Here is a 123,910-nt window from a genome sequence, read left to right as displayed (position 1 = left end):
TAACGCATGGACGCATGATTTATCTACTTTACGCATGTTTGCCAAGTACCTTTATCCACTCCAGCATACTAGCGCGTTAAATACTATGCACCCTGGCTGCTGGGGTACTATTTAGACTTACTTTTAGTACGGTAGGACTTATTTCTAAGAGTCCCTCCCCTTCCAGTGCAAAGTGCTCCACTTTTTAGTAAGGTGCAGGGACCCAGTTTGTAACTTCCCACGCGTTTTAACAGGGGTGAAAAGCAACCTGGTGATTTTGGCTACAGTTACCAAAGTCAGTGTGGGTGTAAATACCTTTACCTATAGCTTAATTTGTAAGTGCATACCAAGATGAAATAGAATTACATTGTTACTAATTACATTGTTAAAGCTTCGGTATACAATATTTGGGGATTTGGAGCTCTCTCTGGTAAAGATATATTATTGCATGTAAGGGAAATAGAAAACTATCATAACTTTTAGTTATAAGTACTTTTCCTTTAGGCAGATTGATCTAAGAATGCTACTATTTTGTCTGACATATCAGTCTGCAGCTTTAAAGAAAATCATTTTCTTAAAAGCTGCAGCATGTTACTATATGGCATTTAGTAATTTGGAGATTTCCTGGGTAGAAATATGGTCTAACAAGCCATCCGCACAGGAAGATTGTGTAGTATTGAGCAGCAAGTCAATACACATTAATGCAACAGTCAAATAATACCTATGTCTCAGATACTAATAAGGTAGTATGCACTTGAAGTTCTGGACTACAATTTCACCATAGCAGATCATGCCTGATTTGGCAAAATTCAACTTCTGATGCAACCCTCCTTATTTTTATCTGAGCTTGGGACAGTTACAGAGAGCACACTGACAAGTGTACCTCCAAATGGCTGGTCCGTTCATCCATCCCTTACCCTCCGGACATAATCAGTCATCTGCGTAGACACACAAATGGCTGATAGAACTGCAGAGATTCAAACCACAGATCTCAATAGTAGTGGGCTAACATTTAATTAAGTGCCTGAACTCTGATTTAATATATTTAGGCTTAATTTATGTTTAAACAAAATGTTTATATTAAGTGTGCACAACTAACTGACCTCGGTTTGATCCTCACTTCCAGTCCATGTCTCTGTCTATGTGGGATCATCTCCAGTTTCCTCCCACTTCCCAAAACAACATACAGAAGGTTGATTGGCCTCTTTAATCTGCCCCTAGCAGTGAGTGGGTAAATATGTGAGAGTTAATCGCCCCAGAGTAGATTAGTAGCATGTCCAGCATGTATCTTTGCCTTCCTAGTGTTTTATGGTGCCGCTGACCCTACTGTGACCCTAACCAGGATGGCAAAAGTTAGAGGATGTGACCTTTTCAGATCTTCAAGGCTCAGTGGCATTTTCCTAACAAGCATGATACTTGTAAGACTGCAGCCAGTATTTGATGCATTTTTTTTTCTTTGTAAACAATCCTTAAGGGATTAGGTGCCACACAGCATTTTGAGTTCTGGGGACCTAGGTTAGAGCCTAGCTTCCAGACACTGTAAGGAATGGTGCATGTTCTTAACATTTCCTCACAGGTTCTGTGTTTCCTCCAGGACATCTGTTTTGCTCCCACTTTATAAAAAACATGCAGCAGGTGGACTGGCTGATTTAAACTGTTCTTTAAAGATTGAATAAATTGGGCTCTGTGTGTCCAGGATGAATCGGTGGAAATAAATAAATGCATAAATAATAATAATGAAAAGAAAAAATGATCATTGAGATTGATCTTATATCATTGCCTCTTCACATTAACATAAAGAATGATTGAGTAAGGTGTATTTTTTCCAGAATGCATTCTAAATGTATTCTGAATACGCTGTTTATTTAGTATGTAATTCTAAATACGTTTTTATTTATTTATTTATTTTATTTATTAGAATTTTAAAGTCATGTTTTACACACTTTGGTTACATTCATGACAGAAACGGTAGTTACTCCTTACACAAGATTTATCAGTTCACAAGTTTAATGTCAAACACAGTCATGGGCAATTTTGTATCTCCAATTCACCTCACTTGCATGTCTTTGGACTGTGTGAGGATACCGGAGCTCCCGGAGGAAACCCACGCAGACACGGGGAGAACTTGCAAACTCCACACAGAAAGGACCCGGACCGCCCCACCTGGGAATCGAACCCAGGACCTTCTTGCTTTGAGGCGACAGTGCTACCTAAATACGTTTTTAAATTTTTTTGCTCAATCCTTACACACTTTGAATAGTGTAGCTTATTAAAAAAAACTTCCATTTTACGTGTTTAATGCTAAAGTCGTTGTAAAACAGAAATCCCAAAAGTCCGTCCACGCATAATTTAAGGAAAAGCGTCACGTCCTGCGCTGATTAGAATAAGTTATTGCACCGGGTTACTGTCCAATTCTATTTGACGAGGATGAATAATAAAACGCGATCCTTTCTCCTAAAAGCCTTCCCATTTTTTTCAGGAGGAGGAAGAAACAGAGAGGGGGGAAAAACAGAGCAATTAAAAAGATTGACAGCTAGGATTTCACTGTCAGAGTGACGCTCCTGGAGGGGTGGAGTGTAGAGGAGCAGGAAAGGCAACTCGATGCGTCTGTCTATCAGTGTAGACTGGCTGAAACAACGCTCTCTCCTCTCCAACACAACATTCAGCAGCTTTACTCCAGTTTAACCCGCGTTTCACTCGCTCGTCCTAGTTTCTCGCAGTACTCGAGAACGAATCGGAGAGGTTTTGATCTTGTTTCGCTCCGATCTTGTCCACATGTGGGCCGACATGGACGGAGCGCGTGTTTGCTGAACACCGGAGGAAGCCGAAGCGCTCAGTGCGTTATTCCTTCTGACTGAACCGCTTTATGTCTTCCTTTTCTCCTCACCTAGGAACCCGAAGCTGGGAGGAATAGCCTGCTTTCGGACTGGAGCTTTTCTCTCGAGGTTGTGGAAGTTTCCTGACGTTTCTTCATCGCGATCGTGTTTCCGCGATCCACGATGGACGCACGGGCGCTTCACCAATGATCAAGATCCGCGCCGTTACACCGGACCCGAACGGAACGGACTCAGCTGTCTGAACTTGATCGCTTGTTTTGCTTCAGAAAACAATCCGATCTAATAAGAAATATAATATAAACACAAATCTGTTCACCCTGCGCACTGCGATCTGGACTTTAATCAAAAGTCGACTGACTTTTGAAGAAAGAAGACACTGATCGAAAAGAAAGGGGTTTGTTTTAACTACAAAAAAGGACCGATTACAACATTTTCGCGTTGTTGTTTTTCTATTCTGTATGAAAAGTCAAGTGAAAGGAGTTGGACAAGAGCATGCCGCGGAGAAAGCAGCAAGCACCCAGGCGATCTTCAGGTAAGTCTGTTTATCATTCATACACACACACACACACACACTCACACACACACACACACGTACGCTTTTGTTTTAGCTAGTCGAAAGTCTAGTTAATCACCCAGTAATAATAATAATAATAATAATAATAATAATACTAATGATAAATAACAATAATTGTTGCTTTAAATAAATAATGCCCTCCTACCCCTCCCACCCACTTCACTACCATTGTAAACTGAAGTGCAATAACATAACTTGTGCAATAATACTGTTGTTTAAACATGTGCAATACTGCTACAATTCTTCATATACTTTTATATATCTTTTGTTTTTTTTAACGTTTTTAGACCTTAGTATTTAAGGACTTAATTTTCGCCGTTTTAGTGTGTGTGTATGTGACAGTGTAGGTTTCTTGTTTCTTGGAGTTGCACAGAAAATGTAGTTGCATTTTTAAAAACAATGTTAATAAAGGCATTCATTCATTTATTCATTCAATACCTGACACGCACAACCCTAAGGGCGACTCACATTAATCTAATATAGGACTAATCATCACACTTAATGGAAGACCTGAACATACTGTGTACACATTTCTAGATAAACAAAATACAACCTCAGTTTTATAGGTAAAAAAAAATGTGTTAATTATTGATCTAAAATGAGGCTTAACCTGCTCGTGTTTACATTCAGAACCCCCTAATGCAAAGTCAACATTCTTCTAGTATTAAAAGTTTTGGAAGTGTTGAAAAAGACCAGGCCCCGATCCGCAGGAGTTTTTCTGCTCTCCTGTGTGTTAGAAGCGGATTGCCATCCTGGATTTGATGCTTGATTGATCGCCTGTCACGTGGCCGCCTTTGATCTATTCATTCCCGATAACCATCAGTGAATCATTCACCATGGCAACGCGCATGCGCTCCGCTAGTTTTGGACACCCAGGACAACTTTTGGCCCTGCTGAGGGGGAGAAAAGGAGAAAAAAGGAGCAAGGGAGGGGTAGGCATTCTTGCACTTTGTTGGACTATCTCAGAGAGGCTAAGAAGAGGTAGATGGGGTGTGCTGAGATTACAGGCACTCCAGAACATCTCTGATTAGATCTTATTTTAGAAGATACAATTTATACAATCACATGACATTGTTTTTATTTTTTCTCTAAATGTAGGGACGTGTCAGATTGGTATGTGTGGTACGTGCAAAATACCAGTATGTTTTGCTTAAATTTTTTTTAGTTCTAGGGGATATACTGATATTGAGATACATATTTTTTACGTCTTGCTGATCTTCTAAGGGAGTATAGTCTGTCTCTGGATCATTTGGAGGTTAGCGGTTCTTAAATCGCAGCCGAACTCTGAAAAATTGTCCCAGACATTATTAGGAATGCAAGCGCCACAACTGTCTACAAACATATTTTTAGTAATTATTATATATTTTTAATTAAGTAATTAATTAAGTAACCCTCCTTAGTTAAAACTAATAGTAATAATACATTTAGAATAGGGCTGCATTTAAAAAAAATAAAGTGTATAATAATAAAATATTATAACATATTATTCTATAAAAGTACAGCACTACAGCTTTTTCAACTTCATACAGCTCTCCTGATAAAGCTGTTGCCACTATATTTGATTAAAGAAGGGTATTTGTTGGTGTAAATTAATTTATCATAGTGCCAACAAAAACATCATAAATGACTGTTAAATTAAGGAAACAGAATTTTTTTTTTTAAATTTCCATAAAGAATCCTTTTGGCACTGTTAGTGTTTAGACATATATTCTGTACTACACTGTTTTATGGCATAATAGTGGACTGGTGTTGATTTGGCTCTACTGTTTATATGGTTTTTATTGCTGTGCTGTAAACTGTCACTTAACAGTGCTGCTTATCTCAAATCAACTGAGCAGAACTGCTTTACACCGATTTCATGTGAGAAAAACGACGTAGCATGACACAGGATGGCGATTTCATATAGAGACTGAACAGTCTTAAGTTTGTAATTATAAACACAGTGTGAGCTGAAAAATAACCTAAAAGTAACCGTTTGTAGCACCTATAAATACAGCAGTGGTGGATACACAGTGACTTGTCATTAGATGTTTATACTGTGTCATAAATTATGCATCGTAGAACGTTTAAACAGTATTTTATTCTTTGAATTTTAAATATTGAATACATGTACAGTTTGCATAGGAATTATGTGTATTTAGCTTTGCTATTTTTTACACAATTAAAGCACATTAAAGTACTTACATTCAATCACAACATATAAAATAATTTAACAAAATAGATAAAATGCACATAGAAGATCCATACAAAGTGTACACGATTGTGCTTATATATATATAGGCTTTGACAACAGTTCTAAACATTGTGTGCTCTTTAGAAAGCCGAATCAACGACTAGGAAAAATGTTGACTAGTCTATCTTGGTAATTTATGGTTACACGTAATATGCACCTTGCCAATGTCAAGTATTGTTTTGTGATTCCATAGTGCGTATTCTTACTCGGCGAAAGTCAGATTCTTAAATAAACATCCACACAGAACCAGTTCTTACAGTGTTCAGTTGTTCTGTGCTGGTCTTATATAGACACTATGTTAAATTCAAGAATTGTCAGATGTCGCTGTAACCAAACTAGTTAGTTTTTGGGTACTGAAGCCTCTTCCATTTAGTCTTATGTTCTTTATTATGAAGTATAAAAATCTGAATGTGTAGGGTTTTTTAGACTATGGCTTCGCTATGTTGCTGGCACTTGTTAGCACCACCTCAGGAATTAGGACTAGACACTGTAATGCATATCCTGAACACTTACAGAAATGGAAGTACTCATGCTGAAGTAGCACCCTATGTTTTTACATAGGAAAGTGCACGTTAGGCTTATATCAGGCATAAAGGAGCGTTATATGTACATTGAATGAACTTTCCTTACGTCAAATGTATAAGAAAGGGTGTATTTTAGTGCTTTTGTTTTTGTACTGTGATAATATATTCAAGTTTGTGATCAGATTTTTGCCATATTGTCCAAATCACACATCAGAAGTCGTAGTGTTTACTGGTGCCTCAAGGGGAAACATGTTAAATCCAGCAATCAGTTCAAGACTAGGGATTTACCTGTGCTTGGATTAATTTTTTCTAAATTTAAACTGATTTTAATTGTTTGTTTGTTTGCTCTTCTCCCTCCCAATGAAAGTTAAATGCACAGCATTTGATTTAAAGCAACAACCATGTTCCTTTCTCTCTTAAGAGAGCTTCCTTTGACACGAAGCCTTGTTAAGCATGGAACGAGTGCTTGTCCTAGTCATCTGAATTTCAGTATTAAAATTGGATTAAATGTGCTCTGAATTAAACCTGGGCGTTGACATTTGGGCAGATGCCTCTTCTTAATTTCATACCTAGACTTGCGGCACGTGAGCGAAATGTAAACCGGTAGGGAGGTTTTGCTTATTTCCTGAACTTTGTCGGCTGCGCAGATACGTTTGCGGAGACTGTCACCGGGAGTTAAAAGACTCTCCAAGGTGAGATGGCAGCTGGTAATGTGACCTGGCAGATCGTACCTAAAAACAAGCCATCAAATCCCCCCTGTCTGCAGTGAATATCGATTTAATTGTCTTGTCTTTTGACAGGCGTATACATCATCGGCTGTTATGGTCAATCAGAATTTGGCAAGCTCGGTTTTCCATCATTCGAGTCAGTCTGACGCGTACGATCGGAACAAAAACAAGCAAGGGACGTTTGAAATGTCTGGTTTAACCTTGAGGTGAGAAATCGAGTAAAGTTGAGTCTCGGAAAACGACTCGCGACTGCATTATTAAAGCGTACATGAATACGCTAATGTTTTCACACCTCTGTTTTTTTGCTAAGTTTTATTCACTCGTGCAGTTTTGTGTAGTTATTCCCTTTCGGCTTGTTGCTCGGGTCGTGTTGGTGCAGTGGGACCCGAGTGTGTCGGCCTGCTGCAGCCATTTGTTTCGATTTGCTGCCTTTCCTCTGAAGCGTGTGCAGGCCTCCCATATCGAGCGCAGCCTGTGTGTCAGCCAGCAGCAGCTCAGAGGAGAGAAACTGCTCACCGATGAAGTCTGTATTTACATTTGCAACCTTTTTAAGCTTCCTGTGTGGTAGACTGATTTAAAAATTGTATTGACTGTAATATATTTACCAAAGTCTGTTGATGAGCTGTTACATGGACAATCACACGGCTGTTTATGGTATTCAGATGAATCCTACACTTGCCTGAGATGGGAAGGATGTAAATACTTTGTTATCGTACTGTTTTTACAGTGTTATACCACTGCTTTATTCTGGTCAGGGTCACGGTGTGTCTGATTCATTGGGCAAAAGGCGAAAAACATCCCAGTCAGGTCACCAGTCCATCACAGGGCAGACACACCTTTATGTAGTAGCTCAATTAGTCTTAGGACTTAGGCATGTCTTAGGCATGTCTTAGGACTTGTGTGAGGAAACCAAAGGACCTGGAATACAGGGAGAACATGCAAACCCCACACAGAAAGGACTCTGGCCACCCGTCCATGGAAAATAAAGCAATGAGGTGACAGCGCTACCCACTGTGCCACCCTGCATGGCCTACATGAACACACAACACATTTACATGTCTTGACCTTTAACAGGCCAAATTAGCTTTTTAAATGTCTAAATAGAAAACATCACCCACATATTTCAAATACAGTTGGTACAATGGGTGTCGCACAGCAGCATGGGTTCTGAGGACTTGGGTTTGATCCTTGCATCCGCTCACTGTCTGTGTGGTTTTTCCCTTGGTACTTTAGTTCACTCTTACCTACTGAAAATATGCAGGTACAGGAGTTACTACTTGAAGTCAGTGCCTTGCACCCAGTGTTTAAGTGGCATAGGACCCAGCATGTCCCTGAAAAGTGATTAGTAAAAGAAAGCATGAATGAAGGGAAATTGTTCATGTGACGCATTCACCATAAAATTCCAGTTCAGATCAGCTGACTTTAAAAATAAATTAGGTTGAATGTTGTGCCTCTAGCATATAATTAATATAGATTTATTACTTCAAAATGTATCCATATTCCTTTTTTAGAATCAGAAAGCTTCTATTTAGTGGTTTTATGAGCATGAGTTTGATTCAGTAAGTAACAGGCCAGGGAATCGACTCTTTGAGAAATGAGTCTATCTTTGAAGCTTTGGAGTTGATTTCACATACCATAATCGATTTAGCTCTAGTTTGTGTGTAGTTGATTAAGCTCAAATTTAATATCACAGCTAGCAAAACCAAAATACCTTTGAAAAATAAGGAATAATTAAATAATAATCTTACAGTAAGGGCAAGGAATCGACTCTTTGAGAAATTAATCGTTGAAGCTTTGGACCTGATTTCACATACCATAATAGATTTGTTTCTACTTTGTGTGTAGTTGATTAAGCTCAAAACAGTTAAACCAAAATACCTCAGAAAAAATAGAGAAAAAAAAAGAAAGAGTTGACTTACAGAATCATTATAATCTTTGACTTATATTATAATAATTATTATTATATAATCATGTGGTCATGTGTCTGGAGAATGTGGACTTTTTTTAGAATCAGAAAGCTTGTGTTTGATTCAGTGAGTAAAATGGCAGGGAGTTGACTCTTTGAGAAATGAATCTATCTACGAAGATTTGGAGTTAATTTCACATACCATTTATTTTAGCTCTAGTTTGTGTGTAGTTGATTAAGATCTTAAGAACTTTAATATCACAGCTAGCAAAATAGTTAAACCAAAATACCTCAGAAAAATAATAATAATAAAGAGTCATCTTACAGAATCTTCATATGTTGACTTATATTGAAACATATTGATGCTATTCTAAATCGGATGTGATTTAAATATCACAAAATCATGTGATTGTATTTTTGTATTTATGCAATTAGTGTTAAACATACTAAAATGAACAGGAATCCATGTCTTCACTTGTATATAAGTATTTTTGGAAGGAAATTTGTACTAACCTGAGCAAAAAATTAATACACTTTTGCCACCTCTAACGATCGGTCATGTTTGGAGAATGTGTACTTATTTTTAGAATCAGAAAGCTTGAGATTGATTCAGTGAGTATTACGGCAGGGAATCGACTCTTTGTGAAATGAATCTATCTTTGAAGCTTTGGAGTTGATTTCACATACCATAATAGATTTAGCTCTAGTTTGTGTGCAGTTGATTAAGCTTAACTGTAATATTACAGCTAGCAGAACAGTTAAACTGAAATACCTCTGGAAAATAAAGAGAAATAAAAGAAAGAGTCATCTTACAAAATCTTCATAAGTTGACTTATATTGAAACATATTGCTGCTATTCTAAATCTGATGTGATTTAAATATCACAAAATCATATGATTGTGTTTTTGTATTTATTGAATTATTGTTAAGAACAGGGATTTGTGAGCATCCACGTATACACTTGTATAGAAGTATTTTTGGAAAGAAATTTATACTAACTGAGCAAAAAATTATTACACTTTTGCCACCTCTAACGATCAGCCATGTGCTTGGAGAATGTGGGCTTTTTTTAGAATCAGAAAGCTTGAGTTTGATTCAGTGAGTAATAGGGCAGGGAGTCGACTCTTTGAGAACTGAGTCTACTTTTAAAGATTTAGAGTTGATTAACATTGGTTTAGCTCTAGTTTGTGTGTAGTTGATTAAGCTTAACTTTAATATCACAGCCAGCAAAGCCATTAAACCAAAATGCCTCTAAAAATAAATTATAATTAAAAAAGGAGTCATCTTACTGAATCTTCATATGCTGACTTGTACTGAAACATCTTCATGCTATTGTAAATCAGGTCTGATTTAAATATGACAAGATTATGGGATTGTATTATTGAGCTAAAGAAATACTAAAAACACAAGAATTTGTGAGCATCCACATCTACACTTGTATATAAGTATTTTTGGAAGGGAATTCGTACTAACCTGAGCACAAAATGAATACACTTTCGCCACCTCTGACGATCGGTCATGTGCTTGGAGAACGTGGGCTTGTTTTTCCCGTGGTTAAAACACACACTTGAGAATAGATCCAGACAAATAAGCATTGTGCTCGTGGTTTGGAGCAAACAAGGAGCCACCGTGTGCTTCGTTACGAACCTGCACAGGGAGTCATTAAACTCGGCCCTTCGCAGAGGACGAAAGGCTTCTTAATTATCAGGGAGAGAAAAAAAAAGGAGTAACAGTTTGTCTGCTTTCGTTAGATAGGGGCCCTAATTATCTGAGCTTCTGATGGATTTGTGACAGCGCCTAACGATTAAAGCTGACAAATTCGGCTAGGTGTCAGCTCGGCAGCTGCCTTGATGTAATCAAGTTGATATTATACAGTTCCCATAGCCCGTAGTGCCGCATTAACTCAATTTTCTGGTGCAGGTGACAAATGGACTTTGGTACCTGACTAATCACGTCATGGCAGCGATGCTGCTTAATGACCTCGGTAATCCTGGCTCTTAACCGCACCGCTGGGCCCGCGCAGGCTCTTGGCCAATCAGACGCTTTGCTTAGTCAGACCACCGCACCATTATCTCTGGGTGTTAAATCACCACCGTTCTGTATGTTATTGAACGCGCCTCTGGTATTTTAAACGCTGAACACTCCATGCAAAAATGTGCGCGCTATGCAGCACGGTACTCTTTTATCATAAGGCCGTACACGTAGTTAGCCCACTCAGAAGAGAAATAAATCACTTCTTTATACAGTATGCTTCATGAGGTGTCTTTGAGTGTCGTTACCTTGTTATTACTAGCAAACTTTTCTATTTTCAGACTGAATTGGTGTTGTTGGGTTGCAGAACTATATACTGTAAATAGCAAAAACGTATGTGAACGCTCCATCCCAAAACCATGCACGTTAATATGGAGTTTCCCAGCCTTGCGGACACGTTTTTGGAGTGTACATGTAGCAATTTGTGCCCATTCAGTTAAAGTAACGTTTATGAATTTTGGTACTGATGTTGGACGAGATGGTCTGACACAATTGTCATTCCAGTTCAATCCATCAGAGAAGGGTTTAATAGACTTGAATTTATTTAACTTCTGTTAGTGTAACTGAAAGTAGTGCCCACATATTCTTTCTTTCTGCAGCCGGTTGAAAGATTGCATTGTGGGCGTGCAGCTTGAGCATACATGACTGATTGTGTTTACATAAACACCAATATTCAGGTCATAATCTGATTTCTTGCTGTCTTTTTCATTGTTTTGCGCGTGTAAACACGCCTGATGTGAGGTGTTTAGCTCCCTCCTGGTGTTGAGCTTGCGCGAGTGTCGTCGTTAATCAAACTCGCCGTCATTGACAGGTGACATTGACCTCCTTAGTCGATGTTCATGTGTAGGTCCAGGACTCTAAAGCAATACTTTCATTTGCATGGAGGATCAAAGCCTGCAGCGTATAGGAAATCAAAAGGTGCAGGTGTCGGAGCGGCGGTCCCCTCGTCTCCCAACACCAAGGTTGACTTGAGTAATGAAGATAGATGACAGGTTTTATAGGGAAAAGCATGGATCGAAATGAAAATATGTTTGAGCCTCCCATATGCCCGGGGTATGAGTGCGTGCAGTAATGCTTTCCCGCTGCCTAATGAGCTTTAGCACTATTGGGAGTTTTTAGCTTCCACAAGTTATGTCAACTCTACCATCAGCTTGGTCCCCCCAGAGATGTCATTCAGAAATAGAGGAAACTCTGTCAAGCCTATGGTAATGTTTGTATGAGGGCTTTGAGATTGTTTATTAGTTTATTTCTACACTTGCTTTCTGACTCTCTCATACCTATGGCCAATTTAGCATATCCAATTCCTTTACCACCATACTTTGTAGGGTAGAATGAAACCAGAATGGCAGGATGGACACCAATTGGGAAAATAAGCTGAACTTTTTAGGTAGTGACCGGAGGTGAGGTTTAAGCCCAGGTCCCTGTCACCTTGAAGCTTTGTGATGCACAAACTATTTGCTATGCTATAGTATGGTTTATATATAAGACAATAAAGTATATTTGCAGATCATTTGGGTGTGACGTATTTGAACCCAGCGTACCTAAATATTCAAATCTTTACACATATTGCACGAATGTACAACTTTGCTGCTGTGCTGCTTTGCCACTCTGTTTTTACCGCTTGCTGCCGAGCTCACTTTATTCACTCTGTTTGAACTTTGACCAAGTTTGCTGATCTTTTCAAATCACCACCAATAAACTAAATTGTTGTATGATGTAGTTGGACCCACTGCCCAGACAATGGAAGAGAAATCGATTCTCACAGTTTTACAAAATCCTAAGCTGTTTGTGTAATACTTAAAACAGAATCGCAATCCATGATATATCACATCAAACTTGTTTTGTTTTTTGCTTGGTCTTCATCTTGCATGCAAAACTGCATGCGAATAAACTGTCAGTTGTTTAAGCTCGCCACTTAGCGAGAGCATTCTGATGATGTAGAAGAGCTTAAGCGCAGCAGTAAGCGGTAATGTGAGCCCAGCCATGCGGTAAACGAAGCACAAAGCGCTTATCATATGAATGCAGTCAAAGCAAACTGCATCACTCTATGAGTTTCTGAGAGTGTCATGTTTATCATCTGGACTTTTATAACACTGACAGAGACTGGAATTTCTCACTGTAACAAGTATCTATACAACTTCTGCAATAGATGCACTGATCCAAAACTGAGTATTGAGCATTGGTATTGTGGCCGATACAGTTGAAAAGCGGTTGATTGTTATCTGTTCAGAATTGATGCTTCCAGTCGATCCAAATTTATGCTGTAAATACATGTGATGTTAATTGCAACACCACACGTCATGCACACAAACCCAACATAAACTGTCCAGTTGACTTTTGTGTTGATTGCAGAGTTAGATAGATTTCTGAGAAAATTCCACATCAATGTCAGTAATGAGTTGTGCCAATAGAATCTCCAATAGAAGTAAAATAGATAATAGAAGAATAGAAAGACAAATTTGAATGTTATCATTTTGTACCGATGTTTATCTTTTCTTTTATTCCTAGTAATGTATTTTTTGGTTGTCTCTAGGAGTTGCCAAGCGCCAAGACCAGATCAACCAATGCAGGGGTTTTCAAACTTTTTTAAGCGACCCACAAACAACGCATCAAAACAAAAAACAAAATATACTTAATTAGTAAAAACGGTGGCAATCTGGTCCCACTGTGGTTTACAAGACGTAACGTAAAGCCTCCACAAGGGGTGTTTGTGTACAGGTTTAATTTGTGTTTATGTGCCTATTATTTTTCTCTGCAACCCATTTTTTCTGGCTTGTGACCCAAACACTAATGCAGTGGCAAGGAGATGATTTGTCCCATCCAGTTTTTCATCCCCCAGACATTGTGAGGTGTGTCTGTTTATGGTCCAGCTAGGCATACAGGTATATGTACTTCCAACATTTGAAGTACCATTACATCATGATCATGATGACATTGGCCCTGGACAGACGGCAGTGTGTTACAGTGAAACACACACTCATCCATTTTCTCACTGACTCCAACCTGATGGGCAATTTGGTATACTAATTTGTGCTTTGCATTGTATATGTGCAAGCATGTCAACACTAGGGACAGTGGTAGCCAATAGGTAGAGCTTTGGGCTATCAGTTAAAAGGTTGAGAGTTTGAATCCTAGCCCTTGCACAGGGCCCTAAACTCTCACAATGGCTGACCCTGCGCTCTGACCCCAGCTTCCAAACAAGCTGGGATATGCGGAAAAAGGCATTTCGTTGTACTGTACACCTGTATTCTATTTAAAAAATTGTGCACGAGTATTTAAGAAACAGAAGCTTTTCCTAAAACAAGAGTTAATATAAATCAGCATTTTAATCTTCTGTCTAAACATCTTTAGGTGTTACATTTACATTATTCGGTTGTGGCAGATTTTACTCCTTATATACTTGTTTAATTGGTTAAAAATGGAAATTAAAAAATCTTTTGATGTCTTTGCACATTGGCTTACCTAACATTGGTACTACATTACCAATCTGTACTTGTTAAAGAGAGCAAACCTTCTAAATGATGGGATTGCTTTTTCTAAAAAAGATGCAAGTGATGCCGTATCCAGTATGTCAGAAGTAAGAAATTAGAAGACATCAGTCTTGTGCTGTCCACAGAACAGGACAGACTAGAGATCTGAACTGGAGATCACATGCTTTGGCCAAAAATGCAGTCTTTCTAGATCCTCTGGAATCTTTCTCTTAAATTATTACAATATAAAATGTCCACTACAAAAACAATGTAGGTTTTGTATGACATTAAATATTTTTATGATCAGTCAGTGTCTGTTCTGTGGTCAGAAATCTAGGAAATGATGAACCGCTATGGAAAAAAAAGCTTTACAGCAATGTAAGCTTAGTAGCACAGCATTTTGGGAACTTGAGCTATCAAAGCGACCAGCTGCATTTTATCTTTCCATCCATCCCTCCCTCCTTCTTTCTTAGCTTTCCATATCTCACTGTCTGGTTTGATCCTCTATGTTTCATTTCTCAGCTAATTTGGTCTGCAGTGACTCAGAGAGATGAGAGAAAAGGAGGGGATAAAAGACAAAAGAGAGAAAAGCTGAAGTCCTGACCCAGTAATGAGAGTTTTGGGAGCTGGGGGAGTGCGACGAGGTCAGTGCTTACCCACGGGAGTGGCGTCTCGCTCCTCTCCGGCCTCTACTGTTCTCATCTGTTGCGGATTTCTCTCCCTCTCCCTCCGGTCCTGGGGGGTTGTCTGATGTGGATAGATAGCAAAACATTAAGAAAAACACCAGACCGGGATGAGAAAAGTGGCTAGATCATCTCAGTATGCTGATTTCCTTGTGTATACATCCGCATCAGATAATACACACAAACTACAGCGCTATCTGATCCGCTCTGTCCTTTCAAACGTATCTGCAGGGGTCCGGCTTTGATCTGTGTGCTCGTGTGTATACGTGAGAGGGTACATCTATGTGAATGGTGTGGTTAGTGACCTGCGAAGGATGAAACTCGCATTCTTTGGTGACATGTGGTTCAGCAATTGCTCGCTTGTATATACAGAAGGGTGGAATTTGAAATTCCAAATAAATGGAGTTATTAAATGGAAATTGGCAAATAAAGTCACTTCCTTTTTGTACAGTCAGTACAGCTGGCCAGAGGTGTAGTGCTGTCTGAATAAGTGAGTATACCATGACTATCAATACTGTATATAATATGTAGATAGATAGATAGATAGATAGATAGATAGATAGATAGATAGATGGATAGATAGATAGATAGATAGATAGATAGATAGATAGATAGATAGATAGATAGATAGATAGATAGATAGATAGATAGATAGATAGATAGATAGATAGATAGACTTATTTTACTGGATATCCCAGCTATTTGAAAGCTGCAGTCAGACAGCAGGGTCAGTGATTGCACACCAACCATGAAGCCAAGGTAAGGGCCATGCTCCAGCGCCCCCAATAGTAACTGCTTATCAGTGCTAGGATTTAAACCCACAACCTTTTGATTTTTTGATTGATAGCCCAAAGCTGTACTCACTTAGCTATCACTGCCCCATGTGATGGGCAATAGTAGTTTAGTGATTAAGGGACTGAACTAGTAATCAGAAGGTTGACCGTTTTAGCCCTTGAGCAAGGCCCTAAACCCTCAATTGCTTGAACTGTTTTAGATCCCAATTGTAAGTCACTTTGGATAAAAGTGTCTGTTAAATGACATAAATACATACAGTAAAGAGCATAAATACATTACAATTCCAAACTCACCCCCTTTATCCCTTGATCAGGAATGTATATTTTTTATTGGGTATTAAAGTGACTTTTATGTGATCATTTCAGCTACGCCAATCTTCTAAGAAGACCTCTCACATAGAAGTACTCTATGTCTGTGGGAATTTGTGCTCATTCAGTCAAAAAAGCAATTGTGTGGCTGGGCACTGATGTTGGTCAAGAAAGCTTAATTGTTCTAGTTTATTCCAAAGCTGTGTAGTTGAGTTCTGTGCTGGACACTGAAGTTTTTTTGAACCAAGCTTTTCTTCATGTCTTGTATATGCACAAGGGAACAGTCATACTGGGACAGGAAAGGGCCTTCCCTAAACTGTTCCTTTGTATAACTTATTTATTACACTTGTAAGCAATCGCTGTGGCTGAAACACATGAATTCAAGAATTAGAAAGGGTGTCCCAATACTTTTGTCCATATGTGTAGCAGTTTTTTTTGGCACCGCTGCTTTGCAAAACCTTCTGTATTGTGTCTTCCACTATCATGATATGATTTTTAAGTGCAATATCAGCTTTGACAGATGAACATAAAACGAAAGGAAGCCTTTGATGATGTTCAGTAAACATGTGTAACGCCTCTTCAAACTCAAGGAAATGCCGTCCAGGGACTTTCTGTTCCTCACCCCCTCCTTCTTCCTATTCTAAATATCCTGCACCCCAAGCATGTACAAAGGCCAAGATAAAAGAGGGAGCGCGTACTTTGTTGTACCTTCTATCGTTAAACAAACGCTTTCAGCTAGTTTAGCTCGACGAGAGAAAAGAGCGAGAGACCTCGAGGTAGCAATATAAAGAAAGAGAGCGAGAACGGAGTGAATGGGCCCCAAAAGAAGAGCTGGAGAGCGAGCGGGAATAAGGGAGCGCCGTTCGGAAAGGTATTAGAGCTGACAGATGAACAGAAGTGGGGAGAAATTTTGCCGCAGCAGCTGGGCCTGCAGTCATTATCCTGACAGGTGTCAATTAAGAATTACTGCGCGCCCGAATCGTCCGCTCGGCCCAGCTGTCTCCGCGCCGCAGAAATAACACTTTACCCTTGTCACTGTGTTAGTTCTTCGCCCCGGCCTCGCAAAATGAGCCGCCCGGGCGCCAATCGATAACCAGTGTATTAGCAATTATTTTGCACATTGATTTACGAGGGCCAACGACTCCTACTGTGCTGTTATTAGCCCGTGATTAGATCTGCCCGAAAACACACACACACACACACACACATACACACAGTCTCTCTCTTTCTCGTAGCCCTGTTGCCAGGTGAATATATGTTTCCTCTGGGGCCCTGAGGTCTGAAACAATCTTAGTGCACAGTGTTAGCTGCCCTGTTGGACCCTCCATCACGAGTGGCCGTTGTACAGACAGGTCCCTCTGTAGAACCCTGCCAAACACACACACACCCTTCTGTGGGATCTTGAAATACAGTCCTATCTGAAGCAGTCGGCGAATGGATGCTGGTGGACGGAGGTGTGTTAGTGCAGCGCAATAGCATTTCTTAGATGAATGGACGGATGTGTGTGTGTGTGTGTTGAGCCCGGTTTATAACTTATAGCAGGATACATATTTAGAGGAGTTTCTTTAGTAATGGCAAATCTGTGCTTGATTAAAGCTGCGTTCACAGGCTTAGAGGTCTCTCTGGTGAAAATATGTTTTCAACCCAAGCAACTTAAGAAGATTTAGTCGTGATATCTACAAATCCCTTGTGCAGTTGAATGGAATTTATGTTTCAAATTGTTTATCCACTTCAAGTTTTATTTTCTCAACTGCATATTATTATACGCTCCTTTTCCATTGCACAGTACCTTACAGTACTATACGGTGCGCCTTTCCTAATGCGCTGTTGTCCATTTCTGATTGCGTAATCGCTGAAGGTGAGGTGGTGATGGTGATTCGCCACCAGATGTAACTGTGAACAATAGCAGTTGCAACAACTTGATGAATTTCAGTTTGCCCTAATGCTGTAGTTTTGCTATTTTCCCCATTTTTATAATATTTAAAGACACTGATGTATTAAAATCTACTGCAGATTGATTTTTAATATGCCGCTTGCCTTGTCTCAGTCCAAAGGCAATTATTTTGTTGATCAATCAATGGACTGCACTGTTTCTCACTTTAGTACACTTGGTCCCTGTTTCTTAATGTAAGCAAATTTAGCACAGGTGCTTAGGTACGTACTTAGGCATGTTTATCACTAAATGTGGCATCACGGATGTAAAAACATGCTGTACCATAGGGTAACATGCAGTGGAAAAAGGGGCACAAGTGATTCGTTGCTGATACTCATAATATGTATTTACATTACAGACCCATTACTGGGCTACCAATCACCCATTCATTTCTGAATTATTATTATTAATCTGTGTTGTTTAGGACTATTTTTTCATTAGAAGGTGGAGTAGTTAGAAATCACAAACCACTGTGGTTTGTAATCACATTTGATAACATTTTTAGGACCTGCACACTCTGTGTCTGGAAGGGTAACATCACTGACTTGTACCTATTATAAAACAAGCTGTAGAAATAACCCTAGGTAATAGATGTACAATATATATATTTTTTAACAGTAGCAGCTGGCTTTTGAATAAATTCTAAATTGTAATCGTTTTTAACACTATTTAGGGTTTTGTATCTATGCACAAATGCATATCTGCTTCTAAAACAAATACATATTTAAGCATATTGGATTTTTAAATGTAATGTTTAGTGTTAGACTGTAATGTTTGGCAGGTGGTGTAAATGCACCCACTGCACCCGCTTCAACCTGGCCTATCAACATGCATATGGGGTGCGTATTTCTGTTTGTGTGTTCTGTATTTTTTAACACTGGGTTATTTAGTCAGTTTACAGACTGCATCAGTGTGATACTGGCTGTTAGAAGACCATCTGTGTCTTCTGTGCAAAGAAACAGTTCATATTGTGTTTGGGGGAGAAGCGTATGATAAACTGCCACAGCAACCTGTTGAAACCCTATAAAGCCTGGTTTATGCTTCCTTCCAAACCGGCTTACAAAGCCGGGAAATGTGAGGAAATTTGTGTGTACTTACTGAAGAGCACGTCACATAAGTACCACACCGACACTACAGTTATTATATTGCCAGGCACCACTCACTCATTCACAATCCTTTCACAGGGTTTTAGGAGCAGTCAACTATGCTTAAAAGTAGACACTATGATTTCTGCTAGGTACTGTAAGCTGTTCTAAGAAGCCCCTTTCTAATTTTTGAATTCATGTGTTTCAGCCACAACAATCACAAACAGATGTAATAAATCAATTATATGAAGTAAATTATATGATTCTAACTTTTCAGCAACAGTTTAGGCAATGCCCTTTCTTGTACAAGCAGGACTGTGTCCCTATAAACAAAGCATGGTCCATAAGGGCATGAAGCTTGGTTTAAAGAATTTCTGGTGGCCTGCACAGAGCCGTGACCTCAGCCCCACTGAACAGCTTTGGAACGAACTGGAACATCAACTAATGCTTTCTTGCCCAACATCAGTGCCCAGCCATACAAATGCTTTTTTGACCGAATGGGCACAAATTCCCACAGACATATTTAGGTCTTGTGAGAAGTCTTCTCAGAAGAGTGGCTGTTATAGCTAAAAGATCATGCAGAGGTCACTCTATTTTAATACCATTTAATGTTGTTAAATGGAATGGTCAGGTGTCCAAATACTTTTGGCCATATAGCGTATTTTATTATGCCGTCTGTGCTGGCATTACTCAAATAAATACATCATATTTCTGAAATACACCAAGATGTTTTACAACAATAATAGATTTATATGGAAGACTGGTAGTTACTGATACACTGTTTGAAAGCCTATAATAATAATAATAATATGATGATGATGGTAAATTGAATTGATTCTGTTAATGAAGTCATTGATAATCTGATATTTACAGACACATGCAATTGTTAAAACGATGACACTATTATTATATTATTAAGTGCATCAAGTCAATTCAGACTCTTGTACTGTCCATTATATGTCCAACAAATGGGATGTTCAACAAGCTCATGGTCAGGTGATATTCAAGATATTTTACACCAGTAATAAATGTCCTATTTGGAAAGTAGTTACTGATACACTGATTTAAAGCCTTAAATTAACAATAATAATAATAATGTGATGGCACTTTGATTTAATTCTGTAAATAAAGTCATTGATAACAGACCCTAAAAGTTGTTAAAATATGAAATTATTATTATAATATTATTAGGTGCCATCAGGTCAGTTCAGACTCTTGGACTCTCTGGAACACACCGTCTTCTGTTTGGGATAAAATTATTACTGATAATTAATTGTAATAATGTTAAATCACAGCTACCTTAAATATATGAGTATTTATTACTGTAAGAATTGCAACAGACATGCTGAATTTTCTGTATCTGAATCAGCAAAAACGTTCACAGTTGGTAAACTCTTCAAACAATTTCCACTGGCTGTTTTGAGTTTGTAGTGGTCATTACTCGTGGGCCTTCATCCCGAGCCCTGTTGGTTATGGGCCATTAATGCCAAGCGTAATCATGAAAAACATGTCTTACTCTGTGTACTTTTGATCTGTTTCTGATCTGCACCCATGTTCTCCATTTCTCTGAACCACACCAGCATAAAACACAGGATTTGAGACAAGCTCCAATTAACAGCCTCTCTAACGCCCATAATGCATTGCTCTGACGCCGCCACATAAAGAGCGCTCTCGTCTTTTATGAGCCAGACTGAAACCCATCTTTAAAACGGTCGCACGAAAAAAAAAAAAAAAACCTCGACTTCCTGTGTTTCTGCAGTGACACTTTCATTGGCTGTTTTTCGTGGAGTGTTTAGGGTTGAATCTGCAGTCCATCACTCTTTAAGCTGCTGAAAGAGGACTCTGTCACCCCCGATCTTTTATTACCGCACCGATAAAGGCCGGCCTGCGCTGAGAAAGACAATAGCGTGCTAGCGCCAGAGTGGCTGTAATTTGCGGCCAGTGGGGAGACGTTGTGTGTAACTGATAGCAGGCTGAGAAGTAATGAATATCATTTTTTGGACACCAGTTTTATGGTGCTGATAAGGCAGTTGGGAATGGATACGGTAGAGGAGTGCCATTCGGCTTCGAGATGGACAACACACAGGTCATCAGCTTTTACGTTTATACTCTTTCACCCTCCCACAGTTTTCGCTTCTTTGCTTTTTTTTTTTTTTTTTTTTTGCTTTTTATTAATTGGTTTAAACTCTAGTAACTGCTAGCATACGTTAATAGGTGCCGATATTAAATTGAATAGGGTAAAATTATCCAGAACATCCTACACTCCTGCTAAACATGAGTGGCCACATGAATAAATGATTCAGTAAAGTACAGTCCAGGTCAAGGGGTTAGGGTTAAGGTTAGGGTTAGGGTTAGGGTACTTTCCATCTACTATAAAAAGCCATCTACTATAAAAAGCTATGCAGTGTGTCAGTTGGATTTTCTTTTTAGCATTCCATCTATCATCTTCCTTTTCCCCATCTACTAAAAACATGCAGGAGGTGGATTGAGGGCTCTTAATTGTCCCAGATATTTTCGAGATATTTTATGAATGTCTGAATGTGTAGTGAATTGAGAAGATTGATGCCCTATCCAGGGTGTGTTCCTGATTTGCATCCACTCTTCCTTTGTGGTACCTTACTCACTGTTACCCTGACCATTAACATCTAAATCCAGGTCTATTCGCGCCCATATGGAAAGTAGGATAAGTTTGTAGAAAGTAAGGCTGTGTCGCCATTCTCAACATGATGCTGAGAACAAATACACCATAGCATTGTTTCTCACCCCACCCACGCCTGGTCAAAAAGGGTAACCCAATTTAGCAGGGGTACTTAGGTACAGTACAGGTCACTTGGCAATGAAAACAACCACTAAATGTGGAATCACAGATTTAAAAATGTGTCATAGAGTCCCATGCAGTGGAAAATGGGCATAAATGCAACTAACAGTGACCCAAAAAACACGCCCCTAACAAGCCAGATAATGTATTACACTTTTATTACCATTATTACGGTTTCAGTTTGTGTGTCACATGATATGCATAACCAGTCATTCACAAGCAGTGCTGCTAACCTTTCACCAAAGTACTATTTGATCTTATTGGTCCCAAATATGGGAACGGGTTCCATCATTTGGCTCCAGACTGGGGAATGGTGGGTAAAGCAGATTTTCTATATATACATATACAGGTGTACAGTACAACAAAATTCTTTTTTCGCATATGTCCGCTTGTTTAAGGTCAGAGCGCAGGGTCAGTCATTGTACGGCACCCCTGGATCTGAGAGGTTTAAGGGCCTTACTCAAGGGCCCAACAGTGGCTAAATGGGATTCAAATGGGATTCAAACTCTCAAGCTTTCAATCGATAGCCCAAAGCTCTACTCACTAGGCTACCACTGTTCAGGGATGTCAATGATTAAACCAGTTAACCGATAACCGACAGTCATTGTTTGATTAATGCTGTCAGTTATAAACATCATTGAAACAGTTGATGCTTGATTTGAACCGATTGCTGAGGTACGGATCTCTACAGAGTGCTCTCTACAGAGAGCTCAGAGTACGCATGGAAGAGTTTCTTACAGAGAAAGAGCGCTGCTGTTCTAATCAGAGCAGAAAAAAAAAATCACTTAATTAAATCATGAATGACGGAACCATTATGCATTAAAATCACAAACGGAAGCTGTTTTGTGGTGGTACTTAGTCAGACTGCATGTGGATCTGTGTGTATTGTATTTCTGATTTTGTCAGGAAGAGCTTTAATATTCAGACTGCATCTTTATTCATTGTGATTAGCATGTTAAGTTAGCGCTTAGGCTACCATTTAAAATCTGCATGGTGTACATGGTAAAATTTACATGGTGTTTATGTTCATCTTACTGTTTTGCATTACTGCCACCTTGTCTATGTTATTTTCCTTTTATTTAATAAAGCAAATGGATTGGCGACCTGTCCAGGGTGTTTCCTACCTTTCGCCCAGTGAATTGGACCCACCGCGACCCTGAATAGGATAAAGCTGTGGTAAAACGGACAAGTACTTAATGAGTACTTGTTGATTTGAACTTGACATGCTGTGTCTGTTTTATATTTTAATAGGACAATATAAGCTTTCTGGCTATCTGTTAACTGTTGACAAATGGCGGTCGATTATAGGTCAAAAAATCTTGGCAATGGGCGTTCAAATGGTGCAGGGATAAAACATGCTAGCCCACCAGTCCTGAGATCTTAATCTTATGAGTTTTAATCCTAGCTCTGCTATCAACCAACTGGGTGACTACACACATATGTGATTGGCTAATGTCTGACGGAAACATGATTGGCTAACGTTTGCTGGGTGGGAGGTCCGGAGGGAGTCTTCAGCTTCGTATATGATACTGATCCCTGTGTGAACACACCTAGTACATGTGTCTAAGGGAGCGTGTGTTAGAAACAGCCCTCCTTGGCCAGGGTAGGGGTCTTCAGCAGTGGAGGAGAGATATAACCAGGGTAATTAGATATGACAAGATTGAGAGAAAAAGAAGAAAATGAAGATACATGCAACACAGACTAAGACGAGTCAGAAGGAATCGTTTTGCTATTTTATTATAAAAGAACCAACTCGCTTGTTGGGAGGAAGAAAAGGTACAGCAACTACAACACAGTCATGGTGAATAAACTGCATTATCAACAATTAGCTAGGGGCTAAGAGGTTTCTGCTCTGGACTACCAGTCAGACGTTTGTAAGTTTAAATCAAGTTTCAAACAAGCTTTTAACTCACAACAGATTAGCACACTTGTTAGCCAGCCAGATGCAGAAAAGTAAATATGCATACCGTAGCGCTGGTATCAACCTCATTATGAAATGTAAGCAAGCACTTGTTTTTTTTTAGCGAAATGTTATTCATCAATAAAGGTCAAAATCTTTTTGAAACTCATCAGAAAATTACCATGTGTGGCGGTATGCAGCTACTTATTGTTGTTAAATTGAATTGGTAGGTCTTGCTAACTCTTTCATGTGACGTGAAGCTGTCTCGAAACATCAATATATGACACTCTTGGCATCTCACCAACCTTAACTCAGACAGACGCTGATTATAACTATTTTATTAGTTAATCCATAATGTAGATTGTATATTTTTAATCTCACTGTCTGTTCTGAGCGACTTGCTCAGTACAATTAGCGTCAGCACGAGACATGATGGATAACTGTTTACCACTGTGTTTTGATGTAATCTGTTTATCATAAAAATGCACTGGTGAAGCAAATTTCCATCTTTGGTTCAAATGCAAGCACTCAGTTCTACAGAACATCTAGTGTGTGTGTGTGTGTGTGTGGAGCTTGTCTCGGACAGTGCATCATCTCCATGTTAAATTGGTTATGGCAGCGCAATCCAGCGCTACTTACGGGCGTCAGAGCAGCTCCCGTGTGTGACGAGTCTCAATGACGGCGGGTCGTAAATACCGGTGCTCTGTCGCTCTTCTGGAAGTGTGAGACCGTTTCAGCCATCACTCGTCAATATGTAGAGCACTGCACACTGCTAACTGCTTGGAATGGGGTGCGTGTCAGTTTGGGAAAACGTCAACACAACCATCACATAAGTGCAAGCAAATTTTACCTAAAAATTTTATTTTCGGGATTCCAGTTCGATCTGCTGGGGGAATTGCTATTTTTTGTTGGTGATTAGAAACACATTTGACTTTCAGTGACTAACTGCAGTATCTCTCAAGTTTCTTAACTGGTGCACCAAGGTCTCAGGTTTGATCAGAGGACGGAGATGACTGCTGCCTCCCACACTACATTACATACTACCTCACGATCTCTTAGTACCTCAGCTCACTGCATTTAGTGAAACTGCATTTACAACCACAAATATGAATTTCTTATAGCTGCACACCCCATATTAAAACCATTTATACTAGCATCTAGTGATGCCGAGTGAATTCATGTATGGCTGTGATTTACAACCGCATTACTGCAGTGACACTGACATGGTGGTGGTGTGTGTTAAGCTGTTATGCTGGTATGAGTGGATCAGACACAGCAGCGCTGATGGAGTTTTTAAACACCTCACTGTCACTGCTGGACTGAGAATAGTCCACCTACCAAATATATCCAGCCAACAGCGCCCCATAGGCAGCGCCTGTGACCACTGATAAAGGTCTACAAGGTGGACTAACTAGGTAGGAGTGTCTAATAGAGTGGACAGTGAGTGGACACGGTATTTAAAAACTCCATATCCAAAGCGACTTACAATACTGGAACAGTATACTGTCTAAGCAGTTGAGGGTTAAGGGCCTTGCTCAAGGCCCAACAGAGGCAACCTGGAAGTAGTGAGGCTTTAACCAGCAACCTTTCAATTACTAGTCCAGTAGCTTAAACGCTAGGCTTCAATTGCCCTTTTGTACCATACTGTTTAATAAAAATATTTTCTTATTTTAACATATTTATATGTGAAAAGCATTTTAAACTAACATTTTCATACAGCAGCTTTAAAAAATGCAGTACTGTGACAGGCTATTACATTTAGGACACAGTTTAAGGTGGACTTGTATGCTCAGGTGCAGTTTTGGGGCAACATGGTCATTTGTCACTGAGGGACAGTGGTAGCATAGTGGGTAGAGCTTTGGGCTATCAACTGAAAGGTCGAGAGTTCGAATCCCAGCTCTGCCATGCAGCCACTGTTGGGCCCTTGAGCAAGGCCCTTAACCCTCTCTGCTCCAAAGGCATGTACAGTTTGTATTGTGTTTAAATTTCTCTACTCAGATTATTTACTGATTTAATGCCAATTTTTGTTCACGAGTTATGCTTTTAGAGACACAGCCTAGTAATTATGTGTGGTCCATTTGCATTTTAAATGAAATGTCATCTATAGAAAACAAATAGCTTAATTTTTATGGAATTTGTGCATATTTGCACAACAAGACTTTTGTCTTCTATTTCTTTTGTAATTAAGTATTAGGACGACATGGTGGCTGGGGGTGGGTAGCACTGTCGCCTCACAGGAAGAAGGTCCTGGGTTTGATTCCCAGGTGGAGCGGTCTGGGCTCTTTCTGTGTGGAGTTTGCAGGTTCTCCCCGTGTCTGTGTGGGTTTTCTCCGGGAGCTCAGTAATTAGTAATTACCTGTTCTTTCCTGAATGTAACCAAAGTGTGCAAAACATGACGTTAAAATCCTGATAAATAAAACATAAAGTATTAAAGGACTGTTAGCTGTCATTCCACATTGGTACAAATTTATATCAAAATGTAGGAAAAACTGCAGATTATAATTGCTTTTTTTATATAAAGTAATAAGTTAGTTATTTGTAATTGGTTTTCTTTTTTTCTGAATAGCTTTGCGCAGATCTGATCAGAACTGATCAGGATACTACATTGAGATTTTCGGCATTTAGCAGACGCTTTTATCCACAGCGACTTACAGTAGTGTGACAGTCTGAGCAATTGAGGGTTAAGGACCTTGCTCAAGGGCCCAACAGCATCAACCTGGCAGTGATCAGGTTTGAACCACTGACCTTCTGATTACTAGTCCAGTACCTTAACCACTTGGCTACAACTGTCCCTTAATTACTAATTTAAAATCCAGGCGTCTTTATTGCGTCTTCATGTTTAAAGCGTATGCACATGACCAATCAGATGATGTGTAGCTTACCAGAACGGTGCCATCATAGTCTTTATTTAATGAATTTGTAAGTTGAGTTGAACAGTTGTTCTAAAGGGGCCGGTGTGTGTGAGAATGAGGGGAAGGAGAAAGGGGGAAGGGTGTCACTGCTGTCTGACGCTCATCACTCACTGGTTAATGATACTCTTCACTCATTTATTTTCCCGTTTTGGGCCTGTGCAGCTCAGAGCAGGGGTCACGCACAGTTCACGACCCCCAGGTGGTCACCGTGGTACCTCTGTGTCCTCTAGTGTGGGTGGGAATGAGTGGGGAAAGTGTGTGTGTGTGTGTGTGTGTGTGTGTGTGAGTGTTTGGGTTTTCCCCCTCTTACTGTTGACCAGCTTTCTTTTTTCTTTCACCTTACCAATGCTGGTGGTGCTCACTGCCCGTCTGTGTGTGTGTGTGTGTGTGTGTGTTGGGGGGGGGATGGCAGATTTATAGGCTCTATGCTGTTCTTGTGGTGTGAGTTAAATGAAGTCTTTCTGGTGCTGTCACTGAAATATTTTAGCCTGTGTGTGTGTGTGTTTCCTTGTTTTAAATTCCTGATTGATTGTAGCTGGACTTCGTATTCTGAACGTGTTTAGTACATGACTGTTTGAAGCCATTTTCTCAGCCGTGTGTTGTTTGATCGTTTATCGTCCCGTTTTGTTCCGTCCTGCGAGCCGTCAGCTATCAAAATGCCTAGCGAGGCATCAGTTCCTTGCCTCCGATTCTTTAATTTTTTTATTCCTTTTTCTTCTTTCAGTCTTAGCTCACTCTATATCTCACCTTCAAAATATCACCCTCCAAACCAAACCACAGCTGTAAAGGGATTTGTCTGCTAGGGATCATTGTTAGCGCTTGATCTGTGAATAATACGCACTATGTAAATCGGTCAATGATTCCTTTATTTTCACTTAGTGCGCTTTGCTAGTCAGGGTTGTGGTGGGTCCGGCACCACCTGGAAACATTCACTCACTCACTCACTCACTCACTCACTCACTCACTCACTCACACCTAAGAAGATTTAGAGCGGCCAACATCTGCATTATTTCAAAAGGCTTAAGAAAATTTAAGTAGGCATTGAGACCCTATACACACATAGAGAACATGTTAAACTTCAAATTGAAGCGATCTGAGGACTGAGGGCTTTGTGCCACCCCTTCTAATAGCTATGCAACTGTGCTGCCACAATAATAGTAATAATAATTTGTTATGTTTTAATTCGTTTATTCATTGTCTGTTTTACCATCGCTTTATCCTATTCAGGGTCACAGTGGGTACAATTTACTGGGCGAAAGGTAGGAATCACCCTGAACAGTGCAAACACACACACATTCACACACACATTCATACCTGGGGGGGATTTAGTGTGTCCAATTAACCTGACTGCATGTCTTTGGACTCTGAGAGGAAACACACAGACACGAGGAGAACATGCAACTCTACACAGTAAGGACTCCTTTCTCCGCTCCATCTGGGAATCGAACCCAGTATGTTCTCGCTGTAAGGCGACAGTGCAACCCACCGAGCCACTGTTGAATTATTATTTTTGTCACATACACTGATCTGATACAGACATTTCCATTTCATTTCACTTTTATCAACCGCTTTATCCTGATCAGGGTCACGGCAGGTCTAGTCCCACCTGGAAACACTGGACAGGGTGGCAATCCATTGCAGGGCTTCGGCCATTCTCCACCCGGATGTAGCCAGGCCGGAGATTCAATCCCGAATCTCAGAGGTGATGGGGTAGAGGTGACAGATGGCTGTGCCGACTTCCTTTTCGTGAGCAAGTCATGCAAAAGTGTGATGGTGCCATGGGCAAAGATTGTTTTTTCAGTCAAACTATAAGTTAGCCCAGTGGGTAGGGTTTTGTGCTGTCAATCAGAAGATTGTCGGTTCGAATCCCTGCATTTGAGCAAGGCTTTTAACTCTGTCTGCTCCAGGGGCGCTCTCACCCCAGCTTCCAAACATTTCATTCAATAGCAAATAAAACAAATAAATACATTTGAAGACGAACAATGCCAAGTCTAATTGGATACCGATCCAGTGTTTCAGACCAGTTTTAACCCTGATGTGCAGTTCTATCTCTATAAATCCCATTGAATAATCCTAGTAGTAGCTGTATTAAAATGTATTTGCATTTGACGTCGTTTTTATTATTTATTTATTAGGATTTAACGTCATGTTTTACACTTTGGTTACATTCATGACAGGACAGGTAGATTCATCATACACAAGATTCATCAGTTCAAGTATAATGTCAAACACAGTCATGGACAATTTAGCGTCTCCCATTCACCTCACTTGCATGTTTTTGGACTGTGTGAGGAAACCGGAGCTCCCGGAGGAAACCCACGCAGACATGGGGAGAACATGCAAACTCCACACAAAAAGTATCCACATTGCTCCACCTGGGAATCGAACCCAGGATCTTCTTGCTGTGAGACGACAGTGCTACCCACCGAGCCCAGATCTCTAAAACTAGTGTTTTGACCACAGCTAACACGGCTCACTGACCTGCATGCAGTGTTTACTGGCTACTCTAAATCATTCTTCATATACAAAGCCTCACAATGAGCGTTCCTCGTTAAAGCATTGAAGAAAAGCTATAGAAAAAAAGCAGCCGGAGTTACAGTTCTCCCCTTCGGCAGAGGAGGAAGGGAGGAGGCGAGGAGAGGAGGGAGGGGGATCTTATATAAAGGGCACGGTGTGCGTCCATGCCAGAAGACGGTGATTTCCTTTTGCAGAGGGGCCATACATCAGAGGGCCTCCCAGCTGCACTGTCCCAAACTGACAGAATGACATGTGTCATTTATCAAAGAGGCCTAGGCTTGGGAAAACTCATATGACAAAGCCTGGGAGAGTTCACTCCCCTGCCTGTGCTTACACACACACACACACACACACACACACACACACACACTTGCTTCATCTCCCTCGCGCTCTCATTCCAGCTCTGTACCCTCTATCTCTCTTTCTATAATCCACACACAGGGTCTCACTCTCTCTCTTTCTCTCTCTCTCTCTCTCTTACACACACACACACAGTCCCCTCCCACTTTCTCGCCTGTTGCCAAAAAACAGGCCTGCAATATTTCTGTCATCTCAACACCACTGCTCCCTCTTGTCCTCTCTCTCTCTCTCTCCCTCTCTCTCCGACTTTTCTCTTCCTCTGTACGTCTGTCTCGCCCCGCACACACAATTCACACAAAACCCGAAAACTTCTTCCTCCCTGCCAAACATATTTCACCCGCCCGTTTACCGGGAGTTGTTTACAGTTATTTATGTTTCGCCGTGTTTACCGATCGTGTCACAAGCGCTACCACCATTGTTTAATCAGATTTACATGCTAATGGGCCTGATTAAAGCTAATCAGCATGCTAATTATGAAATCCGCCATAGTCGCGGAGATGGAGCGCTCGGCGCCGCACGGAGCCGGAGAAGAGATACGGCAGGGAGAAACGGATCGCGAACGTGTCTGTCTGAGGCTCTTCGGTAGCCTGGGCTGGCGTGGGGGTGGAGGGGGTCACGTACAGTTCACGCTGCATTGCTTTGGTCTCTAGGGAAGAATCCGGCAAGACGAAAAAGGGGTGTTTTCACTCAAAGTCCTTGTATGAACATGATGATGGGTGTCAATCGATGGGTTCTGACCCCTGGATTACAGACCAGTTCCAGAAATCCAAATATAGAAGATTTTTAGAACACACAGACCTACACTTTAATTTAAATAATGGCTTTACCCCGATTAGACCCTTCACAGCCCACAACCTTCAATCATTTGTTTTCACTAACCGCTTCATTTGGTTGGGTGAAAGTCTCCTAATGAAAATAAGTGTAGTCAATCCATGTTTGTATGTTTTTAAGAGTTGGGACACAACTGGCATAAACTAGGGAAACCCAGGATAAGGGTAGGACATGTTAAACATATCCAGGACCCTGGGTCCAGTCAATCAGAAACGTTCTAGGTTACAGACCAGTCTGCAGCATTTACAGTACTCTACACAGTACATTAAAGAGACAGTCAGAATCAAGGTGGGCAAGGTGCATAGTATTTAAAATAGCTATAAGATTATTTGGTTCATTTTTCATGTAATTGTGATTGTGATTTGGGATACAGCCAGAGATGCTTATATTTTTTTTATTTTTTTATTTTTTTATATTTATGTATGTTATTTATAATAATAATAATAATAATAATTCAGCGCCGAGATTCTGAACTCCTCGAAACTCAGCGTTGCCACCGGTTGGCTGGGCGCCATCTAACGGGCATAATTGGCAGTGCCTTCAGCAGACACGTCTCTGCTAGTGTTGGATGACCGGACTATGTGGGTGGGGTCTTCAAACGCTGTGTAAGGACCCTGATATTCAGATAGAGAGGCGCCTGTGCAGAGTTCATAGGTAAAAAAGGATCCGCTAAGGGCTGCGCGCGGGTCGGAGGAGGCGTGAGCAGCAATACACCCACCTCGACTACAATCAGGGATCCCCCAGCAGCGGAAGACAAAATGACTATTCTAAATTGGGGAGAAAATGCATAAATAAAATAGAAAAAATAATAATAATGAATAAAAATAATAATTATTATTATTATACTTAAATATTGTAAATAACATTATTATTTATATTATTATTTGTTTTTTTTTTATTTTATTTTATCTTATCCAGTTAATCAGTCTTTTTTGACTGAAGCTCCTGCCATCCATGGACCAATAATGAACCCTCCTTGAAAGTCACTTTATCCAAAGTCTGTTTTACATTTTTATACATCACATACCATGGTGAAATGCCCAGTGTTTAACTGTATCATGCAGTATAGATACGTAAAAGCAACTGCACTTGTTACATCTTTCCACTTATTTACCTTATTTAGGTTTTTCTTGGTCGTTTGTAATGTATTCTTATATCGACTCGAGATTATTTACCAACTCAACAAGTGTGTAGGGATCCCTGAGAACCTGGGATTGGTCCTCACATTTGATTACAGGTCAATGAGGGGTTTTGCAGGTTCCCTTTGTGTCCACATAGATGTTCCTCTATGTTCTTCAGTTTTGTCCCAACTTCCTAAACATGCAGACAGTGGATTCACTATTATAAATTGACCCTAGGTGTAAGAATATGAATGTATGGAGCCTTGTAAAGAACTGACTTGCTGTCTGTTGTGTGTTTCCCGGTATTTTTAAGATAAATAAAGTTTAAAAATAAATGAAGACACCAGAAATTGAGGGTAAGGCAGGATGTAAGTAAAAACTTCAGGTGAGCTCAGGTAGAGTGAAAAATGTGTTATCGAACATCACAGGAAGAAAAATACATAAATAAATAAAATGCTGATTTTTTTTATTTATTTTTCCTTGGAACACTCACTCACCTCTTCCCACTAGGTCGCCTCTCATCTGTCCACCCTGCCCTTACCCTCCCTGTGTGTGTGTGTGTGTGTGATAGACGGGGCAGGGCTTTTCATTCATCTTCATAAGCTTAATTTATTTTTGCAGCTAGATGGGAGATGACAGGCATCAGTCAGCGAGGGGTCACTCCAGCGGGCACGTCTCTGCGTTTCAGCTGGTCCGACACAGGCGTTCCGCAAGACGGATGTGTGTTTAAGGGCCAGATTGATTGGGGATATCAGAGTTATGGTGTCATTTATCATGGTGAATATAATCCAGGTGCAGGAACAAAAAGAGGTAGGGGGATTGTTATGGGGGCAGGCTAAGGGCGGCAAAAGTTTAATTGTGGGTGTGTGTGTGTTTTTTTTTCTTTTTTTCTAAAAAGGGCTTTTAAATTTTTTATGCCCTTTCCTCTGCCCGGTTATATTATGGTTTGCTGAGAGATGGCCTTTTTTCATTTCAGCGTTTCAGTCTCACTCCATTGCAGATCATGTGCATGGGCACCCCCCCTTCCTTTCTCCACCCACACACACTCACACACACACACACTACTCCCGTCTGTTATCAAAGGTCTGGTCTCTCATTGTGAGAAATCTGCTTTCTCTTTTCCTCCATGTGCGTTATTGTGTGTTGATTATTGATCGTATGTGGCGTGGGCCTCCGTATGATTTAGCACTCGTCCCGGACTCTTCTCGCACCCTGCTCCGTCGGCCGCCCACCTTCCAGTTTCCTCCTCCACTCCTCTCAGCAGTTAGAAGTGTTTGACTGCTCATCCTTTCCTTGGGAATTCGACGTGTTGAGTCCACTTTGAGTCACCCGACATTTGGGGGGTGGATTTTTGACTGAGTCTTCAGAAATCATGCACTGTTGGAAGTATTTATGGATGTGAATCATAAGAGTCAGATGATAGAGTGCAGCCTCCCTGAAAGTATTCATTATTACTCTTCTGTAGAAGTGCATGGCATGGCCTAATTCATAGTTACCGATTATGATGGTGACTTCTCTGTGCTCATGTAAACAGGGCTAGTTTGATTACACCCATTAAAGGACAGTGATGTACTGTGCAGGGATGAAATTAATAGATGAGCAATTTCTCTCCAGGAGTTTTATTTTTAGTTGGATGATCTGGAGGCACGGTGGCTCAGTGGGTAGCACTGTCGCCTCACAGCAAGAAGGTCTTGGGTTTGATCCCCAGGTGAGGTGGTCTGGGTCCTTTCTGTGTGGAGTTTGCATGTTCTCCCCATGTCTGTGTGGGTTTCCTCCGGGTGCTCCGGTTACCTCCCACAGTCCAAAAAACATGCATGTAATATGAATTGAGATACAAAATTATGTATGACATTAAACATGTGAACTGATGAGTCTTGTGTAATGAGTAACTACCATTTCTGTCATGAATGTAAAAAACATGAATTAAATCCTAATAAATAAATAAATAAATAAATATGATAAGCGATTAAATGATTAAATGAGTGATTTGGCCGAAAGTCGAAAAATCTTTGCCAGTCTTAAAACCCAAATTGTCACCTTGTGCTTAAAGGAAATTTGACAAATGAAAAGCGGCCAAAATCTGGGTGACACTGTCCACAGCCAAGCAAGCTTTGTATATTTATGTGTTTAAAGGCTGGATTTTATCAAAAAAGCGCCTGCTGCTTCAGCAGTAAACTTCACTCAAGCTTCATGGCACTGGTGCTACATACTAGCAAATGTCATGTATTTTCAATATGTAGTTTGATTAAAAAATGTATTTTTGTCATCTTTCAGACTGAGCTAACAAAAAAAAACACTCACTCAGACTTTATCCTGTTCCACAACTGCTCCAGCTGTTGTGTTGAGTGGTTTACAACTAAGCCAGGCTTTTTTATTGGCAGCGATACATGGAAATGTTACTTGTGCGTATATATTATGTACGTTTTCTAAATGGTCCCAGAATCTTGTCCTGCTTTTGATCCGGGCTGGTTGGAGTTATTAATCTCCTGAGATGCTCTTCGGTGAGGAAACTGACACCAGCTAGTAACACTGTGAGCAGTTCAGGTTTAGGATGAGCTGACCTGCTGAGTCCTAAAACTCAGTGTTCTGGCTTGCACATTTACCGCACGGTCGAGACATAAACCTCTAGAGAAGGCGATTAGTGGAAGATGGGAACATCTATGCATGCATCTATGCATGCATGTACAGTGTATGTGTATAGGAAGACTTAATGGAATATGACATAGTTTAAGAGTGATTTATTAATAAGAGTAATAATAAAGAAAAAAGGACAGATATTGAGGTAGTTTACAGCACCGATGAGTGGCCCTAGATTTTCAAGCCGTGAGTACACTACCTGCTTATTCTATAAGTGTAAATGTGATTAGCTGTTCTATAAGTGACGATTTTGTCTTTAGGACAAATACATCTTTAGCATGCAGCCTATCCTGTCTGAATAAAGGTATACATATGTTGAGCAGAATTTTGCATATATACAAAAAGATTGTATTTATTTTATTAGGATTTATGACAGAACAGGTAGTTACCGGTTACACAAGATTCATCAGTTCAAGTTAAATGTCAAACAGTCATGGACAATATAGTCCAATTCACCTCACTTGCACATCTTAGGACTGTGGGAGAAAACCGGAGCTCCCAGAGAAAACCCACACAAACACAGGGAGAACATGCAAACTCGACACAGAAGGGACCCAGACCACTCCACCTGGGAATCGAACCCTGGACCTTCTTGTTGAGAGGCACCAGTGCCACCGTGCCGCCAAATTGCTTAAGATAAATAATAAAAATAAAAAAGGAAATTACAGAATAATATAGTATATGCAAAGTGCAGTGTGGCATGTTAACAGCTGGTCAGTTATAGTTATTAATGAGTTTAATGGCAATTGGGGGGGGGGGGTGTTTCTATGTCTATTGGATGTCTGTGTAGGGCTTTGTAGTACCTGTCAGAGGGTAGGAGGTTAAAAAGTTTGTATCCAGGGTATGTGTGTCTGGAATTATGTAATTAATTAATAATTATTAATTTCTTTTAATTTGACCACTTACTGCAACAAGAAATGCTATTGTAAGTCAACTTCTTTTTTTATTATTATTATTATTATTATTATTATAAATTTTTTTATTTTTTTTTATTTCAATGAACCCAAATCAGTTTTAGCATGTACCTCTTTACACACCTGATGCTAAATTGCATTTACAGTGTCCAGAAATTTACCATTAGATTTAATTCTACCACACACTGAACTGAAGGACGATAAACTGTTGTTACTTTTATTGTGTTTTTTTATATATGTGTTTATCTTATTCATTTTCTATTAACCTTTTAGGACCTTTTAGGATCTGATTTATAGAAATATTTTCTAGACTATTAAATAATAATTTGGGGTGAAATTGAATTGTGAGGGATAATAATTTTCCTCTGTGTGTGCGTGTGTGTGTGCATCGCTAAGTGGGTGGGTGTCACAAATGAATGGCTGCTGCCCATATTTGTCTCCAGCATGTGCAGGGTTTCCCGGTCAAACAAGGGTCAGGTTCTGGGAATGTGTGTGTAAGCGTGTGTGTGTGTGTGTGTGTGTGTGTGTGTGTTTGTCAGAAGGGAGGGATGACGGTACTGGGGGAGTTGATTGATGGGTTATTGTGCAACCAGACTCAGCTAGACTGAACCGGTGAGGTCGTGGCCAGAACACAAGCTTTTTTTTTCACTCTTCCTGCCCTCTCGTTTTCTCCCTCGCATTTTACTCTCCTCCATTCTCACCTCTCTCAGCTCTTTCACTCGCTCTCTTCATTTTTTTTGTGCTGACCATCCTCTTTCAGTCCTCTCCCTGGGTTTTGTTTTCTTTGTCTCCCTTGCCCGGATTCCTCCTGTACTTTTTAGGTGAATTATATTCCGCGGCTGCATGTTGATTGCCGCAATCCGTCAGGCGTGTCTTCTTTCGAGCGACTTCTCGACAAAGTGCTCTCATCGCAATCACTTTTGTTATGGTTTGGAACGTAATCTATGATCTGCTATCAAACCCTGTTTGTACTTTGCTGCAGCCCTTTTTTGTGCGGAGAGAGAAAGAGAGAGCAGCTCACTTTGAGAAATGGCTCGACAGGCACTGGATAAAGCTTTGCTACAGGTTACGTCTCATTTCTTACCTTTGCACTTCCTGCCTAGATTAAATAAAAATAAAACATGCTCTACACAGCGCATAGTTTTCAGGTTCCCAAAACCTTCCCATTGGGTTTTTTATGTAACTTGGTTTCCCACCCCAATCCGCCCATGTGAATGCCAATTGGTGCCAATCCAGGTCTGATTTGATGCTCTGCAGTTCATCCATGTATGTGTTTAATGTGGTGAAGGATTGGTGATGTTGATTTATCAGACACAGATCATGCCAGTATGCATTGTCATCTCAGTTAAAGCCATTGCAGACCAGTATTTATCACAGCTTTAATATGAGCTAGTGTGGCGTAATGGCAAGAGTTTCCAAGGTTTGAATCCCCAGCTGTGCTCACAAATACAGAAGGCACATGGCGTTACGTGAACCCAGCCATTAGGGGGACAAATCAATGCTGGTCCCAGGCCTGGATAAATAGAAGGGGGTTCGTCTGACGCTCTTATGGCCCCTAACAAGAGCAGCCGAATGGAATCATTTATCATATCTTCAATATCAGATTTGTCAGATTTGAGTTTGATTCAATACCTGACAGACAGGCCTGAAATAATAAATATAATAATTTAATTTATTATCAACATTATAGTAGAAAACAACAGTATCAGGACTTTTTTTTTTTTTACTATACACATAAAATGCTGTTTTAAAAATGATACAAATATCAAAGCTCGGAGTATCGACTGCTACCGCAGCTGGTCTGATATTGTAATCGAGTTACTCTCTGCAAGCTAAGCAAAATATGAGTGTGGTGATACTGGTGTGTTTTAAGATTTGTTTACATGGATAATGTGTCTCGTGTCATTTGATATTATGCACGTTTATTGATATGTAAATCTGTCAGATCATCTGAAACCTATCCAGCCTATTTAAGATCATACAAACATATGTACATCTGTCTACAGTATGTTGCTTGTGTTATATTTTATTTCCAAAATGTGTGACTTTTAGTGACCGGTTTTAGTTATTTCTGCAGATCCTTCAATCTGACATGCTTTCTTATCTTCCTCTCACACAAATAGTACTATTTTACATTATGTGGATATTTTGTATCATGCTTCAGTATGAAGGCAAAACTCTGCTTATCATCTTATAACAAGTACACTAATGTTGTCAGGAACAGCTTTAAGCATAATTCGAATTGCAGGGGGGCTCCTAATTAATACTTGGACCACCCCCCAACAGTTCGGGAGGGTCGTTAGTTGACTCCCCCCAACTGTCACTGTATAATTCACAGTTTGGCTTTAAGGGTGTAAAATCCACGTTCTGAATGCGGAGCTAGTTCTGTAACTGTGTTACACATCTGTAGTTTGTTTGCTCTGGTCCCAATCAGTTTGAGTTTGTTAATTCAATAATTTCACTCTGAATAAATAAACTATGTATTTATGTATGTATGTATGTATCTATCTACCTACCTACCTACCTATCTGTCTGTCTCTCTATCCATCCATCCATCCATCCATCCATCCATCCATCTATCTATCTATATGTTCCACTTGGTTTGTCCATGTGCACCAAAATGCACCACAACAAACCAGGTGAGAATGTTTACTTCCATTATTGGTCAGACATAGGCAGGGGCAAAGAGAGTAAATACAGAAATAAGGTCCTGTGTTTTGGACTAGTGTTATATATATATGCAGTTTTATATTTTGAACTGACGCCATATGCTTGTAGGCTAATATTTTCTGGCTAATGATGGTCAGTTACTGTAGAAACAACATTTGTTGCCAACTTCTTCAAATTTGTATTTATTTGTTTATTTATTTTATTCGCTTGCTTGATGCTATTCAGAAACCGAGCTGGAAATGTTAATGGAGAGCGGTCAGTGTACTGGACTATTAATCATAAGGTCTCTGATTCAAGCTTCACCACTGGCAGGTTGCCACTGTTAGGCATTGAGCAATCCCCTTAACCCTTAATTGCATAGAGTTTATTCATCTTAATTGCAAGTCGCTTCGAATAAAAATGTCTGAGTAGTGCTGTAAACGTAATAAATAATAACCAGATAAATAAAAGCCTGCATTTGACGTGCGATTCTTGTAGTTCAGTATTTGGCATAGTCAGCCTGTATGTCAGCACCCTGCATGTGTTTATCACCACATTCCCAGCAGTTTAAGCGCTGGCGGAGTGTTTTAAGCAGTAAAGCTGTACATCAAACCTTGTCAGGCGCTGAAATGGGTGGCAGGCCGTGTCCATGGGAAAAGCAGAATTAAAGCAGGCGATTGTGTTGGAGGAGAATGGAGCGGGGTTGGTGCCGGGTCATCAAGGTGTAGTGCAGCCGCTCTAATTGTTTTCCATCTCCACTCGGCTTCAGAACGGCCTGATTTATGGCAATTATCCATCTTTAGGATCATCTATCAACCTGGTAGTTGCTAGGCAATAAGAGCAGCTGCTAGGGTGTGCATGTGGGTGGGTGTGTGTGTGTGTCTTTAAAAAAAAAAAAAAAACTCAGCAGACCAAACACACACAGACACTCGGCACAGGTTATGGTCTGGTCGAGACACCATAATGGGAGATTTAAAGAAACAAAGAACATTTTCTACCCCACTGCTCTCTCTCTCTCACACACACACATTTCCTTCTCTCACGTCTTTCTTTTTCTCCACACGTGGCTTCCCTGTCTGGTCCCTAACAGTTCATGTCCACACTCAAACCCATGACGCAGGTGATTATCCCATGATATCTGGTGTGTTTACGCCGGAGCACTCGAACCAGGGTCGAACCAAAGGCTAGAGAATCAGCATGGCGAAACAGAGGGCGCTGTTTATTTTCAGAATGGAAGGATCTCCAAAAGCAGATGGGAGGAGGGACCGGGGTGCTTATGATCTAATGGCCATTGTCTCACAGCTGCATGGCTCCTCAGTGACAGCAGGGAAAGGTGATTTATATAGAGCACACAATGGCCCTCCACTCACTCTCACACAACACCCAGTGAGAGAGAGAGAGAGAAAGAGAAAGAAGAGAGCGTAAATGAGAACAAAATGAGAGAGAGAAAAAAGAATAGAGCACTGCAATGCAGAAGCACCTGGAGGCACAAAATGCCTCAATCCTTTCACGTGATGAAATATTATTTGAGACGGCAAAATAAAAGCTTTCAGAGTTACTTTCCTTACACGTAAATGGACTCAGTATAGTTTTAAAAATAAACACGGTTTGAGTTACTTTAGTCTCATGTAGCCTGTCGTCTTCCAAAAATAAATAAATAAATAAAGACATCCTGGAAGAGCTTGTGAGGAATTTTGGCTTAAAGGTCACTGATAATGGCGTCCTACTTCATAAGCTAATCTGTGCCTCGTTAAGGTGGAGCTCAAAGCAACACAAACAGTAAACAGTTGAAGTAGGCTGTGTCCCAAATCAGCCAAAATGTGTCTTCCAAATATATAAATAAATTTACATTTTCAGCATTTAGCAGACGCTGTTATCCAAAGCGACTTACAGTACTTTGATAGCATATTGTCTAAGCAATTGAGGGTTAAGGGCCTTGCTCAAGAGCCCAACAGTGGCAACCTGGCAGTGGTGGGGCTTGAACCAGCGACCTTTCGATTACTAGTCCAGTGCCTTAACCACTAGGCTACAACTGCCCTAATAAATAAATAAATAAATAAAGACATCTTGAAAGAGCTTGTGAGGAATTTTGGCTTAAAGGTCACTGATAATGAAGTCTTACTTTATAAGCTATTTGTGCCTCATAAAGGTGGAGCTCAAAGCAACAAAAACAGTAAACGGTTGAAGCAGTTGTCCCAAATCATATAAAAACCGTAATCCAAAAAGTAAATAAATAAAATAAAATAAATAAATAAATAAAGACATTGTGGAAGAGCTTGTGAGGAATTTTGGCTTAAAGATCACATATAATGAAGTCTTAATTTATAAGCTAATCTGTGCCTCATAAAGGTGGAGCTCAAAGTAAACGGTTGAAGCAGGCTGTGTCCTAACTCGTCCAAAATGTGTCTTCCGAAATAGATAAAAATGAATAAATAAATAAATAATCTTGGAAGAGCTTGTGAGGAATTTTGGCTTAAAGGTCACTGATAATGAAGCTAATCTGTGCCTCATAAACAGCAAACAGTTGAAGCAGGCTGTGTCTCAAATAGTCCAAAAATTGTCTTCCAAAAAAAAAAAAATAAACAAATAAATACACCTTGGAAAAGTTTGTGAGGAATTTTGGCTTAAAGGTCACTGAAAATGAAGTCTTATTTCATAAGCTATTTGTGCCTCATTAAGGTGGAGCTCAAAGCAACAAAAACAGTAAACGGTTGAAGTAGGCTGTGTCCCAAATCGTACAAAATACGTCTTCCAAAAAATAAATAAATAAAATAAATAAATAAAGACGTTGTGTAAGAGTCTGTGAGGAATTTTGGCTAAAGGTCACTGACAATGAAGTCTTACTCTACAAGCTAATCTGTGCTTCATAAACAGCAAACAGTTGAAGCAGGCTGTGTCCCAAATCGTCCAAAATTTGTCTTCCAAAAAATAAATAAATAAATAAAGACATGTTGGAGGAGCTTGTGAGGAATTTTGGTTTAAAGGTCACTGATAATGGAGTCTTACTCCACAAAACCTTATCCCCAGCAGGCTGTGTCCCAAATCGTCCAAAAAGCATCTTCCAAAATATATATATATATATTATAATAATAATAAATAAATCAATAAATAAATAAAGACATCTTGGAAAAGTTTGTGAGGAATTTTGGCTTAAAGGTCACTGACATTGAAATCTTACCTCACAAGCTAATCTGTGCCTCATAAGGGTGGAACTTAAAGCAACGAAAACGGTTGAAGTAAACGGTTGAAGCAGGCTGTGTCCAAAATCGCACACTACTATTCTAAAAAATGTAATTTCCACATGCAGAAGTGTGGATATTGTTCTTTAGGGGTTTTGTAGGGGTTCTAACAAGCCCCTGTGTAAGAAGAAGGAGCACTACTGCAGGTCCATTTACATTTTTGTTATTCAGCAGACGCCTTTATCCAAAGCGACTTACAGTACTGAAACAGTACACAGTCTAAGCAATTGCCGCAACCTGGCAGTGTGGTGGGGCTTGAACCAGTGACCTTCTGATTACTAGTCCAGCACCCTAACCACTAGGCTACAACGTGTATAGTCAGGATTACTGCTGATGATCTTCTGAGACATCTGTACCACTTAACGCTCACAATTGCATGAAACGCCTAATCAATTAATTTAATTAACTCGTTCAGCCTGGCATCAAATTAATTTCCAGCCATTAAGGAAAGCTTCCTCTGACTCCTGCTTTTAATTTCTAGCAATATGCTTGCTTTTTTTTTTTTGGTCCATAAACACTCTCTCAGCTAGACTGGTGCTAATGATTTGTGCAAGATATACAGGTGAAGGTGCCCTCAATTATTCAGCCATCATGAATTCAGGGGTTTAATTAGCCGAGCCGCGGCCGCTCTCGGGCTCTCGCTGTTTATGTCCCGCGCGGAGCGTTGGCGGTCCAACTGCGGAAAAGTTAAGCTGAGATATGAACGTTGTGGCCTCCCCTCTGTATAAATTGAGCTGCTGCTAGACAGGAGCTTCTCCCCAGAGGGCGTAAATGCGGTGTGTAATGGATTCGGTTCACCTCTTAAGCATGAGAGGAGTAGATTTGTAGTTTGATGTGTGTTTTTTGGACTGTAAGACATCTATCTGTTAGATCAGGCTCGCATTTACATGACTGCGGCATTATGCATTATCGAGCCTTGCGTGATTTGTAGCCACTCATTTTGCACTCTTATCTGTCATATTCTGGAGCGGCGGTCTTTTTCTCTGATTCATTTTCTGATACCAGGGAGGACTGGGTGTTAAAATTCTGTGAGTTTTTGCAAACATGAATCACTTGCTTCGTGCTCCTTGTTTAGTGGCTCAAAATTTGGATGAGATTGATTTAGGGTTGGGCGATCAGTTGGGTTTTAATCACAATCATGACTTTTATATCAAATGAAAATACACATTAATTATGGTAGCCCACTACCACTGGGATTCAGGGTTTTTATCCCCAGTGGTGCTATCTGTTAGGTGGGTGTCTACGTAAAGACATGATTGGCTGTGTGTTTGTCGGGGGTGGGGGGGAGGCCAAGGCCCTGTGATGGATTGTCATCCTGTGGTGTGTTAGTGCGTTATGTCATTCTGTTGACCAGGAGAGAGCACTGGTACAATATGAAAATGAATTGAAATAAAAACACACATAAGGTAAAAAAGACAATATTTTGGTCACATTGGTTATTTTCCTGACCTGTTGTAGGGTCACTGTGGGTTTGGAGTCTATCCTTAGAACAGTAGGTGTAAAGTGTAAACACACCCTGAACAGTATGCCAGGGCACCACACACTCGTTCACTTATTCGTAGTCACTTATTTATTTAATAATAATAATAATAATAATAACAACAACAACAACAACAACAACAACAACAACAACAACAAAACAACAATAATAATAATAACAATAATAGTAATAATAATAATAATAACAATAATAATAATAATAGTAATAACAATAATAATAATAATTAATAATAATAATAATAACAATAATAATAATATTAATAATAATAATAACAATAAAATAATAGTAACAACAATAATAATAATAATAATAATAATAGTAATAATAATAATAACAATAATAATAATTGTAATTATTATTAATAATAATAATAATAATAATAATAATAATAATATTAGGGATGGACAGATGGACAGTGGGTGGGTGGGTAGGCGGGTGGATGGATAAATGGATGGATGGATGGATGGACGGGCCACCACACATTGATGTAAATGACTGTTACTAATGTGTTAATTGACTTTCTTCATTATTCACAAGACGTCTGATATTAAGTTCAGCCGGCTCGTTGACGGGCGGGCTCCGCCATATCGAACACGGTAAAAGCCTTACCTCGTGTACATGTGGGTACACTAAAGCCGAACAGCCCTGTCCGCATCTTCCCCTTCACTCCTTCACCGCCTATTGTTTGAAGCTAATGCAAAACGCACCGTCTATATGACCCATTTTAGCGGCCCATTAGCATAATTTGGCTGTCGTGTGGCCACCGAGTTAATGTAGTCGCAGATGACAGGAAGAGTGTGTTATACGACCTTAGGGTTTTTAAAAATTAAACGACAAAGTAGGCCGCGCTTTGCATAAGTACGGGCTCGACATTCATGAGTGTGTGTGTGTGTGTGTGTGTGTGTGTAAAGTCTGCAAGGTGTGCAGTATATTGCATTCTGTAATATAGGTATTAAAAATATTTATGAATGGAAATGAATTTAAAAAGAAATAGACAAAATATTAAAGATATTTTTGAATAGAATAGAAGTGGCACATTTTGAAAACTTGTACACTGCTCTGTTGGTGCAGAGCTAAAACACGCTAACCCACCAGTGCTAACCTCTCAAGCTTGCTGGTTTGAATCTCAACTCTAGTAATGGTTGGTCAGTATAGTATAAAGTTTTTCTCAGTCGCCACTTTTACATTTGTGGTCTTTGTTCCAAAAAAATGACTCCTAGTGTCACTTTGCCCTTTTTAGGGTTCCTATGGCACCAAAACATGACCAACAGGATTTTCTGTTGTTTTTGACTATACAAGTCGCCCGGATTTTCTCTGGCCATGTCACTGAAAATAGCCATAACATTAAAACCACCTCCTTGTTTCTACACTCACTGTCCATTTTATCAGCTCCACTTACCATGTAGAAGCACTTTGTAGTTCTACAATTACTGACTGTAGTCCATCTGTTTCACTGCATGCTTTGTTAGCCCCCTTTCATGCTGTTCTTCAATGGTCAGGACTTTCCCAGGACCACTACAGAGTAGGTATTATTTGGGTGGTGGATCATTCTCAGCACTGCAGTGACACTGACATGGTGGTGGTGTGTTAGTGTGTGTTGTGCTGGTATGAGTGGATCAGACACAGCAGTGCTGCTGGAGTTTTTAAACACCTCACTGTCACTGCTGGACTGAGCATAGTCCATTAACCAAAAATATATCCAGCCAACAGTGTCCCGTGGGCAGCGTCCTGTGACCACTGATGAGGGTCTAGAAGGTGACCAACTCAAACATCAGCAATAGATGAGCGACCGTCTTTGACTTTACATCTACACGGTGAACCAACTAAGTAGGAGTGTCTTATAGAGTGGACAGTGAGTGGACACGGTATTTAAAAACTCCATCAGCGCTGCTGTGTCTGATCCACTCATACTAGCACAACACACACTAACACACCACCACCATGTCAGTGTCACTGCAGTGCTGAGAATCATCCACCACCCAAATAATACCTGCTCTGTAGTGGTCCTGTGGGGGTCCTGACCATTGAAGATGGTATTTGTAATTGTAGAACTACAAAGTGCTTCTATATACGCTCTAAGCGTCTTTGAGTATCTTGAAAAGCGCTATATAAATAAAATGTATTATTATTATTATTATTTTATGGTAAGTGGAGCTGATAAAAAGAGCAGTAAGTGTAGAAACAAGGAGGTGGTTTTAATGTTATGGCTGATTAGTGTATAATGACAGAGACAAAATATTTCTAGCAGGGTTTAAAATTAAAAAAGAAATGAAGCATGCAAGGCAACTCTGCCATGTCTGGTTTTGTCATGGCTTAAATCTGGCAACCCAGCTAAAAGTGTCTATAAGATGAGTGTTTGGTTAGATTTTTTTTGGTGCAGTGCTACTTTTTATTTCTGATTGTGCAGCGTAGAATTTTAGGAAGATGAAACTGTTAATGTTTTGGACTATTTGACACCAGTGTGAAAGAACTTTATTATTGTCAAATATAAAACTATTTGTTGATGGGCATTTATCTGACTATAACTGTGTTAAAGGAGCAATAATACACTTTAATCTTTAATCTATGGATAAGTAACAGTATAAAATTACTAAAAATAAAAATTTTGTCCCGTACATGCAGCACCGTTGTTGCTCTGTAGAAAGCCTAGAGCTCAATGTCGCACCAGTTGTGCCAGACCCTGGAGTAATCCTGCAATATGGCGTCCAGTTCCTCTCCGGCCGGCCTCTCAGGATCAGGCTCGCTTGTAGATGAGGTTCATGTAGAGACACCTCTCCAGCGTATCCACAGCAACCCAGATCAGTGCCGCTGGGTGATTCGAGGTGGGCCGGGTCGCTGTAAAACACACGTCTACACTTCAAAGCCTCCCTTTGTTTAGTCTGTAACAAAGTTAAATGTGGCTCGCGGTGAAAAGCGTCTGAAAAAAAAATAAAACCCGCAGACGCATGACAAAGACGCTTCTCAGAGCGAAGGGTTGAGTGCAAGAGGATGAAAGATGTAAAGGCTTTCTGCTGGCGAGGTTCAAGTCGGGCCAGGGGAATGGAGGAGGGGGGCGTGGGGGACGGAGATCCAAGCCCCCTGAAATCTGTCCATCCCAACGGCAGGCTTGTTAGTCTTCCGAACAGTTCATTCATCAGTGACGGCGCTCCGAATGGAGGCCGTAATCATTAATCAGCATTCACACGGTGCTATGAGCAAGCAGGGGGAAAAAGTGCTTACAAAGGGGAAAGTGTTTTAAGAGGGGTATGAAACTGACACAGGCTGCTGTCCTCCCACGCCAGGCCAGCATGGAGTCGGATGGATGGGTTATCGGACAGCTGAGCTGTATGTTTTTTGTCGAATTTTAGTTTTTTATATTGTAGTCAAAGTTTTAAATCATTGTATTGTAACGTTTACAATGTGTCTTGAGGCTATCCTTGGACGGGGGCCAACTTTTCCTGGACATCACACATTCATCCACTGACCAGTAAACAAATAAAGATTAAAAAAATCATCAATTATTTATTCCTTTATCTTCAGGGATGATTTTATATAGGCTTGTGTGTGTTGCCTAATCTGGAAACATCCAGGACAGAGCGTTAGCTTGTAGCAATGAATCCCACAATCACTCACTCACGCGTTTACATTTTTATTAATTGTGTTCAATGCAATCTGAGCAATTGAGGGTTAAGGGCCTTTCTCAAGGGCCCAACAGTGACATCTTGGCAGATGTGGGGCTTGAACCTGGGCCTTGCTCAATGGCCCAACAGTGGCAGCTTGGCAGATGTAGGGCTTGAACTAGGAACCTTCTGATTATTTGTCCAGCATTTTAACCACTGAGCTACCACTCACTAATAATTAGTTAATTATCAATTACTATCAACCACACAGACAGGGCCCGACAGTGGCAGCTTGGCAGTTGTGGGGCTTGAACTTGGGCCTTGCTTAAGGACCCAACAGTGTCAGATTGGCAGATTTGGGGCTTGAACTAGCAACCTTCTGATTACTAGTTCAGCATCTTAACCACTGAGCTAACACTGCCCACACTCACTCACTAATAATTAGTTAATTGGTTAATTATTAGTTACAACCAACCCCACAAACAGGGCCCAACAGTGGCGACTTGACAGATGTGGGGCTTGAACTATGAACTTTCTGATTGCTAGTTCAGCATCTTAACCACTGAACTACCACTGCCCACCCTCTTTCACTAATAATTAGTCAATTAGTTAATTATTAGTTACTATCAACCCCACAGACAGGGCCCAACAGATGTGGGGCTTGAACTAACAACCTTTTGATTACTAGTCCAGCATCTTAACCACGGAGCTACCACTGCCCACACTCACTCACTAATAACTAGTTAATTATCAATTACAATCAATCTCACAGACAGGGCCCAACGGTGGCGACTTGGCAAATGTGAGGCTTGAATTGTTAACCTTCTGATTACTAGTTCAGCATCTTAACCACTGAGCTACCACTGCCCACACTCACTCACTAATAACTAGTTAATTATCAATTACAATCAATCAATCAATCTCACAGACAGGGCCCAACGGTGGCGACTTGGCAAATGTGGGGCTTGAATTGTTAACCTTCTGATTACTAGTTCAGCATCTTAACCACTGAGCTACCACTGCCCACACTCACTCACTAATAACTAGTTAATTAGTTAATTATTAATTATATCACCCCAACAGACAGGGCCCAACAGTGGCAACTTGGCAAATGTGGGGCTTGAACCTGGACATTGCTCAAGGGCCCCAAAGTGGCAGCTTGATAGATGTGGGACTTGAAATGGCAACCTTCTGATTACTAGTTCAGCATCTTAACCACTGAGCTACTACTGCCCACACTCTTATATTCACTCGCTTTATTGGTTAAGGTACTGTCCGGTAATCAGAAGGTTGCCGGGTTTAAGCCCCACCACTGCCAGGTTGCCACTGTTGGGCCCTTGAGCAAGGCTCCTCACCCTCAATTGCTTGTATACTGTCACAACTGTAAGTGCTGAAAATGTAAATCAATGATTATTTATTACTAATTATCAATCCCTATCATCCGTATAACCGTTAAAGAATGGAACCCAGGTCCCCAGGACCCATGTCGCTGCACAACACCCACTACACTGTATGAGCATCAGCACCATTCAACCTCATTGACAAAGCAGATTGCTAAATCAACCATGTTAATTGATCACCTGTGTTAATTGTTGTTTCGATTAAATAACCCTTGTTTCAGTCACATCAAGAGCGTTCAGATTCCCAGATGTTGGATGTTGGAGTGTTTCTACAGCAGACCTAACAGATCACTGCAGGCCAGGAACAGACTGGATCAAACAGCATCTGTGCAAAAGAAAATGAATAACAACACTGAGAGAGAGAGAGACAGAAAGAGATTGCTGCATTTCCACTGACATGCTGAGCATTACCATAATTGGCTTTTCTACATGATAGGACAGAGGAAATAATAATGTCATTTTATTTACAGGCTTCAGTGTCCTGGCCTTCCGCCTTTCTCTTCCCCTCCTGCTCTCTCTCCCTCTCGTTCTCAATCTCTCTCGCTCCACCACTTCAGCGGGCCGCATAGGTCAAATGATGCGCTTTGATCAGGCCTGTCCAAAGGCATCAGAGCTGAGTGGCATGTAATGGAGACCCAGTGACAAACCACATCGGCCGGCCAAATAAGACTTGCCAGTTTTCCCATTAAAATGTCGGCTAAACAGCGCGGCTCTGCGCCGGCCACTTCAAACCCACTCTGACCGGCTAAATCAGTCGACGGAGAAGAGCCTGAATTGGACATTAGTACTGCAAATGACTGCTGTGATTGCCCCCTCTCCTGCTAAATAAAATAAATAAATAAGCAAGGGGAGGGGTGGAAAGGTGGAAGATGCCACTTGTGTTAGGAGATAGGCAGGGCGAGGGTGTACGCGCCGCATCTGCATCCACGCGTGCTGTCAGCATCGGTCCGCTTTTCTGTCTCTGATGCGTAATATGTTCTGAATCCTGAATTATACATGCCATATGCACGGGCCGAGTGTTTTCTACATTTTCTCCTACCAAGTTTGAGAAGATGAAAAATTGCACATGTTTAATGAACATCTAATAAGAAACTAAGTTTGGCACTCGCCTCTGTTCACTTTATCCATTGGTAATCCATTGGACTGCTGTGCTATCTGAGCGTCTATTTCTGACTTGTGCCAGTGTTTTTCACTGTGACCCTGACTAGGATCAAATAATGAGTGAAAATAAATGAATAAAATCAAAAACACCTTAAATTTTTTCTGACTTTGTGCCTGTTTAAACCTTCTATTGGTACATTTACACATTCTGAATCTCATTAAAAAGGAAATTCACAAAACATGATTCACGAATGTATATTAAAATCATAGCAACTAGTGGTGAGCAGCTCCAAGGTCCTGAGGAATCTGGTTTGAACCTTGCCTCTGGTTATGCTGTCATATTTACCCTGTGTCCACAGGGGTTTTTCTCAGGGTTGCCTGGTTTGCCTGGTGGGTGCAAAATATCAACATGGTCCTGAGAACCAGGGTTTGATCCTCAGCTCATTTATGTAATTGCATGGTTTTATTTATGGACTTTTGTTTTTTCCCACCTTCCAAAAACATGCAAGTAGCTGGAGAGCATCTCTAAATCACCCTAAGACATGAGTGACTGATGATTGGCACCCTGTCCAGGTTGTGTTTCATGTCTAGCGCTCTGTGTTTCCAGGTGGTGTTGGAACCACTGCAAAATAAATAAATAAATGAAATAATTTAATTAATAAATATATAAAAATAAATAAATAAAAAAACATTAGTAAATAAATATGCAAAATAAAAACAAAATACATAATTGAGTTAAATAAATAAAAAATTAATACACAAATAAAAACAACAAATAATTATATTTACAAAAATTTAAAAAATTCTAAATAAAATAAATAAATGAATAAATTAAATAAAAATAAATACAATTAAATAAATAAAAAATATATGGATAAATATACAAAAAAATAAATATATAAGTTAAATAAATAAATAAATAAAATAATAAATAAATAAACAACATGAATAAGTAACTAACCAAAAAATAAATAAAAAATATGAAATTTATATATAATAATTAAATAAATAAAGCGTAACATGGCAGTGATGTAGAACACTAAAATAAACATAAACACAATAAGCAGAAAATATTCAGCTTTTAGAATGTAGATTTTTGGTAGAGACAGTAAGAGGCAGTTCATTCTAAGTGCTAACTAAACATGTTAATCATAATTAGGATGCAGTCAGAATCTTAAAGCTCTTCCCGACAACATTAGTGTTGTTATTATAAGATGATAAGCAGAGTTTTACATTTATACTGGAGCACGATGCAAAATATCCACATCATTACACACACATGGATGTGAAGTTTAACATGCAGGTAGACAGCACAGTGATGCAAAATAGCTTCTGTTTGTAATTTTAATGCATAATATTTTTGTCGTTCAATGTTGATCAGTGTAGATGTACACAGATTTGGCATGCGGCGGGCAAGAGCAAGTTTCAGATCGACACTCTGTACAGACTGGAGCTGCGCTTTCAATTGGAATTAAGCGGCAGCTGTTGGAAATAAATTTAAATGACATTTTTAACTGACTGCATTAATCAAACAACGAGGACTTTGTTGCTTATCGGTTCATTGGCTAATCATTGACATCCCTAGTATGGGCATATGTTTGTGATTCTGTGTGTGTGTGTTAGATCTTTGGATGAAAGTCTGTGGTGTATAGGCATATTCAGTAGCTGATCTTTGTTAGCTGTGACAGTGAAATCTCTGTGTGTGTGTGTGTGTGTGTGTGTGACCTGCTCATGTCCTGCTCATGTCCCGTTGCTGTGTCACCTGTCCAAACTCGGTGAGGTCTCGGCAGCCGCAGTGACAGCTCCACTCTGGACACAGATGGCCTCGCCACACACACACACACACACACATACACACACACACACAAACACACTCATTCTAACACACAGACACACTCCACAAGCCAACATACACCGGAGGCCTCTTTGCAATTTGATTGTTCTAGATTCTAGTATGTAGTGGTTGTTGTAAAGAGCATTTGGTCAATTTAAAAACTTGCATATATAACGTTTATATAACGTTAAAAAATATTACAGTAAAAAGTACAGACAGTAAAAAACGTCACTGTCAATACCATATAAACTATATTGAAAAACAGTATTGGGACACACCTTCTAATTTCTGAATTCATGCGTTTCAGCCACAACAATTGCTCTTAGGTGTAATAAATCACTTATAAAAGAAGTCTATGTTTCCAGCTTTGCCGAAACAGTTTAGGGACGGCTTTTTCCTGTTCCAGCATGATAGTTTATCCTCAGTCGCCTGCACAGAGCCCTGATTTCTGCCTTAGTGAACAGCTTTGAAATGAACTGGAACATCAATTAAGGCTTTCTTGACCAACATCAGTGCCCAGTCATACAAACACTCTTGACAGAATAGGCACAAATTCCCACAGACATATTTAAGTATTGTGAGAAGCCTACTCAAAAGAGTGGGTGTGGTTATAGATAAAAAGATCACATAGAGGTCACTCTATTTTAACATTGTTTGTTTTTGAAATGGCATGTCCAACAAGCTTATGGTCAGGCGTCCAATTACTTTTGGCCATATAGTATATATATATTTTTTATCTTTTCTCTGAATTTTTCCCCCCAATTGTCTCCCCTAATCTAGTCGTATCCAATTGTGTCGCACTTCACCTCCACCAATACAACCCTCCACTGCTGACTGAGGAGCTTCGCAACTGACACATATCTCCTCCAACACGTGTGCAGTACCGACTGCATCTTTTCACCTGCACAAGGCGAGTTCATATGCAGATCAGCATATTATTACCCAACTCTGCGCAGGCGCCATCAGTCAGCTAGCAGAGGTCGTAATTGCACCAGTTATAAGGAACCCTGGTCTGGCTTATCCAACCCTGTGAACAACAGTCAATCGTTGTTCATGTGGCTGCCCAGCCCAGCTGGATGGCAAAGTTAAGATTCGATACGATGCATTAGAAATCCCAGCTCTGGTGTGCTAGCGTCTTTTACTGATGCGCCACCTGAGCACCCAGTGTATTTAGCTTTTATTTAAGCTCTTGGTTTAATGAACATATTACAGGCAAATGATTATGAAATGTTCAGCCCATCAGGTACTGGTATAGATACGAGAATGTCAGTCTATATACGTTTCCTCCAAATGCTCAGGTTTCCTCTTGCTTACACCAAAAGCAATTTAGTGAAGTCAATACACCTATTGCATGTTTTGGGAGGTGAGTTTAAGAGGTGGGCCCTGATTAAATAATATGTTATTGATTCTGTATTACTTCATGAGGGAAGAAATATGGTCACAGTTGTTTCTTTGAGTTGCCGCCATAACAACCATTTTTTTTCTACTATATATGGTCTTATTAAAATTTTTTTGAACAATTTTATCATAAGGACATGCTCATGTTTTAACCCTGAGCACCAAAGTCCTCGAAAATAAATCGTTTCTGTTTTTTTTTCTTTCTTTCTTTTAATAAATGCTTATTCTTTTAATTGTATATACTCCTGAGAACATTCTGTCGTTTTACGTTGACAGTACAATGTGGGCTTTTTTATACATTTTTTTTTATGATTGACAAACACAACAAGCCTCCCCTTCCCCCCTCCCCCTTTAATCCCTCTTTCTTTGTTCGGCGTGACGCTTAAAAGCAGAAGCTCAATGAAAGATGTCAGCAGTCAAATTTCTGATTGGGTTATTAAGTGCGAGCGGCGTTGCGATCGTCTGCCGGTCCTTGACGCAGATGGAAGGGGTGGAAGAAAAAAAAATTGCCAAGTCGGGCCTTGAAGGCTTGATGCGCGGACAGTGACACGCCAACATGCGTGCTTGTCACACGCCACGTGTAGTCAAAGGCTGAAGAGAAGCGTTCGTTTTAGTGTCAGATTCTGCCCATCTTCCTGTGAATGCCACTCTCTCTTACACATGCGCCCTCTCTCACTCTCTCTCTCGCTCTCTAACTCTCTGTAATTATAGTGAAAGAAGAAAGTTCTCTTTTCTTGTTGTTTTAATGTGATAAGCTGTCGTAAGTGCTGCATCGACTTGAGGGAATTAGCCAGGCTCGGCTTCTCTGGGCGAATATGGCTTTCGCTGCAATTTCCGATAACTGAGTTATTTGACAGTTTGTAATGTTTATTTCAATAAGTGCTGTTGGTTTACGCTGCCGCTTGATTTCTCAGCGGGGCCTGATGGATTGATATCGGTGAAAGTTTAAAGCTGAGCGTGACGGCTCAGAGCCGGCCTTCAGCGGTGTTACGCCAATTAAGAGAGCTCAAATGAAGGATTAGTCTCTATTAGGGCCTGAATGATTGGAATATTCTGATATGATTTTAATGAGATACAAATTCTGATGTGCTGATAAGTGATGCGCCAATCTAAGACTTGGTATATGCGTGTTGGCAATGCCTACTCAGAAGAGTGGGTGTTGTTAAAGCTGAAAAGGTCACTCTAAATACCATGTGTTTTTAAACATGCACAAAACAAGGTCTGTAAAGACAAACTCCAGTGGCCTCACTGGGCAGCTTCAGAATGAACTGGAACATCAACTGAGGCTTACTTGACCGACATCAGTGCCCAGCCATACAAACTCTCTTTTGACTAAATGGGCACAGATTTCCATAGACATATTTAAATCTTGTGAGAAGCCTTCTCAGAATAGTGAATGTTGTTATAGATGAAAGGATCACGTAGCGGTCAATGTATTTTAAAACCATTTGTTTTTTAAATGGGATGTCCAACAAGCTTATGATCAGGTGTCCAAATACTTTCGGCCATATAGTGTATTTACAATAGTGGCTTTCGTTCAAGCTCTTGGTTTAATGAAAATATCACAGGCAAATTACTGTAAAATGTTACAGCCAATCAGGTATTTGTATGCATGAAGAGCATGTGGATGCTAGATTTATTTATATATTATTATTACTTTATTTAATTTAATTATTATTTTTTAATGCTATAGACATGTGCAGGGTGGAATGACCTGACCCTGATCTTACACCAAAATTGTCCTCAATCCTGCCTAATCAGTCACCAAGAGGGTTTCAGTATTGGATCAGTAGGTCTGACTGATACCAATACCACCAAATGAGTGTTCCGGTTCCTTCTGTGTGGAGTTTGCATGTTCTCCTGTGTCTGCATGGATTTCCTTCAGGAGTTCCGGTTTTCTCACACAGTCAAAAGACATGCAAGTGAGGTGAATTGGAGATACTAAATTGTCTATGACGGGCAGCACTGTCGCCTCACAGCAAGAAGATCCTGGGTTTGATCCCCAGACAGGGCGGTCCGGGTCCTTTCTGTGTGGAGTTTGCATGTTCTTCCCGTGTCTGCGTGGGTTTCCTGCAGGAGCTCCGGTTTTCTCCCACAGTCCAAAGACATGCAGTCAGGTTATTTGGAGACACTGAATTGCTCTATAGGTGAATGGGTGTGTGTGTGTGTTTGTGGGTCTGCCCTGCGATGGACTGGTGCCCTGTCCAGGGTGTTACTGTGTGCCTTGCGCCCATTAAAAAGCTGGGATAGGCTCCAGCACCCCCTCGCGACCCTGATTGGATAAGCGGTTAAGAAAGTAAGTGAATGAAATTGTCCATGACTGTGTTTGACATGTTTGTGGCATTAGTTTGGGAAAGGCTCTTTCCTGTGCAGAGCTAGGGCCATCCATAAAGACGTGGTTTGACAAGTATGGTGTAAAGGAACTCCTGCACTGAGCCCTGACATGAACCACGTTTAACACATTTGGGATGAACTGGAACTTTGATCATGGGTCTGAGGCACCTAGGCTCAGAAATGCCACTTTGACTAAGTTGGCACACATGCAAATACACATACACTAATCCTTTGTGAAGCCGTTTAAGTAGAGGGTGTACTAGGGTGGAGTGGGTTTGGGTTGGACTCGAGTTAGGGGGTTCTGTGCAGGATTTTGGAGTTCATCCAGAGCAAAATCATCAAACCATGCGTTTTTGGACTTTCACAGGCATGCTAAGACAGGAAACAGCCTTTGCCAAACGTTTATTTCATATGTTTGATTATACTTTTGATAGCAATTAGCTTGACTAAAACAATTCCGCAGGCAGATAATAGAATGGATGTCAACATATTTTTGGTCATTTAGTGTATCAATAAAGCTTTAATCTCGACTACATCAAACACCTGACACTTATTAGTGGAGGTTAATGAAAAAAACAGATAGTTTGCGGAAAACACAATACATGTTAGATAACGGCAGCTGCTCCTTCCGTCTCCGCACGGCTCCTCTCGCGCTGCCATAAATGGCAGCTAACAAACATCAGGTATGGTGTCCGGTCTGATTAGAGTATGCTCGGTAGCACACTGTTCCAAACTGACAGCACATCTGCTTGGTGCGCCTCAGACGGATCCTGGCATCTAGGACAGATAGCTGCTGGTGGCTCGCTTAGATAAAAAAGGCTAGCTCTCAACTCTGATCGCTGACTGTCTCCTTCTCTTCTCTTCAGCGTCTTCCTCCACTTCTTTATTTCCCCTTTTCCTCTGGATTCCGAACCAGTACTGGCTCCTTCTGCTGCTGTGGTGGTGTAGTGGGTAAAATGGCTGATAAGACCAATCAGCCCTCCCCTTAACCCCTATTTCCACTTTGCTTCCTGTGTAGGAAGAACACTGAAGCCGGACACACTGTGCACACACACACATACACACACCAGACACACATACACCCAAGGCGAAGGTGCTTTGATGTGTTTTCAGCGCTCATTTTGTTTATATCCTGCCACAGATCGAACCCAGCTGATAAAACAGGAATTTAATCCAACCGCTCCTCATTAAAATCTGGGTCCCTTGGTCCTTTATTCACTTTTCATTAAGCAAATGAAACAAGTAATGTACCTCGCTCACTCTCTCACTTTCTCTCGCGCACTCTCGCGCACTCCGGCTGCTGTGACAGTGTGCTATTATTCTGTTTTCTGTCGTTGTTCATGCTGTGTTCAATACACAGAAACAGCTTTTTGTTTCTTGAATGTGAAACCTTACATCTCTGAGCGCTGGGTTTTTGCGCCTGGGTTTTTGCGCCATCAACGTCTCTAATTCGGATGTACGTAATGATACAGAGTAAATGCTGCCGAATCATAGCAATGAGTAAAAGTAAATCCATAAAAGAATGGTCTTGGGTCATTAAATCTACGCTCTAATGATTTGTTTACCCCAAACTTGAAGACCTTATGTAAATCACAGTGGGGATTTTTTTCCCACATTGATTCAGCGTTCAAGTATTAGTAGTAATAGGATTGTGCATGATTAATCAAGCATTTCTTTCATGGTGTCTATTTATAAGGTGCCAGAAGTTAGTTCTGGATATTTGATAGGTCTTACATACACAGAGATAAAATGTGGCAGTGAAATAGAAAGAAAATCACATCTGGCACACACAACTGAATACAGAAACCAGAATAATCAGAATATAACTCTCACAGACAGTAACCAGAGGTGTTGATCAAACCCAAATCCCCAGGAGTCATGTTGCTATGTAGCACCCACTCTACCAGCTTCACCCTCTACAATGCCACATTTAATTGCAGTAGAGAGTTTTTTCTTAATTATGTATATGTTGGTTTTTTTTTTCCAAACAAAGCAAAAGAACAGAGAAGGCGCATCGCTAATCAGTAATATAGGAAAAGCTGAGGTCAGTTATATTGGATGGAATGTATAGAGGGTCAAGTGAGTCGCAGCACCGAATCCCAGTCTCTAATTAATGATCTACTATGGATTTTTTTATTTATTTATTTTTTTAATGAAGCAAACTTGTAGTTAACTTTATTCCACAGATAATAAAATAGCACTAATGCTCAATAAATAAAGAAATTAAAATAAATAAATAATAATAATAAATAAAATACAAATAATGTACAAATAAATCAAAATAAAAATAATAAATTTATAAAAGTAATAAAATTATTTAAAAAAATACACTGGCCTCATAGAACAAAGGTCCTGGGTTTGATTCCCACGTGGAGCAGTCTGGGTCTTTTTCTCCAGAAGCTCCGGTTTCCTCCCAAAGTCCAAAGACATGCAGTCAGGTCAACTGGAGCCACCAAATTGCCTAGGTGTGTGTGTGTGTGTGTGTGTGTGTGTGTGTGTGTGTGTGTGGACCCACTGCGGCCCTGGATAGTATAAAGCAGTGGTACATCAGACAATGTAAGAATTAATAAAAAAAAAAAAATTTAAAAAAACTTGAAAATCAGTCCATATCCACAATAAAATGGTGTAATTGCATTTACATGTTCGGCATTTATTCAAAGCAATTTACAGTTGTGACAGTATACAATCTAAGCAATTGAGGGTTAAGGGCCTTGCTCAAGGGCCCAACAGTGGCAACCTGGCAGTGGTAGGGCTTTACCCGGCAACCTTCTGATTACTGGTCCAGTACCTTAACCCCTAGGCTACAGCTGCAACATTTTCATGTTTTACCACAGCTTTTCCTGGTCAGGTTTGCTGTGGGTAGGGTTTTTCCAGAATCACTAGGCCTAATGCAGTAAAACACCCTGGACAGGACGGAAATCCATGGCAGGGCCTCAGCCATCCAATCCCTCTCAGACATAGCCAATAGGGTTTGTATGTAGATGCGCGATCGGCCGATAGCACCATTGCGGATTCAAACCCTGGAGTGCACTTAAGTCATGTTTCTGTATTAAAATCTTAGATTTTTATAGAATGTGAGGACTACAAGAATAAATATTTAAGCATCACTTTAATTTTAATATTTTAACATGAGTACACTTACATTTTTGTATTTATGATTTATTAATAATCACATCATCATCACCTGCTTAGTGGAAAGTATTGGGATATATCTGAGTCCATAATGGCCATCCTTATCTATTTTTCTCAGTAGAGAGCAGACTAAGGCAGGCCTACCTTGCTTTGCCTCCCTCTCTGTCTCTTTTACCTCACACATGCACATATAGTCGCACACATGCTGGACTCCCGGAGATTTAGTACAACATGGACCGTGACAACAAGACATGTCATTTCCACTCGTGCTTCGGCACGACACACTGCAAGAACTTCCACTGCCGCTGCCAACTCCGCTGTGTGCAGCAGTGCATCTTTGGCAATAACTCACACGCACGAGTCTCCTACCCCGAAAAAACCTGACTTGAGTTGCACAGTGTTGCTGAAACTGGATCAAAGTCACTCACAGTCTGTGCCCTCTAACTACAAGGCAGAGAGTGAGGCAGAGAAATCATACTTTGTTTATACAGTAGAAGGACAAGTTGGCTGGTAAACGGGGCGCTGTTGAGATGCGGCAGGTATATTTGTGAGGACGTCACCTGTGGAGTTTAGAAAGCTGTATTTAAATTAAGTGATTAATGTTTGAGCAGGGCGACTTAAAGTAGGTTCTGGTTACTGCCTTTGTGGAGTTTGTTCTGTGCATGTCTAGGTGTAAATGTGAGGTGCTTAAGAATTAAATGGTGCTCTGTACAGGGTCTATTCTGCCGTGCTGCCACTTTTTTCGAGATATTTCGTACCTACTACGACCCTGACCAGTTACCGCTGATACCTGTGATAAACTTCCCTCTAGTCTGATTTTCACCTAGTACCAATTGTTTGAACCCACCGAACCAAATGGGTGGCACTGTAAGTTGATCCTCAACTCTGGCCACTGTATGTTTTCTTTGGTGAGGTTAGGGCTAGGTTATGTTTATTCTCACACCTAGGGGCAATTTAGCATGACCCTAACCCTTAACCTTACCCAAACCCTAGGACAATTTAACATAACCCTAACTCAAACCCAAGGGTTATTTAGCATAACCCTAACCCTTAACCTAACCCAAACCCTAGAGTTATTTAGCATAACCCTAACCCAAAAACCATAACCCCTACCCTAACCATAGGGTTATTTAGCCTAACCCTAACCTAACCCAAACCCTAACCCTAGAGTTATTTCACATAATCCTAACCATTAACCTAACCCAAACCCTAACCCTAGGATTATTTAGCATAACCCTCAACCTAACCCAGAGCTCAACCCTAAGGTTATTTGGCATAACCCTTAACCTAACCCAAACCCTAGGATTATTTAGGATAAACCTAACCCCTAACTTAACCCAAACCCTAGGATTATTTAAGATAAACCTAACCCCTAACCTAACCCAAACCCTAGGCTTATTTAGCATAGCCCTTAACCTAACCCAAACCCTAGGGTTATTTAACATAGCCCTTAACATAACCCAAACCCTAGGATTAGGTTAAGGTTTAGGATTATGCTAAATTGCTCCTAGGTGTGATAACAAATAAATAAGTAAATGAGTGTGTAATTCTCTGCAACTCAATGCCCCCCTGTCCACAATGTTTTCTTGCATTGCACGCAGTGTTTCTGGGTGGCACTGGTAGGCAGAGTCCTAACACAAGATAATCTTGCCAGTGACTCTGCAGCGATGAGTTCTGTAGCGTGTATGAGCTATATGGTGATTTTTCAGATGATAAATGTCCAGTACAAAAAGATATTGCTCTCTAATTTTCACCCAGACACACCGTGAAGCATTTTTTCAAACTCCTGTCTGATCTCATTTTTAAAAAAAATTCGTTTTTTTGCTGTTGTCCCTGGTTTTCATCCTCAAGGGGACTTATTTTTCTTGCTCATCCATACTCTCTTTTACCCTTGCTGAGCTGTAATATTCGATAGCTTTGTTAGTCTCAGCAGTGAAGGGTACTATCTATCATAGTCAAGATATGGATGTTTGCCACTTTATAATTGCAAACCTGTGTCCTCTGCCAGGACTATTGACAAGAAATCTTTTCGGGATCATTATGTAGGCATGCAAGCACACACACTTGAGAATTTCATACATCAAACAAAGCCATAAAAGATTCCAAACATCGACAGACATGTAAATCCATTTTGAAAGTTGCATTTTTCTTCTCTCTTATGCCTCCTCATCATTTTTTTCTTCATTTCTGCTTGTGTTTTTATAGCCTATGTGCCTGAGGACGAGCTGAAGGCAGCCAAGATCGATGAGGAGCACCTGCAGGATGATGGCCTTTCCTTAGATGGCCAGGACACGGAGTACCTGTGTAACGAGGAGGAGGAGCAACGCGAGCAGCTGAGCTATCAGAACTCCCCTCTCAGCAATGGCACCAATCCAGACGCTGGCTACGGCTCGCCCCTCAGCGACACCAGCGATCACCTGGCCGACTTCAAAAGCACCTCGTCCAAAGAGGGCCAAGAGAAGGACGAGGCCGAGGACATAGACACGGACAACGGTCTTTCCGTCCAGGACAGCCTGGCGAAGATGAAAGCCGCCTATGCAAATTTAATCTCAGATGCGTCCTGGTCTAGCATCGCGAGGGACATTATGAAAAGCAAACAGGTTAGCGGCAACAGCAACAGTACTGCGAGTAACCACAGGGGGAGCAATAGTGCTATGAATAGTCATGCAAACAACACGAACGGCAGTGCAGGCACCAGGATTAGCACGGTGACTGTTAGTGCAACAACCAGCACCACCTCAAGCACTGCGTTTTCTAATGCCACCACTTTGACCACTAATAGCAATGGGAATGTTAGCGGTCCCAGTAGTGGAAGTGTAACGTATGATTGGCACCAGGCTGCTCTTGCTAAAACTTTACAACACACACCGTACCATCTGCTTCCAGAACCGAGTCTGTTCAGCACTGTCCAGCTGTATCGGCAGAACAATAAGCTGTATGGGCCAGTCTTTACAGGTGCCAGTAAATTTAGATGCAAGGACTGCAGTGCAGCGTATGACACACTTGTCGGTCTGACAGTCCACATGAACGAAACAGGCCACTACCGTGATGACAATAAAGACCAAGAGGATGACATGGGAAAGAAGTGGTCCAAACCTCGGAAACGGTCCCTAATGGAGATGGAGGGCAAGGAGGATGCCCAGAAAGTCCTGAAATGCATGTATTGTGGACACTCGTTTGAATCCCTGCAAGACCTGAGTGTCCACATGATCAAAACAAAACACTACCAGAAAGTGCCTCTCAAAGAACCAATGCCAGCGCTTGCCTCAAAGCTGGTTCCCTCTACCAAAAAGCGAGCATTTCATGAACTGGTGTCTCCATGCTCACCCGAGTCTATCACTAGCAGAACTGGTGTTCCACTGACAGAATCCACACCCACCAAAGACCCAAAGATTGCTAACCCCTACGTAACCGCTAACAATCGCTATGGCTACCAGAATGGCGCAAGTTACACCTGGCAGTTCGAGGCCCGAAAAGCCCAGATTCTCAAGTGCATGGAGTGCGGGAGCTCCCATGACACTTTACAGCAGCTAACGGCTCATATGATGGTCACAGGACATTTTCTTAAAGTCACCAACTCTGCCTCGAAGAAGGGAAAACAGTTGGTCTTTGACCCAGTGGTGGAGGAAAAATTCCAATCCATTCCTCTTCCCCCCACCACTACACGCCTACCAGTTCCAACAATGAAGCCTCAACCAGACTCTCCATTACACTCCTCTGTAGCTGAAGATAAGAAGGAGTCACTGGAGGAAAAGAAAGAAGTCCTTGAACTGGACAAGAAGATTAAAGAGGAAAAAGAGGATCCTTCAGAAAAAAATGAGAACCCTGAGAAACCTGGCCAGTATAAGTATCTCAGAGAAGAAGATTTGGAGGAGACGCCCAAAGGGGGTCTCGATATCCTCAAGTCACTTGAAAATACTGTATCTAGTGCAATCAGCAAGGCGCAGACAGGTACCCCCACATGGGGTGGTTATCCAAGCATCCATGCTGCCTACCAGCTCCAAGGGACAATGAAATCCCTCTCTGCTGTCCAGAGTGTTAAAATGCAACCTACCTTTAGTGCCAGCAACTTGAAGTCTCTGTCAAGTGAAACCAGTGCTCTCATCCATTCCCCGAGCAGCCCATCCCCACCTCCAAACCATAAGAACAATGTCTTAGCCATGGAGGAGCTGGTGGAGAAAGTGACTGGAAAAATTGTCACAAAAAAAGAGAAGGAGGAAAAGGTTATTGACCGTATCCCAAAACATGTCTCTACCAAGTCACCTTCACCTGTACCCAAGGAAAAAAAAGACTTGCCTCAGCCAACAGACCTTAGCAGGCCTATTAAGAATGGCACCACAGAGGAGACCGAGTCAGTTAATAAAGGCGGTGGACAGAATGACAGTCGTGCTAATACACCTGACAGAAACGGCATAAATGTCCCAAAACCACAGGTCAGCAATGGCTGCAGCAGTTTTGGAATCATCACTGACCACTCACCAGAACAGCCTTTAGTTAACCATCTCAGTGCACTGCAATCGATCATGAACACTCACCTGGGCAAGGCCTCCAAAACTGTCAGCCCTTTGCTAGATCCATTGGCAATGCTGTACAAAATCAGCAACAACATGATGGAGAAACCCATTTACAATGCCACTCAGGTTAAGCAAGTTGAGCCCATCAATAGATGCTATGACAGCGATGACCAGCCGATGGACTTGACAAAATCAAAAAGCAGCAACGGCCGTCTAAACAACTGCTCCTCTACTGTCATGAGTAACAGTAGCAACAGCGTTATCGCCAACAGTACCCGACCCATTTTGTCTAACTTATCGGAATCTCTGTCTTCTCCTTTGCGAGAGAATGCCCTGATGGACATCTCAGACATGGTAAAGAACCTCACAGGCCGCCTGACACCAAAGTCGTCGACTCCTTCTTCTGTTTCTGAAAAGTCTGAGGCAGATGGCAGTGCTTTTGAGGACACCCTCGAGGATTTCTCCCATGTCCAAAAGAGGAAAGGAAGGCAGTCTAACTGGAATCCACAGCATCTTTTGATTCTGCAGGCTCAGTTTGCATCCAGCCTTCGCGAGACTCCTGAAGGGAAGTTCATCATAACAGATCTGGGACCTCAGGAGCGTGTACATATCTGTAAGTTCACAGGTCTCTCAATGACCACCATCTCTCACTGGCTGGCCAACGTGAAGTACCAGCTAAGGCGGACAGGAGGAACGAAGTTCCTGAAGAACATTGACTCGGGCCAGCCTCTGTTCTTGTGCAGTGACTGCTCGTCGCAGTTCAGAACTCCCTCTATGTACATTTGCCACTTAGAATCGCATTTAGGGTTCAGTTTGAAGGACCTCTCAAAGTTATCGATAGACCTTATGAGAGAGCAGCAAGCAGTCACGAAAATGATTACGGATAAGACCTTCAGCTCACTCGGCTTGCATGAGGAGGACTCTAATTCCATCTATCAGTGCAAACTCTGCAATAGGACTTTTGTCAGCAAGCATGCGGTTAAGCTGCATCTCAGCAAAACGCATGGCAAGTCTCCCGAGGACCACTTAATTTTCGTCTCCGAGCTAGAAAAGTTAGACAAGGTGTGATGGAGCAGGTCAGCGGCAGTGAAGTGACTGACTCGAGAATCATTGCACTACATTAATGTACTGCACTGCATCTGAACTGAGCCTTCGTCAAAATCAGTTCAACTTTTTTGTGCAACTGCCTGACTGGACCATCATCTGTCTTTTCTTTTTTTCATTTTCCACTCTGTTGATTTCTATCTTACTTTGTATCGTATTTATATGTGCTGATTATGTGCATGTTCTTCTTTGTGATTCCAGATTTTAACAAACCTTCCACTGTTTCTACTTTGTGGAATTGAGAATGAGACCAGCATGGTATCCATGAGCATGGTCAAAACTAGGATGTAACACGTGAAAACAAGAAGTAAAACAAGAGTAAAGTTTAAACGGTCATCCTTAATTCCTAATACGACTGACCTGACTGAAATGTGCAGGAGCATTTTAATGTTTTGAGCTCAGATTCCTAAAATTTGGCCTCGTACCAACAGTACTGCACCTGCATCACATACATTGATGAGTGAAAATCATTGCATTGTTAAACCTCAAGCGATATTGCTGACTGACTGATTCAAATGATACGTTTTGTGTGGAATTTTAACATATTCATTGGCAGTTGATTTTATTAAGTATTATTTTTTAACTGTAGCAATTTGGAAACGTATGCTTTGGTACCAACTTTTCTCTTTCTATAGGTTTGCTTCGATTTCAACTTGTAAAGACTTAATCAAATCCTTATATACAGTACACATATATTTAAATGAACTGCAACGACGTACATGTACATTTCTTCCGTCATCATATCTTGCCAGTTGCAGCAGCTTTGTATGGTGTGCATTCTTTTATATTGTCATTTTATATATAGTAAAGGAAAATGAAATACTATGTAAATAGATATATATGCAGACGGTATGTGAAGAGTAGCACCAACATTCGCCATTTCGGTCCTCCAGTGTGGTTAATCTAAATAAAATGATGGAATGCATCAGAAGATGCATGATATGCGTAAATAAAAAGAGCAATGCACAACAAAAAGTTTCAGTGCATTTCAATGTTTTTAATCATACCATTGTGAAATGTCCCATCAACTCAATCATAGAGATATTGTTTTTGTCTTTCAATTGTAAAATAAATCCTGACATTTCTTGACTAATTCTGTGTTGTCCTGCTTTTTTAATCTCTAATTAAGACCTGACAGAAGAACACTTAAGCTTTTTGGTAGAACCTAAATGGGCAGCAATGATTTGCATATCTGTTTTGACCTGTATTTAATTGTTAACTAATATTTTTATTGGTTTTTGTATATATACATTTATTCCAAAATTGATAGCTGGAACACGTTTCAAGTTAGGACAGTTCAAGTTAGGATAGAGCATCTTCCTGCCTCCTTGCCTCTTTTTTTGCCAGAGGCACTGCATTGAGAGACAGTAGAAAAGCAATGTGCTTTCACACTGATTCTGATTCAGCTTCAGCTACTCAACAGCCTGGGGTCTCAATTGTCCCTTAATGTGCTTCATAATGTGTTTTTTTATATAGAAAAAAGGTCTGGACTGCAGGCAGGCCAGTCTATCACATACACTCTCTTTCTATGATGTTGCGGTGGTAACATGCAGGATGTGATTTGGCATTGTCTTTCAGAAACAAGCAGGCTTTAAAAAGTCTGGATGAAAGCATATCTTGCTCTAAAATTCATGTGTCCCCCTTTACAGATCTGCACGTTCCCTCCACTATTTCTACTAAGAAATGAGCTTGAGCTTGAGCTGACTGATGATGATCGATGGCTTTTGCTTTGTGCAGTAGAATATTAAGTTGCATTTGTAAATGCGCAATGAAATTATGGCAGAGCCCATGTGGATATATGCAGTACAGTAGTATGTCTGTTTTTAACACAGTGTAGGCTGAGGGATCAAAGGTCATGCATGTTCAATATAGGTTTTCTGCATTAACTCTACTACACAAAGATTCTATAGAGTATAGATTTTAAATGAATTAGAATTAACATAGATTTCCAAAAATAATAAACAGTAATAAATACATATCTGTAAAATACAGTTTATGTACTGTCCCGACTTATTTTAAACTGGGTTTGTATATATAAAAAAAATTTTGATAGCTAACATAAGCATCTTCACTAATATAATAATTTTATTTTAATTATATTCGAGTTCAAACATTAGCTGTGCCACCAACCTGGCTCACTGTCTGACAGACACAATTGGCAGTCAGACAGCTGTGGTAAGAAACTGTCAAAACCCTTATGTTTAGGTTTACTTATAGTGGACACAAATTGACTTTTGTTTATTGGGCAGGGCACCTTTACAACCCACAGCTCCATAAATCTTATTATCTGACATTTGGGAAACCAAACGCTCACAGACTTTTTCCATCTTAAACTATAAAGAAATTAATCTGTCATTATTATAAATTGGATGAAGATAAAGCAACCATGTATACACTGGCCAGGCATAACATTATGACCACTGACAGGTGAAGTGAATAACATTGATTATCTCTTCATCCACTGTTCACTTGCTGCCAGTAGCTGGGATTTATTAGGCAGCAAGTGAACATTTTATCCTCAAAGTTGTTGTGTTAGAAGCAGAAAAAAATGGGCAAGCGTAACTATTTGAGCGAGTTTGACTAGGGCCAAATTGTGATGGCTAGACAACTGGGTCAGAGCATCTCCAAAACTGCAGCTCCTGTGGGGTGTTCCCGATCTACAGTAATCAGTATCTATTAAAAGTGGTCCAAGGAAGGAAGAGTGGTAAACCGGTGACAGGGTCATGGGCGGCAAAGACTCACTGATGCATGTGGGGAGCGAAGGCTGGCCTGTGTGATCCGATCCAAAAGACAAGCTACTGTAGCTCAGATTGGTGAAGAGGTTAATGCTGGTTCTGATAGAAAGGTGTCAGAATACACAGTGCATCACTGTTTGTTGCGTATGGGGCAGCAAAAGGGGGACCAACACAATATTAGGTATTAGATAATGTTATGACTGATCGCTGTATGTTATTAATGTAGAAATGCAGGTTTTCTAAAGGGTTTACAAACATTTTTAACAAATATTTCCAAGCATGAATCTGCTGTAAGTGCTCGTTTACCAAAAGCTCTGTTCATTCTGTGCTGATAGTAAAAATAGAAATCTATCCTTTCCAGTTAAGGATTTTAACACAGTCCCTGTACACATTCTATGTAAATTCCTATAATTCCTATAATCACAATAAATGGTGCAATGCAAGTACCTGCAGAGCCAACTGAGACCTGGCCAGATAGACGTGGTTTAAGTAGATTTGCATAACGTTTGCCTTTTTCCACAAATGTTTTCTACTGGGAGTTAAAGAGTTTACAGAAAAGTGCCCAGTTTCTTTTGGGAATCCAGCACGCTACTCGCTACAACTCAATTACTGGGTGATTATGGGTATGGACACCTGGGGCTTTAAAGGGACAAGAACCTGATAGGGGGCAGTTAGTGACATACATGGTGTTTCTACAATAATCAAAACCTCCATTTGAAGTAGCTTTGGGGAGTTTCTACAGCAAACCTCTTGTTAGTTGTCCTATTTGAGAATACAATCTCACTCAAATTGGCATGTTTTGATTTCCCAGTAGTTCTATAGTGACTAAGCCGAGCCTCGATGTTCGGCTTTACTGCAATTACTGCAGTTTGTCACTCAGATCTCTCTGGGTGCTAGAAATTACTTTCAATTTGAAGAAATTCATATGTACGTGTGAAAAACGGAATAGGTAGCTCAGGTCATATTGTTTTGTAATATTTTTTACTGAAGCACTGATTTTCAATCTGTGGAAGCGAGAAGGAGCTTTACGACTTTATGCCATCTATTTAATTCAAGTAGAGGTGTTAGCACACCTCAGGAAGTTGGAGTTAAACAGACTTAACTATGCATGAAGTAACAGTTTTGCCTCCAGAATAACAAGATGAAAGAACATTGTTATTAAAATCAGACCTTAGCAGATTCGGGTGTATTATAAAATTAAGCCTTCCATTTTTCTCAACACATGGGGACGTGACTCTGAGTGAAGATAAACGAGGCATGCAGGCTTTCTCATATAGAGCATCTTCCTGCCTCCTCGCCTCTTTTTTTTGCCAGAGGCATTGAGAGACAACGTGCTTTCACGCTGATTCTGATTCTTTTCAGACTGAACACTTTTAGTTTTAGTAACATTTTCAACCTGAAAGATCAAAACAAGCTTACAGCAAAGCAGCTAAAGACAACAGAAGGTAAACAGACGCCTATGAGACCTTTGTGATTGGTTTACCATTCATAGGCATTAAGTAGAGATTAAGCAGTAGAAACTTTTTCTTTTGTCTACTTTCAACACAAGCCTTTAAGCTTTCATACTGATGAGCAAGAAAGATGCAATGTTTTACTAAAATATTGAAATATACAGTAGATATAGGTATATACATTAAAACCACCTCCTTGTTTCTACACACACTGTCCATTTTATCAGCTCCACTTACCATATAGAAGCACTTTGTAGTTCTACAATTACTGACTTTAGTCCATCTGTTTCTCTGCATGCTTTGTTAGCCCCCTTTCATGCTGTTCTTCAATGGTCAGGACCCCCACAGAATAGGTATTATTTGGGTGGTGGATCATTCTCAGCACTGCAGTGACACTGACATAGTGGTGGTGTGTTAGTGTGTGTTGTACTGGTATGAGTGGATCAGACACATCAGCGCTGCTGGAGTTTTTAAATACCATGTCCACTCACTGTCCACTCTATTAGACACTCCTACCTAGTTGGTCCACGTTGTAGATGTAAAGTCAGAGTTGGTCATCCTCTAGACCTTCATCAGTGGTCACAGGACGCTGCCCACAGGGTGCTGTTGGCTGGATATTTTAGGTTGAAGGACTATTCTCAGTCCAGCAGTGAGAGTGAGGTGTTTAAAAACTCCAGCAGCATTGCTGTGTCTGATTCACTCATACCAGCACAACACACACTAACACCATGTCAGTGTCACTGCAGTGCTGAGAATGATCCACCACCTAAATAATACCTGCTCTGTAGTGGTTCTGTGAAGGCTTTCAAAGCATGCAGAGAAACAGATGGACTACAGTCAGTAATTGTAGAACTACAAAGTGCTTCTATATGGTAAGTGAAGCTGATAAAATGGACAGTGAGTGTAGAAACAAGGAGGTGGTTTTAATGTTACGGCTGATTGGTGTATATATATACAGTATATATACAGTATATATATATATATATATATATATATATATATATATATACTGTATATACAGTGTATCACAAAAGTGAGTACACCCCTCACATTTTTGCAAATATTTCATTATATCTTTTCATGGGACAACACTATAGACATGAAACTTAGATATAATTTAGAGTAGTCAGTGTACAGCTTGTATAGCAGTGTAGATTTACTGTCTTCTGAAAATAACTCAACACACAGCCATTAATGTCTAAATAGCTGGCAACATAAGTGAGTACACCCCACAGTGAACATGTCCAAATTGTGCCCATATGTGTCGTGTCCCTCCCTGGTGTCATGTGTCAAGGTCCCAGGTGTAAATGGGGAGCAGGGCTGTTAAATTTGGTGTTTTGGGTACAATTCTCTCATACTGGCCACTGGATATTCAACATGGCACCTCATGGCAAAGAACTCTCTGAGGATGTGAGAAATAGAATTGTTGCTCTCCACAAAGATGGCCTGGGCTATAAGAAGATTGCTAACACCCTGAAACTGAGCTACAGCATGGTGGCCAAGGTCATACAGCGGTTTTCCAGGACAGGTTCCACTCGGAACAGGCTTCGCCAGGGTCGACCAAAGAAGTTGAGTCCACGTGTTCGGCATCATATCCAGAGGTTGGCTTTAAAAAATAGACACATGAGTGCTGCCAGCATTGCTGCAGAGGTTGAAGACGTGGGAGGTCAGCCTGTCAGTGCTCAGACCATACGCCGCACACTGCATCAACTCGGTCTGCATGGTCGTCATCCCAGAAGGAAGCTGACGCACAAGAAAGCCCGCAAACAGTTTGCTGAAGACAAGCAGTCCAAGAACATGGATTACTGGAATGCCCTGTGGTCTGACGAGACCAAGATAAACTTGTTTGGCTCAGATGGTGTCCAGCATGTGTGGCGGCGCCCTGGTGAGAAGTACCAGACAACTGTATCTTGCCTACAGTCAAGCATGGTGGTGGTAGCATCATGGTCTTGGGCTGCATGAGTGCTGCAGGCACTGGGGAGCTGCAGTTTGTTGAGGGAAACATGAATTCCAACATGTACTGTGACATTCTGAAACAGAGCATTATCCCCTCCCTTCGAAAACTGGGCCTCATGGCAGTTTTCCAACAGGATAACGACCCCAAACACAACCTCCAAGATGACAACTGCCTTGCTGAGGAAGCTGAAGGTAAAGGTGATGGACTAAACCCAATTGAGCACCTGTGGCGCATCCTCAAGTGGAAGGTGGAGGAGTTCAAGGTGTCTAACATCCACCAGCTCCGTGATGTCATCATGGAGGAGTGGAAGAGGATTCCAGTAGCAACCTGTGCAGCTCTGGTGAATTCCATGCCCAGGAGGGTTAAGGCAGTGCTGGATAATAATGGTGGTCACACAAAATATTGACACTTTGGGCACAATTTGGACATGTTCACTGTGGGGTGTACTCACTTATGTTGCCAGCCATTTAGACATTAATGGCTGTGTGTTGAGTTATTTTCAGAAGACAGTAAATCTACACTGCTATACAAGTTGTACACTGACTACTCTAAGTTATATCCAAGTTTTATTTCTATAGTGTTTTCCCATGAAAAGATATAATAAAATATTTGCAGAAATGTGAGGGGTGTACTCACTTTTGTGATACACTGTATATATATATATATATATATACATACTGTATATATATATATATATATATATGTATATATATATGTACTGTATATGTGTGTGTGTGTGTATGTGTATGTGTGTGTGTGTGTGTGTGTGTAATTTAAAGCCCAGACTTTCTATTTATCAAGTAAATGCTTTACAAAAAACATATGTTTGATCCATTTCATGTTACTGATTGGTTAAAAAAAAGACCATGCAGGAAATACACTATAGTACTTTACAAAACCTCCTTCTAAATATTTATTTATTCAATAATTTATCTACTGTATAATAACCACTTAATCCTTGTTAAGTTTAGTGGCACTACCTAATAGGAAATCCTCTACCTCATTGGCAGATACACTATGTGGACATCTGACCATTAGTTTGTAGAACATTGACATCCAGAACCATAGGCATTCATTTACAGTTAAAACACCAACCGAACTCCACCCACCCAGTCAAGTATTGATGTTTTCTATGAGAAGGCCTAGCTAAAAAAATTATCTTCCAAGTCATCATAGCATTTAAAGGTCACATTTTAATAAAATGTATGATTTTAAGACCTACAGTCAAGATTAAGACAAAATTAGCTCAAGATGACACAGTGATCTTTTTTCCCTTTCCTAAACACTTCTTTCTAGTCAGGTTAACTGTCTGTCCAGTGCTACACAGAAACTATGGGTGCAAGTTAGAAATATACCCTAAGTAGGGAACAATCCATTACATTTAGAGCATGTGCATGTTTTGAGAGGTGGGAGAGAACCAGAGTATGAGGAAGACACCCATGTGGGCACAGGGAGACAATGCAAAAATCATTAATGTCAGTGGCCAAAGGCTTGTATTGTATCAAAATCCCCAGGACTCATGTCACTGTTTAGTACTCCAAAGGTACCACTTTGCCACCAAACCCTAGAGCACACCTGGCCATTGTACGGCCCACGAGCCACATCCAGCTCTTTGGCTGTCCCCAACCAGCCTGCATTAGGTCAGTGATAGTTAAAAATCAGACATAAATAAATGTACATCACGCACTCAATACAACAGGATTGGTTTTATTTTGATGGGACCACTATTTTTTAATTTACGTAAGTTTTAATTACATGTATGTGAGTGTATCCAGCTTCACTGTAATGTGTTGGTGAACAGAACTGAGTGCAATTGATAGAGACGGTTGGGTTTTAACAAGACAAGAACTTGTAAGTATTTATTTACTGAAGTCAGATGTAAAGCTGTTTAAGGATCACAAGCTTATCAAAACGGTACAATTAACAGATACAATTCATATTAAGCAGAATTAAGTTCACCCTGTTGGTCTGGCCCTTCACAACAGTCCCAGTTTCTTATGTGGCCCCTTGCAAATGTAATTGCCCACCTCTGCCCTAGATAATGGTTTAACTATGTCTAACAATGTTATAATTCACAAGGGGATATTTTTTAAAGTGCTTTTGTACAAAAACATATCAATTAAAAAACAACGTCTTTAAGATCTACTTTCTGTTTCAATCATTTCTCCAGCCTGAAACTGTTTTTTCCCAGGGAATCAACGTTTAGATCTATCTTCCAGTCAGATGATTGCTGTCAAACGAATCAGATCAAGTAAAATTGAATCACAGTCGAGCACGCAGACAAAACAAAAGCCTGTCAGCTAAATACATGAGGCTGAATAAATTGAGTGCCTGTTTTGACTGGCAGGCCTATGACTAAAGCGTACGTTTCACAGAATAAATTGAGAATAAATACAGAAAGTAACTTTGAGTCTCTGCCTGTGACGGACTGCAAGATCATTGCATTGAACGTTATTGAAAGTTTCTTTAGGAACTGACATGTGCTGTTGTAGAAGTCGGCGTCGTAAACGGTTGTGTTGTTGTCAGGAGCAAGCCGTGTTTGGAAACGGGACGTCTGTGTTATTCGTCAGAGCGAGGACGGCACTGTGAAGAATGGAGATGTGACAAAAATGCTGCTTTATCGAATAATGATGGCTGACACAGGGCCTAATGGATGCAGTGTTTTTAATCTTGGCTGTGTGATGGACTCCGCTGGCAGGCCTACAGGTGTGCTTTGACAGCCCGTCTCTTCTCTTACTCATCACTTACACCAAGCAGACGAGACTTCATCCCTCTTCCATAAAGCAGAGGGTCTGATTTAGAACAGCAGAAAGAATGGTTAGTATTACTCTAGTCTGAACACTGGGGTCAGGAGCCGTTTTCCAGTTAAACCCTTAAATAATACATAAATAATACACACATTTTAAGGCATTTTAATAAGACAGGAAGTAGATTTTTTAAATGGCCTATTATAATAAAAGAAAATCGTTTAGAGATCATAACTGTACTATTTTAAATTAAATTCCACCCCTCAAAAAAGTAGGCACTATTATGTATTTTGTTAGAAATTCTAAAGCTACATTACTTTGTTCGTTGGAATTTTCAGCCTTTAAAATTGCAGTTGATTCTTTATTGATGAAAAATATCTTCTAAAACCATTTATGCCCTCCAAAATGTAAAGAAAATGTACTGTACAAAATATACTGTACTGTACAAAAGTATCGGTACTGTATGGCAGCGTCATATTGGTCTTTTAATATTCCACATATCTAAATTTATATATATTTTTCTACAACTTCCTTCCATTCTTCCTTTCTCCCATCTCTCCATCCATCTGTCCAGCTGTCCACCCGTCCTTCTCTTCCTTCCATTTGTCCCTTTCTAGCTTTTCTAGCTTATATGGATTTTGTTCATCACAACTGATTCCATCAGGTAAAAATTAAACACTTCCTTCCTTCTCTTCCTTCCTTCCTTCTCTTCTATCCATCAGTCCGTCTGTCCTTCTTCTCCTTTCTTCCGTCCTTCTCTTCTATCCTTCCGTCTGTCCTTCTCTTCCTTTCTTCCTTCCGTCCGTCCATCCTTCTGTCCTTCCTTCTTTTCCTTCTGTCCTTCCTTCTCTTCCTTCCTTTTCTTCCTTCCTTCCTTCTCTTCCATCCATCAGTCTGTCTGTCCTTCTTTTCCTTCTGTCCTTCCTTCTTTTCCTTCTGTCCTTCCTTCTCTTCCTTCCGTCTGTCCGTCCTTCTCTTCCTTCCATCTTTCCGTCCTTCTCTTCATTCCATCTGTTCGTCCTTCACTCCCTTCCTTTCCTCCCTCCCTCCCTCCATCCATCCATTAGGTAAAAAAATTAAAATCCTTTAATTTCCGTTTCCTTGCCTTTCCTCTTCCCTTTCCCTACCCTAGTTAGATTTTTGGACTTTTATATTACCTTCATATTTCAGACAAAACTGCTTATTTTTACTAAACAAAAAATATATAAATACGTTTTGAGGAAACTCTGGTTTTGAAAGTAACTATCAGAGGTAAGCAGGAGTATAAAGATGTAGTGTAAGAGTTAAGTGTGTGTGTGGAATAACTCTGGATAGTAAGCTGGCTGTAATGCATCCACCTCCCGTACAGAACAACAGGGGACACAAATTGCAGTATCAGGCTCAATTACCAGCCATTAGCATTGGCAGGGGGCTCGGAGGCACAGAGGATTCGTAGTGTCGATTCCCTGAATCAAATGCTTGTGCGCCTCATTAGGCGTTGATGCTTTGCAGCTGTGAGAGTGGGTTTAAATGCCGGCCATGCAGAACAGCTTGTTGCTGGTGCATTGTGTTGTCTGGTGCTGCGTTGCATTCTCATCTGCACAGTCTGTGAGGCTAGTATGCTGGGCTGGCCCAGGATCAGCTTTCATTCTGCTGGTCCTTTTGCCTGCATCTTTAACATTTTTCCTGGGAACTTAGATGGTGGCTTTTTTGGTGCCACACGAAATCCCTCCTGGGTGCATGTAGCTCCAGCTGTGGGAGTGGCTAACCACCTTTATACTTTGTTATCCACTTTTGTTGTTATGGAGTTCTCTGCCTTTGATATTCATGATAAATTGGGTTATCATGCTTTGGTGGACTGAGTAGCTATTGTGTCTGCAATACAGTTTTCACCTTTGTCCTTTATTTAACTTCTCCTACTTTTCTTGGTGGCTGTGTGTTGCCCTGAGAGTGGTGCCCCTGTGGGTTCCTGCCGACCATTGTGCTGGGGACTGCATAGAACACCACACCATTTACAAGCCACATTTGGCAATTTTAATCCAAACAAATAAATGTGGATCTGTGTTTAATGTGGTTATTTTGTGTTACAATATAAAGGTTGTTTTTAATCTTATAATAACTACACTACTGTTGTCAGAGCTTTGATATACTGACTGCTTCTCTATTAATTATAATTAGCATGTTTTGCTAGTGCTTGTAATGAACAGTTTGCTGCCGACTCTGTTTAAAAAATCTACATTTATGGTTCTGCTTATGGTGTTTATATTCATCTTACTGTTCTATAGTCCTGCAGTGTCCACTATATTACACTTACTGATATACCAATGATGGTTCATTAACTATATAAATTATGTACAACCGCAAGTAATAATAATAAAAAATGTGTTTTTTACACTGACTTTTTTGCATTGCATTGTCTAAATAATGATGTGATTTCAAACCGGTGATGTCAGCAGGTGATTGTAATCATGTTGAACGTCTTTGAAGAGCAAAGATGAACAGAGGATCTTCAGTTTGTCAACAAATATGTGAGAAAACTACTTAAATGTTCACTCACTCACTTTCTTAACCTCTTATCTAATTAGGGTCGCGGGGTGCTGGAGCCTATCCCAGCTTTTCAATGGGCGCAAGGCACACAGTAACACCCTGGACGGGGCACCAGTCCATCGCAGGGCAGACACACATACACACACACCCATTCACCTATAGGGCAATTCAGTGTCTCCAATTAACCTGACTGCATGTTTTTGGACTGTGGGAGGAAACCAGAGCTCCCGCAGGAAACCCACACAGACATGAGGAGAACATGCAAACTCTGCACAGAAAGGACCCGGACCGCCCTGCCTGGGGTTTAAACCCAGGACCTTCTTGCTGTGAGGCGACAGTGCTACCCACCTTGCTGCCCTACATAAATGTTTAAAATGTTTAAAAACAATATTTATCAAACAAAGATTGGAAGGGATTTGCACATTTCTCCCTCTACAGTGCATAATATCATTAAATGATTTAAGAAATCTGGTGTAATTTAAATGTGTAAAGGGCAGGTGCACAAGCCTAACTTGAACACTGGTGATATCTGATCCCTCAGACATGATATAACCACATGGGTGAAGGATTACTTTGGCAAACCTTAGTAAAGCACTACAATACAGAGTGCACAAATGCCCCTTAAAACTTTACTGTGCAAAAAAGAAACCTTGTGTTAACCATATCTTGAAGCGGCGTTGACTTCTCTGGGCTCTGAGGCATCTAGGATAGACCATCACACAGTGGTACCATGTGTTGTGGTCAGATGAATCAGCATTCCAGCTCTTTTTTGGAAAAAATGGACGCCGTGTGCTCCGGACCACAGACGAAAAGGACCATCCAGACTGTTATCAGCAACAAGTCCAAAATCCAGGGTCTGTCATGGTATGGGGTTGTGTCAGTGCCCCTCGGCAAAGGTAATTTACACTTCTGTGAAAAACTGAAATACACAGTAGATGCACATGCAGCAGACATATGCAACTTCTCACAGTAAGTGAGAGGAGGGGAGGTTTGAATCCAGAACCCATGTTTCTGTTCAAGTTCTTTAAGTATGCTGTTATATCACCACCGTAAAAGTCTTAGTTGGACTCACAGCCCTGCTACCAGCCTGAACAGACATAATTTGCTCTGTCTTAGGAATGGAGGGCTGGTAAAGTTTAATCTTATTTAGTTCTAAAAAGTAAATAAACTATCCAAACTTCTGGTATTGTGTACAATAAGTGTGTGCATATGCAATATTTGTAAGTAACCCAAGCCAAACTTGCATGCTGGTGCTGTCCACCTACACTATGATTCATCGAAAGATTGTGTGATATTTTCAAACTTCAGGCAAAATAAACACCTCACACCAACCCCACGCAAGTTTTTCTATCAACTTCATCCAACACATTTATCTAGGTAGGATAATGAGAGTAGGACAGGGCATTCTTGGGCGTTCTCGTCATGTAAAACCATGTACAGTATGTAGACAAATCCACTTTTTAGAGGAAGTTTCTGCATTATTCAGCTGTATAAATTCAAGCATCCAGTCATGCAGTTGTAAAAGATTGCAGCGATTGTAGAACCAGTTATTAGGAACTCAGTGGCTTTTAAAATGGCTTTATTATTAAATGCAACCGTTAAATTCATTGTGTAAAATTTCTGACCTGCTCTGGTCAATAGTAAATGTTATAAAAGCAACAACAGCTTTGCTCATAGTCCCCACAAGCTCACAGAACAAGACAACTGAAATATGTCATTCATTCTTAACTGTAACTTGGACTAAAAGCAACTTGATCACAAAAATGTTTGTTACAAGCTGAGCAGCTCTGCACAGGTCTTAAACCAACAACTGCAAAGCCATGTACAGGGTGGTGAGGTGTAAAGCACACCATAACTGAACTCTGATTAATCTAGCATGTCTAACATACAGTATCTACAACCCCAAATCAGAAACAGTTGGTCAAGTATGGAAAATTATATAAATGAATGCAGAAAAAAAACATGTTTTTTACATTAAAAAAATGCAACAACAACAACTCCCTACTGTTTACACCTTAAGACATGTTTGCAGGAAGAATGGGACAAAACAACACCTGAAACACTTAATTGCTTGGTATCTTCTGTGCCAAAATGTCTTTGAAGTGTTGTGAGAAAAAATAATGTTGCAAAGTGGTAAATGCTTTACTGTCCCAACTCAAACTTATGCACACACTTGCAGTCATAACAAAACCTACATATTCTTTTATGTCTTTTGCGTTTTTTATGTTTATAATATATATACATATATATATATAATATTATACATTCATTCATACCTATATCTGACTATATTTCTATTAATACATATATAAAATCTGATATGTATGTGTGCTATGATGATATTTATGCATGCAAATGTATACACGTGCTTATACACACATCAGATTTGATTGTTTATATATATATTTTTTTTAATATATTTGTATATACAGTATATATTTATATATTTATATATTTATATCTATATGTATACTATATGTATTTTTAGTTTGTACATTTGCTACACCCTATCCACTTTATTTGTATTAGTTTTTTCTTTTTGTTCAGCTACAGGAGGCCAATAATTTCCCTCAGGATAAATAAAGTACCATCCATCCATCCATTCACCCAGCCCATCCATTCATCCATCCATCCATCCATCTATGGATGTGTTGTAGGTCTGAAATGCAGAAATGGAGGTATATTAACAAATGAAATGAAGTTGACCAAATAGTTTCACACTGTCTGCAATAAAACAAAATTAAAGTAAATGTTAGAAACAGTGCTGGAGTTTTATTTGCCTTTGCATTTTCCATACTGTCCCAACTTTTTCTAATTTGGGGTAATAATTAGAGACAAAAGCAAAGAAAGAGACCAGCATGCAGCTTGAAATGGTTGTCTTGTCAGAAAGTGCTTTCAATGTAGTCCTAACGTACCAATCTAATGTATTTTTGCTGTGTGACTGAAAGGACTACTAAGGACTACTATGTCTTATGTTTAAAACATGTAAAGCATCACTAATAATCACTATTTTGATTTTGTACTATGATTTGTATGGTGTATGTACGTATTTGTTTTGATTATTTGTCTTATGTAAAGCGTCTTTGAGTATCTTGAAAAGCGCTATATAAATAAAATGTATTATTATTATCACCATTTTATTTATTTATTTTGAAACAGCAATTTAGTAAAATACACCATGTACAGTCCATCTATCCTTTAGGGCAACTTCACTCTTTTACTTACTTATAACTGAGAGACATTTATAGTGGCAAATTCACCTACTGCATGGCACTCACATTACCCAGTGCAAAACCATACCACCCTAAATATTGAACAATCTGCACCATGTTTATTCAGTGATGTTTTGGTAAAGTAAGTAAAAAGAGTAACATATTCATATATTTCATACATTGGAACCTGGGTCATTTGGGTGCTGCAGTACCAGCATTACCCCTGTTTTTAAACAAGTGCATTAAATTACAGTGTGTGGCTCTTTATAAAACTAAGCCCCTTTGTTGTGTTGCCACTTGTCAGTTTCTTTACTGTTAAACATTAGATTTAAATCAGGCTACACACTTTCTCTCTCCAAAGCAAACATCTTATAATTTCTAGACCCTTTCCTGCAGTGGCTGTACATATTTTCCACTTAAAGTGATTTACTGACATGCATTCATGAGTGAGTGATTGAATTTTGCCCGGCCTGAGTGATATTTGCACAGCATGTAATTGCACAGGGCGGCATGCTGAACAAAAGCCGGTGCACATGTTGCTATGGGATTTCAGCGCAATCTCTTCTTAAATTGGTGTTTTAAAAAGAGAAACGAGAGCGAGTGAAAGATCAAGAGTAAGGAATTCTGCACGTCTTGGCAAATTAACAAATGAAATGATGGATCTGTTCTCATATTTGTAACAAAAATGAATTTGTACTCTGTCGTGCTTTGGAAGCCAAGGAGAAGAACTCGGTGACATTGGTACGTTTGCTTATACTTATCGAGTCGGGTTCATTTGTGAGTCCGTGCGAGTTTGTACCAGGGACAGGTTGGTACAATATTTAAAGTAAGTGTACCAAATATTGACAAATACACAACCAAGGGTCTGTTTGTTTGTACAAGTTCAAATTGGATGTGGTTGAAAATCTGGGTCATTTACACATTTACTAAATACTATATGTTAATACAAATCTTAAACTGGGTAGTGGTAGATCAGTAGTTTTAAGGCTTTGTGCTATCAATCTAAAGATTAAAGTTCCAAATTCAAGCTTTGCCTGGCAGCCACTGATGGACCCTCAAGCACACCTTCATCTGAACCTTCATCTTTAGATCTCTCCACAGACTCAACAGGACTTGAGGTTGGGCCCAGTTGTCTAGACTGGTCAAGGACAGTTTTGTCAATCTAGTGCAGTTTTGGCTGTTCAGAGATGCTATAAAATAAAACATTAAATTATTGTTTGAAGATTATTATAAAAATATCAAGTATTATTATAATTATTTAAATTTGTTGCACATTTGTAGGTTTCACTTACACTTAAATTATTATTTATTATTATTATTATTATTATTATCATTATTATTATTATTATTATTAAATTTGGTTACACATTTGTAGGTTTCATTTACACTTAAATTATTATTATTATTTTTTATTATTTATTAGTTTTTTATTATTATTACAAAATTTTTTTACACATTTGTAGGTTTTGCTTACACTTAAATTATTATTATTATTATTATTTTTATTATTACTAAAATTTGTTACACATTTGTAGGTTTCACTAACATTTAAATTATTATTATTATTATTATTATTGTTTTTATTATTACTAAAATTTGTTACACATTTGTAGGTTTCACTTACACTTAAATTATTATTATTATTATTTTGTATTATTATTATTACTAAAATCTGTTACATATTTGTAGGTTTCACTTACACTTAAATTAATATTATTATTATTTTTATTATTATTATTATTACATTTAGTTACACATTTGTAGGTTTCACATACACTTAAATTATTATTATTATTATTTTATTTTTATTAATAAAATTTGTTACACATTTGTAGGTTTCACTTACACTTAAATTATTATTATTATTATTATTATTTTATTATTATTATTAACATTTGTTACACATTTTTAGGTTTCACTTACACTTAAATTATTATTATTATTATTATTATTATTTTATTATTATTAAAATTTGTTACACATTTGTAAGTTTCACTTACACTTAAATTATTATTATTATTATTTTAGTTATTATCATAATTATTATTATTATTACAATTTGTTACACATTTGTAGGTTTCACTTACACTTAAATTATTATTATTATTACTATTATTATTATTACTATTATTATTATTATTATTATTATTATTATTATTATTATTATTATTATTATTATTATTATTATTAAGGTGGTACTGATTATAGTGTGGTACTGATGGTACCCAGGCCAGAATTAAATACACAATTTGTTACACACTTTTAACATAACAGAAAGCAAAACTGACCAAACCTTGATCACAACCATCTAGCACGGCATTGAAAGTGTACCTATAATGTCCACCTGTTTTCTGTGCCACATTATTCCTTCCAGTACTACAAGAAAAGCACTAGCATGTCCACCCCGTCGCTAGCTTAACCTGACACTAGTGCATGCTGTTTCCACATGCCTTTGCTTGTTTTGGTTTGTTTTAATCAGATGGAAGGGTCCCACTAACGTTGACATGCCTAGGCTCATACATACACACACAGCACTCGCACTCATGCATACAGTCAGAAGGACAGTGGGCTGTCCGGCGCAGCATCATTAGCTCAGTGGAGACACGGCGGCCCTGACACATGTCGGACGCTCGCGCATAATTTGGTGGTAACGCCGCGTTTGTGTGCAGGCATGCTGTCAGCCATGCTGCAGGAGCAGGGGACACTAGGACGGGGAAAATCGGTGAGAGGAGAAGATGGAAGGGTATTATATTGGGGAGTTCTGCTGGGCTCAAACGACTGCTTCCCCTTGACGATGGGGAAGTGGAGGGGCTGCGTTTCAAAAAGCTGCTACAGCGATCATAGGCTCTGTCCAACAGAGGACCTGCCAATGTGGCTCCTCCTCAAATTTGGCCTAGCCAAGATTCACTATCTGGCAACTTAGACATCACCTTTCAGCCCGATGCCAATTGTCATGCAACTGAATCAGCATAATTTGACAGAAAAGACGGGCCTGGTTATTTTATGTTGGCACAGTGCTGCTTATTCCTGGTCGCAACGAGCAAGAAAAGCCACAAGGATCAAAAATAAAAAAAGAAACTGCTGTACAACATGTATGTATTCACTCCCCTGACACCTGCTGAGCGAAAAAAATCTTACATTCTTTACAATGAAACCGATCTATTCTTATATACTTTAATTATGTCCCACCAAGCACCCATAGTTCATCTTAAAGTGTAAAAACCTTCACATCGCGTCTACGGACAATCGATCAACGTTCAGACTTCCAGAGTTCTTCCTGTTTTTCAGCTTAGCACTAATATATGCACCGGTGTTTCTCTGTAGGTATTTCGTCCCCTTCATCCATCAATCTATCCATGCATTATGCATATCAGGGGTCATACTGGTGGCTGCCTTGCCTAGCACAAGCGCTAATCCTTATCTTAACTGTAATAACAAGATTAGCTGGGCTGTGCTGGCTTACAGGAGGTCCTGGTCTGACCACAGCGAGGTTGACAAGGCCAAGGCGGTTAACTGATCTTACACACTTCACTATACAGAGCTCATTGATTATCTTAACACACTGCTCAGGTCTGTGTTTTTGTTTGACATGGTGTATGGATTTGAAAGAATGGCAGCTAGCTACACACAGTTGGGCTGAATGTCATGCTAATGGTGTGGTGTGGGTTGCACTTGGTCAAACTGTGACTAAGACTGATTCTCAGACATTTAACTTGAAAGACCTTACTGAGTCGTAAATCATTGAATGGTCAAAAACAACAGTAACTAAAAATGTTGAATCAATTAGGATTTATATATATATATACACTGATCAGCCATAACATTAAAACCACTGGCTTGTTTCTACACTCACTGTCCATTTTATCAGCTCCACTTACCATATAGAAGCACTTTGTAGTTCTACAATTACTGACTGTAGTCCATCTGTTTCTCTACACACTTTTTTAGCCTGCTTTCACCCTGTTCTTCAATGGTCAGGATCTCCACAGGACCACTACAGAGCAGGTATTATTTAGGTGGTGGATCATTCTCAGCACTGCAGTGACACTGACATGGTGGTGGTGGTTTTAGTGTGTGCCGTGCTGATATGAGTGGATAAGACACAGCAGTGCTGATGGAGTCTTTAAACAACTCACTGTCCCTGCTGGACTGAGAATAGTCCAACAACCAAATATATCCAGCCAAAAGTGCTCTGTGGGCAGCGTCCTGTGACCACTGATGAAGGTCTAGAAGATGACCAACTCAAACAGCAGCAATAGATGAGCAATCGTCTCTGACTTTACATCTACAAGGTGAACCAACTAGGTAGTAGTGTCTAATAGAGTGGACAGTGAGTGGACACGGTATTAAAAAAACTCCAGCAGCGCTGCTGTGTCTGATCCACTCATACCAGTACAACACACACTAACACACCACCACCATGTCAGTGTCACTGCAGTGCTGAGAATCATCCACCACCTAAATAATATGTGTATATACTGTATTTATATATATATATATAGTCTTAGTCACAGCTTGACCAAGTGCAACCCACACCACACCATATATATATACATATATATACACTGTATATATAATGTATATATATATATTTATATATATACAGTATATGTTTTATACTACTATATATACACAAACACACACACGCTATAAACTTCAATATAAATTTCATAGCACGCTGATAATTTCCAAGGTCAGAAAGAAACCCAAACTGCATTATATGCTGTAAGAACACAGAAAACACTCTATGCAGTCAAATTTTCGATCACTATAGCCTGCCATGCAAGAAAACTTTGCTCCAGAATGATCTATCTTGCTACCCTGCAGCTCACCTGAAGTTTGTTGCTGATTACATGGCCTCGTTTCCTGCACAACAGCCACTAAACACATGACAGTTGCTCTTTTGACAGTGAAGAGTGTTGTGTTACAGCTGTTTCTTATACATGGTGATGTATGTTTACTGGTTATTTAATTGCATCTGGTCATCCAGACAAGGTTTTCTTAAAAAATATGGCTTTCCTACCTAACACTGGCAACAGGGCCACTATACTGAGTACTTTGGGATGGTTACAATCACTGTAATCCCAGTACAGTCAAAGTTTGTGTGAACATATGGACGCTGTGAGCTAAGATAAATGTCATTATATAAATTTCTACACTACCAAATTAATAATTGATATTTTTTGTATGTTTGTATACAATTTTGCCTCAGCGGATGTTGCCATATTTTCAGAAAACACACAACTTGTAAAGAATTAAAATGCATGAAAGGTTTTTGGACAAAGTAGTATGTGTTTTTGCAATTCAGGAACCTTTACAGAAAGCATAAAATATCAGGAGTGATTTGACATGCATCACTACAAGTGTATGTAAACTTTTGACTTTCTTGCAAATTCTAAATGAACATGATGGCTGGTTTGCTTGCTTGTGAACATTGTTGTGGCTCTTATAAGACAAATTCTAAATAAACACGAAGGCTGATGTGTTTACGAGCATTTTGTGACTCCTATTTGACACGTTGTCTTGTTTCCGGTGATGCATCAGCACCGTTGCTCTAGCTCAGTTATGCAAGGTCCATAAATGCATCAGCCATTAGGTTTTTATTTTTCAAAAGGACATGTCCCATATCTGTCACAGACAGATGCTTGCTTATGAATGATGTATGGACACTGAGTATGACATGACTGGCTGCGATGTTTAGAGTCTATTAATTTTACAGTGCGAGTTGGAATTATCCATCTACTTAAAGGTTAACTGCCTCCATGCTTGTGAATAGTGCATTTCTCAGCCGTGGCTCGTCTTAAACGCGTAGATGGAACGCGGACAAAGTTTACTCGAGTCCACCGGGCACGTCAAACTGAAAAACAGCGAGGCCCATAAATGAATGTCAATCACGGCGTGTCACGTCGGCGTTTTATCGGCCTGGCTCGGAAGTACGCTTCTTTAAGAGATGTATTAATAGGGAGACAAACAATCCACTTAATGCCCAAAGTGAAGTGGAGAGGCGTTTTTACAAGTCCGTAGATGAGCTTCGCTTTCATAGCTGCTGTCCGTGCGCTGATTTAGTGCGCCGCCTGCCACTCGCCTGTCAGTCGCCCTGAGTAATCTCTCTTTGTCAGCTGCCAGAGAGGCTGAAGTTCATCTTTGCAATAACGTTAAATGCACTGGTGCTCCTTGTCTCATGCATATGAATGGATATATAAATAGGGAAGTTGAGGAGTGGATAGATCGGGTAGGTGTCACTTTAAACTTCCTCATCGTCTCCACTAAAAGCATGCCATTCCTGGTGATACAAGCATCGAGACGTGACATAAAGGCATCAAATGTTTTAGCACTAGACATGAAACTCCTTTACGGGCGTCTCAAGGGACTTTATAGAAAACTCTGCTGTTGTACGACTGCTATATAGGATCGTGTAATCTCTAATTAAAACTATGCAGGCAGAATGCAGGGGCAGGGTGGCATCCAGCCCTGTTTGAATTGAATAATGCCTACTGAGCAACCCTCTCTAGCCAGTTTTTGGGGCACATGCACCATTATTATTCTATAATTCAAAAATCCTTTGCATCAGCGTCAGTAAAAAAGCAAGTGTGGAAAAATGGCATCAACAAAACGTTAGCAAAATGTAGTACAGGGAGCAGTCTCTACACAAATCAACTTACTTGGGATTCATTTGACTTGTAAAATCTAATACAGAGCAGTCTGCCTAATGGGAATGGCTTCATCTAGCCCAACAGATCTTTTGAGGCCAACAAATCAGAGCATGTTAGCCATCTTATTATCTGAAAGTTTGCTTAAACATTAAGTGGGCAGTTAATTTATTTGTAAATATATAAATGTTCTTTCTTTATTAAATATTATTTAAGCACAACTAAAACATTTTCTTTGTATGGTTACCAATTTTAAACTTGAATAATTACAAGTGTACTGTGATCAATGATGTAGTTTGTGGTTCTTAAGGTTGGTTTTAAACACACCACTCTGACATAATGCAGAGTAATGATCACTGTGACGTAATGCATCTCTCAGGTAACAATCAAGCTGATTTTTTAAAAAGTTTTTCCCCCAAACAACCCTTTTTATGGTAAAGCAGCCATGTTTTCTCCACATTTAAAAGAACACTGGGTATTAAACTGGATAAGTTATTGCTGTATGCATACTTGCTTGTTCTAACTAAGAATATATTGTAATAGTTAGTCCAGTGGTAAACTCTTGTCCTTATCAACACTTGGTAAACAATGTATTACAAAAATACTTAAATCTGAAGGATCTGTGTACTCATTAAATGACTTGAATATATTTTAAAATGATTTTATTAGAATAGTTAAAATGCAGACTTGGTAAGTACAAGTAACTAAACTATTCTACAGCAATAGGGCAAACTGCCAAATTTAAAGCTTGAAATACATAAATATAAATACAAAAATAATGAATGGTTAGACAAATAGTTCAATAAGACTGCTTAGTTCAGAAAGATATTTGTAATTTATTTTTATCCATAAAAAATAATAAAATCAAATAAAAAGTATCTATTAAAAATTCTGGCCCCACATTACTCTAACACTTTCTGATTTCTGTTAAAATCTCAAATAAACCAGGCAATATAGTGCTAAAGAAATATAATAATAATCCTAAAAATATATAAAAATAATAATAATAATTCTAGAGGGTAGAGCTTTGAGCTATCAATTAAAAGGTTGAGAGTTTGAATCCCAGCTCTGCCATGCAGCCACTGTTGGGTCCATGAGCAAGGCCCTTAACCCTATCTGCTCTAGGGGCGCCGTGCAATGACTGACCCTGTGCTCTGAACCCAGCTTCCAAACAACCTGGTGTATGAGAATGGTGTAAGAATGTTGTTGTACTGTACACCTGCATTCTGTTAATAACAATAACCAGGTTATTCTTCCCGGACCTGGATGTGGTTCCTCAGCAGGGTGGCCAAGGTCCTTTCTGTGTAAAGTTTGCATATTTTTCCTGTGTCTATGTGGGTTTACTCCGGGTGAAGATAGAAGGTGTTTTCTAACTTCTGCCCAATGAACAGTGATGGCATAGTTACCTTTAAAAATTAACTTAGTTACTTTATTGATTACTTGATTTTAAAAGTAACTTAGTTACTTTATTGATTACTTGATTTTAAAAGTAACTAAGTTAGATTACAAGTTACTTTATTAGTTACATTCAGCAGCTGCCGTAATGCAACTGGAGCTGCGTAGGCGATTGAAGCGGAATAAGAAACGAGAAAGATAGCGGAAAACGGAGTCCTCTGTTCACAAGTGTAAGTAAGATAAATAAAATGAAATTTTTAAAGACAAATAAATAACAAAAAGACGAGAAATATCCAAAATTTTGGCGAGTGGGGTTTGTAATGAGTCTGTAACTATGGTGATATTACGTCATCACGTCCCCACGTGTAGTACGTAGCGGTGTTGTGTGCATACTGCACACTTCTGTACTGAAAGTATGTACTTCTTTACCGGCCGAGTAGTGCATACTTCCTCCAATCTAGTGCATACTCTGTAAGTATGCGATTTCGGACGCAGCTCGTGACTTAATTGTCGCATAGGCCAGACGTCACTCCCCGAGACGCAAAAATAGTAACGCACAGTAACTTAGATAAGTAACTTTAATCTGATTACTGGATTGGAAATAGTAACTCGTTAGATTACTTGTTACTGAAAAATGTGGTCAGATTAGAGTAATGCGTTACTAAGTAACACGTTACTGACATCAGTGCCAATGAATCAGACCCACTTCGACTCTGACCAGGATAAAGTAGACATTGAAGTATAAAAGGACAGCGGTAGCTCAGTGGTTAAGGTACTGAACTAGTAATCAGAGAGTTGCAGGTTCAAGCCTCATCACTGCCAAGTTGCCACAGTTGGGTCCTTGAGCAAGGCCCTTAACCCTCAATTGCTCAAACTGTATTTAGTCACAGTTGTAAGCCGCTTTGGATAAAAGCATCTGCTAAATGCTGCAAATGTGAATGAATATTAGAGCTTTTTCAGTTTACTGTACAATACCTTGTGTTAATTACATTACATTATAAAAAGCATATGTAATTTTATTTGTGCATGTCCTAGCTAGGGGTCACAAATCAATCAATAGCCATTCCAGTGCTCTCTGGGAAGCATGTAACACAACTACCAACAAGACCATTGTTTTGGATACACTTATAAATATTAAGATCTGTGTAAAAACATGTATTAAGCATGAGCTCATGGTGCCCATTTAGAAACTATGGGTATAGCAGTGAGATTTTTTGACACTCATAAAAGGAGCACCTTCTCTGAAGTGTGTTTTTTTAACACCTTTAGGCGGGTTCCTCTGTAAAGCAGCACTATTTTTATTGACACCCTTTGAAAAACAACAACCACAAGGCAAGCTGTCAGTCACGTTCCCTTCCGCTTAGTTCAATTTGAAAGGCAGAGACTCCAACATGGCTCAGTCAGTGCTGCCTCCACTCTTGCCTGACACGTCCCTTTACTGCTCGTTGTCACCTCACACACACACACACAAGAACACACACACACTCCTCGACGTGTGACAATTCCAACAGAGCACACGCCCACTCACACACACACCCACAATGTGTGACAACTCCAGCATGACACACACACAACCATGCGGCGAGTTAATTCCCGCCCGCGTATGTTTCTTTGTCCACATTCGGTTGGTGTTAACCCAAACCGAGATGCCAGCGAGAAAGCGAGGGGGAGTGTGAGGAGCAAAATAGGGAGGGCTGATGAAAAAAAAAATAGAAAGCAAAGGAAAATTGAGCTTCAGCATGTGCTAAAGTCGGGGCTGCCAGTCACTGACACGTATTTTGACAATCATAGGCTGTCATCACTCTGTGATCAGAACTGTCAGAGCCGAGGCGGCCAGGAGATGAGCTGAGAACTGGCAATCCTCACTTTTCCTCCTCACAAAGCACTGTCAGGAGAGTCACTTTTGGTATTTATACACACGTACACACACACAAACGTGGTGCGAAATCAAACATGTCACTGGAGCCATGTGCCGTGCACAAAGACTGATGTGCGGAGTCTGTGTTTGAAAGTTGGCATAAGCAGATCTGTCTAAAAATAAGCTATCGTGTGACATTATAGGTGTTTTATACAAAGCCGGTTCAGATTTATAGTACTGTACTTACCTTTGCTTTGTTGCACAAGCTTTAGAAATGACCTGGATTTGTTTTTCCAGTGTTCATTTGCATGGTAAAGTATACACTAATTTACATCAGACATTTAGTTCCTACTGTTGCAGCATGGCAGTGGTAGCTCAGAGGTTAAAGTATAGGACTAGTAACTGGAAGGTCACTGGTTCAAGCCTTACATCTGCCAGGTCGCCAATGTTGGGCTCAGCCCTCCATCGCTTGCAGTGTACACCGATCAACCATAATATTAAAACCACCTCCTTTCTACACACACTGTCCATTTTATAAGCTTTACTAACCATATAGAAGCACTTTGTACTTTTACAATTACTGACTGTAGTCCATCAGTTTCTCTGCATGCTTTGTTAGCCCCCTTTCATGCTGTTCATCAATGGTCTCAGAAACACTACAGCGTAGGCATTTGGGTGGTGGGTCATTCTCAGCACTGCAGTGACACTGACATGGTGGTGGTGTGTTAGTGTGTGTTGTGCTGGTATGAGTGGACACAGCAGTGCTGCTGGAGTTTTTAAATACCTCACTGTCACTGCTGGACTGAGAATAGTCCACCAACCAAATATAACCAGCCACTGATGAAGGTCTAGAAGATAACCAGCTAAAACAGCAGCAATAGATGAGCGATCGTCTCTGACTTTACATCTACAAGGTGGACCAACTAGGTAGGAGTGTCTAATAGAGTGGACAGTGAGTGGACACGGTATTTAAAAACTCCAGCAGCGCAGCTGTGTCTGATCCACCTATACCAGCACAACACACACTAACACACCACCACCATGTCAGTGTCACTGCAGTGCTGAGAATCATCCACCACCTAAATAATACCTGCTCTGTGGTGGTCCTGACCATTGAAGAACAGAGTGAAAGCAGGCTAAAAAGGTATGTAGAGAAACAGATGGACTACAGTCAGTAATTGTAGAACTACAAAGTGCTTCTATATGGTAAGTGGAGCTGATAAAATGGACAGTGAGTGTAGAAACAAGGAGGTGGTTTTAATGTTATGGCTGATCAGTGTATACAGTCTTAATTGTAAGTTGCTTTGGATAAATGAAGGGCAGTTGTGGCCTAGTGGTTAAGGTACTGGACTAGTAATCAAAAGGTCGCTGGTTTAAGCCCCACCACAGCCAGGTTTTCACTGTTGGGCCTTAACCCTTGATTTGCTTAGACAATATACCGTCATAGTATTGTAAGTCACTTAAAAAGCGTCTGCTAAATGCCGAAAATGTAAATATAATGTAAATAAATGTGTTTGCTGAAAATGTAAAATGTCCAATCCGCATTATCTACAAATCTAGTCTCATGTTCTCAGCAGACCCGAGGCTCTGACCAGACTAAGGATGAAATATCACTGAAACCGATCAGCGTCTAAACCGATGAAATGCTCGTCATACCGTTGGCTTTAACCCAAATTTGTTAGCCAATTGAATGTGACAGTTGAAATGAAGACACCATTCACGCTTATTCACAGTGCATCATGGGCCATACTGGCTAATGTAAATTAACATTATTACACATTATAGACCAGTGATTCTCAGGGTTTTTCTGATTTCAGTAACCTCTTTGAAAGGTGTGTAATGTAATGCAGACAACGATATTTTTATATTACATTATTATGAACTGTATCTAAAAAAACATATGGATAAAAAAATCAATGATTGACCATTTATCAAAAATGTAACACTGCTTTAGCAAATGGGACCTTTTAGAGGTCAAATCCCAGGGACAGTGGTAGTCTTGGTCAGTGGTAGCCTAGTGAGTAGAGCGTTGGGTTATTAACTAAAAGGTTGAGAGTTCGAATTCCAGCTCTACCATGCCGCCACTGTTAGGCCCTTGAGCAAGGCCCTTAAAGAACTCTGCTCCAGGGGTGCCGTACTATGGCTGACCCTGCGCTCTGACCCCAGCTTCCAAAACAAGCTGGGATATGTGAAGAGAGAGTTTCATTGTACTGTAAATGTATAAATATCTGTATATGTATTCTAAATTTCTATTTTTTTCTTGTTAGATGCTTAAATAACATAATTTGTAAAGTGACTGTTCTTGATTTGTAATTTTTGTTTCTAATGTTGATGCATTATTGGGACATGGGGGTAATTCTGTCCATGACGTTTATTTGTTTGTTTATTTTATAATATAAGTAGTAGTTTAGTAGTAGTAGTTTTTTTTCTTCCTGAATGTCATGATTCACTTTTTCCTTCAGCAATGCTGCATTACATTTCAGAAATTTAGGCTCGGTGGGTAGCACTGTCACCTTACAGCAAGAAGGTCCAGGGTTCAATTCCCAGGTGGAGCAGTCTGGACCATTTCTGGGTGGAGTTTGTATGTTCTCCCTGTGTCTGTGTGAGCTTTTTCCAGGAGCTCTGGTTTCCTCCCACAGTCCAAAGATATGCAGACAGGTTAATTGGAGCTACTAAATGGCCCTAGGGGTGTGATTGTGTGTGGGTGTTTGCCCTGTGATGGACTGGCGACCTGTCCAGGGTGTTTCTTACAGTTAATTGTACCCATCACGACCCTGAATAGGATAAAGTGCTGGTAAAACAGACAATGAATGAACAAATTAGAACAAAATGTAATATTGACCCTTATTTTAAAGTCCCCTTCATATTTTCCCTTTGTTATATTGATTCAAAACCATGGTCCATACCTGTTTGAAAGCATCTGTTAGGTTTCTCCTTTTTTCTCTCTTTTTTACCTTGTGACCTGTCTAATGGTTCAGTATTCACTAAGTATGTAGTAAACTAAATGTCATTTATCAAAAATCAGCAAAATTTTATTTGTCAAATGTCATTACAAACCAGTTTTAAATATCAAGATCAGTTGTATAATCAAGTGTCATAAACAAGAGCACAGAACAGATGTACACATTCAAGATTCACCATAAATTACAAGCTGCTGAAACACAAAAGTGAGACTGTCCAAGCTTTATGTTGCCACAACTTCAGAGGTTGCTGTGCAAGCAAGAAGCCATAACACTTTATAGCTAATTATTTGGGCAAAGGAATGAATGATCGTGGTGCTCTGGTGGAAATGGAGTGTTGATGCAAAGTATGGAAGCATCTTTTTAATCTGTATGATGGACACACGCTTAGTACTGACTGGACACCATCGTATAAAAGTAACTGAAACATTAAGGGAGTGAATGAGAGAGAGAAAGACAAAGTGCCACCTTGTTCATCTCTTAATGTTTCCACAGCCTTGTCTATCTTGAGCGTGTTGGCCTCTGATTTTACTCTTCAGAGAATAAGAAAAGGTGGGGTCCTATTTTCTCCAACCTCACAGTGCAGTCATGTGAACAGAACATCTTAACATTGTGCATAGAGAAAATGAGAGAGGACAGGAGGGAGAGAGACGTAGAGTAAAAAACCTGAATGTAAAATGTAATTTCAACACCAGAGACTTGCACAAAGAGCAATGGCCTTGATTGCCTTTAATAGCTTTACTATTTCAAAGAAAAGGCAATATTTTATTCTTTCTGTCTCCTGCAAAAGCTCTTAAGAGCCACAGTATGTTCAAGAGAAATATTCTTAAATTATTGCTGAAGATAGGATAGCAGAAGGGCTGTATGGTAATAAAACAGTTGCAGTACATTACCGAGCTGTAATATGACTGTGTTAGACTGAAATTACAACAAAGTGAATAAATGCCTTATCCTGTCTGACATGTGACATTCTTTAGAAAAAAAATAATTAATAAAAAAATATACAGTGGTACCTTGTAACTCAACGTCCCCTAAATTCAAAATCTTTAAAACTTAACACCCTTCGTCAAGAACTTTGTACCCTTAAACTCAGCGTTACCCTTAAACTCAACATGTGTGCGACTGCTGCTGTTTGGTGCTCGGCTTGAGCAGTGCGGTAAAACAGCATAAAAGTGCGACTATTAGACGAATCTGCATTTGTATAGAATAACCGTCAAATCCACTCTAAAAGCTTCACATGTATCTGTGTTTAGCTGGATTTTTCTCCTGTTTCACTTTTAAACTTGTGTTACAGCTCAGGGTGCTGAGAAACTGCTGAGAATCAGTTTTTCCAAGAGAGTCTAAAATGCTCATCGTTATAGTGCAGGTTTTATTGTATTTTGTTGATTTTTTTAATTGTATTTCAGTGTTTTTATATTATATTCGTGTTGTTTTCAGTGTATAATTGTCAAAAACAACCCTATTATTTTACATTAGCCTAAAATATATGCAGTCCCACGGGACCATGAAACGCATTTACAGGTTTTCCATACATGCTTATAGGAAAAAATACCTTAAAACTCAACGGCTTTTAAACTCAATGCCACTCCCAGAACCAACTGATGTCGAGTTTCAAGGTACCACTGTATATAAATAATAATAACTAATGCCTAGGCAGTGCACTCCCTTATATTGGTTCCTCCTTACTGGTGTTGGAACTGGAACTGGTTACATTTCATAAGCTACTTACTCGTCAATACAATTCATTCTAATTGTGATCAGTGGGTTTGAGGTCAGGGCTCTGTGCAGGCCAACTGAAGTACTCAACACCAAACTTCTCAAACCATGTCTATAGTAACATTCCCAAATATTTTTGTGTGGCTCTAAACCCACCCTTATCTGAATGAAACCTTTACTATAGATATATTAATGAATGAAGAAATACAGTACAGTCCCTTTTATAGACACATACACCAAAAGTACAGTGGTATCTTGAAACTCAACGTCAATTGGTTCTGGGAGTGGCATTGAGTTTAAAGGTTTTTTTCCATAAGGATGTATGGTAAACCTGTTAATGCGTTCCATGGTCCCGTGGAACTGCATATATTTTAGGCATATGTAAAATAATGGGGTTGTTTTTGACACTTATACATTTAAAAAAAATAACACAAATATAATAACACAGTATTCCACTCAGTAAAGGCGTATACATCCTTATGGGAAAAAATACCTTGAAACTTAACGCCTTCTAAACTCAATGCCATTCTCATTTCAATGGTGATTACTGGGTTTGAGGTCAGGGGTCTGTGCAGGCCAACTGAGGTCCTCAACACCAAACTTCTCAAACCATGTCTATAGTGACATTACCAAATTGCTCTTAGTAGCTGTTTAAAGACAACTACACCAGGGGTAATAATGAAAAATGCACATCAGAGACTTGGAATACAAAGGGTCACTGTTATGCTCAAACAAAAAGAGGCCTGCAAGCATATTATTATTATTATTTTATTATTATTATGGTTTTAACACTCTAACTTTAACTGAAACACCTGAACTTAATAATTAGGAGGTGATAACATTTTTTGGGGACATAAAGTTTAGTCTACATGTATCTTAATTTTTGTTTTTTATTTTATTCGTGCATTTTCTCCCTTTTTCTCTGAATGCAGCGTAGCCAATTTGTCTTCCGCTGCTGGGGACCCTGATTGCGTCTGAGAAGCGTATATTTGCCAATTTGCAGTCCACCAAGCTCTTCTTATTCACTCATACTTTGGTGGATTTGTGCCTGAAACCAGTCTTGCACATGGAGAGTCACACACTGATCTCAGCATTCCTCCACTTCCGTACAGACGCCTAAGGCTACTAACCAGAGTCTTTACACAGCATTGACCCCACTCCTCTTTTTTGTTGTATCTTTTGCCACCCAGCAGACTAGTGACTAATCCTGTCTGCTGCAGGCACTGCCAGCTGTGCCTGCTAGTGGGCACCCAGCTCAGAGAGTTCAGAATCCCAGGGCTGGGGCACTAGCAGAATTTGCTGCTGCAACACCTGGGCGCAGCGTATCTTAATCCACCAGGTGAGAGGACTGTATCAAGAGCTATGTGTGATTTTCTCTTCTCTAACATGACTTGTTAGGTGTGAGTAGTGTTTAGCCCATGTGGATGACAAGAACTGGTGACTTTAAATAATGACCTGTCACATTATCTTCTCATAGCGAACAGCAAGTCGTAAGAATCAGGCCTCTTCAAGCGATCTCTATTAACACACGATAATTAAAGTCAAACAACAAGTTTTCTGTTTAAGCACTTCAAAAGCACACACAAACAGGCATTGTTAAAACCCAACCCCACACAAACGCAAACATGCACACTCTTTTCTAATCGTTTTGCACATACTCCGATTTCAACTCAAGAACAAATCACCTCCCACTTCTTTATCACACCCGAGCTCGTCTAGGTGCCGCGAAGCCTCCAGGTTCCTCCTGCCACACAAACACAAACAGGCGACGCGAAGCTGGCACTCCAAGTGTTTATCGGAACGAGCCCCGATCTGCTCTCGATGTCTAATTAACAGGGCAGATTCGCACCACAATAAACGCGTATGCAGATGAGCGGTGCGGCTGGCGCTAATTTCGTCAAGCTCAGATAACGAGGCCAAGTTAATCTCCTCTCTTTTTTAACCCTGATTTACTTGATCCACCATAACAAGCAAACAGAAATAATAATCCTATTATTGTCTTAATAGCACATTTTGTTCTTCAAAGTGTTTTGCGAAACAGGAGCTGAGAAGGAACGCTGCACAAAGCTCTAAATCAATTTCCCTCCATTATGGCTTTGGCTTTTTATTCTCTGAACCATTTGTATGTACTTTATTTATGTTCTCCAGGGTTTGGGTTGTATTCACTCTTTATCATTGATTTTCTTTTACTATCTACAGCTGTCATATTCTTCTTACTTGGATATTGATAATGAGCAATAAGTGCTCAGCTGGCATTAAGAAGCTTACCCTGCTGCCACACGCTGTTGCAAATTTAGAGTTACCATGCCACCCATGGCATATTTTGACATACTTGGCAATTCTTCTGTCGCATATATAAGCAAAGCTTACGAGCAACTTGTGGAGCAAATGACAACACATGCGTGCAATAAGCATACAAATAAAACTACAGGACCCTATAAAGGAAATTGAAATTGTACATAAAACTGAAATGTCATAAGACGATTAGAATGAAGTACTGTGCTCTGATCTTAGATCTTAGCTACACTTATGTTCATATACTTATGGTATTAGGCCTAGTATTTCTACACTTCACACTTTGCCTGACTTTAAAAAAGAACCTAACACTAATTATTGAGCTCAAATGTTTGATTAATGAACTCCAGTGGCCTGCACAGACCTCAACCCCAATAAACAACTTTGGGATGAATTAAATTGTAAAATGCAGTAGTGTCTGACCTCACAACTGCTTTTTTTAGAACAAGTGGGCACAATTCCCACAGACACAGTCCAGAAGTGTGAAGGCTGGTATAGTCGCAAAGGGGCCTAAATGGCAGTCATGGTAGTCAGGTACTGCACCATGCCAGCTAAATGCCCTCACAGGCCTTTCCTTGCTTACCTGTCTGTATAGCTACTGTATTTTGTGCACATGCATGCTGTGGTGGGCAGTGACATTACGTCTGGTAAAAGGTGTGATGAGAGGAAGTACAGAGGCATTGCAGGTACATACAGTGTATCACAAAAGTGAGTACACCCCTCACATTTCTGCAGATATTTAAGTATATCTTTTCATGGGACAACACTGACAAAATGACACTTTGACACAATGAAAAGTAGTCTGTGTGCAGCTTATATAACAGTGTAAATTTATTCTTCCCTCAAAATAACTCAATATACAGCCATTAATGTCTAAACCACCGGCAACAAAAGTGAGTACACCCCTTAGTGAAAGTTCCTGAAGTGTCAATATTTTGTGTGGCCACCATTATTTCCCAGAACTGCCTTAACTCTCCTGGGCATGGAGTTTACCAGAGCTTCACAGGTTGCCACTGGAATGCTTTTCCACTCCTCCATGACGACATCACGGAGCTGGCGGATATTCGAGACTTTGCGCTCCTCCACCTTCCGCTTGAGGATGCCCCAAAGATGTTCTATTGGGTTTAGGTCTGGAGACATGCTTGGCCAGTCCATCACCTTTACCCTCAGCCTCTTCAATAAAGCAGTGGTCGTCTTAGAGGTGTGTTTGGGGTCATTATCATGCTGGAACACTGCCCTGCGACCCAGTTTCCGGAGGGAGGGGATCATGCTCTGCTTCAGTATTTCACAGTACATATTGGAGTTCATGTGTCCCTCAATGAAATGTAACTCCCCAACACCTGCTGCACTCATGCAGCCCCAGACCATGGCATTCCCACCACCATGCTTGACTGTAGGCATGACACACTTATCTTTGTACTCCTCACCTGATTGCCGCCACACATGCTTGAGACCATCTGAACCAAACAAATTAATCTTGGTCTCATCAGACCATAGGACATGGATTCCAGTAATCCATGTCCTTTGTTGACATGTCTTCAGCAAACTGTTTGCGGGCTTTCTTGTGTAGAGACTTCAGAAGAGGCTTCCTTCTGGGGTGACAGCCATGCAGACCAATTTGATGTAGTGTGCGGCGTATGGTCTGAGCACTGACAGGCTGACCCCCCACCTTTTCAATCTCTGCAGCAATGCTGACAGCACTCCTGCGCCTATCTTTCAAAGACAGCAGTTGGATGTGACGCTGAGCACGTGCACTCAGCTTCTTTGGACAACCAACGCGAGGTCTGTTCTGAGTGGATCCTGCTCTTTTAAAACGCTGGATGATCTTGGCCACTGTGCTGCAGCTCAGTTTCAGGGTGTTGGCAATCTTCTTGTAGTCTTGGCCATCTTCATGTAGCGCAACAATTCGTCTTTTAAAATCCTCAGAGAGTTATTTGCAATGAGGTACCATGTTGGAACTTTCAGTGACCAGTATGAGAGAGTGTGAGAGCTGTACTACTAAATTGAACACACCTGCTCCCTATGCACACCTGAGACCTAGTAACACTAACAAATCACATGACATTTTGGAGGGAAAATGACAAGCAGTGCTCAATTTGGACATTTAGGGGTGTAGTCTCTTAGGGGTGTACTCACTTTTGTTGCCAGTGGTTTAGACATTAATGGCTGTATATTGAGTTATTTTGAGGGAAGAATAAATTTACACTGTTATATAAGCTGCACACAGACTACTTTTCATTGTGTCAAAGTGTCATTTTGTCAGTGTTGTCCCATGAAAAGATATACTTAAATATCTGCAGAAATGTGAGGGGTGTACTCACTTTTGTGATACACTGTATGCCCACATTTTCAAGGGCAGAAAGAGAGAGGTGTGTTCAGAGAGAGAAGCCTGGAGCAACGAGATTGGCACAACGGCCCATGGTGAAATGCTTGCTGGGTAGAGTGCAGGTACTTCCAGCCCGAGTTGCATCAAGAGAGGGACGCTGGCACAGTCGTGGCACATGGTTTATTTATAGAGCACACACAGAGAGAGGGAAAATGCTGCCAGGGCAGAAGCTGTATGGTGTTAGTGTGACATATGGACTGATCTGTTTCAGGATGAGCTTGTTCTTACACTGGGCTGCAGAATTGTTCTGATTTTTATGAAATGGTTGAATTGCTTTATGATTTGAACCTGGTCCCTTGTCATATAATATAGCAATAATACAAAGGTACCTTGTAACTCGATGTCCCCTAAACTCGAAATATACCCTTAAAATCAACATTTCCCTCAAATTCGATGTGTTCAGCCTTTATTTAATTTCAGATTAACAATGAACAGCTGCTTTGTTCAGCACTCTGCTTGAGCGGTGTGGTAACACATTATCAAAGTGCGCATATGAGACTAATCTGTATTATATCTGGAAGTTCCAAGAAATTCTGAGAATCACCTTTTCCAAGTTTAAAATGCTCATCATAAAAAAAGCTTCTGTTTTTCAATTATATTTCAGTGTTTTTTATATTGTACTTGTGTTATTTTCAGTGTATAAGTGTCAAAAACAACCCCATTATTTTACATTAGCTTAAAATATATGCAGTTTCACAGGACCATGGAACACATTAACAAGTTTCCCATACATTCTTATGGGAAAAAATACCTTGAAACTGAACGCCTTTTAAAATTTGACATCAGTCCAAGAACCAATTGAGGTCGAGTTTCAAGGCACCAATGTATTAAACAAGCTCTATACTAATACTTTATAGTGTTTTTAAAATCTACAGACAGACAAAATCTACATTAGAGCACTTTATTAGGGACACCCGTCTGGTATGTATACTAACAGATTAATATATAAATATAAAGATAATATAAACTACACCTACCATACAGTAGGTGAACACTGAATTACACTGAATTCCTGTGAATAAAACCCCTGAACTGTCCACATACTTTTGTCTATATAGTGTAAAAACTATTGACTGTCAGTTGAAGAAAGTATGGGTGCTGCACTTTTGTAGAAACCTTAAGATCTGGCTTTAATGCTCGCCTTGTTTACTCTATTAGAGAGTTAACATGTTATCCAAGTGGGATTCCTCTGGGTGCAATGCCCCCCCCCCAAGCCCCCCTCCCCCTTACATACATTACATTAACTCTATTTGCTCTGTGCCTTATATTACTGCACATACATACACTAAACAATATGTAAAATAAGTGCACTACCCATTGTGTTGTTAATACTCTAACCAGCCTTTAATCTCTTTCATTAGTGAGACTCTTAATTGTCAAAGTCGCTTCACAGACGTCAGACTTAGCGTAAGCCGAATGCGATGTTGTCGGGCTAATTTGCTGGCGTATTAGTGCTGATGAGCGGTGGTGGAGGACAGGGCCTGGGGCTGGACTGTCGATTTGGAACTCTTTGATCCGACCAGCACCCTGCTGACAGCCCTGTGGTGAGGCCATATGGAGAGAGCGGCCTGGACCTTGGACAAGCACTCAGCCTGAACGAAAACTGCCCTGTGACTGCCTAGAGGACAAGGGAACAACTTATTCCTACAGTTAGTGTGTTTATTACCTTTTACCACTGTGCAGAGTACTGGTGCTACTAAAAAACCTGAATCAAGCAACTAGGTATAACCGGTCCAATAGCAATGGTCTCCAGCACAAACAGAATGAGGCTCAGGGGCAGGGTTAGCAGATAATAGGCACTGTTGAATGGTTGCACTTACTACAAGGCTATTCAACCAGCCAAAAATAATATAAATATAAATAAGCTCACTGTGAGCTTCCTATCGTGTAACAGAATGGCATTTACTGTATTGTCTGACGATTGCAAGTTTAAGTCTGATAATGTCATGGCCATCTATTGCAAGGAAGCTATAAGAATATAATTGGCCCTGATTTCATCTATGAGCCGTATGTATACAAAGCATGAAGGCTGTATAAGTGTACTAAGCAAGCCCTAGATTCCAAACAGTGTGGTACCAAAAAGCATTTTGCTCTTTAGACTTTTATTCAAATTCAGCACTTTTCTGACAAGACAAAATAAAAAATCACTCACTATGTATTCAGGACACAAAACCCACACAAAACTTTTGACTTTAATTAGTCTACGCAAGGTGGCTATAATACTTAAAAAGCCCAGACAAGAGAGCTGTCTGAGCAAACCGGAAATGCTCTTCTCACCAAGCAAACTCAGTCTAAAGGGTACAAGACTATCTTCAAAGATCTTGGCATCCCAGGTTCAACATTTTGACATGTTATCAAGAAGTTTGCTACTTATAGAACAGTCAAGTATACCTTCCAGATTGTGGTGGTAAGAGGAAAATTGATGAGAGCCCTGTGAAAGGTAAATCCAAATGTGGCAAAGAAACCATATACAACATGCAAAGAACTTCAGGCTGAGCTGGAGACTACTAGAGTGATGGTATCAACTCGTACCATACGCTGTACACTAAACAAAACAGGGCTTCATTGTCCTAAAACCTAGAAGGACCCACTGCTTAAAAAAGCACAGAAAGTGGTGTAGATCTTTGCCAAAACTTACACAGATAAACCAGAAACCTTTTGGGAAAATGTTCTATTGATATATGAAACCAAACCAGATCTTTGGCAATTCACACCAGAGTTATGTTTACAGACATAGATTAGATTTGAAGCCTATAAAAGAAGATGCACTATACCTACAGTGAAACATGGTGTAGGATCCATAATGTAGTGGGGCTGCTTTGCTGCTTGAGGCCTTAAATGTGTTACAGAAACTATGAAATCAGAGGATTATCAGAGCTTTTAGAGATTCTGTCAGACTTAGCATAAGCTGAATGCAATGTTGTCAAGCTAATTTGCTGGCGTATTAGTGCTGATGAGCGGTGGTAGAGGACAGGGCCTGGACTGTTGATTTGGAACTCTTTGATGGTGAAACTTGCTGTAGGATCCATAATGTTGTGGGGCTGCTTTGCTGCTTCTTGGACTGTTACAAGAACTATAAAATCACAAGATTATCAGAGCATTTATCAGAGATTCATTTGCTGGATTTTGATCATACAGACATTGATTAGGTCATAAATCTTTGACCCTGGGGGTGAAACATGGTGTAGGATCCATAATGTTGTAGGGATGCTTTGCTGCTTCTGGGACTGGAGGCCTTGAAAGTAATCAGAGGATTATCAAAGCAATTAAAGAGATTTAGAAGATTCATTTGCTGGGTTTTGATCATTTGTTTAAGTCATAAATCTTTAATTAGTTTTGTCATCTTGAGAAGTAGGACCATCTTTATAAAAATGGACAGGATGTACTTGATTTTGTCATTTTGTCAATGAATTTTGAAGTGTTTATCTAAGCTTTATCATCTTTTAAACCAGCCGGCTTAATATAGGTTTCCACACCAGTCTACCTGAGATCTCAGCATAACCCTTACCCAGTGCTGAAGTGTCAAAGTAGCTCATAAAACTGGTGCTATCACCCATGTTTTATTAACACAGGTCTGCTAGACTTGTAGCGAATGTTCTAACTAAGGTGCCCGTGTCAAAGTTTCATAGCTTAGCGTGGTGATATATGAAAATTGCTGTGAACATTGTGCTATTGTGTATTAAGAAAAGGTGAGCAAATGGGCAACAAGCAATATAGGCTGTATGCTCCGATGCAGTCGTGTGATAATGTTCTATCCATCACGAATCCTCTCTCGCTCTACCTCGCGCTCTCTCTCATCTTGTTTGGGATTAGATGATTCTACGTATCCTCCAGACAGAGAAAGACAGAATAACGTATGAAAATTACAATACATCAAGTAGGAGTTATTACTGGATCTGCTCTCCTCCTCGTCTCACTTCAAAGTCTTGGCAATTTTCTGATCCATGTGACATTCACCCTCCTCCAGGGTCAAACAACATCTTGCAGCTTTCACAAAATGATTAAATATTTTAAACAGCTCGCGCCCGTACCTCCGTGGCCCCCGGAGACTGATGCTGTTATCGTTTTTGTCAAAGCCACTTTCCATCTGCATTTGTCATTCCTGCTTCGCGTTTATGAGTTATCAATCGCCACGTCAGAATGTAAAATAACTGATGTACTTTGGGCGGTATTGGATGCACTATCTTGGGCTTTTAATCAATGTATATTTCTTCACACTTTCCCTCATTCTCTGTGCTCCCGTATAAATCTTTAAAGTCCTGGGCGCCTGTAATGTATTTGCGCAGAAGACGTTCTGACTGTAGCAGTAGTTATATTATCAAGCATTACACCTCGGGGCTAACAGAGTATCAGGGGCTTTCACACATAGGCGATGCTGGGAATTACAGACAGGAGGAAATGACTACTGCACACACACCAGAAAGGATTGCCCCTGCCATACATAAATCAGCTGCGGTGAAGGCTAATCGTTCTCACTCAGATATGCAGCATATACGCCGTTTTTAGATTTGTCTTGCCTGAGAGAAGATTCCAGACCATATGAGGCCTTTATCAGTGGTAACAAGGTTGTTAATGTATCGGAATGTGCTGTACGTCCTCCATCTTGGCTCTGGCTTTGACAGTCTGGCTAAAAAGATGCAGCTTAAATGGAAACTGCTGGCTTTTGTCAAAGGTAGGGCACTGGTTTAGGTACTTTGATTGGAGCAGACGCATAAGGAGTATTTGACCATGTAGTATCTATCCATGGTGGTAAAGTGGCAGAAATACATTAAAAGAAAAGCTATATATATATATACACACCGATCAGGCATAATAATATGACCACCTTCCTAATACAGCCCTGACCCATTCAGGCATGTACCCAAGGTACTGGACTAGTAATCAAAAGGTTGGGGTTCAAGCCCCACCACCACCAAGTTGCCACTGTTGGGCCCATGAGCAAGGCCCTTAACCCTCAATTGCTCAAAATTGTGTTCAGTCATAACTGTAAGTCGCTTTGGATAAAAGTGCCTGCTAAATGCCTAAAATGTAAATGTAAAATGGACTCCACTAGATCCCTGAAGGTGTGCTGTGGTATCTGGCCCCAAGATGTTAGCAGCAGATCCTTTAACTCCTGTAAGTTGTGAGGTGGGGCCTCTATGGATCGGATTTGTTTGTCCAGCACATCCCACTGATGATGATTGGATTGAGATCTGGGGAATTTGGAGGCCAAGTCAACACCTCAAACTTGTTGCTGTGCTCCTCAAACCATTCCTGAACCATTTTTGCTTTGTGGCAGGGCACATTATTCTGCTGAAAGAGGCCACAGCCATCAGGGAATACCGTTTCCATGAAAGGGTGTACATGGTCTGCAACAATGCTCAGGTAGGTGTAACATCCACCTATGGATATTTAGCTTTCTAGAAGCAAGAGTCAGTATCTCACAAATTAGTCTAGTTAGCAAAATGATAGTAGCACTTGGGCAAACATTAAAACAAATCATTTAAATACATGGCAATCAGATTTGTAGCAACATTTAAATACAGGTTTTCAATAATTTAACTGTCAATATTTAGCTAGCGTAGCCCATACATCTTTGTGTTATAATAAAACATGCTTCATTGTCATTGTTGGCCCACTGGTGTCATCCATTGAGTGTTGAATGGAATCAGTTCTACAATATCAGTTTTCTACCCTCCAGGCTGCTTTTTGCATTGCAGCACTAGATTAAATCTTAAACTAATCTTATTGTGAATGTACATATCTTTAATGAAATCTACATTCAAACGTAAACATAAATAATCCTACATCCAACTGACTGCAAAATCAGTACATGACAACACAATTGTGCTAGCGGCTATGAAACAGATTGGGCTGTGAATGACTGGCTCCAACTGAGTGTGCAAGCGCCAAAGCAGAGCTGAACCTCCTCAGCGCCAGCACCAACAAAAATACAGGAGAGCTGGAGAACAAACCAAGCCCACTGCCACCAAGTTGCCACTGTTGGGCCCCTGAGCAAGGTCCTTTCGATTAAAGTGTCTGCTAAATGCTACAAATGTAAACGTATGCTTTTTAAACAATGAAGCACTTTTCTTCTTACTCTCAAGCACCAGTAGGCCTAATGGATAAGACGCTGGCCTCCTAAACCAAGGATTGTGGGTCCGAGTCCCATCTGTGGTGTTCAGTCAGATGAAACAGTCTGCAGATAGGTTTAGGTACTGGGCTAGTAATCAAAAGATCGCTGTAGGGCCCTTAAGCAAGGTCCTTACCCCTTGACTGCTTAGACAATATAACGTCTCAGTACCATAAGTCACTTTGAATCCAGACTCTAAGGGATCATTCACATTTTCAGCATTTAAGCTGTCTAAGCTTTGCTCAAGGGCCCAACAGTGGCAACCTGACCGTGGTGGGGTTTGAACCAGCGACCTTCTGCTTACTAGTCCAGTACCTTAACTCTTGATAGCTTAGACAATATACTGTCTCAGTACCGTAAGTCACTTTAAATTCAGACTTTAAGGGATCATTCCCATTTTCAGCATTCAAGCAGTCTAAGCCTTGCTCAACCTGACCGTGGTGGGGCTTGAACCAGCGACCTTCTGCTTACTAGTCCAGTACCTTAACCACTAGGCTACAACTTCAAAACCAAACACTGTTAGGGCAGTTGTAGCCTAGTGTTTAAGGTACTGGACTAATAGTCAAAAGTTCACTGGTTCAAGCCTCACCACTGCCAGGTTGTCACTGTAGGACCCTTGAGCAACCCTTAACCCTTGATTACTTAGGCAATATACACTGATCAGCCATAACATTAAAACCACCTTCTTGTTTCTACACTCACTGTCCATTTTATAAGCTCCACTTACCATATAGAAGCACTTTGAAGTTCTACAATTACTGACTGTAGCCTATCTATTTCTCTACATACTTTTTTAGCCTTTTTTCCACCCTGTTCTTTAATGGTCAGGACCCCCACAAAGCAGGTATTATTTAGGTGGTGGATGATCTCAGCACTGCAGTGACAATGACATGGTGGTGGTGTGTTAGTGTGTGTTGTGCTGGTATGAGTGGATCAGACACAGCAGCGCTGCTGGAGTTTTTAAATACCGTGTCCACTCACTGTCCACTCTATTAGACACTCCTACCTAGTTGGTCCACCTTGTAGATGTAAAGTTAGAGACGATCGCTCATCTATTGCTGCTGTTTGAGTTGGTCATCTTCTAGATCTTCATCATCAGTGGTCACAGGACGCTGCCCATGGGGCGCTGTTGGCTGGATATATTTTAATTGGTGGACTATTCTTAGTCCAGCAGTTACAGTGAGGTGTTTAAAGACTGCAGCAGCATTGCTGTGTCTTATCCACTCATACCAGCACAACACACACTAACACACCACCACCATGTCAGTGTCACTGCAGTGCTGAGAATGATCCACCACCCAAATAATACCTATCTGTGGTGGTCCTGTGAGAGCCCTGACCATTGAAGAACAGCATGAAAGGGGGTTAACAAAGCATGCAGAGAAACAGATGGACTACAGTCAGTAATTGTAGAAGTACAAAGTGCTTCTATATGGTAAGTGAAACCAATAAAATGGACAATGTGTGTAGAAACAAGGAGGTGTGTTAATGTTATGGCCGATCAGTGTACTGTCTCGGTACTGTAAGTAGCTTTGGATATAAAATGGACTTTTAAGTGTTGTAAATGTAAATGTAAACATGCCTAGACATTTGGGTTCTACTCATACCTAACAGTGGCTGCATGGCAGAGCTTGGATTCAAACCCACAGTCTTCCGATTGATAGCCTAAAGCTCTACCCACTAGGTCACCAATGTACCTATAATTAAAGACTGTGACTTATACCCCAACCACCATTTAATCCAGCACCAGTCTCTGCTTGAAGGATTTTTTAGTTAATGTTTCCTACAAGCTTTTATAAAAAGCATTAATATTATATACATTTCCTTAAAAAATACACACTTCAAAATTGAAGTCATAAATTACAGATGTATGACCTGTACAGGACAAATGAGCCACTTAAGCAACACAACTAAACTGATTTGCCTGTAAGTGTGCCCCACAGCCATTATGGAGTCAAACCCTGAGCCCTTACTGTCCTGCACCCTTGAAACAACATCTCTACTAAATTACCACGACAGTCATTTTTTCAAAGCAAAAACACCTTTGAACCTTCTGGCAACACTTTTCGATCAATTAAGAGAGGAGGCGTTTATTTCGCACCCGGAAACTGTTGTCCTCTGACGTCTTTTCCTTCACGATTGATCCTGTGAGGGCTCCCTTTAACCCCAAAGTGATGGTAATAGCAGGAGGAGATGAGCGCGTTAAGAGGCAGAAGGCGAGTTAGTATGTGCGAGGGGGTAAATAAGTGGGGTGTAGTTAGAGGGACGCCCGTTCACAATCACCCCCTCAGGTGTCAGCCCCTTTCTCAGCCTCTCCTGTTAGGCAATTTAGGTAGACATTAAGCTTGTCGCAGCCCCCAGGACCGCCCTGACAGCCACCCGACACCAAATAAATCACAAATCACCCTTTTATTGTAAGGAAAGCTGGGTGCCTGGTCCTAGCATGATGGCTTTTACATTTTAAAGGGAAAAAGGTTTACCTGATGCCATTTTCCAGGGCAGTGCTTTGTCACAATGTGTTCAGCTTTTAAATGAGCGTTTTAAATCAAGGTCCGGACACAGGCAGCTCAGGAAACTGACCTGCTTAGGGCTAAGATTCTTGGAAATAGGTTGCTGTCTAAAATAAAAGCTGGGAGAGAACAGTAATAACATGGTCATCCATTTCAAGTGGTTTTAATACTTTATGAATGAAATGACAATATGAGTGTGTTTTAAAAATATATTTTATATATTCACTTGTAGTGAAGGAACAGAACAGTGGTATATTTTAAATGTCCAATAAATACAAAACTTAATAGGAATAGGAGTAGGAACACTCCTATACATTTAGCCTTATATGAATTTGGGTAATTTAGTAATTTAGGGGAAAAAGTATGGAGAAACATTAGACATAAAAAAATAAATATCTTACAATCACATATTATTATACACAGGCATACGATACCATACAATTCTTTTCTTAGCATATCCACTATGCACCAGAAGACAATACACCCTAAACAAAAGGCATTCTAAGGCATGTCTAGGGATTTAGGAGTTGCCACAGCAGATATGGTCTGCATACCAGACGGCACAGATTTTATGCTGGATGCTCTTCCTGACACTAAACATTCTATTTTTGTTTGGGCCTGGGACCAGCACTGAGAGCACACCTACAAGTGCACCTCTCAATGGCTAGGCTGTTTTGACATAAATAGCCTGTATACCAAGGATACCAATTCATTGAAGGGCATCAAATGCCCACTGATTTATACCTAGGGGCAATTAAGACCAGCCAGCTAGAGCAAGTTTAAGAAAAGGTAGTTGGACCAAATTGATCAAAGGAAATAAGTATGGGACCTGGAAGAAAACATACCAAATTCCTCAGACAGCAGGTGAATTGAGGTCAGAACTCACCATACCAACTGGGCCACTATGTTGCCAGTACTTATGGTACTTATGGTAAAATACAATCTTTTCCCTTACTTCCCTTACTTACGCTTGCACCAGAAGACAACACATATCACACATTATTTTAAATTTAAAGTCACTAATCCACCTGCTGGAATGTTTTTGGGACATAGAATAACACTGGAGTATACAGACGAAACCCATGCAAATAGAGGGACAAAATGCCAAACTCAAAATGTACAGTATTCAGAGGCCAGGATAGTGACCAAGCCCTAAGGACATCTTTGTTCATTCTGTTATCATTTTGATCTAAAGCGACTCACAGTAATGTGACAGTATATTGTCTAAACAATTGAGGGTTAAGGGCCTTGCTCAAGGGCCCAACAGTGGCAACCTGGCAGTGGTAAGGCTTGAACCAGCGACCTTTCAATTACTAGTCCAGTACCTTAACCGCTAGGCTAGGCTGTTATCACTTCATCCTGATTAAGGTCTCTGTGAATTCTGAGTTTATTTGCAGCTATAAACTGGACAAGATGCCAGTCTATCATCGGGCATCACACACGTCATTTACTCACTTACACCTGCACTGGCCAGTTCACCTTCTGTATATTCCTGCAAGGTTAGACAAAAACCCAGTCAGTCAGATTGCTAACATACAGTGACGGGGTGTTTAGAACCCCAGACCATAGAGCTGTCCACTACCCACACTTCCTGCTCCTTCTTTCTCCCTCCATCTCTCTTCCTCTCTCTCTTTGTTAATTAGTCTGTGTTTGGCCGGTGCTGCAGCAGATCAGATTATTGTCCCAGACAGACTCAATTAGCACAAGATGGAGTAGTGACTGCTGTCGCTTCATCAGGTATAAACCAATAAGCACCCGAATAACATCCGTACTGCCTGGCCACGAGACACCTCCAGTCCGGCCAGGGACTTCTAGCAGAGTGAAGACCTGCCTGTAGCAGAATTAACCAGGCCAGAGTAATGCCACAGTCAATACCAATACAATCAGGGGGCAAAACATTAGCGGCTCCTGGTTTATAGGAGCACCTAATAGGATGTCATGAACGAACGAGCATGAAAGAGGGAAATGGAGGTAAATGACATGATTCACTCAGAACTGCAGATCAAGCATAGCGGGTAATGGTGAAGGTCTGGAATACACCATGGACAGGCCACCAGTCCATCACATGGCATCACATACAGTAGATATAAATTCACCTAACCAACATATTGTGGCAGTTTAAACAGCAAACATGAGGTGAACATGCAAAAATTCTCAATGTCAGTGACCAATAAAAAAAAAAATCTAACCCAGGCACCCACTCTACCAGCTAAGCCATTGTGCTGCCAGGTTATCTGCTCAGAATAAAATGTATGACTTTACTGTTTTTTCCCCCCAATATTATACGAATGCAGCCCCCAAACAAGATTTTTTGGTCCCCCTTTTTTAACATAATGGGGGGATTATTTGCATCAGCATTCCTCTATGAGCAAAGCTTTGTAAAAGGTTTTAAAAATAATTTTAATACAATCATAATAAAACTCCAAAACTGTATTATATAACAGTGATTAACACTTTATTAAGCCATTATAAAGATGCTTCCGTTTTCTGCTCTTATTTTTATAAGCAATATACTATTTTTTTAAACTCAAATAGGTGATATAAGTTTATGATTCTATTTTTTTAATGCTATTTGTTGTTGCACCACCAAATACTAAAGATCATAATACTGGAAAATACTACTATCTTTTGACGTTTACCTTTTTTTCCTTAGATGTATTGTTCCTGATATATTTTAATCAATCTTTATTGACAACATAACAGTGAGGGGATGGCATGGTGGCACAGCGGGTAGTGCTGTCACCTCACAGCAAAAAGGGCCTCGGTTCGATTCCCCAGTCAGGTGGCCAGGATCCTTTCTTTATAAAGTCAGTGTGGGTGGCACTGTGGCTCAATGGGTAGCACTGTCGCCTCACAGCAAGAAGGTCCAGGGTTTGATCCCCAGGTAGGGGGTGTTCTTCCTGTGTCTGTGTGGGTTTCCTCCCACAGTCCAAAGACATGCAAGTGAGGTGAACTGGAGATACAAAATTGTTCATGACTGTGTTTGGTATTAAACTTGTGAAGTGATGAATCTTGTGTAATGAGTAACTATTGTTTCTGTCATGAATGTAACTAAAGTGTGTAAAACATGACGTTTAAATCCTAATAAATAAATAAATAACTTAAAATAAAGTTACCATGTTCTCCCTGTCTAGGTGGGTTTTCTCTTGGTGCTCCGGTTTCCTCCCACAGTCCAAAGACATGCAGTCAGGTGAATTTGAGCTACTTAAAAGTGTGTGTGTGTGTGTGTGAAAGTGTGTGTTTTCTGTCCAGGGTGTTTCCTGCCTTTTGCCCAGTAAATCAGACCCACCGTGACCCTGACCAGGATTAAGTGGTGGTAAAATAATTCAGTCAATAAGTGAATAACAGTAAGGCATTCACTCAACACTGATTATGGGGCCTTATGCTGTTAGTGGGATCTTAAGCAGCGGCTTATGTTTCTTAAGCGAAGATGGCTTTGATTCTGCAAAACTAGCCAAATCACATGCAGGACGTTCAAGTTCATTTGTTTTGTTCAAAGGTTTCCACTAATTCCACTAATATTCTTGTTGCTATGGCATTGTACATTGTATTTTTTAAGTCTGAAATCTGAAATGTAGAACTTTCCAATAGGAGTTTTATCCCAGAATAAACTGTATGCTTCAAGATGGCTAAAAATATAATAAAATCTGTTCTGTAACTGTTGTTCCTAATACTCCTAGATTTTAATATCACTTGTGTGTTTGTTTGTTTATTAGGATTTTAACGTCATGTTTTACACTTTGGTTACATTCATGACAGGAACGGTAGTTACTCATTACACAAGATTCATCAGTTTACAAGGTTATATCAAACACAGTCATGGACAATTTAGTATCTCCAATTCACCTCACTTGCATGTCTTTGGACTGTGGGAGGAAACTGGAGCACCCGGAGGAAACCCATGTGGACATGGGGAGAACATGCAAACTCCACACAGAAAGGCCCCGGACTGCCCCACCTGGGGATCGAACCCAGGACCTTCTTTCTGTAAGGCGACAGTGCTTAATATCACTTCAGTATACATTGCACAGTATACATTTAGATTATAGTGACAGTACTTTTCCATCTATCAATTCAATTACATAGATTTTGTTGTTGATGCTTATAAATACATACTTTTGCAATGATTGATAAGGACGTGTGATGACAGTTAATTACATTTACACTGAAAAGTATTTAAATTACATTTTTCATTTGGGAATTTATTTCTGACCTCTAATTTAAGTCAAACATATTTTCTCTATAAATAATGTAGTAATAAAATCCATACTTATTATACAGTAGCCTGCAAGTAATGTGATCGGAGAATTAATTTTTATGTGATTAGGGCATTAATTTTACCTTTTATTTACTATGCAACATTATTCTTTAAAATAAACTATGGTCGCACTTTAATATATAATTTAGCTTATAAAGTGATTGGAATATAGTTAAATTTAATCGAATTGATGAATAGGAAAAGTGCTAAACACACATACACATCTACAAATGTGCGCACACACACACGCACACACACACACAGACTGAAACCAGTGTACTCCATCTCAATGATATCTGAAGGATCGCTGTGTGATTTATCGTCACTGAAATGTAAATGCTATATCCCAGGCAGGTGTCTTATATTTTCTACTCATTTGTTTTGGAGAGTGAGCGAAGGGAGGTGGCATATTTAATTAAAATTCATGAGTGAGGAATGTGCTGAATTGCATTGGCCATCACTGATCTCTTTTGGTTCAGTGTGCTGGAAGGGGAGGGATGAGTGATGGTGGACAGGGGAGAGTGTTGACAAGGGCGAAGTCACAGATATCCTAGTTTTATCACACACACACACACACACACACACACACACACACACACACACACAATTTCTACAGTAGCACTACACTAAATCAGGCCTTTTTCAAAAATTTATTTGTTAAAACAACATTTCAGCAAAAAGTAAAGTTTTTGAATGATCTAAACTGTAGTGTTTGGTGTAATGTTTTGGACTACAGTTTTAAGACTAATGTTCCTAATAATAAAGGGAGGCTATGCAACACCACATATACACATGCTAGTCCATACATAGAATTTATCCATATTAAATTTGCACAGGGGCGGCTCGGTGGGTAGCGCTGTCACCTCACAGCAAGAAGGTCCTGGGTTTGATCCCCAGGCGGGGCGGACCGGGTCCTTTCTGTGTGGAGTTTGCATGTTCTTCCTTGTCTGTGTGGGTTTCCTCTGGGAGCTCTGGTTTCCTCCCACAGTCCAAAACATGCTGTCAGGTTAATTGGAGACACTGAATTGCCCTAAAGGTGAATGTGTGTGTGTGTATGTTTGTCTGCCCTGCGTCCAGGGTGTTACTGTGTGCCTTGCGTCCATTGAAAAGCTGGGATAGGCTCCAGCACCCCACCGCGACCCTAATTGGATAAGCAGTTAAGAAAGTGAGAGAGTACATTTGCACAAGTTGGTCTTTTATGTAAGCTTATTTTTTATTATAGTATATTAAGATTTTTTAATATAAAGAAGCATGTGTTCCAATTACATAGTCACATAAAAAAGAAATAACAGTTACAATAATGCCATGACATACACCACAGCATATGTCCAACCATATGCTTAAGTAAGGGGTTTCAGCCACACCCATTGCCACCAGCTACCCTGTGCACAAAGCAATAAAGACATGCTGAAGGGAAAGATGCAGAGGAATTCCAGTGGCCCGAAAAGAGCCTAGACTTTAACCTCAGTAAATCCATTGGGATTAATTACAAGATCAGTGCCTAACCTCACATTGCTCCTCATTTAATGAATAGGCACAAATCTCCACAAACATCCTAAAATACACTGTAAAATGCCGTTCCAAGAGTGGAGGCTGTTATAGCCACAACAGAGGTGGAGGAGGAAGGGTGACTTTATAATAATCTTCATTTTTATGTTATCCACATACTTTTGATCACATAGTATATACTGATCAGCCATAACATTAAAACCACCTCCTTGTTGCTACACACATTGTCCATTTTATCAGCTCCACTTACCATATAGAAGCACGGTGTACTGACTATGTCCATCTGTTTCTCTGCATGCTTTGTTACCCCTCTTTCATGCTGTTCTACAATGGTCAGGACCCCCACAGGACCACTACATAGCAGGTATTATTTGGGTGGTGGATCAGTCTCAGCACTGCAGTAAAACTGACATGGTGGTGGTGTGTTGGTGTGTGTTGTGCTGGTATGAGTGGATAAGACACAGCAGCGCTGCTGGAGTTTTTAAACACCTCACTGTCCCTGCGGGACTGAGAATAGTCCACCAACCAAAAATATATCCAGCCAACAGTGCCCTGTAGGCAGCATCCTGTGACCACTGATGAAGGTCTTAAAGATGACCAACTCAAACAGCAGCAATAGATGAGCAATCGTCTCTGACTTTACATCTACAAGGTGAACCAACTAGGTAGGAGTGTCTAATAGAGTGGACAGTGAGTGGACACGTCTGATCCAGTCATACCAGCACACACTAACACACCACCACCATGTAATTGTCACTGCAGTTCTGAGAATCGTCCACCACCTAAATAATACCTACTCTGTTGTGGTCGTGTGGGGGTCCTGACCATTGAAGAACAGTGTGAAAGCAGGCTAAAAATGTATGCAGAGAAATAGATGGACTACAGTCAGTTATTGTAGAACTACAAAGTGCTTCTATATGGTAAGTGGAGCTGATAAAATGGACAATGTGTGTAGAAACAAGGAGGTGGTTTTAATGTTATGGCTGATCAGTGTACATTACTTATATACTGAAGTTTTTATTTTAAACACTTTGCCTGACTTGCAACATGTTAATTCTATTAAAAAGCAATACTGGTGTATGGTTTAATGTCCACTTTTATACACATATGTATTTGTTTTGTTGTTGTGTGGCATTTCATAATCACTGAATCACGCAACATGCATACACATAGTGCGGTAGATGACTAATCACTGCAATACAACCCTGTTATAATTACAAGCTAGATGCTGTTGAGATTAAATTATAAATTCAACCAAATGAAATTATGAAATGACTGCAGTAGTCTTATCATGTAATAGAGAAATGGAATCATTATGGCATTCAGAAGATGTAAGCTACCTGGTGCTTAGCCGTTAGATTACTACAAACTCTTGGATTATTAAAGCTCTAATGAGATAACAGTATGCATGGTGTAGAACTAATATCAGACCAACATATTGTAAACAGCTCACCAAAGACATATTAATTCACTTTGGAGTAGTGTGCACACCTAGTCTTCTTTCATTGTGATGGAGGCTATAAATATACACTGCAATGGATAAAATTATGTAACCACCCAAAGATCACTTCTATATGTCTTTAATGGACACCTTATTCTAAAACAATAAACATTAATGATGTTTGGTCCCCCTTTTCTGTTATCACAACCTCAATGACATGGAAAGTCTTTGATGAAAGTGGGTATATATACAATGTATGCCTGTATGGTGTTTCAGCCACTCATAATGCAAAAACAGCACCTTGGATTGATGCCCTGTTCAGAGTATATTTGTATCTGGGTGCCAGAACCACCGTGACCTCAAAGAGGGAAGTGGTTTTTGAAACTGCACTGAGGAGTCAAAACATTAGAGCCACCTGCCCAATATGCTCTTAGAATAGCTCTGATCTGCTGAGACATGGACTTCACAAGACATTTGAAGAAGTCTTGTTGTACCTGGTACTAGGACAGGTCATTCAACTTCTGTACACTGCTAAGTGAAATGTCCTATAGTGCATCCTGGTGGCATCTCAGGTAAAACAGGATTGAACAGACCGATTAATCTTCTTTCATTTCTCCAATGTCTAGTTCAGATGCCTGGGTGCCTGTTGTAGGTGCTTACAATGCTGGATGAGAGTTGGATTGGGAGCTTTGACTTGCTTGCAACTGTGTGGCCCCATACATAGAAGGGTTTAATGCATGTGTTATGACACCACAACCCCAATAATTATCAGTAATTTAGGCAACAGTAGCCCTTGAGTCTTGGTTGCTCAAAACCTATTGGTGGGTTATGGCTTGTATGTTCCTGGACCATTGTCTGTGGGTACTCATCATGGCTGCCTATGAAAACATTTTGCTTTTTCAGAGAAACTTCCACCCAGCCATCTGGCCATAATGATTTGGCCCTTATCAAAGTGATAGCTCAGTGGTTAAGGTACTGGACTAGTAATCAGAAGTAGATCAGACTAGTAATCAGAAGCCAGTTTAAGCCCCATCAACACCAACTTGCCAATGTTGGGCTCCTGAGCAATGCCCTTAACTCCCAGTTGCTTAAATTGTATTCAGTCATAATTGTAAGTCGCTTTGTGTAGTATGAGTAACTACCATCTGCCCAACATTGAATATATCTCCTACCGGGACATGTACAATTGTTATGAAATACCCAGAAGGCCTACTGTTTTGGCTCATCAGGGTATAAAAATGTTTAAAGATAGCAATGGTTGCGGCCATTCCTGTCTATAGCCAAACCCACTAATTATGTGTACATACATCAGTCAAGGTTATAGCTTTCGCACATATTTTTAGCATGACTACTTAACATGACCTTCACAGCAGGTGAAAGCAAACTGGCACTAATTTAAGAAAGTCTAAACACCCAGCAAGTAATTTTTTACCTTCAGAAATGGAATGAGCCGTTTGTTTGGCATCAGCAGTCAGTCTCACCCAATGACTCTAAGCAGCTGGCCTCTCTCAGTTGCATTATTCATACAACACACACTTCATAAGAGAGAGAGAGAGAGAGAGAGAGAGAGAGAGAGAGAGAGAGAGGTAAGGCAAGAGAGAGACGCTCACCAAAGTTACAAGATTTATGGCCCTCTGTTTAGGATATAATTCAAAGTTCATACTCACATACATCATATTTTGAAGCACATAGATTATGAGGGGGAACACATTCATCATACTGCAACACACACACACATACACACACACGTACACTGTTTGCACCAGGGCCTAATTTCACACGGATGCGTCTGGTCTGTATGAAACAGATGAATGCTTTAGTCAGCTTTGTATCAGCTTTGTCACTGAACCTTTCACACTGTAATGAGCCTATGCTTAAAATAGACCCAACACTTGAAGGAGGCATGGTCAAGATATAAACCTAGACCCTCATAGATGCTGATAGAACAGCTCCTTATACACAGATGCAGATGTAAATCTTTCAATTTAAATCTGGAAGTACATGAAACCAGTACTCTGAACCAGAGCTGCAGTAGTAATGAGGAACGCCTTTGACCAATCCTATCAGGCACAGCCAACCGTATTTGTGAAGGTTCCCATACAGACTAAGATCTAAGTGGTGTTGGGTTAGCACATTAGAATATATGCCCTATATAAAACCATATATTTAAAATAGTATAACTGTGTATAAAAGGCCCAAATTCTTTTTCATTTATTTGTATGAGAATATGAGCGGCATGGTGGCACAGTGGATAGCATTGCTCCCTCAGAGCAAAAAGGGCCAGCATTTGATTCCCAGGCCGGGCAGCTAGGGTCCGTTCTGTGTTGAGTTTTGTTCTACATGTGTCTGTGTGGGTTTTCTTGTAGTACCATGGTTCAAAGACATGTGGTCAGTCCAATTGGAGCTGCTAAAAACTTGCCCTAGGTGTGAGTGTGTGAATGTGTGTGTGTCTGCCGGGGTGTTTTCTTTGTATTCGCCCTCTGAATCAGACCCACCAAGTGGTTAAACAGAGAATTAATGAATAAATGATTTTAAATGAATGTGTTAGAATGCAGTTGATTAGATTTATACACACTGCAGCACGTAAGGCAATAATCGGTGTAGCGTTGTGTTCAATGATCCCTACTGAGGATCTGCTTATATATCCTATACCGGAGCCCCCGAAGGAAACCCACACAGACACAAGGAGAACATGCAAACTCTACACAGAAAAGACCCAGACTGCCCTGCCTGGGGATCGAACCCAGAACCTTCTTGCTATGAGGCGAAAGTGCTACCCACCGAGCCACCCATTTATTATTCACATTTCAGCAAACAAATGCTTAAACTAGAATGTGATCCTGACAAAGTTACATCGTATGAAAATTAGTTGCCATGTGGCAGGTCTTGTAAAGTTTATTATGACAAGCAGCTACTTATATATGTGAGGCATATGCAATATAAGTTTAAATAAGTCACATTATTTGGACATGCTAAAAAATCATAATATTTATATTATTAATTATGTTTTTGCTATTTTTCTTCACAATGTTTTATAATTAACTGTAACAAAATTTGCACTGGATTAGATGAATTGAGAATTGACCTTATTTGCTTTCCATACAGTGGGACCTCTTTGTAGTGTTTTGTCCCTTTTTGTTTTCTAGCCTCCTTATATGGTCGGTGCTTCCTGTTCTCGTTCCATGTTGCCATGGTAGTTAATTACTAACACCTGTGGCTTGTTGCCTTTGTCTATTAAGTCTATTTAAACCCCCTGTGGTTCAATTTGTCTCTTTTTTGTGTCTCAGTGCATTTTACTGGTTAGAAGTTTTGTGAGAAATGATTTTGTTTTATATGGATGATTTGTTTAATATGTATTCTAGACCACACAAAGAGGTTAGGTTCCTAATTTTAAGGGAGTGGAGTTTTGCCTCAAAATTGCCATTGTTGCCCTTGGTTTCCCCTGTAAAGTTACTTTGTCTTGTAAAAAGCACTATCCAAAACAATTTTACTAAAATTAAAAAATTATAAATTCAATTATTCTTTTTATTTGAATGTTATAAAAAGCCACCCAGTTTTGTATCAGTGAACTATATTTAGCACATACATTTAGCTATGGTGTGTGATATAGAAGTATGCTTAAAAAGTATGTTTATCAGAGTAGAGAATAGTATATGTAAGTCTTATATTTCTCTACTATTCAGTAATCATTAACTAATTTTATAATTTTTGATCACACAAACTATTGCCACAGTTGGAAGCACAAACTTAATTAAATACACTTGTTAGCAATAAGCATGGCTTAAACAATCATGTAAAACAGAAGCACATTTTCACTTATTTTAGTTTATTATTTCAGTATTTTTGACTCGTTAAGATACAAAAACACAAGCTTTAGCAGGTACACTTGTCACTGTTAAAAAAAAAATCCTTGATTTTACTCACTGCATATTTAATATGGCTAATGGTACACTGAAATGTTAAATGCTGCCTTAAAAAATCCCTTCCATTAACCTGAATTATGACGGAGAGATAGAAAACTGGAATGCTGGCAATGACCCTCTCAGCTCAAGCCCTCCAGCCTGCGCTCCTTCAAAGTGACTAAAAAGAAAGGAACATGTCATCTTTCTTTGTGTGGGGAAAATAAGTTCTGTTTTGTTTATCCCCCCTCAGATAATCATTAAATAAGAATCATTTCAAGGAAAGATAAGAAGCTGAGCAAGAAATATGGAGGCAGGAGGGATGTAGGAGAAAAAAAGAGAGAGAAAGAAATACAACTTACTTTCAAAAAAAGACAAGATTTAGCTGGGGGTGGTAGGACATGCAGCTCAGAAGTCCTATTAATTACAAAATACATTAATATTTTATTAGTCCCTTATCAGTAATTAATCACCCACTTTGATGTAACGTTCAGCTTACAAAAGCATAAGGAAATGGTCTCGCAGAGATAGAGATGACTCACATTTTCACTAGACAATTAATCCCCTGCATGTCTTAAATAGTGTTCTTTTAAAAAGAAAAAGGGAGAAAAAAACATGACATGACATACGGCAAATGAAAAAAAAAAAAAGAAACAACAGTAGCTGGAAAGGTACCGGTGACAACTAGGCTACAGTGAGGCCTGGGGAGAGGGAGGAAACGCAAGCTGAAGGGAGCATGAACAAGGAGACTCTCAGATCTGATTTAACCAGGTGACAGAGGACACCCAATCACAGTAAATATTATTCTTTGTGCTTGGCTGCTAATTAACATGCTTAATTGCAGCTGTCAAAAGGCTCTTCAGTTTGTCAAGGGGATGTGAGAGTGGGAGGAGGAGTGGAAGGGGCCTGCAGCAAGGCCTGAGCCTGTTCATAGCAGCTGCACATGCAAAAGGATTCTGCATGTGCAGTTCCTTAAAGGTTCTGATGTTTTTTATTTCATTATTATTATTTTTTTTCTTTATGTATATGTAAGATGAACCTTCCCCATTTTATTTTTCAGTAATGCGGAGTAGCTTGAAATTTTATCAAATTACTTTGATTTATAACTTAACGCCTCGAAATAAAGCCATGAAGTTTTGAATGTTGAAGGCCATCACTTCAAAAATTCAAACTTAATTTGGGTAAACTTGACAAATGTGTGCCCAACAATTGCAATATATTGCGTGCTTTATTTTGTATGCATCGAGTCGTCGGGTTGAACTAAGCATAATAATGTTTGAGGCATCGAGATGTGTTGTCTCTTTACGTTTACAGTATGTCAGCAAAAAATGGATTAGATTGTTAGATTGACATCCTATTCCCCCATCCCTTGGTGCCTACACTTATCTTTTCACAAGGTTTTTGAGAGTTACTGATGGAATATAGTAAAAATATATATATTTTTTATTATTTTTTCTATTTTTCTCCAAATTTTTCCCCCAATTTTCTCCCCTAATCTAGTCGTATCCAATTACCCTGATTGTGTTATGCTTCACCTCTACAAATACAACCCTCCACTGCTGACATACGAGCTGTACGGACTCCATCTTTTCACCTGCACAAGGCAAGTTCATATGTGGATCAACCTTGTGCACAGAGAGCCACACCACGATCAGCATTATTCCCCCAGCCAATTGTTGTTCATGTGGCCTCCCAGCCCAGCCGAATGGCAGAGCTGAGATTTGATACGATGTATTCTAAATCCCAGCTCCGATGCACTAGCGTGTTTTACCGGCCTATTAAAAAAAAAAATGTGTGTGTGTGTATATATATTATTTTTGCTTATTTGTGAGGGTAGCCACAAATGTTGTATGGGAAGGCTGGCTTATATTTTTACAATCAACATTACAATTTATTTTAAAGGTGTTCAGTTAGGTTACATTTAAGGCTTTTAAAAGTTATTAGAGTTCCTCTATACAAAACCTTTCAAACTTTGTCTTTAAGGACCTGCTTTGTGGATTGGGAAATGTTTGTCATTTCGCAGATTCTTTTATCCAAAACAACTTACAATCATAACTGATAAAGTGCAATCAATTAAGGGTCGAGGGCCTTGCCCAGTAATACAACAAGGTGGGTCAGTTTCAGGAGCCCAACAGTGGCACATTGGCACTTTACACTAATAATACAATGGGGTGCCGCTCAGGTGGCGCAGTGGTAAAACACGATAGCACACCAGAGCTGGCATTTCAAACTCGTTGGTTCGAAACTCCGCTCTGCCATCCGATTGATGGCACCTGCACAGAGTCAAGGATTAATGAGTTGATCAGTGTGTGGCTCTCCATACACAATGCTGATCCGCATATGAACTTGCCTTGTGCAGGTGAAACTATGCGGTTGGCTACTACACACGTGTTGGAAGGAGAGTGTGTCAGTCTCGCTCTCCTCAATCAGCAGTGGAGATCAGCATCAGTAGAGAGGAAACATAATGCAATCAGGTAATTGGATACGATAGATTGGGAGGGAAATTGGGAAAAAGGCAAAAAAATAGATTAAAAAAATAATACAATGGGGTGGGTCTACAACACTTCATAAAGCGTTTAATCCAGATTCTATTTAAGGCTTGCAGAATTGAGAGGTGGTCTTATTCAGGTGATGTAAAATAAAACTTTAACTCTGAAAACTTACATTTGTAATAAACTGGAACTTTGACAGGCGGCACGGTGGCTCAGTGGGTAGCACTGTCGCCTCACAGCAAGAAGGTCCTGGGTTCGATCCCCAGCCGGGGCGGTCCGGATTATTTCTGTGAGGAGTTTGCATGTTCTCCCCGTGTCTGTGGGTTTCCTCCGGCAGCTCCGGTTTCCTCCCACAGTCCAAAAACATGCAGTCAAGTTAATTGGAGACACTGAATTGCCCAATAGGTGAATGGGTGGGTGTGTGTATGTCTGCCCTGCGATGGACTGGCGCCCCGTCCAGGGTGTTACTGTGTGGCTTGCACCCATTGAAAAGCTAAGATAGGCTCCAGCACCCCACCGCGACCCTGATTGGATAAGCGGTTAAGACAGAATGAGTGAGTGAGTGAGTGGAACTTTGACTCATACAATACAATTTGGTACATCTACCAAAAAACTCATAAAGCATTTAAACCACTTGCTGCTACCTTGCAGAAGGTAGGTCATATTTAGGTGATTTTAACAGTTAAAATATTTTAACTGTTTAAAAGTAAATTAATTTTAAATCCACTGCCCTTCTCAAAGACTTCATACCAAAAATACCACATTTGTTTTCTTTACACACAGATTACAGTGGTGTTGCACATACTCAGTAAGGTCAGTGTACCCTGTGATATATACCTGTGATCACACAGTCCTCCTCTCAGGCCTGCAGTTCCCTCATGCCATACTTCAATGATGGATTGACCCACTTGGTGCAGCTCCACCAGGGAACCCATGTCCACAAAACAGCTGTAGAGCGACATGCCAGCATATGTACTGGGGCTCTTCTCCCAATGATCTGCTACCAAAGCTGATAGAAGGGCCACCCGAATGCTCCATCAAGACAGTGACGGGTAGATCTGTTCTTGGCGTGTACCTACAGGGAATCAGCACACCTTGGATGTCCAAATAATTGCTCATTGAAACTTTTTGGTCTTTTGCCTTAGAGCTTTTTTTTTTTACAAATTATTTCCTAGTTTAACACTTAAAAGTATCTTATTATTAGTGATTTGTTCATATATTTTAATAACATTACTGTGCTTCTGGTGGTTCTGACATGAATCACTTGAGACTAAAGCCTGTAGGTTTGAGGCTGTTATACCTGCATTGCTGTTTCTTCTGGTCTGCTGGATGGGAATCTGCAGTGATTTGCAGTCACAATGTCTAGAAACTCACTATCAGACTTTATTCTACCATAGACCCGCAGGAAGCCCACACAAACATAGGGAGAACATGCAAACTCCACACAGAAAAGACCCTGATTTCTCCACCTGGAAATTAAACCCAGAATGTTTTTGCTCTGAGGCGAGAGTGCCATCTGATTTTAAGACTATTTTATTTTTACCTATTTAGCATCCGTTAATTAATTGTAATTTTATTCTTCTAGACTCTAGGATACCCAAGGAAATGCATCCCTTTTGAGTCTAGTTTTTCTCCAGATTTATATCTTATTATATTTAGTAAGATTTAATAATAATAATAATAATTTTCATTTTGAGCAAGCATGCACTTGGTTGCTTAAGCAAAGCTGTAGTTGAATCTATTTATAGTGAGATTAATACACTATATGACTCAAAGTATGTGGGCTTAATTATGCAATTCAGGTTTTAGAGTCACTTATTGCTAACAGCTAAAAAAAAAAAATCAATGAATATTATGAAATTATATTTATGCTTTTAATTTAGCATACACCTTTATTCAAATATGACTCAATACTATACACAGGGTAAGGGCCTTGCTAAGCAGCTTAACAGTGGCAAGGTGGATATTGATCCCCTGATCAATAGTTCAGTACCTTAACTGCTGAGCTAACAAGACTGGTTTGATGTGGAGGAACTCCAGTGGCCTACAAAGATCTCTGACTTCAACTGTAATTGAAAAGTTGATTTTTGAATGAATTGAAACACCTACAACATCAGTGTCTGAACTAAAAATGTTCTTTTGATTGAATGGGCACAAATTACCACTTAGAATTCCAAAATTAGATGAAGAACTTTCTATATTTGGTTGTGTATATTCACTTGTCTTCTGTGGGAATCAGACAGATGTCTCTAAAATATATTTTTAAACCACATGTGTAATTGTATTGACACAAAGATACAATTAGACTCACTTTGTGAATCACTTTGTGTAGATTATACTGATCCTAAAATCACATTAAGGAAATGAAACAACCATACCAACACACTATTAGGAAGGTGGTCATAATGTTGTGCCTAATCAGTGTATTTTCATAACACTATTTAATATATTATATATTTTTCCACGCTCTTTAAAACCCATTAACGAATACTGTAATAACATCACTGTCAAATATGTTTTATCATGAATAACTAAATAGAAGATTAGAAACAGGTTTACATTAGTAATGTGACTGTCCTAAAATCCGTTTATTCATTTTTTAGTAAAAGCATATACCCACATCCAATGCCCACATCCAATATATCACAAATATGACTGTTTGATGGATTGAATGCACCAATGAAAATTACAGTTTATCACCGTATGATCGATTATATATTTGAATTCACTGCTGAGTTATTTCAAACAAATGGCAGTTTAAAATAATACCATTATTTTTGTATGTCCTGCTGTTTTTATTGGTTATTGTATTTTTCACAGGCCTCGCACATACTTAAATTGAATAATTTGATAAGTGTTTATTGCAACTCATAAAATATGTCAGTTATCGCCGATTTCAAGAACAGTCCTTGCTGACTGTCAAGTTTAGAAGGAGAGAAGAGGGTGAAGAAAGTTTAACTTAAAAGAGATGTTAGTAGTTCTCCTGTTGTGGATATATCATTGTGTCTGAAAATCATCCAAAATAACACATTAAAAAATACATAAAATACATACTGGCCTTATAATGGGTAAAAGTTTTATTCAGCATGCCTTGCAATGTTTTTTTTCTCCACAATTTATTCTTATGAAATCTTCTTCCAAGCTGCATAATTAGATTCACTTGTGCATAAGGTTGAATAAAAATGCCTGTGTTGTCTTCTAAACAGTTACTGTTAATATTTCAATGAGTGCCGTGAAACTAAGAAGCTGTCCACTCGGTATTATGTAAATATGTAGTATCAGATCTAATCGTGTTAATTTGTGTGGCCTAGTTCTGTAAGATACAAATACCTTATCAATTCATTACAAAGTATATCAAATTATTTCCAGTATTCATGTTAATTTATGTAATTTTTTTTATATATCACATCTAGTTAATCATCTGACAATTCTTGTTTTTTGTCAGTAGTACAGGGCATGGAATACATACAAAGCTGGATTTTATTAGGGTTGTGTAAATTCTATTTAATTTTATTCTGTTTAAAATCCATTACCATGAAAACTGTTAGGTTAACTTCAGTGATCGGAGAACAACTGAACAGGCTGGATCTGGCTAGGAATAAACAGAGTACAAACACTTGTGTGTTTCGGAATTCTCCCTGTGTTTTATTAACTACATTGTCTTACCACTGAAATTTGCTGAAATTGGTATTTGTTTAACCAAAAAGTAAAAGAGTAGCTACTGTATATTTTCATAATTTCTTTATAATTATTTTAAATCAATTAAAAATACTATTTGCATTACAGAGAGCAGTACTGTACAGATTAACAAATATAAATAATGCAAAAAACCCAATAAATAACTAAATTCTATCTTGTAATTCTTGATTTAATTTTATTTTAGGGTTTTTTTCCCCTCATTTTTTTATTTATATTTCAAATTAACATTAATTGGTAGTGCTATATAAACTATAAGTTTTATGTAGCCTACTGTACTGTATACCAGCGGTCCCCAACCTTTTTTGCACCACGGACCGGTTTCATATAAGATATAATTTCACAGACCGGCGGGGGCGGGGATATTTAAAATAGAATAACTATAGAATGGAAAAGAAGTTGCAACGAGACGCCTAGTGGTGATTGGGGACAATAACACCCGAGGACTATTGGAAATTGAATTGCTCTTGTAGCGATCTCTATTTATTCTTTCTGTGTGGCCCGGTAATAAATGACCGGTGGTTAGGGACCACTGCTGTATATGGTAAGCTAGGGAACTGTTGATCTAGCTGTTGCGCATTAGCAACTTTTTTGTTTTTGTGGAACTACTTTTTGTGGAAGGTATTGTCATTGTTAAAGCATATTCAGTATAAAATTCAAGGTTACTTGAAGGTGTGGGTTATTGCGAATAACATCACGGCTGTGGTTTGGTCGCAGGCCCAAGTGATAACACACTTCCTCTAGTGTTCAATTGATTCAATGGAATAGAATCTGTCATTTGTACAGTACAACAATTTTTGTTTTAGCATATCCCAGTTTGTTTGTTTTTTCAAAGCTGCAGTCAGAAACCTGAAGCTGAGAGGGTTAAGGGCCTTGCTTAAGGGCACAACAGTGGCTGCATGGCAGAGTTAAGATTCAAACCCTCAACCTTTTGATTGATAGCACAAAGCTCTACCCATAGGAGTCAAAGTCTTTGAATTGTCAGTATTATTTTAAAAAGTTCCTTTTTTTGCAAGCAGTGAAGTTTTTCTTGGTAGGCAGTGCTTTCCTCTATGCCATCTTTCCCCCCAGTCTAATAATTCCCAATTCCTTATTACAATTCCTCTGCCACTTGCACCACCCTCTTGCTAGCCGAGGAAAGTCACAGACTAGCATGTTCCCGACTTTCTCTTTACACCAGGCATCAGAGAATTCCTAAAGAGAG

At 39.9% G+C, this 123,910-nt stretch overlaps 1 protein-coding gene across 1 annotated transcript; it reads left to right on the top strand.

Annotated features, from left to right (window-relative positions):
- Positions 1 to 2,867: 2,867 nt before the first annotated feature.
- tshz1 (teashirt zinc finger homeobox 1) lies at positions 2,868 to 63,974 on the top strand. Its single transcript, XM_063014890.1, has 2 exons — positions 2,868 to 3,348; positions 59,489 to 63,974. The coding sequence occupies exons 1-2, from the start codon at positions 3,309 to 3,311 to the stop codon at positions 62,863 to 62,865; spliced, it is 3,417 nt and encodes a 1,138-aa protein (XP_062870960.1). The 5' UTR covers positions 2,868 to 3,308; the 3' UTR covers positions 62,866 to 63,974.
- The last annotated feature ends 59,936 nt before the right edge of the window (positions 63,975 to 123,910 follow it).

The sequence above is a fragment of the Trichomycterus rosablanca genome, chromosome 2, assembly GCF_030014385.1.
Source record: "Trichomycterus rosablanca isolate fTriRos1 chromosome 2, fTriRos1.hap1, whole genome shotgun sequence".
In the NCBI taxonomy this organism is placed as follows: Eukaryota; Metazoa; Chordata; class Actinopteri; order Siluriformes; family Trichomycteridae; genus Trichomycterus; species Trichomycterus rosablanca.
This window is presented reverse-complemented; position numbering and strand designations above follow the sequence as displayed.

Coding starts and splice junctions, on each gene's coding strand:
- tshz1 (XM_063014890.1), top strand. CDS start 3,309: ATGCCGCGGAGAAAGCAGCAAGCACCCAGGCGATCTTCAG. Junction 3,349..59,488: donor AGCACCCAGGCGATCTTCAG/GTAAGTCTGTTT, acceptor GTGTTTTTATAG/CCTATGTGCCTGAGGACGAG.